Raw genomic sequence first — 144,179 nt, 5'->3', positions numbered from 1 at the left:
AGTATGTTTGGCTATGTGTCTCTAAAGTGCTAATGCTGAGCAGCTGGCAGTGCTACTGAAGATATCTGCTCCTCACCTTGAAGTTGATTTTGGCAGTTCCTGTAGCCACACGCAGGCTGAGTGTTGGTGCATAAATGCCACCATAACTTTCTCCAAAGATGAAAAAATCATTTTGAGTGAAATTTGGGAATTTGGAAAAGAAACTCTGCAGGGCTCTGTAATTATCTTCAGCTACCTGACAACAGAACATAGAAATGGGCATTTCTGAGTTCTTATCTGCTTTTAGAAATCCATTACTCCTCCTTTAGCAGGCTAACTCACCTGGTCATCATCAGTTGCATACTTGCAGTCATCGGAGTAGGAAAATCCTACACCTGCTGGAGACTCCAGATACAGCATGTTGGCAATCTTGTTCCAGCTGAACAGGTTCTCATACAATGTGGCCCCATCATCATTCACCTGAAAGGGAGAAGTCCACACTTTTCATTTTGCTTTGATGAATTTAATGCATCAGTACATAAAATATACCTCCCCCCCACAAACACACACTCACGTGAAAGGGCCCATTTTCTGACAGGAATCCATCCAGGGAGCTGCAGCCTGGGCCACCGTTCAGCCAGAGGACCACAGGGTCTTTGTCAGGGTCTCTCTGAGAGGTCACGAACCTGCAGGAGATGACTGATTGTTAAAGCTCTGGCATTATTAATACGGAGACAACTGACTGCAGGACTTTTGATGGAACATTAAGCTCAGTACTTCTCCTTCAGATTTAACCTAACTATGTCACAGTTTCGTACCAGTAATGCAGGAACTTCCCGGGCCGTGCCTGGAGGTATCCGGACCACTGTCGGTAGTTGGGATGGAACATCATCCCCGGCAGGTCGGCCACCTCGTCCGGAGCATACTGAGCCCAGGAGAGGAGCTGCTGCTCGGCCAGCAAACACAGCAGCAGAGCCCCGGAGGACACCATCCGACCTAACTAATCAGAAACACCGCAGGACGAGACTCGTTTGGTGGCCTTGGCTTCCTTCCTTCTCTGCTCCACAGGCACCTGCGGCTGCTCCGTGTGAACTAGCACTCAGTCATATGACCTGCAGCCACGTGAGCGACGACTGATTTCACCCGGAAGTTATGAACAGCGACAAGACTGCGGCACGTCTAAATGTTTATATCACACGGAGGTGTTGTAGACTATGACCACGCAAACCACATTTAACTAGATAAAGATTTGAAAATATACAGTATAAAGAAATAGTTGAGAGATTACCAGCTGATGAGTTTTAGGACAAATGCATTTGGCTGAAGATTTCAAGAGAACATAACTGAATACACTGCAGCAAAGTATATATTTGTTCAAACGATAATGCACTTTTTTATTTCATTAGCATAAGATATATAAATGTTATATATGTATAAAAGACCGCTATTTTGCATGTACCAAAGTTTGGTTACAAGTTTTCTACTTGTAAGTTCTCAGGATGGGTTTTGAAAGGCACATCAAGATTTCTTCAAAAATGTCAGATGGGGAGATTTCAGGATGTGATCATTTCTTTGACTTTTACAGTTTTGTCAAAACAAACAACAACGAGGGGAAATGAAAAATGAAACAAACTGCTGCCTGAAAGGTAAAATTATGACTGCAAAGGCCCAAAAGAAGGAACCTGAGTGGTGGTGCATCATTTCACGAGGCAACATCCTTGTACAGTAAGGTTCTATAAGGAAGAGTCATCAGCAGAAAACTTTTCCTGCAATGACATCAGAAAACCCAATGCAACATTTGGATAAGCCACAGATGTTTTGGAAACCAGTGATGTTGACAGATGAAAGTTATGTGTGTTATTCGGTCCCAATCAACAACATATTCAGAGAAAGACTGGAGCTCCATTTGATGGAAAGAATATGTTCCAACTGTTAAACATGGGGGCGGAAATATTTTGCTTTGGGATTAAGTGGCATTGCATGCATGGATTGAGTGAAGAACTGATTCACAAAATTTTGAATACAAATATCCTGCATTCAGTCAAGAAGGCATAAAGGTGACTTTTACAACAGGGCAGTGATCTAAACCAGAGCTCAATATCGATCATGAATTAGCGCAGCTCTCTATTCCCCTGACATCAAAAACATAATTGAAAATCTGTGGGTGCATTTTCAGCTAATGTTCCATGTGTTTAAGCATCACTTAGAAACATGAGGTGATCTGTAGAAAGAGTAACTGAAAATTCCTAAAGCCTGTTTCTATCAAGGTGGGTGTAGGGGTTTGCGGACTAACTTACTGGCTCAGGGTTACCAAACCTTTCAGTCCACAGTACACAATTTGACAAAAGGAAACACAAAAAAGATGTTATCAATTAAAAACCCCTGTAGGTAATTTCCCTGTCAGAGTAAGTCAACAACAATAATGACAGGATCCAATGACTAAAACATAATCGAATATCTGTGTTCCAAATTAGGTTATCGTATTGCTCAGAAAATAGAAGCCTCAATGTGGTTAAAAAATAAAAATGAAAAATAGAATAAATGTAATATTCAGTTTAAGAAGCACAAACTCATGTCAACATAAAAAGACTGGCATTTGCTGGGATACAGTCGATAAATTAACTGTCTGTTAAATATCCTCTAGGCCTTTTTACATAATTTTTTCATCTTTCTAGGGATTGGATACATAAATCAATAGGTTGGAAATAGGGCAAACTTTCTAAATTATCAGTCACAGCAGCCAATTGTCTCAGGGCCGCAAACCCTCAGCATGTGAGTCCAAAACAGCCCAAGATCACTGCAAGTTTTTAGTAACTTTATTGTCTTACAATTGGTCTGGGGATTTTAGTAGCAAGTGCAATATTGCCAATAACACAACATCACATTGATCACATTAACTAACACATCAGATTCAATTTGTTGGATTACTGACTGATATTCGAATATGAACCATTAATTAAAGCAGGCCCTGTGCAACATTGCAGTTCAGTAGTAGTGGTTGTTTGGGGGGGTAATATTCTGAAGACTGCTACTTCATTTACTCGGGGGTGACAACACACACTAACGGTAATGGGTGGAGGGTTTAGGATCAAAACTCCTCCCCCAGGAAAGATACACTTAGAAAATAACACAACTGCAAATTGTCTTCTGTAAGTTTGACTGCTTTTTGTTTTATGTAGACGCCATACAGATAAATATTATCTCTTCAGGGATGCCATATAAATATTTTAGTGATGGAAGTTTTAACTGAGGTTAGCCGAACGTTTGGGCTTTTATTGTGAAGGCAGCTGTGCACGGTTTCTACAAAGAAATGCGCGCCTGTCTCCGTGATGGTGAGGACTGCGAGGCAATTAGTTTTTAACGTGGAGGAAACATTCGCCGTGAAATTACTTTAAATCGTCGATGAATTTCGCTTTGCACTGAAACACGTATTGGAAAACCGCCGTCCAGACTGTTAGCACTGGCTAACTGTAGCTCAGTGTGCTCAACAACAACGTCAACAAAATCCGAGACCGCCAATAAGGTAAAAAAAACAAAACAAAACAAAACAACAACAACAGAAAACAAAAATCTGTTGTTATGATCTTTATGCCCGCCGTCGACGAAGTAGACGGTGACCTGGTTGTGTTGTTGGAGCTGGAGCTGGGAAACGGGAAGATTTGATGTTAACTTTAACTGTTCATGAGTGAAAAGCTGCAGAGCACCATACTGTTTCCGCCACAAGTTTTCACAATAAGGTCAATGGCCCGAAACGATTGATGTCAAACGAAAATTGTATACATTTTCGAACCTTTTAATCTGCAGCTGTTACAAAAAGTTATTTTTACAGAAAATACCGTAAATAGGACATTTATATTTCATGTGACACAACGAGTCAAGTCAGGTTTCTCTATTTTAAAAATAACTTCTTGGCCAATACACTGAACAATGCAACATGAAATAAAATTGGCAATCTCTGAAAGAGAATTAAGCTTCGAGCAAAAATAATGAAAAGAACAGGATGTCTCATTCAACCAGTTTCAGAAGTCAATCCACAAAGATTTATTTTCAGTGGAGCTTCAAACAGTGCAGGAAGGCTCCAGGTGTGAAATCTTTCTTTTAATCCCCATCAGGATGGATGTCAGTCCACACAGTCCATACGGAGAGACCGCCATGTCAGACCAGAGCCCCAAATACCAGAGAAGTCTCAGGAGCCTCAATATGTTGACCTTGAAGTTTGTCAATTTACTTCAAGAAGCTGAAGGAGGAATTCTGGACCTGAAAGATGTAAGCGAACTGAGACCAATCCAGCAAAACAAAGTCACCCCATCACTGGAGAGGTGCAGTCATGTTTGGATATAGCTTTATTCTTTGAAATTGGCCTTACCTATGTCTGCAATATTACATAAAATAATAGAAGGGTTCTTCATCTGAACTGGGATAGGGACAAGAAGTCAAAAACAGAACCACAAATTCTTTATTAATCGCTTGAGGGAAATCCTGCTTCTTGATATCTTCTAATAGTTACCGGGTTGTAAAGTCTAGTAGTGGCAGGCATTAATAATTTTCTGTATGCTTCCATCCTGGATTAACTGTCCACTGCTATGGTTTCTTGGCTCAACTATGGTGAAATGGATGGTCTGAGTATTTAAGATGGTTTCTTCCTTCCTCTCTGGCATGGTTCCCACATAGCCCCCAGTGAGTGAGTGAGTGATTGAGTTCTTTCCACCAGTTTGTCCAGCCGCCTCACACTCTTTAGTTGTTTTCTGACTCCCCAGAAAACTTCAGCGAAGGACAGTATACTTGCCCCCACAGACTGATAAGTACGGAGCATTTTTCTGCAGATGTTTAAGGAACTAGGTTTACTTAGGAAAAATAGCCATGTCAGTCTGTTAGGTAATCTGTGTCAAGGAAACAAGTGAGTGGTCAATTCCCATCCCTATGAGCTTGTATGTGAGGATGCTGCATCAGGTGGTGTTGAATGCCCTTGAAAAATCAAGTAACATGAAATGGATAACAAAATCATTAGAGTTGAAGTGATTAGCCTTTAATTTGATAAATTGATAGAAAATATATATTCTTTTGTTGTGATTTCCTAAATGCCATAGAGTTCTCGTATTTTTTTCACTCTTTTCAATTTGTGAACTGGAGATCTTTGGATTTAGATGGCTTCTAAATGAACACATTGAAAATGGTATTTGACATTGCTCAGGATAATTTTTCAGTAAGTGGTGATAGTGTGAAAAACTAATGATTAATATATAATGTGGAAATTGACTGAAAATTGTAAGGTGCACCTCCAAAAATTAGCAAACATATACACTGTACATCAGTCCATGTAGTCATACATGTGCATCCTTTTGCATAGATGCAAAGGTAAGCTTCAGCATTTTATTTCTCATGCTAATCAGTGTTTACACTTGCCCTGGGAAATGATGTTTTTTTTTTTTTTAAAGCCTTGCTCATAGTGGTTGGCCATTTATTTTCACTGTTTATTATCTTCTAATCTGATGAAAGTGAAACAGTTAAAAATGTATCGCTTTTTTTTTTTTTTTAACCTAAAATGAGATTTCAAAAGTTTATTTCATGTTGCTTCTGTTAAAAACTCCAAATATAATTTGTTTAGCAAGCCATTTGGTGTATTAAGTGTTAAGCAACTACATCAACCTCTGTAGGACCAAATGCTTTTTACTGCAAATATTACTAATTTTTTCTTTAACAAGCGAGTAAGAGTTATATTGAACAGTTTTGGTATATAAATGTAAATGAAATTGAGTTTAGATTTTTAATAATAACTGTTAGGGATATGCTAAGGTACTCAGCTCATTAACTGTGAGAACATTTGTGGACACAAAAGTCTCAAAGAATGAAGGGTTAGGGTTAGGGTGGATAGGGTGAATAAAATGTTTTTGGTCTCTTCCAGGCTGTCAGGATCTTGGCTGTCGGACAGAAGAGGCGAATCTATGACATTACAAATGTGCTGGAGGGTATTGGTCTTATTATGAAAATATCCAAGAGAAGGGTAAAGTGGATGTAAGTTTTTAATATAACCCAGTGTGTATTCATTTGGTTACGTGCATGACCCAGACTGTGCAGTACAAAATATGTTTGATAATATAATACATATGCTTCTTCTAAACAAGGGGCACAATGCCAGGGGAAAATACACACGAATTAACCACCAGACTGAAAGAGTTAGCGGCTGAGCTGGACGATTTGGAGCAGAAGGAACTCATGCTGGACCAGCAGAGACTCTGGGTAGAGCAGAGCATCAGGAATACAATCGAAGACTGCAGCAAATATCTTTTTCATACCTGTTTAAACTTGGAACACATTGATTTCCAACAATTCCCATTATATGCATTCTATAAACAAGTAGCTATTAAATATTGTAGAGCTGCCTAGTAGTCTTTGGAAAGCTTTCTCTTTTCCTTCTGTAGCTGCTTTAAGTGAAAATTAGATGTTTGAAAGTATTGTGAACAGATGTGGGGTATGACTTTATTGTGTGATAGCACTCATAGCACAAATTTTTCTTACAGACCCTAGTGTATGTATAATTAGAACTGTAAACCAAATTTTTTGCTAATGTATTCACAAAGCAAATATGTTTACTTCCACAATATTTCAAGTTAACTTTAACTCAGTTTAACTCTGACTTATGTGGATCATGAGGATATCTGCAACTGCTTCAGTGGTAATGTATATCTCTCTCATTGTTCAGCAGTTGCCCCTCTGTACATTTTTGTGTCAGCACATTTTTAAAATCCCAGACCGGTACAGTGAACTAAAGACAGTGCTGTCAGGTTTTAATTGTGGAGATATTTTTATTTCACAGTTAACCTTTAGGGCAGTAGACTGAAATATACCTTATAGCCTTGCTTTGTGAGAAAGCAAAAATGAAAACGAATATCTTTTAGCCACATTTTTTTCTGCCTTTGTGCTGTTGTGTTGCATTAATTGATTATTCTGAAAAGGTTATTCAGTGTAGACAAATGTCTGACACAACTGCATGTTTGGGACTTTGATAAAGTTCACACATGAGATAAATCAGATGGAGATGGTAACATCTGTATATAGAATCTCAATGGCGCTAGGATTGTCACAACAGCTGGGACACATTAGTTTGATTAGAATACAGGCGAAACAACAGGCACCATCTCATTTAACTTAAAAATAAAGATCAAGTTAAATTATTGTATTTTGACTTTTCACTCTTTTTGCCTCATGTCTCTGTAGGCCACACCCTTTTGGCAGTGCGAGCACCATCTGGCACACAGTTGGATGTTCCCATTCCCAAAGCTGTAAGTTTTGGATTGCTGGAATCTACTGTGGTTTCTTCTGTTTCACTGCCTTAACATTCAAATGGAATGAAGAAATGTTTATATTCATCTTCCTTTAGGTTCAGAACAGCCCAGCAAAATATCAGATCCATCTGAAAAGCGTCAGTGGACCCATAGATGTCCTACTTCTGAACAAAAACACTGAGAGCTCTGTTGCTGTTGTACTGCCTGTCCCACCACCCGAAGAAATCTTTGAGAATGCCAAGTTGGCCATGTCTGCTTTAAATGCAACAGCAGATGCCAAACAGTGCACTAAATCACAGCAAACATCCATGAAGGACATGCAACCCTCTCATGCATCATCACTTATAAATCCAGCACTCGGAAGATCTCATGCTCCTAAATGTGAGTATTTCAGTTTCCCTTTTTGGCTTGAACTTGACTCCTTGCTATGTACTCGCTGAACTCTTATTTAAGTTGTTGAAAGCACTTTTTCAGTTATATATCACAATTGTTATTTATTTTTGGTGTCACAGGTTTTAACATCCCATGATAATTTTTACATTAATTTTTAAAAATCTTGTTTCCAGTGGACGTTTTAAGGAAGGAACTGAAAGAGCTGCTAGACCCATCTAAAGGTATTGTGTCTGAATTGATTATGATTGATTGATATGTTTATGGATTGATAATGATAATGTTTTCTCTGATTTTTGTAGAAGTAGTGAGTGCAGATCTAATCACAAGACTTATGACTTCTGAAGGTAAATCTATTTATCTAACTTACATTTTTTAACATATCCTGTTGGTGTATCTTGTGTATTTGTAATAATCACGGGTATACTTCTGTTCATCAGTTTTTTCGCCACTTCTACGTCTATCGCCACCACCATCTGAAAATGAATACCTCTGTAATCTGGATGAAAGTGAAGGCCTCTCTGATCTCTTTGACGTCCCCGTGTGCAATTTTTGACCACGCACGTTTAACTTTTCATTGTGTTTCCTCTGCAAATGTACATAGCTGTCTGTTTTTAAAAAGTTATTTGATAAATAATAAACAGATTTGTTTACAACATGACGTCTACCTTAATATATTTTTGAGTAGAAATATTAGAACGAAATCTGGTACAATATGAAAGCATTAATTACACCACAAACTACGGTTGTTTTTGAGACCTTTCAGTCAGGGCTGACGTGGTGGCTTGCCATAGCCATGCCCCATTCCATAGCTATGAATAAACACCAAACATCTTTTCACAAGCAGGTGCTAAAATGCTGATATGTATACTGAAATAGTTTTTTAAGCTTTTGCTTCAGGGAAAGTCTGCTGGTGTAGCATCAGCAGGCAAGTATATTAACAGGCACATACGTACAAAGCACAGTGGACTGTGAGTAGATTAGGTAACGGAACAGTGACAAATTGTGCAAAGTAACATTTATATGTGATGCAGTAAATATACGTTATGTTTGTTGCTGTTCCAAGTGATTACTGTTGAGATCAGTAAAACTCCCATGGAGAAATGTGAATTTGTTAAACAGCATGGAGATGTTTGTCTACATATTTCTGGCCAAATTCTGTTCATATTACTCAGTCTTAATAGAGACTTTATTTCAGGGGATTATGCCCGCAGTGATAGATGACTTACTCAAATCTTCCTTTTGAGGAAAAAACCTACTGTGCAATGAAAATAGGGCTGTGGATTTTATTTTATTTTATTTTATTTTTTTACCACCCAGTAGTTTCCAGCCATAGATCTGAGATATCTGAGGGCCTATGAAGTCATCAATATATAAAAGAGGAAAAACTATTATCTTCTTTTCCTATAGAAATCAATTTAGCTGTTTTTTGTTTTATAGAATACAATAACCTCTTTGTAACTCCGTATTATATTTGAAATGTGAAGGTGATTTTCAGAAAAAATTGTTTAAACTGTCAGAGGCAACGAAAAAAAAAAACAAAACTTTTTTTTGTCTCCATTTCTGAGTAGTAAACATGGTAATTTGTAAAACACTGTTAGTGGGCAGAGAGCTGTTATGTCGAATGTTTATTAATATGCAGAGGCTGTCAACTATTTGAATTCCTCTTGTGAAGACATGTATTTGTACAATTTATCTGGCTTAATGTTCATGCATTAGCCTCCACTCACCGATACTGATAGAGGTTAGAGCAGTTTCCATTCTGTTCACGGCCGCATTATTAGACACATTTATATTTTGTTGACACAGTCATATTGATATGGCGCTGTCCACGGAGTTAAGCTCAATTTTATAGTAATTATCTAATAAATAATGACTATAATTTATTTATTTAAAAATAAATCGACATTGTTACCGTCCACCATATTGGATTTCAAAGCCCGGTTGCCATAGCGACGCGTGATCGACTTGTGAAACATTTCTAACAGTGCGAACAGCTCGAGCTCCCCTGAACGACCGGAACACCGGAAACAGCGGAGACCACGTCTCCGTTTAATCTGCACTCTACACACCATGGTGAGCGAAGCTTTATGGAAATATAAAGAAACATTTTAAACTTTCTCAACCACTGTGACCTCGTCCGCGCGGTTACTATGGTGGTAGAGGTTGTTAGCTAACATGAGCTGCTCACTAGTGGACTGTAGATTTGGTGTTTTGCTGCCAGCTGTTTCAGCCTTGCACTTTTTCTATGCTTTTGATTTGACTTTGACCAGCCGCCCAAAAACAAAGGCGCGGGGAAAAGACCCGCAAAGACCAGGACGCCCACGCTGATCGACGGCCTCACCAAGGATGAGATGTCCAAGGAGCAGGTCAGGGCTGAAATGTCCAGTGTGTGGAGTCATGTTTGAATGTTTTATGTCAGGAGGAAAGAGATTTTTCCTAAATGTTCGTAGTGCACTTTCACAGAACTGGAGACCCCCAAAAGAAAGGTTTCACAATAATCCGAATCTGAAAAGACCAAGATGTCCTTTCAAGGTTTTTGGCCAAGTCAATACAATCTCCACACAACACCCTTTCACGCTGTAATAAAAATATGTAATATTTAATGGTATAATTGTCCAGTGTCTAATCTCAATGAACTAGTGGATTGCCTATTTAAGATCTAAATGAAGCAGCACACTAAAGTATCTTGCTGTTGTCTTGCCATATTGAAATACATTTCTGTGTGTTTCAGCTTGAAGAGCATATTGTGCGCCTTCGAGAGGAGTTGGATAGAGAGAGAGAGGAGAGAAACTACTTTCAGAAGGAGAGGGACATCATCCACACTTATTGGGAAATCACAGACAGGCAACTAGAGGAGGTTAAGGCTGAACTTCAAAACCTAGAGAAGGACATAGAGATGGATGAGGGGCGCCATCAAATAGAAATCAAGGTGACGGTAATATAGAGAAGATAAAATCAAAATATACTGTGACTACACAATAAAATTTCACCCAAATTGAGGTTTTTATTTGAGTCCAGAACATGCTGATAAACAGAACAGTTTTTAAATGCATTTTAAAGTATTAGCACAATTATGCAATTCTTTTAAAATGCACAGTTCTTCCTTTGTAGTTATTCATGTTTTGGCACATTAGTCTAAAATATTGTTTGTTTTTACCGATAAAGACTGAATTTAAGGCTGAATTATTTCCAACATTCATTGAACATTTTTTCCTCCCCACTAGGTATATAAGCAGAAGATGAAACACCTTCTGTGTGAACACCAGAACACAATCACTGAGTTGAAAGCAGAAAGCTTTGTCTCCACAGAGGTGCTGCAAAATGAGCAAGAACAATTAGAGAATGAGCTACATAAGGGGATGAGGGCCATCATGGTGGAAACGCAGCAACTTGACAATGAAAATCTCTTCAAAGAGCTTGAAATGGTTTGTTGGTTCCAACAGAGATCTTTGGATTCCTGGTTTCTATTTTTCATGATACATATTAACAAGATGACTTAATTTCTTTTCAAACACTAGTTTAATTGTTATCTCAATAGAAACACAACAAAGAAATGACTCAAGCGAGGATCATGTGGGAGAAGCACATTACTGGTAAATAATTTATCTCAACTTGGGTTGAATTCAATGCCCTGTGCTGTCATAGTCTGATTCAGAAATATAATTGTGTCGCTATTGAAATAGAAAGTAAATCTGAGTATGAGGACAAGATGAAGATGCAGCAGCAAAAGCTGGACAACATGAGGAAAAAGAAGACCAGTGAAAGAGAGGATCAGTGGAATTGGTATATTGCTGGACTTATAGAGGACCACAACAGACTTTTCAAGAAGACTGATGAAATTCTTTCACTCATACAACAGGATATAGATAATATCAGATTATTCAAGGTATTTTTTGCAACCATTGTCATTGTCACACATTATTTTGACAGCTCATAATTATTTTCATTGTCAACAAGTCTTGATTATTTTTACAATTCTCCCAAAATCTTATGAATGACTCAAAATTGTTGAAAGTACATTTTCTGCTATTTTTTCCCCTTTTCTGGACCTTTTTTGTAGATGGACATACATGTTCTTGAGGGGAAAGTGGAGAAAAAGCATGAAAACTGGAAGCAGCTTTTGAAGGAAAACAAGAGTCTCACTGGGTGTCTCTTGACAATCAATGAGAAAATTGCCGAAAAGGAGAAAAAAATGAAATACTACACAATGAGAGAGGTTGTTTTTGTTTTTTTTTGAAAAAACTGTTTACAGTTTCAACTTCTGCACTTATATTTTTTGATATCCGTTTCTTAGTTTTATTTATCACTTCATGATAGGATACAAGTGGAAAGGTAAAAAACAAGAAGCTGAACGATCTAACATTGGAACATAAGGACCTGGAACAGAAATTCGACAAGGTATATGTTTAAAATTTAATTTAAAGTAAAGCAATGCATCATGCTGCTTAAATGGTAGCATTATTCATATACACTTTGGATTTCAGCCTAATGCTTTGGGTGCCTTTGGGTACTTTGTTAAAAGATTTTACGCTTCTGTCTATGTTGTAGCTTCAACTCGAGAATGATGAGCAGTACAAGAAATCACTTCAGAGGATTGAGAAGGTGCAGCACAAAGCAGACCTGCAGACCATGCAGCTAGAAAGCAAAGTGAAAGCCCTGACAGACACTCTGGATAAGACGCAGGCTCAGCTCCACTTGGTGCTATCCGCCTCGAATATGGACCAAATGGCCCTTGGTGGGATTACAAAAAAAACAGAGGTACTTTTTGTTTCCCTCCTGTGTAGTCTGATACATTTTGGATTGCTGATGTTCTGTGTTTTATGCATGTTGCCATGCTCTCTGAATACACAACAGCTACATTTTCCTTGCAGGAAAAACTGGAATCCTACAACAACTCCATCAAAGACTTTCAATTTAAAAAATCTCTGATCTCAAAGGTTAGTGATTAAATTTTTGCCTTTATTTGATGAATGATCACAGATAAACTACTATGTGTTGAAATCCATCTTTATGTGAAACAATTGTGTGTCTGACAGAATAAGGAGCTGCTGCTAAGCTATGGCACAAAACATAGCTGATGTTTCCTGTGGAGATGCCTTGAGCCTTCCAGAGCGGTCTTGCTAGGAAAAGACTGTGACACATCTTTAATCTGGCTCTGCCTTAAAGGGAAGCGATATTGTACAATTTACAGCAAATCTTCCCTTGTGTCTGTTTGATCTAATTTGTGTAAGTGTTTGATTGCTCTCTTTATACCTTTGTGGGCTAATTATTTCACTACAAACATATATGTTATAAAATGTGTTTTACTTCACTTTCATACACTTTTTAATTTTAGGGCATAATGGTATTTATGTAGTGGAAGAGCTATCAAAAACTCAGATGTAGGTCAATTTGTTAACACTTTGATTTGCCTTTGTAGGAAATTTTAAGTAAATCTGTTAAATAATATGAACTACATAAAGTACAAATCAGTGGTTCCCAACAACAACAAAAGTATTAAGGGTTGGAAGATAAAAAACTAGTGATGCACCAATACCACCAATACCACCAGTGTACGAGTACTTGCATTTGAATATTCACCGATACCGATACCGAGTACTTACACAATTACACATACAATTACTTTGAATTTAAATTTTTTTCCCCACAGATATCGTCTGTTATTTGAACAAATTTCCTCAGTATGATTTTCTTGTACATGTGTGACTGTACAACAGTGAAACATTGGCACTTTTATAAACATGGCACTGCCACACATACTGTTAGATTTCAGTAAAATCTTGTCATATACTGAGTACTGACATTTAACAAACATGGCACTGCCACACTGCCAACATGTTTAATTAAGTTGCTTGTGTTGTAAGCGGTAAATTTTGTCCCTCCTCTCTCGAGTTTTGCTGGACGTAATTTGCATTCTGGGCAGCACAGCAGTATAGTGGTTCGTGCTGTTGCCCCACAATAAGAAGGTTGTGGGTTCGGTTCCTGGCCTGGGGCCTTGCTGTGTGGAGTTTGCATGTTGTCCCTCCTACCCTGCACTTGCTTTGCTCAAGTATGCCCATGACTCAGAAACAGAAAAGCAGTAGAAGATGAATCGATGGATAATTTGCATTCTGCTTTGTTTTTTGTCGTTCTCATTCACCTGAAAATAGTTCACTGCTGACATGACTCCTCGCTTCTCGCCTTGCAGTCAAGTGCTGTAAACCACGCACTGCAGTAAAGTAGTATCTGTGGTAATACCGGTATCGGTGCATCACTATAAAAAACCAAAACACTTCAAAGGAAAGTGTCAAGAGAAAAATTTTCAATGCACAAGTGAGTGTTTGCCCATTAAATAAAAAAAAAAAGACAATTGAACTACTGAGTTTGTTCACTTGTCCAAACAAGTGCCATGAGAACATTTTATTTGGACTTTGAGTTCTTGGGGTTTAGATGTTGACAGCTAGCCATTCAAAGCTTTTCAAATAGACCATGACTTGGAAAAAAGTTAGGACCCACTGGTCTAAATTAGTAATAATAATAAGTAATGAATTAAAGAAATTCAGATCATAGCTCATCTAAAAGCCACAGAACAGATCTTGAATGCAGTGCTTGTATTGGAGAGGTGATGGATTCCTGTTCAAACAACGTACCGTATATTGTTCTTTGACTGTCATTTTTATTCAACGCTCATTTCACTATTCCTATCTATCTATAAAATATACTTGAGAGAAACAAAGGTGAAGAGCTACTTAATTAACAATGACCTAACTACTCTGAAAATAAGTCACAGCAACAGTTTCAATACGTACAAAGCTTCTCTCTTTCTTTGTTGAGGCAAGTCATAGTTCAGTATCAGCTGAGTATCAGCTATTTTAACTGCTTGTTGAAATATGATGATCTCATAGCTGTTAACAATTAAGTTAAGATAAGGTTAATATTACAGTCATGTTTTGCTAACAAACATGTCTCTAATAATATGACCTTAAAAATAAAACCTAATTTTAAAAATATCACCAAATCAAGGCAAAAACCAAGTCACTATTTACAAAATGTGTAATATCTAAGCTATTATATTTCTATTGGAAAATTGGGACAAAAGTTGGCCTCAAACCAAGTATTCCAATCTGAACAGCTTGTATCAGTGGCTGAATCCCCACTGACACAACTGAGTTTCCAGCAGAGAGAAGAACAATTGTATGGGGTGGATTCAGTTTCTCATTAAATATTCCTGTGGTGAATCGAGCCCTGCCACACTGAGTGATCGCTGCTCCCTGGGGAATCAATAATACAGTAGGAAGTTATTGTCCCCCTTGCAGACCGCAGTATCATACAGCTAAAGCAAGTGGAGGCAGGAGGTGGTCCTTTTCAAATGGGCATCTTGGGTTTCAAGGCCTGCAGACAGGGGTCTAAGTGGGGAGCCTTCTGCTTTGCCATGCACGGGGTTCAAGTGGGAGTCTACGTGATGGACGTATACATGTATCTAAACTGTGACAGCCCACACAGTCCTGTGGACCAGGCTGTGTCAGTAAGGCTACACCACACCAAACCCAGAGCTGCAAGATGAGTCCCAGCTGAAAGACAGCTCAATGGAGAATTAGTCAGTGGGAGACATTAGGCAGCCAGAGAATTGGATAGATCAGTGGTGTGATTCACATGATCCAGATTTTCATCCTGTTTGGGCACCTAGCTGAGTGCCGTGTCCTGCCTGTAACCTCATGAAAGTTCAAAACAATGAAAATAAATAACATAATAATATTCACTTAAAGTCTAAATGACTGATTATGTTTTTTGTTTGCTTGTTTTTTTGTTTGACAGGGCACTTTGCCTTTTTCTGTGCATTGTCAACCATATAATAGGACAACAAGAAAACTCATGAAACATGATGCCAAGAAACAACCTAAGCCCTGGAGACGAAACAAGGACATGTGCCAATCAGCTAAGACAACAGAGTGAGAGCTAGATCGCATGGATGGGAGGGGTGCACAGGGAAAGTGACAGGTAGAGAAAGTCAGAGTGATGGTCAAACGGTGAGTTGCACTCAGAAGGAAACAGCTGTGTTGACAGAACTAAGTCAGCGTTGTTGGCAGGTGGTTTAGAGTGTACTTAACAGGATGAATGGATTATATCAGCTGGTGAGTGCAGAAAAGTTTTTTCCTAGAATTTCATTATTGTGAGTAATCACTGCTGTTTAAAATAGCTAGTTTCTACCCATTTCAGTCGCTCTGCTCTCCATCCGTCTTAGGTCTCTTTGGAACTCTTAGAACTGTGTGTTTAACTTTTTTTATGAATATCGTCACTACATTTCTTTGGTCACTTACCTAGGCATCACATTTGGATTGACCTTGAATAGTTGAAGAAGTTTATAGGCTTTATTAGTTAATTACATTACCGATACTAGTTTTAGTCATGCATTGAAAGTGGTAAGGCGATGTGGCATCCAGTCATTAAGGTTTAATGTTCTCTCTCCACTGAGATACTTGACGCCTTGAATCCATCGCATTACAAAAAAAAAAAACAAAAACCCAACTGCGTCCATTTTAAAGGTGGGTTTCGTTACTCCAATAGAGAAAGCAGAATCCCAAAGATGTGGCACCACTGTATCACTGTTCAGGCTGGCAGTAGATGAAGAGAGCCAAGAAAGGGCCAGGGATGGCAACTTTTAGATTCACAACCATCATAGTTTGTACTGTTTTACTGGGCCAAGGATCTCCTGAGAAGACGGGTAGGTGTGCGAAAGATGTAAGAACATATAACAAATGTATGTTTACATTGGAATGTACATTACATGATAGCAACTCTCATTGTCTGTAACTGGATACTTTCAGAAGGTGATAAAGTGAACCAGAGAGATGACATTCTAAAGGAAATCATTTCAAAATGGAGTAAAGGACCTGGTTGGATTCCTGAAAAAGCTCAGCCAGAAATAAGCAAGGAGCAGTCATTACAGCCTTGGGTGAGGAATATCATGGGGAGCCTGAAAACACTTGGACTTCTTCCAAACAAGAGCTTGCCTTCACTAAGCAAGCCAATCAACAGGCATAGACTCTCTGGATTCCTCTACAATATTTCCCTTTACCTCCAGGAGATAGGTGCTGAGCTGGAGGAGGTGCCGGCAGAACCACAACAGGAGCAGTTGTGGGAGAAGGTGCTACGTTTCTTCCTTCAGTCTGAGGGAAGTGCTGCTCTGAACCAGTGGAATGGCCGGGTGCCACCCCGGCCCAGTGTCAAAGTGCAGGACTGGTTTTTGTCCCTAAGGGGCAGTCGTCACTGGGACTGGCTCCTGGGATTGCTGGACAGCCTCATTACTATATCGGAGCATCAGCCCCTCAGGCCCTTCCTGACCTTCCTGTCTCAGAACTGGAGGACATTGAGTGCTGTGCTGGAGGCTGCTCTCCAGGCTCTGGTCAGTGGCACCTATGGCCAGGCCAGTGCAGGTCTGCAGGGCTTCATCTGTGCTCTGAAGGGACGTCATGACTGTGCCTTCAGTGTTAGCTGGCTTCAGCACTTGCTGCGTTTCATAGAGATGCGCAACTGGAAGCCCGTTGTTAGTTTACACCCAGCAGGAGACAGAGCTGAGCACAGCAAGGGCCGTTTGAAGCCTTTCAGCTTGTCTCCTGAAGCCACAAGGCAGGACGGGTTGTCCAGAAATGCATCTCTAGAATATGTAATGTTCACTGAAGATGATCCAAACTCCATGCAACGTTTGCTCTGGCAGGCATTATCACGTTCAGGTGGAGGAGAACGAGGAGGCCACCTGGCACAGGAAAATCTAGCTCTAGTGCAAAGTTTGGATGGCCTGAGGAGGCGCCTCCTGCACAGGGTGGGTAGTTCTGTTTATGGTAACCTGAGGGAGAAAGTGTCAAGACTTACCATGGCACTGCTTGACGATGTTAGCACCCTGGTGGACATGCCACAGCCCGACACTGAGGGGCGGTGCTCCGTGGGTGAGTTTGCGGCACATTTTGACAGTTGGCTACTTTTACAGAACCTATCAGTACTGTCTTATTTTGATTACATACAATCTTATCATTGCATTATGAGGTAATTAAGGATGCACTCACACTCGACTATGTGAACAGCGATTATGCTACTAGTTTTTATAATGATACCGTCAAAACATTTTAAATACACATTTGCTAGCAGTCTTATATTATTTTTAGATTATATTCAATTTAATTTCTCCACCAAATGTTCTTAAATTTGAAGGGTTTGGCCCTGATTTCACTTGACATCTATTGAGGAGAATACGACAGTAACACTGCTTTAAAATCTTTATAATCATCCCAGTCCCTGAAAACACCTTTTGTTAGCTTGACTGATCTCTTTATGCTTTCATTGATGTCAGTAACTTTATATCTCAGGCATTGTTAACTGAGCTGTGCTGTCAGGCCTAGTTGTGTACTACAGGAGCTTTTATCCACCATTCATAAATTTTGATTTTTAATTAATATATTCTTTTATATGTCTTTTTGAAGGTGACCTGAGACAGCTGATTATATGGTAAGATATTTTAGGAATAAAGCTCATTGCATTTTACATATATGGCTAATAATTCTATTGTCTGTCCGTGCATATCTAGGGGGATAAGGCATAATGTAACATGGAACACTCAGGCTTTGGGTGTGAGTTCCCAGGGTTTACCAAGCTCACTTCCATTCCTGTCTTGCCCTTCGACTGAGGAAGATGGAAAAAGATCCCAACAACCACCAGCCCAGCCGTCTCCTAAAGTCTCATCTTTTTCAAATGCAATGTCCAACAAAAAACGCCCTCACGGACTCTATACTCCACCTCATGGCTCCCATTTCAACCAGCCAGAAAGAGGGAGAGTCAGAGAGATTACTGACCAGATTAAAGAGATGGAGTACCCTTTCTCTTCAGAAATCCTGGAGGCAGCCTGTAACGAGTCGATCCCGGGATTGACAGGTGTCTCCAACTTCACCGTCTTCCTCTACTGTAAACTGTTCAAAGGGGAGAATGGCTCGGTGGATCCTGCAGTGACTCAGGTGGGGCTTGACCTGCACATGACATGTTCTGATGCAGCTTGGTACTTGTCTGCTGCGGAAGAGGATTTCCCTTGGGTCCACATCTGCAGTGAGTTCTTTGTCCATGAATTCAACAACACTGTGTGTGCCAACTCTTCATTCTGGCTGCAGAGAGCACATCAGGTAATGCATCACTTTTTTTTTTTAATGAGAGAGGATTTTACTCCTTTTATAAGAAAATTTACCGAAACATCTGTGACATGCTATTTGTATGTGTGTTGCTTGTTTTTTATCTCACAATTCATTTAACCTCATGTGAACTCATCCCTATTTTACTATTTGCAGGCTGCAGTGACAAAGGACTACCATTTTATAAATCAGACAAGCATAGACGACTTGTGTGTGCAGCTTTCGGGTGAGGTGTTAGGAAATCCAGGACTTGATGAGAACTGCCTGGCTCAGTTGGGCAGCAGGTCACTCAGTGCCCAGTCTTTCAGACACTGCTTCCTGCCAAACAACTCTGTCCTTATCTCAGCTTTGTGCGGCAGAGAGCGCACTAACCCACTCCAGTCCTTGCCAGATGGCAGCTGGGCTACAGCATACTGCTCCAAAATACAAAATTTTTCCCATGCGGACAATATTGAGGAGTCTTGCCAATACAGGGACTGGGCTGTGCATCACTTTACCAACACTACCCTCCTGGAGCTCTGTGGGCAGACACACGGGCTGAGAGAGTACCTCTGTCTAAACACCACTCTCTATAGTCAGCTACTAAGATTAGCGCCTCATGAGTTTGCTGTCTTGTGCGCTGATCTCCAGGCAGAGCTGGAGGACAGGAAGTGCTTCCTGCAGAGGTTTTTTGACATGCTCCCAGCACCGTATAAATTTGACACATCACAGCTGTGTGTTGACCCGGCCCCATTGCTGGTTGACTTCCTTTACAAGCTGAGTGTCTGTGAGATCGAGGGAGGAGAGCGTGAAGGGTTTTTAGTGGCGCTGGGATACGTGCTGCGAGTGCTGGACTTCATGGTGGGCCTTTCTTCAGGTCTTGATGAGGGGGAAAGAGAAGCAAGGCAAGGTCTGAGTCAGGCCATCCTTCTCTCTAGTCTCCTTGACAACACATCCTGGGGCTCACTGCAGCCAGAGGCCTTCATGAGCGTCCTTCACACTCTGGGGGTCTTCCTGCGCAGAGAGCAGAATGCCACTGTGAAAGAGGACCTGCTGAACTGCTACAGTGTAAGATAGCTGACAGACACACACACATACACACACACAACTTGAAAAATGAATAACTTTCTGCTGTCACATCAGCCTGTCTTGTGGGACCTTATTCAGCGAGGCGATAATTCATCTGCTCTCAGGGTTCTGCTGCAGGTACTGGTCTGTGTAGCAACATTCACATTTATCATTACACAACATATCACATCACCTCACCTCACTGAACTTTATTTTTACTTTAATGGCTCAATTTCACCAGGAGTACCTCCAGATGCCCAGAGACAGCATTCGCACTCTCGTGATGTCTGCTGAGAAAGATGCAGTTAAGAGATTTCTCTCTCATATGCATCAAAGTTGGGACCAACTGCAGGTTGAAACCAGTCAGGTTTGTTCTAAAACCCCACAAGGAACTATTTGAAGTAGAGGAACTATTTGTGATACTTTTCCTTAAGCCAACTGTACATACCTTATTAATTTATGATTACTGTACAAGTCTATTTTGTTGCACTTTTTCGTCCAGGTTTGAGTTATCTATTTTATTTTATGTCAATTTAAAAGATCCAAACTGAATACACACCAGTTACTTTCCTGCTTTGTTGTTTTCTCTTACAGGCTTCTCAAAAAGAGCTGCAGGCCATGGAAACAATGACTGCTGCTTTTATTCACAAGTTCCCCCGAGTGACACCAGAACTGTTTGTGGACCTGTCTCAGTTCATACCCTTCATGTCTGTCTCTGACATCATGAACTTCCCTGCCTCCCTGATGGTCAATGACAGTGTGTGAGTTACTCACCCAAGAAACATTTACTTTGATATAACTTCCTGTCCTGTTTGTAAATTCTTCTGCGTGGCTTTTTAGATTGACGGCCATCCGTGATCACAGCTCGGGGATGAAGTCGCTGCAGAAAAAGGCCTTTGTAAAACGACTCTTGCAGTCTAATGTTGTGGGTGATGTCCCTACATGGCCTCCTTACTTTGTCAGTTCCATCCTGCCACTTTTGCCTTATCTCCCAGTCAGCTGTTTTCAGCAGTTGACATCACAACAGGTCAGACGCCATTTCTTTTCATGCCTACTGTATCACCTTCTCAGATAATTTTCTATGTTGCTTTTTATGTGAATAGATGACAAGCTAAAATATAAAAAAAAGAAGTGAAAATAAAATAAAAGATTAGAAATATGATTTCCTTACAGAGTAAATTCTTTTATTACTTTAAAAATATGTATAAATCATACACAATGAACGTAGTTGCAAAATCTCAACTCAATCAAACTATTATGGGAGATTTTTATTAAAAATACTCCCCCACTGTCCTCCTTACTTTACATGGTGTGTTTTTTGTAATCTGCCACCTTTCATAATATAGTTGGTGAGCATAGTATATTTGTGGCCTCTTACAGCTTGCTCCTTTGGTAGAATTGCTGGCCAACGGGAGTCTGGATGGTGTAAGGGGACGCCACGTGCTCCGGACCCTGTTGAACAAAAAGAAGAATCTGACTAGTGATGACATACTGAGGTGGGACATATGTGTATAAACATAAAGTGTCTACTTGCAAAGCTGTTGGTCCACTGCATTAACAGCGGCAAAAACTCCACAGGGATAAACAGACATTCTGTCCTGTATTGGGTGTTGTCATATATTTGGCCATAAATTAGACTCTAATTAGTCTTGAAAACTTGGAATGAGACAAGCTGGTTAACATTGATGAGTTGTGTCAGTTTTGTGGAGTATTAATATGCGGCGCTGTTCATCTAGTGGTAAGAAAGAAGAAAGGATCTTGTCTCTTGTAGGTTAGGAGCCCTTGCATGTTACCTGGACCCTGTAGAACTGGGATCATATGTGCAAGACTTGGCTGTGTCCTCTCTCCTCTGGCAGCAGCTGGCTCAGTGCATGTCTGAGGGGTTCATCAGTGCTGATGGCAGGGTGAGGGGGTCATGTTCTTTCTCATGTCTACTCTATTTACATAAAGTCTTCTTTGGAACATTATTGTCCTTCAGCTATTGTTCTGTTTTGTGTGTTGTTCTCCACAATCTTACCAACTCTGTCTCATTGTGTTGCATGCACAGTTGGCATCTTGGCTGATACCAGCAGTTCAGACCCTGAATGTCAGCAGCATGGCTCTTCCAGAGCTGTCTGCTCTCAGTGGTCTGCTACCCCAGTTAGGAGAGTCCTTCCTCTTGTCTCTCCCCTCACAACAGCTGTTGGAAATCCTGTCACAGCCAGTCTTACACAGATATTCCCCAGCACAGGTCAGCAGGGAATTTATTTTTCTTCTCACATGCTGCTTCTTTCATTCTTATCATAGGAAACATTGTTAAATGTTCCACCATGTATTAGAGATTGCTAGGTTCGCTGGTCCATTTCCTTTCTGATTATTCCTTATACCCATTTCATAAATTATTTAATACTTTCTTCAGGCATTTCAAATGTTATCCAAGATTTCAAAGGACACTAATGTAAGTAGACATTTCCAAAAAATGTTTGCAGAACGTTAACCCGCTCCACACTAACCAATTTGTTTCATGCTCCTGCCAGCTCACTGTGGAAAAGCTGTGCAGACTGAAGACGTTGTACTCCGGTCTGTCCTCCGCTGTGCTGAGAGACCTCCAGTGGTCTGAGATCAGTGAAACTTCCCACTGTCAGTGCTGGAAAACATTGCTAACTGAGCTGAAGCCTGGCCATAGAGCCATGCTGTATAATGTGATGCAGGAGGTAACAGTCATTTCTGTCTGAAGAAGTTCATTTATCACTTTTTCTTATCTTTTCATCCCTCCTTATTATTTGCTGAAACTCCTACATTAGTTTATATTTACTGAAGGACAGTGGAGGTGGGACGGTTTTGACAATTATAGAATTTATCATCTCTTATAAGATTATTCCACAAGCCTTTTGGATGGTATTGCATTAAAACAAAATAAACAAAAAACAAAGTGCCCTCAGTAACAGTTACCTGACTAACTTGGTACTAGAGTTTTCAGGAGTTAATTTATTCAAAAAGTGTGAAACCTATTTCCCAAAAGCTTTTCAGGTCTAAATTTTTTGTGTTTTTGGTTGCATTTTAACAGGATTTATTCAGAAATGTGCAGAACATCAACCAGCATATAAACTGCCTTTTACCATTTGTCCCTCTGAGGAAGCTGATGGAGACGACAAATAGAGAAACAATTATGAGAGCTACCAGCATGTTTGGAGGCATACAATGGTCAACCCAGCAGGTGCGGATTTTACCTCAGTCTACTTTTGTGTGCTGTTTTTCACTGCAGTGATATGACAACAGAAGGTTACAAATTCTTCAAAGAGGAGAACATAACAAGCGTCAGATATTCACTCTCCTTATAGTGACTCATTGGATATGCTTCATGTGAGCCTTTCAGGCTATTAATACTCAATACACATCAGTCACTATCAAGCTAATTAGTTTGGATGTAGTACAATGGTGTAGAGGAGTGTAGCATTAATTAATTATGGCTACCTTAAAGGGATTTTGTCACAGCCAAGCTTGCATTAGTTTGTTTTCATCACCTGTTCTCAGCTTCTCATTCCAACAAGACCAATTGAAAATGAGGAAGATTAGCCTTTTCAGTTGAATTTCATTACAACTACACATAAAAACAAAACTACACTGATTGACAAATTATATCAAAACTGGTTCCACTGTATATTTTCAAGACAATATACTCAGTGAAGTCGTGTCTTATGGATGAGTTACCATCAGCACTTTATTCCACATCCAGCTAGCTTTTTTAAAAACAAACAAACAAACAAACAAAAAAAAAAAACATTCAAGTTTTTCAAGAGATCACTAAAGCAGCTGCTGTTACTGTTGTCAACCCAACGACAATCCATAATGTGTTCAAATTGGAAAGGGTTCATCCTTTGTCACACATGAAAGTTTGAGCCTATGTTAGCAGTGAAAGATGGCTATAGTCATCAAAAACATGTGAACAACATGATATATCTTCTGTACTGACATTTAACCCAAACTCTTAAAAGCTTTAAACAGGCAGCAACTCAGCTTCTTCAGAATAGTATATGTATGTAAGTATTGGTTTGGTTTAGGATAAAATGTGATTATAAACCACAGTCAACATGTTGATCATGACTCTTCATTCCTGTACAGGCTCAGCTTCTCTTTAAAAAAGTCTATGAATTCAAAAACATTACCAGCCAGTCGGTGAGGTGAGTTGGACCTATGGGACCAGAACATACATGCACATGAATCTAATTAATAAGTAATTTTTCTTGGAAAATAAAAACAAATGGATGAAACCCCAGTTATTCACAAATTAACATTTTTTGAAATGGTAACCTTTCTTTCACATGTAGGGATCTGGGCCATGTTGCTAGTGGGATGAGCTGTGACCTTTTGAGGCTTTGGAGCAATGAGACGGATTTTGAAGAGTTGCTTCAGTTTGTCAGTGAGTTGCCTGGAGACATTAGATCTGCTCTGGTGAGGAATTAATTTCCCCTCAGACTATGTGGGTCTCTGATTTGCAGCCATAATCATTGGACAGATTTTTAATATGCACTACATCAATAGTGCCATAACAAACTAAAGAAAATGTAGTACTAACAAGTTCCTATATGTTTTGGCTGTATTACCAGCGGAAATGTATCGTGGAGGAAATGAGGAAACAGCCAGAGATGGACCTCAGTGTTTTGAGCTCTGGATTTGCTGTGACATTACCGTAAGTCTCTCCTTGTTAAACATGTATTTTAATGTGTCAGATGTTTAAATGATTTCCCCTTTGCTTTGCTCTTTTCCAGAGTGACGATGATAGAGACTCTCTCTAATGCATCCTTCAGAGCCATTTTGGATCACATCCAGACACACTTTGTTGGTTTCCTCAGACTGCCACATTACAAGCAGACAAATTTAGCCGAGAAGGCTGTAACTGAGCTGGTAAAACACCATCTATTTAGGTAGAAAAGTGTGATTAGAAGTTGCTGTGTGAAATTTCTAAGCATCATAGATCAAACAGAAATCTAAAATTAACCTCAGAGCTATTCAAATGATAAACCATAACCATGAGACCTCAGAGTAAAGAGGAACTGTGGTGTACTATTTCTAGTTAAATTAAATCAGGGCTTGTATTAGTAATGGTGAGTCATTTATTTGATTTATATTAAAACATTAATGGGACAGAAAGAAGTTTGTTTGTTTTTGCTCGAGAAGCCTAAACCAACACATTTTGGGATGGAAACAGATGGCGAGTAAGAGATACAGACCACAGCCTTCTTTATCCCCATAACAGTTTTTCACAGAAATGAAGTCATATCAGTGTGAAATTCTTGTAATCCAGTCTGCTGTGTGCATGTGGTGCTCTGCAGGGCTCTTCTCAAACTGAGGACGAGATTGATGGCACCACTCTGGACATCCTGGGGCCTTTACTGCCTTTCTTAGACCGGGAGAGTTTGGCTCAGGTGGATAGGAAAGCTCTTGCTCTGCGGCTGGAAGAGATAAGAGGGTTCTGTTTTCCTAAAGAGGCTCTGAGGGATATTGCTGCCCTTCTTACTCAGAAAGACTTGCTCGGGTAAATGACCACATTTGTTAGGGAAGACATTAGACTACTCCTGTTTATGCACCTTGATCAACAATATGCCACAAGGTTCTTACCTTCAAGAATATTGACACAAATTGATTGAAATATATAACATAAGTATTTTCTATAATGTATTTGCAATTACTTTTTTAGAAAACAGTAAATTGGCTATACACTTTCTACCAAAGGCAAATAAAAAAAGGAACAAACAAAACAGTGATGTAGGAAAACACATTGCAAGCAAAAGACATGAAATGCATATTCCTGTGATGTTTCATTGCTCTATAATGGCTTACCATGTGATAAAAACTGTTGATTTTAAAATATCTTGAATTCCAGGAAATTTCCATGAACCCTTGTTAGAATTTCAAACAACATGCATATTCAAGCTTAAGATAATTGGAATCTTTTAAAAGTAATTGGCTATAAAACAAATAAACAGATTACATAGTATAATTTAGTGAAAGTTAAACTTTTAGCTTGATGATGGTACTGTAGTAGATGAAACACTGAAATGTCCCAGATTGCTTGGGATTCATCCATGGAGGACTGTCAATGTCGATCAAATGGCAACCACTTTCGTAAGTCTGGTCCAAAATGATATTGGACAGATACCAAAAATTCACACATAAATGTATTTAATCTATAGAAATTTGCCAAGTTTGCAGTCCTAAACAAACATTTTATTAAATAATAAAATGAAGACAAGAGACTAGGATTGCTTGTAGTTAGTTGGAGACACATTCTCACAGGTGAGGAGGGGGCCTGTGCTTGGAGTTCGACAATGGTTAACTAAAACAGCAGTAGTGGTAAAATGTGTATTTGTTTGGCAGGGAACCTTCAAGATGGCAAGTTGGGGATGTTGAACATTTGGGCAGGCTGGTCTTTTCTCTCACAATGAAGCAGATTAACACCATCCCAATGGTAAGCAACAAAAACAATGGACTTAAACAGTTTTTCAAAAATATATGCTGACAATATCATGTGTTCTTCCCATGCAGACAGTCTTAAATGAAGACACAGTTGAGCAGATCCTGGTGGCTCAAAGGCGCTGGGAGGACAGTGAGATGGGTGGAATGTGTATCAGTCAGTGTATGGACCAGCATTATCAGAGGCAACAGACTCAGAGTCTCATTCAAGGGATCGTCAAAGCACGGGGCAGGAAGAGGAAAGGTTCAATAAACATTTCCCCAAACTTCTATTGCTGTTGTTATATTGTATCTAATCAATTTTATCCACAGATTGAGGAATGTTAATAGTTGAGCCCTCCATATGGTGTTTAAATGTTTATTTGGATTTCTTTGTGGAAGTTTTTGAATTCAAACGCGTCTCTTTGAGTAGTGCCAGTTCCAAGCTGTGCAGACATCAGAGGCACATTTCCCTCAGCTTGGTCATCGGCTCAGCTCAGCCGTATGTCACAGGAGCAGCTGAAACAGTGTGTAGAAGTTTTTGGCCAGGATGCTTCATTGAGCTCTGAGCAACGCCACACACTGTGGATGAAACTCAGGCAGGTCAGTATGAGCTGCTGCAAAAGCAGTTTCATGAGTCTCCGTTTTGGATTTTTTTTTTACATTAAATTTATTTTCACTTTCAAAGTGTCCACAAAAATTATTCTTGATGAATGCAACATGTTCTGTCAATGTATGCATCACCCTTCAGATTGTTTAAATTTGACCTGTGCTGAAGCATTTCTATTCACCATCCAGTTAGGATTTCATTCCCATAAAGCTACACAAGAACACAAATAAGCAAATAAGCATCCCTAAAAATAAAATTTAATCAAAAAGTGACTGCTGGCAAGTGACGGTTCCTGTTTATTTTCAGCAAATATACAGATATTGGCTTATGGAATCTAAATTTGAAGATAAATGCAAAGAAAACCAAGAACATGCAATTGAATCCTTGCTAGTAGTTTTTAACTCTGAGACAAAATGACAACATGAGGGGTTCAATATCATTATGATCTGTGGTTGTTCAATGTTCTGGTTCCTGCAGTCCTTCAGTCCGGTGAGACACCTGAAGGCAGATCAGGTGCTGGCTCTGGGCTCAGTGGTAACTGAGATGGGAGAGAGAGAGCTGCAGGACTTAGATATCACCGACCTGGGTGTGTTGGCACATGTGGGGACACTTACAGACTGGAGCCCTAAAAAGGTGAACTTTAGCATTTTATTATTCTGATATAAGACTGCACAATAAAATGACAGGTACTCCACTTGAATACTCTTGGATCAATATTACTGTTTGACATTTCAGATGAGAGCAGTGATTTTGGGTGTGATGCGGAAGAGCAAACTGAAAATGGAGCAGCTGTCAGTTGTAGAACTGGCTGCGTTTGGCCATCTGATCTGTGGTCTGTATCCTTCAGAGATCAAGAGACTCAACCCATATAATCTCAGGTCAGCCAAATGTATTATTATCCATACACCACCATTAATGTGATACTTTTATAATAAATAAAATAAGGTATGACACTCAGGCTGTTTCAGTTTTGCAAAGCAACCATAAACAATGATTTATTCATTACAAATGGGCTTGCTTGTTGCTTCAGAGAGCCAACTGATATCACATGCACTTGACAACATGTGTAGAAACACAGCACAATCCACAAGAAAAGACTGTCAGTGGGGGATAAAGTCCAGAATCATTTTCCTCCACCTGCAGTATGGCTGTTGTTTACCTCCGGGAGATGTCCTTGCCGTGCACAGAACAGCAGATGGAAGCGCTGACAAGCTGTTTGTCCAGTTCAGAGGCCTTTGGTCCAGTCAATGCATGGGGACCGGAGGTTTTCACTGAAATAGGGACATTGGCAGGTACAGGAACAATATAATATCCTTGGAGGCATACACGTTTTTGCCATCAAGTTTTTTTTTTATTGCTTTTCTTTCAAAGCATGAGTTGGAAAAGAGAAAAATTATTGCTTTTGGGTGGATTGGTATAATTGAAAATATCCCTGAGGATACAGACTGAAAGCAAAGTTTATTTTTAAAATGTTTCCTCTGATTTGATAGAAGAAACACTAATTATCTGACAACAGTGTTTGTTTCTCCGTCCAGTGGGCCTTCCAGATATGGTGCTTTCAGCTCTGGTACAAGAACAAATGGAGGGAATCACCCCTGAAGCCATCGCCCTGATGTCACCAAAGAAACTGGCTGTAAGTTTCAGCTGGGATTTTAGGGTTACCTCTAACAGATACATGTACTGTAACTATAAGCAGTACAAATGGAAGATTTGACTAAATAGTTTGCTTTTTGAATATTATACTTATAATAGTATACTATTATACTCCAAAAAAACAATCATTGTAAATTGTATCCTCTCATTAAGTGTAAAAGAGAGGAAATATTGTGTCTTATTCCCTGCAGACATTTTGAGAAAGGTTGTTGCCTCAGAAAAGGTTTGTTTAGCAATTCTCTAATTTTGTGCAAATGCTGAGAATCATATATTTAAATCTTGAATTCAAAATGAAATCTTCAGTTTTATTCCCTGTTGTGCATTTTCAGGATGTTTAATTGAAAAATTTGTTTGTCTGCATGTTTAGTAAATTCTTAATGCTTTAATATGTTAATATTTTACTCAAATACAAATACCCATAGTAAAAATCCAGAATCTATAAATTTTTTACATGTAAAGTTTCACTACTGGGCACAAAATCTCATTAATAGAAAATTCAATGTATGTGCAGTCAAAGTGTGAAGTTTCACATCATACTTCTTAGGCTGCATACATGATAACAAACTAGTTGTCAAACTCTGCACATAGAACACTGAAAACTCAACATCCAAGCTGTTAACAATGAGAAAAACAGGTTTAGAAATAAGTCTTCAGTCAAACTGGGTCTCACAGACGACAGTTTCAATCATGGTGTCATAATACATCTGCATTTCTAATAAAATGGAGAACTTCGGTGACCTGGAAATATGGAAAATTTGCTTCTACTGTGGGTTGGATATGAAACAGGAAAACATGTGGTCTTATTAGGAATGTAGCAAGAGACACTATCATCACTGTTGGATAGAATGAATTGTGGATACAGACACATGTAACCAAAAGAAGAAGCATGCAGTAATGGACACAGAATAGATATGAATAGTGAACCACTCTCATCCCCTTTAGTTGTGTTACTGAATTTATGTGATGTGGTTTGTCACTTATTAATTTCTTTAATTTCCATATTTAAAATCAAAAGTTATGTCAAAAGGTTTGAGAAGGGTGTTGCCTCGTCACCCTGTGTGCTTCCTACAGGTGTTAATGTGTTGAATGACTGACAGGTGGTATTCAGTGCAGTCCAGCTGTCGTGGCTGACTGCAGAGCAGGCGTGGGCTTTCACAGAGAAACAGTGGACAGAGCTGGACACCGAGCAGAGACATGCAGTTGGACTGGCTCGATATGAAGGCGACGTCCTGCTGGAGCTGAGAGGTGTGACCTCAGAAAAATAATTTTATTTGAATAATGTCGCTGTGAGTCTATGGATGCTACTTTATCTCTTTGAGAACTTATTTGTGGACCAATGCACTTTTTATTACAATATTACTTGTCTGTACTGAACAACCAATATGATTTTTATGCTGTGTTTATTGGGTGATGATAACACTCTGTTCCTCTGGCTCCACAGGGAAAAACATGGCTCCAGCAGCCCTGAACACACACAGCCTCGCTTTCTGCTCACTAGCTCTGTGCCTTTTGTTGCAGCAATTAATCTGAAATGCTGGAAGAAATGTAATTATCTCTCGACCTCTCTTGGTATCTTATTTGCACTTCAAATAAATATTTTGAATTGGTCTATTCCTTATGTGTGCTGGTCATGTAATGTTATATAAGTCCGTGTGTGCAGCTGCACTATGTATAATAGCATTTGGATGCCTGCATGGAAATAATTAATGTTCATTTGGCAAAATGTACAGGCTGTATTAAGTTGTAATTGTAATTATTTGTTATTGCACCCAAGACACCCAAGTGGACACTGAGTTCTGCGACATGTGGCACATTTCAGAATGATAACGGCACAAATCTCATGAGAGGAAAATTTCAAAAATTTCAACTTGTGACTGTATTTTAGTACAAAAATGCTTCAGATTTGCTTTATAAATCATTGTCTAGTAGAATACCTGTCTCCCTGTTAGTATATTTTCCTGTATGTGTCTATTTATTTCAAACCGGCTTCTTTAAACTTTGACAATTTCTCATGACAATTTACTTAATTGCAAATTTAATGAATTCAACCCACTGAAATATGCTGCCAGCTAAGGGAGGCCCTGCAGTATTAGTGTAGTTTGTGTTCCTGCCCTTTACAGGAGACCTGTGCCAAACTCAACTTTTAACTATAGTCTTATTAACTAAAGCCGTTATAATACTCACACGTGTAAGAGTTGTGTTAAATGACCTAATCATAAATGGTCTGATACAAGTAAAAAGTGGGACCTGACAGTATTTTTACAGCATAGGGATAAGCTATCAGCTGGTCAGCGTTATTGATGGAGCACACAAGTGCAGTCCTGTGTGCATGTGTGTGTATTAATGCTTGCATGGAAATATATATCTTTTAAAGTATAACCCGTTCCCCAAGACAGCAAATGATCACAGGTTGAACACTTTGACCATAGAAGCTGAACTCAGGATTCAAAAATATGCCGAGGGTCAATTATTAGTCATGGACTATTACTAACTACACACACACACACACACACACACTAATTTAACACACTTGCAACGGACAGCCACCTCATACGAGAATCAGAATTCACAATGTTTGTCAGGAGGAGGGCCCAAAACTGTGTATAAAACGGGTCGCTGAAATTGGATGGTAAATGTTACATAATGAGTACAATCTAGAGGTATGACATCAAATTATACCACTCAAGTAACTAACAACCGACATGGAAAGAAAATCTATCGGTCTAGCTCGCGGTCATTATAACAGAAAAAAGTAGAAACTACACGCTGTGCTCAGGAAACGGAGGTATAGGAACATAAAAAACTGAAGTTTGTTCGTTGCATAGTGCAGGTAGCCGCGAGTAACTACTTTTTTTGCCATACTGCTTGACTGTTTTTTTAAATGCAACACCTCCCTACAGCCCTGCCCTTCGCATCGGGCCGAATAACTGCCCTTTTCCATGATATAAGTCTGCTCCACGCCTGCTGTGGGCTATTGCTTAAAAAACACAAACAAAAAACGAGAATAACGCAATAAATCAACACCCACAACGCACGGATGCTGACACTCCCCTCAGTCTTTGCTCCTGAGACCATCAGCAGTCAAACTGACAGGACCCACAGGTCTCATTTAGTGCCACGGGCTATAAGCACAGAGGCCACTACTTCTACAGAAGTAATGGCCTCTGTGCATAGCACGAGGCACTATTTATTCTTCGCCCATACTTATTATTCTTCATAATATTATTATTATTCCGCCTGATTTTCGGCACTTAATGCGGGTCGTACCGCTGGATGAACCCCAACAATATATATATCAAAACGTGCGGCTCGATCGGGAATAGCGTGCTAAGTTCTGGGTAGTCGATATTCCGATTTTTCCCAAAGTTATTCCCAAAAAACCAGCCGAAATTTTCCATAGAGAATGCATGGGAGCCGACGAAAAATCGCCTCAAAAATTCACCTTTTTTCTCAGTCGCATAGCTCAGTCATACATGCACCTACAAGTGTCATTCAAACTTTAAAACGGAGGAAATCTTGTGCTGTTTCCAGAACATCAAACCGTGTTCTCCTAAATGGTACGGTTTTCGAACTATGACCTCTCAAAGGAGCAGTCCGATTCACTTTTTCCTCAAAGTTAGAGTGTAACCGCTCGTTAAGTAGAGTGAGAGCACTGTGAAAAACTAACCGACATTTTCGTGTTTAACTCGAGCTCACAGCCAAACCGTGAAAGGGAGACAAATTATTTTTTGGCAAAACGTAGACACAGGCCTTGGGATTCAGAAAATCTAAGTTTGAGAACTCTACTCCTCACCAAATTTAAACTGGAGGGCTCAGAGCATCAGCAACACCTGGTTTTGGCCCAATTGACTGTAATGCAAATCAAGGTTTTCCGAAACACAATTTCACTCTGTCTTTGCACTGTCCCTACACGCTCATTTTAAGGAGTTTTCCTTTCAAATAAGACTGCCAGAATCCCCACACTCTTCTGTCTCTCACGGTGTTTTCGCTTTTCGGACCGGAGCTACGGTTTGCTTGCAATTCGAAGTAGTTCGGGACGTGGTCAAAAGCCACTTTTCGGAGAGTTTTCGGGAGAGTCTGAGCTCTGACCCGAACGAATTCTCAAATCACCGTGACGACCGCATCTCTCTCAGCTCAGGTCTGTGGATCAAACCCACCCCACTTTGGAGCCTCACTGCTTCGTCATGCTTTGTCACAGAAACTCTGTTCAAAGTTTAAAAAGGTCAGAAGACTTTGACCTCTGTTTGTGACGAAAGGCTTTATGATAGCTCCTACGCTTCCTACGCAATCACAGATCAATTGTCAGGCTGGTCTCATCTCACTCTGTCTGTGGCCTATGGCCATCACTTTGAATTATGTCTTCTCAAAGACACACACAGAGATATAGAGATGTAGACACAGATAGATATCCAGACGCACTCACACATGTACACAGATGCAAACAGAGACAGATATACAGACGCACTCACACATATACACAGACATACAAAAGAGACAGATATACAGATGCACTCACACTTCACACAGACATCCACAGAGACAGATATACAGATCAGGTCTGTGGATCAAACCCACCCCATTTTGGAGCCTCACTGCTTCGTCATACTTTGTCACAGAAACGCCGTTCAAAGTTTAAACGGGTCAGAAGACCTTAAACTCTGTTTGTGACGACAGGCTTTATGATAGCTCCTACGCTTACTACGCAATCACAGATCAATTGTCACGCTGGTCTCATCTCACTCTGTCTGTGGCCTATGGCCATAACTTTGAATGATTTCTTCTCAGAGACACACACAGAGATATAGAGATGTACACACAGACAGATATACAGACGCACACAGAGACAGATATCCAGACGCACTCACTTATATACACAGACGCAATCACACATATACACAGACAGAAATAGAGGCAGATATAGACACGCACTCAGACATATACACAGACATGATCAGGGACAACTATACAGACGTACTCACACATTTACACAGACATACACAGAGACAGATATGGACACGCACTCACACATATACACAGACATGATCAGGGACAACTATACAGACGTACTCACACATTTACACAGACATACACAGAGACAGATATCCGGACGCACTTGCACATATACAGAGACACAAATAGACGCAGATATAGACACGCACTCACACATATACACAGACATACAAAGAGACACATATACAGACACACTCATTGTCAAAAGCCACGGGAGAGTCTGAGCTCTGACCTGAGCGAATTCTCAAATCACCGTGAGGACCGCAGCTCTCTCAGCTCAGCTCTATGTGAAGCTGTTGCTGTGGATCAAACCCACCTCACTTTGGAGCCTCAATGCTTCGTCATGCTTTGTCACAGAAAGTCCGTTCAAAGTTTAAAAAGGTCACGAGACTTTGACCTCTGTTTGTGACGACAGGCTTTATGATAGCTCCTACGCTTCCTCCACAATCACAGATCAATTGTCATGCTGGTCTCATCTCACTCTGTCTGTGGGCTATGGCCATCACTTTGAATGATTTCTTCTCAGAGACAGACACAGAAATATAGAGATGCAGACACAGACAGATATACAGACGCACACAGAGACAAATATCCAGACACACTCACACATATAAACAGACGCAAAATAGAGACAAATATCCAGACACACTTACACATATACACAGACACAAATAGAGACAGATATAGACACGCACTCACACATTTACACAGACATACACAGAGACAGATATACAGACGCACTCATTGAATCGAGCTCAATCGGTTCTCCGAGCGGAAATTTCAGCAGGAAGGCTTTCGTCAGCATGACGGTACGCGGGTTTCTCGTCCAGTCGAGAGGCAACAGGCGACGGGCAACAAACGACGGGCGACGGGCCCCGTGGCACTTCAAAATTTCCCTGGAATTTTCTAGTTAATATTCTTATTATTATTCCGTCACTTTTTCGGCATCTAATGCGGGTCGTACCGCTGCACGAAGCCCAACAATATATATATCAAAACGTGCGGCTCGATCGGGAATAGTGTGCTAAGTTCTGGGTAGTCGATATTCCGATTTTTCCCCAAGTTATTCCCAAAAAACCAGCCGAAATTTACCATAGAGAATGCATGGGAGCCGTCGAAAAATCGCCTCAAAATTTCACCTATACTCTCAGTCGCGTAGCTCAGTCATACGTGCACCTAAAAATATCATTCAAACTTTAAAACGGAGGAAATCTTGTGCTCTTTCCGCAAAATCGAACCTTTTTCTCCTAAACAGTCCACTTTTCAAACTACGAGCTCTCAAAGGAGCAGTCCGAATCACTTTTTCCTCAAAGTTAGAGTGTAACCGCTCGTTAAGTAGAGTGAGAGCACTGTGAAAAACTAACCGACATTTTCATGTTTAACTCGAGCTCACGGCCAAACCGTGAAAGGGAGACAAATGATTTTTTGTCAAAACGTAGACACAGGTCTTGGGATTCATAAAATCTAAGTTTGAGAGCTCTACTCCTCACCAAATTTAAACTGGAGGGCTCAGAGCGTCAGCAACACCTGGTTTTGGCCCAATTGACTGTAATGCAAATCAAGGTTTTCCGAAAAACAATTTCACTCTGTCTTTGCACTGTCCCTACACGCTCATTTTAAGGAGTTTTCCTTTCAAATAAGACTGGCAGAATCCCCAGACTCTTCTGTCTCTCACGGTGTTTTCGTTTTTCGGACCGGAGCTACGGTTTGCTCGCAATTCGAAGTAGTTCGGGACGTGGCCAAAAGCCACTTTTCGGAGCGTTTTCGGGAGAGTCTGAGCTCTGACCCGAACGAATTCTCAAATCACCGTGACGACCGCATCTCTCTCAGCTCAGGTCTGTGGATCAAACCCACCCCATTTTGGAGCCTCACTGCTTCGTCATGCTTTGTCACAGAAACGCCGTTCAAAGTTTAAAAAGGTCACGAGACTTTGACCTCTGTTTGTGACGAAAGGCTTGATGATAGCTCCTACGCTTCCTACACAATCACAGATCAATTGTCAGGCTGCTCTCATCTCACTCTGTCTCTGGCCTATGGCCATCACTTTGAATGATGTCTTCTCAGAGACACACACAGAGATATAGAGATGTAGACACAGATAGATACCCAGACGCACTCACACATGTACACAGACATACACAGAGACAGATATACAGACGCACTCACACATTTACACAGACATACAAAGAGACAGATATACAGATCAGGTCTGTGGATCAAACCCACCCCATTTTGGAGCCTCACTGCTTCGTCATACTTTGTCACAGAAACGCCGTTCAAAGTTTAAACGGGTCAGAAGACTTTGAACTCTGTTTGTGACAAAAGGCTTTATGATAGCTCCTACGTTTACTACACAATCACAGATCAATTGTCATGCTGGTCTCATCTCACTGTTTGTGGCCTATGGCCATCACTTTGAATGATTTCTTCTCAAAGACACACACAGAGATATAGAGATGTAGACACAGATAGATATACAGACGCACTCACATATGTACACAGATGCAAACAGAGACAGATATACAGACGCACTCACACATGTACACAGACATACACAGAGACAGATATACAGTCGCACTCACACATATACACAGACATAAATAGAGACTGATATACAGATGCACTCACACATATTCACAGACACACACAGAGATAGATATGCAGATGCACTCACACATTTACAGACATACACTGAGACAGATATAGACACGCACTCAAACATATAAACAGACATACAAAGAGACAGATATAAAGACACGCTCATTGAATCGAGCTCAATCGGTTCTCCGAACGGAAATTTCAGCAGGAAGGCTTTCGACAGCATGACGGTACGTGGGTTGCTCGTCCAGGCGAGGGGCGACGGGCGACGGGCAACGAACGACGGGCTACAGATGACGGGTGACGGACGGGCCCCGGGTCCCGTGGCACTTCAAAATTTCCCTGGAATTTTCTAGTTTTATCATCTGTTGTCTATCCATCAGGGGGTGCTGGAGTCATCTCAGCTGACGCGCTGGTCATATAAAAATAGCCAGCCAATCACGCCAATCAAATCACCGCTTAGTGGAAACATCCACGTAGTAGGACTATGGGAAACCAGGGATACCATACAAACGTCACGCTGGAATCGAATGCATAACTTTCGACTGCGAGGCAACGGCGCTAACCGCCAATGCACCAGCACCGGCCACTCCGCTGCCTGCTCTGCCGCCTGTGACCAGCAGGTGGCGGAGCCGCAGCGCGCTCCCCGGCGGTAGGTGTTGCTCTCCAGTCTCCACTTTGTCCGCGGCCGTGACGTATTTCCTGGGGCTTGTGTCGACCACTCAGCTGAACACCGGAGGGCTATCATGACTATTTATCACCAGCCATTCGCCGCTATCGCGTTTTCCGTTGCTCCACGGCTCCGTCGTCGGTTGTAACGTCTGCGGGTCGCGCGACAGCGACGAGCCGGGTCGAGGGGGATGTTGACGGCAGCGGGTAAATTTAGCTGCTTGTAAGTTTCCGTCCCTTCCAGCTCGTATTTTTTACTTCGTGGCTGGTGAGTTTACCGAGCTCTGGGCTCCGGGACCCTGACGCAGGACCGGGCAGGACGGTGTGTGGTCGCGCTGAGCCCCGGTTGTTGTTAGTTTGTGTGTCGGCCGGAGGGGCAGAGAGGAAGAGGGGGGTCTCTCTAACACATGCCCGGCTGACGTCGACTGCGCTGCGTCCGGTTTCTGTGGTTGTTCTTGCGGAGTGGCGAAAACAACAACAACAACAACAACAAAGAAAACCTAAAAAAAAAAAAAACACACACACACACTCACTCCGTGGCGGTCACTATCTACAGCGTGAGCAGTAACATGTGAAAAAGCCAGACTCGGAAATGCTCGTCAGGCGTGGATGAGAGGGAGGAAAAGGGGGAGGCACCTGTGAGACTGAGCAGGTCAGCCTACCGCCGTGACAAGTTTGCGTTAATCACGGTGCAGTTTTCAGACATATTTGTCAAGCGGACGAGTCTCCATTGGATCCTCTGCAGCCACATTATGACAGCGTGTTGCTGTCACGGACTTCATTTGTGAGGTGAGTCCACCGACCGATCAAACTCAACAGTCTTACTGCTCCTGTCAGCTGATATATTTAAAGCCCTTCAGTTGAGCTCAGAAAGTGCTGGGCGCTGCAGGCCGGAGGGGGAGAGAAGTTTTCCCTCCTCCCCCAAGTGTATTTTGCGGTTAATCTCAGGTTTTTACTTTTTGCTGATAGTACACTTCTGATATATCAGTGATCATGGAGGCTGGGGAGCCAAGAGGAATTAGCATGGACACCAGAGAGCAGATCCATGAAAAGCAGCTCGTAAATGCTCCATTCAGAATATCAGTCTATTCTTGTTTGTGTTTGAGCTGAAGTGAAGTTATTAACGTCTGTGGCTGACTTACTCTGATCGGAACGTCTTCCTTTGAACAGTCAGATGAAACGTGATCTGGACTGAAATGAGCACTTAAGTTGAAAAGATAAAGTGTAACCGAACACTGGATTTTCTGTCACACCAGATGTTACATGGGACACGACCAGCTTGTCTTGTTTGTGCTTCAACTAAACCCAAAACTATAATTTTACCTGACTGTGTTGTATAATATTGAGCTGCTGATTGTTAGGGATAATCACTAGCACAAGTTTCTGGGGCCCCTTGAGCGCAGCTACAACTACTAACTGAAAACAATGCCTCTCAAATACAGTAAGAATTTCTGCTGGATATCCTGACAAACTGTTTTTCAGGAAGTTTCCATGTCTGAGTGCATTTAGCCACGTCCTTACGATGGCTAAGAGTTATCACCTCTGCGTAACTGATCCTCAGAAAAGCAGAAGTTGCAACATATTCAGAAAGTTTCTTTTGCATGAAGCAATATTGATGTTATTGCAGGATGTAGTTGAAACGCTTTAGTGTACCAGGGGAAAAACAGGTTGTTATCGTTAACTCAAATGAGCCTGTGGAGAGTCAACCCATTAAACTTTAAATGGATACTACAGTAAAAAATCATATTAAATTATTATAGCATACTTCAAAGGATCATAGCAACTGCACCTCTATGACACTCGATTGATGATGATGTGGACATATGGAGAAATTAAGGTTTTTGATATAATTGCTTTTTGTATTGTTTTACGTTGCTGCCTACAATGCCTGGGACATAATCTTGGTTTAAAAAAGATAGACCCGGTGTTATTCTCACAGTCTGCCTTCGGACAACCCCTGTACCTCACAGATTAAGCTCTTCATGGGTCCAATCATATTACGATTATTAGGGAATGCTGGAGTCATTTTAGTATTGTTTATGGCTAAGGAAATTAACTAATTTAACAATCACTGCGCTTATTGTCATTTGGTCACGGTGCCACACACAATTTTTTGTTTGTCAAAATACACTGAGGATTGTGTAAGTGTTGCTGCACTAAGATATTGATTTCATGTGTCACAAAGTAAGAACCAACATTGATTAAACAAAGAGTCTCACGGAATAACTGTATGCGCCTTGGTTTTATCTCATTAAACTGCAAATAATAAACTGATGAGGTGTAAACGGTTTACTTTTTTAAATGTGCCGGTGAGTTTGATAATGAAGCTGCTACAATGCCTCAGGTTTAATTGCACTTAGCTAATTACATTAGTTTGCCATAGTTTTGTCCGTATGAACTTCTGGTATTGCCATTTGACGTACGGTGTCATGCACTGTGGTAACACTAAAGACCCACTCAGTCTGATGGTTCATCGACAGTGAAGCTGCTGGGCAGTTGTTGTGCCATGGTGTGTGGTTTTCATGCTGACGTTAAGAAAAGTGAGTGGTGGAGCGCTCAGATGAGGTCACAAGCCTATGCACTTAAAATGAGAGGGAGCCCTGTACTCAAACAGAACTTTGGATACATCCACACTGAGTGAGTGATACCATCAAATGTTTCTTTGGTTTCCTTGAACTTTATTTGTACCTCATTTTCATTGTGTGCAGCATTTTATTATTTAGTTACTTTAATATTTGGGTGAGAATAAAAAGCTGTCACTTTCAAGTCTATGGACGATAATTGGTTATTTTATTAGCAGGAACTGAGCAAATGATTCTATACGTGTACCGTATTTTGTGGACCATAAGGCGCCATATCAATGAACGGGTCTATTGTCATACATAAGGCGCATGATAAAACAAAACGAAGCACAGCACGTATCGGAATTAAAAGTGGCGGAGGTAAGCGTACTGCGTACTGTTCTCTGATTGGTTTATCGTTGCCAGGGTAGCAAACACCTGAAGTTAGTGTGACGTTTGATTTAACTAGACTTGGATTATGATATGGATTTGAAAATTGGGTTTACGTTAAAACCTAACGTTGGCTTGACGTCTAATTACAGTGAGGTAACATTGACTAAATGTTGGATGGTGGTTGGTTCTCACCCCTACCAAATGGGTTATCCAACGTTGTCTGACGTTGCAGCCCATATCCAACCAAGGACCAACGTTAACACAACGTCCCCGTGTCGGCTGGGAATGCTCAAGCGGAGCGGCTTCGTCGCTTACCAAAGTCTCACCAAAACATTTTGACAGATGTTTGAACGTAGTGTACCTCATAACATTGGTCCGAGGTCAGTAAACACACCAGGGGCACCGGATTATAAGGTGCACTGCAGATTTTTGAGAACGTTGAAGGATTTTAAGTGCGCCTTATAGTGCGAAAAATACGGTAATTAGCGTTGGTTGAGGGACCTCACTACTTAGCTGCATGAATTTTATAAAAGATGCTTAATGAGTTAGGAGGGAGGACCGAGAGGTGGTGGAATAATGTGTGTATTTTCCTTTTGAGAGATACTTGTTGTGACACCTGACTTGTATGGTTTGCATTATTATGCACGTTGCCTATTTCTTATTGTGTGCAATGTGAAATAAGATGATATCCAGATATCGTGGGAATTAATATCTACTTTTCAGACAGATTAGCAGCTTGTCATAGCTCACAGCCAGACTGACATGTAAGCTTGCTGATAGCTAATCATTCACTTAACTTGTAATGCTGCTTCACAGTACTGTGAACAGAGTCTGTCGCAATCCTTCAGACACGTTATTTGGCAATTTGCTCAGAAAACCTCTTGGGATATTGCTCTTAAAAATACTGTTGATGAAGACTTGTTAGCAGTTTAAAAAACTGTTAAACTTAACCTTCTTCTCAGGTCCAGTACATCTGTTAATTGTACAGGGTACAGAGGTTTCAGATATTGATTTGAATTGTCACTGACCAAACAAGGCTTGTTTTTATAAGGATCATTTCATGATTGTAAGCGATACGACCCAATAGTTGGTTATTTGTCAGGCTGTTCTGTCCACTGCAGAAGTTACTGTGACACTTTTTAATGTGTGTGAATTAATGACAGCTACAATTAAACAATGTATAGAGAAGAAGCAGAGAAAATTATATTATAGAGGGAGTCACAGCCAGATGGCAAAATTAATCACTAAATTGATTGTGATATTGGTGAAATTCTACCTTTAAGACCATTTATACCAAATGAATGCATGCCTTATAAACACATGAATGAATGAATAAATAAATATTTATAAAAGAGTAACCCTACTTCCAACAGCTCTTAATAAAACAGACTATAATGATGATATAAAACAGGTTCCAGAAATGGACATAGGCGAATAACTAGAGCTAAAAATCAAATATTAATTAGAACGAAAATCAGTAAGCGGCTGTTCATGCCAGTAGCTTTGTGAATGTGCTTGTCTCTGTACCCTGATGTAAGTGAACATAATTAGCTCAGGGGCCAAAGCAGGAAAAAAATAGCAATTAGATGAAACAACAAAGTTAAAGGTGAAAACCAAGCATATTTTTGAGTTCAGCTAACTTGTGCCATATGCAACGATACTTAGAACAATTACTAAAGGCAAAGCTTCAGAGGAGATCATGTTATCTTTGCTACATGACTGATTTGGTGTTCAATGGGCCAGTTTCCATTTTCACATTATTCTGGACATTATCATTACAGTATACAAAAACACAACATAATTTTATTTTTCTTCCTCTCATAGATATTGTATATATTAAAGTGTTTAGCTTCTTAACATTAAGAGAACTTGACTTAATGTTCAGTCCATGAGGATATTACAGGAAATGTGTCTATTGAATTATATGCTTACTACATTAAGTAGGTTAAATTGGTAATGGATTGGACTGGATTATATTGAGAGACTTTACATATATACACATGGGAAAAATATAATTAGATTTGTGTATTTCCTATAGTCTCACCAAAAACTGAGGAAATGTTAATGTACTAGTTTGAGGACATTTAGGTGTTGAAGGTAGTGGTTAGAGCTGAACTGGCTGTTAATTTACAAACCTGCTTGACTGATGATAATGGGTAAATAAAGTGTAGTGAAAATAGCTATGGATTTAATTATATTTGATTACATATCCCAATTTTCATTTGAAAATATGTAATGTTTCTGTTTATTTGAGGAAATGGACATTTTGGTGATGAATTGGTCAATTTTGTATTATTTTAACTATGAAAGGCCTTGATAGTATACTTAAGATTTCAGATATCTGAGTGCACAGCAGAATTCTCTTGTCTCATTCAGGCTCCACAGCAAACAATCCAGGGAAATTTTATGGCGCTTGTTGGTTTATTTGGTCTGTGGCATGATAAGACACTCACTTGAAATTCTTAGTTTTGACCACTGAATGGAAAACCGTGGAGACAAGGTCATTACAGGCGGTCTATTAGCCCAGCAGAATGACTTGAGGGAACTGTTTCTCACTATAGACTTGAGTCAGGATAAGAAATGTGACTTCACATGCTTGGAAACACAGAATGGAGGCACTGTAGTCACTGTGGACTAGTCATCTTTAAAATGGGGTTAGCACTGTGGGTAATTGCTTGAAACAATAGCTGAGAGGAAAGGGAGATCTATTTCTCTGCAGATATTTTGCGTTGTCTTATTCATTAAATTGTTTGAAAGCATTGACTAATGTCAAGCCATCAGAAAAAAAAACTAGCCATGTTCAAATCAGTATATCATAAGTGAACATTTTTCACCTAGGTGTGTATGTTCTTGGCTGTAGCCACACGATGGGATGCCATGGCTACCTGAGGCATTTAAACTTCACCCTGGAGTAGGTGTGTCAGCTCACAGTGAGACTCACTCTGCTCTGATCCTTCAGTAGTCAGGGAGTCTAGCTTTCCAACCACATTTCTCCACCTCTTTTGCCAACCCAGTATATGTAAGCATTTTTGCAAGCTTCATGTAGCGTATCCTCCCATGGGAGAGTAAACACCTACATTTTCTGCAGTATGTCTGACCACATCATCAGGCGTTGGTATTTTGCTCACAACTTCCTGTGGGATTATTTTATGCCTGTATTTATCTGGACTGTTGCAAATTTGCTCAACACTGCTGTTGAGCTTGCTGCTCTTCCTCACAGACATAACAGATTAATGTGTCACAAACCATGTTTAGTATTTTGTTCCAGTTTGTTTCTGTTCACCAAACATGAATGCTGTTACAAAAGATGGAAGTTGGCCAAGTATTCTTAATTTGGCTGCATTTGTGTTGTTTCCTGGTGAATCTTGACATTCTTGGGTTACATAGGCATCTTTTGTGCTGCAGTTTTATGGTCACCATGGATCACAAGGAGTGATTCACCAACAAATCACCCACAGGGTTCTTAACTTTTCACATGTAAATTTGTTTCCTCCTCTTTTGTTGTTTCTTGTCAGGTGAGCTGTGGCTGTTGCTGTCTTTGTTTCCCTTTGCACCTGCATGTACTGTGCTCAGCCTGGCCTGTCGGAGAGGTGTTGTGCTAAGAGACTGTGCTGCACTCGGAGAATCCATGGCTTCTGGCCCTCCATATCCCTTTGAAGGGCGCAAGCTTCAGCTGCTGGAGTTGCTACTTGGGCCTCTGTTGGTCCTTTTGGTTTCTGGGCTGGAGCCAGCACTGGGTCAAAAGGTCTTCACCAACACATGGGCTGTTCACATACCTGGAGGTCTGGAGGAAGCTGATCAAGTTGCTTCTAAACATGGGTTCATCAACTACGGACATGTAAGTAAAATGTTGTATTCTTTTATCCTGCTGTTGCAGTTATGTACAGTTCAGAGATAATAAGGAAGCCAAAATGCTCCTTTAAACTTGCAGCTACCTGATGTAAAATAAAACAGTATTTTCACACTGCTATTCCACTATCATGCTCATTGACTTCCTATGCTTACATATGAAGAAGTGAATTTACAGCTATTTTACAATGCATCTGACCTCAGATTAATAAAACATGTTTTTATATTATATCAATACCAAGATACGCTTGCAATTGAATTATGATTTATTTATGATGCTTTTATATCTTAATCTATAACTTGTATTATTTTAAAATTGATTTTATTGGGCCATCTTGGTTACTCAGTTAAAAATAATATTCTGTCTAAGAGTCCTACATGTGTGTGGTTGCTGTTTGCTCATCTGTATTGTGTTGTAAGAAGTGTGTTGCAACAAGCTGGTTTTATTCAGCTGACTGATAACATACTTCACAACAGTATTCTCTCAGACTTTAAAAGACCATTAATAGTGCTCCTCAACAGTCATTCCTCAAAAATAATTCAACAATCATAAAGCTTGTTTGCCCTGATGAATTTAATCAGACCAAATCACAATTTTTTCTCTTTATGTTGAGAAACTCCAGCAAAAGACCTTTGTGTTGAGTTATGACAGAAAGTAAAACATTATTTAAATCTGTGGGAGCTGAACTAGTTACGCAAAAAAGACAGAAGAAGAAGGCTTACTTGACATTAAGTAAGCTTTAAATTAAGATCTTATTAAGCCCATAGTTTTCCAGGAACAGTAGGTTTGGTCAGTGAATTTTGGATAAACATTTCCTGTGCCTGCCAGTGACGTATTCCTCTTTTTTCATGACTTCCTGTTTGACCTCAGTGGAAATGAATTAGCAAAAGTTATCCTTCAAAATCATCATGTTGCTGTCTGAAAAACAAACAAAAACCCTTGGAAAGAATTGTGAAATTAAGTTTAGTCCTCAGTATGACTGTGTTTTTTGTTGTTACTCAAACAGCATTCTTTGTCTCGGCTACCAATGAAATGTCTTTATTAAAGCTAAAGAATTACTTGTGTATTATTGATGAAAGTAATTCAAAAAGCATTTTGATACCACTAAAAAAGTGTATGCGGTATCCGTACAAATAAAATTACAGAAATTTGAGATTGTAACCAAACCGTTTCATTGAAGCACAGTCTAGCTCTAGTCAAATTTTTCTGGATAGATGGGAAAACCAGCAGCTCTTCGTCGACATGTTTCCTGGTCTCACCACTTTTCCATTGTTCTGTTTTGCTCTGCATGGTCATGACCAGGAATGTTATTTGTGTGCTGAATCACAGCATGCAGACTAATGACTAATCCTACACACTTAAATCCTTTAACTATGTATTGGCCACACACAACAAGCAATCCAAGCAATTACACCCATGTACTCACAAAGCTGCACCCTGGAGATGATGAGCTGTTTTGTTTTGGTCTGTATCAGCAGCTTGTTTAAGTATTTTATGATATTTTTAGTAGAGGAAAATGGATTGTTGTGTCAAAGTGGGATTGACGAGCTAGTTTAGACACAGCCTCTAAGATGGAAAAATGGCAAAGCAGGGGTCCCTCAAAAGAAGCAGGCTTAAAAAAGCTCGCGGGATAGATACTGAGGTAAAGACTTTAGCTCTCTCAAAGCTGAAACACTAAGTTGAGTTAAACTGCAAGTTTTTACTCATCCCAGTTATCATTATTGTGCTAGATTCATTAGGTAGGTCTGTATTTTGGTGTACATTTTGTGAGGTAGTTAAGATTGATAGAATAGCCAAGCACCCCCCCCCCCCCCAAAAAAAAAAAAAAAAGGCCAAACTTGGCCTTGTACGTGTTCTGTGCGTGAACAAGACTGTAATTTTGTAGTGTTTCTACTGGTATCACATAATTCCCTTTATCCTTATGTACACATGCCATGCTGTTGACAACCGACAACAGCTTAAAAAAAACCCAATATTGCAAAATACAGAGCAATAATAAACAGAAATTCACTTCACAAATATTTGTTTTCTGCCATTCTGGAGAAATGTGGATGTGCAAGTTATTCTTCCACCTCAGGAGGTGCCTGTAGCACTGACATCACATAATTATAATATATACTTCATCATCTGATTGTACTGCTCTTCCCTTTTTGCCGGGGGTGACAAGGGTTGAAGTTTATATGTGCAATGATAAGTTCATTTAAAACCTGGTATTAGACATCATGAACTTCTCAAGATTTATTTCAAGCTCTATCTCAAGATTTGTCATTTTATAGACCAAAATATATTGCTATATTGATAATGTACAAAAGTTTGAAATTCCAGCCCTGCATTAACAATTATCTGCATTGCTGTGACAAACATTAGAATAAATTTCATGGAACAGTTGCATCTGTTTAGCCCTAAGCATGGTATTGATGAATGCCCTCTGTTCATTAACTGTGAAAGGTCATCCACAGCCATGATGACTAAAATAAAGATGCTCTTGTGTTATGCACTGCATTGACTGCATAATGTCACTTCTCACTGATTAAAATAAAGCCATTACTTTCGAGCTGCGGAAAAACAGATCTGTTAAGCCTGTTGTTTTTTGTTTTTTTTTTGCCCACAGCTAATTGGAAATGAAAGTTGCTTTGTGGCCTTTGAGTGGCCAGACATAGTGTGTCTGGGCTGTCTGACTGTGTGCAGGTGTTGGTATTAAGCAGGAGAACTGGAGGGGAGGCTCAAAGACTGCAGCTGCACAGGTTTATAACGCTACATTGCTTTTTTTTTTTTTTTTTTTTAAATTTTGCCTTGTCTCTTTTCAAACTATAGCATCCAAACAACCCCCCCCCCATACATTTCAGCTTTTTATGTCCATCCATATGATGCGTTGAACATGTCATGCTGAAGATGGCTGTGTGTTGACGCATTTTTTTAAACACGGCACTTGCAACATAGCAACAATATGTTCAGCTCAAAGGTCAGCAATGCTGGTACCAGGTCCAAACCACACAGTAAGCAACAGAAATCTTAGTTAACTCAGTTACATTAATTCCGACAGCGGTGGGGCAGCTGTGGAGTGCTGGGTAATCTAATCCCAGATCATTAATGATTACTCACTAATCAATAATCACAGGTTTGATGGTTTGATCCCCATGTCCTCCTGTTCATGTGTTGGAGTGTCCTTGGGAAAGATACTAAAGTGCTCCCAATGGATTAGATTAGTTAGCCTGAAGGGAAGTTGTAAAGTTTAATGAAAGCATTATACAATTGCATGCTGTTTATAGCAGATTTAAAAACTTACTACTGTTACATCCAAAATTGTACTTTTATAAAAAGGAATACAGTATAACCCCACTTAGATATATAGTGTAAACCACTATGCATTTCATTTTACCACTATGTAATAATAAACCATTTCAATGTAATCTAAAGCCATGGAAAGCATAGCTATATAGCATATATTTGGCATTTTATTCTGTATTTATTGACTAATTGAATGTTTGTTCAAGATTTCAAAATATTTACTTTATTTAAATTTAGTAATTTTATTTTATTTATTTTATATTTCAAAATATTTTGTATTAAATAAATCCTATAATCCTATAAATCCTGAATATAGCTGTGTATATTACTTAAATTAGCTATATTTTAAAGTGGTTGTGCAGAGCTGGGGTTTGTTCATCTGATGTCCATGGAAGTATGTTGGAAGCTGCATGAGTTCATTGGGGAATTGGTTTGTTTATGTTTTTTCTTTATTCATTAAAATCTAAGCTTAATAATTATTTGCGTGTGACCCATTGCTCGGTTCTGTCACACAAGTTTCACAGTTGACTGTTTGGTCTCATTGGAGGGCCTTCTGGCCGCATGACGCACTCTGTTTCAGCCCATGTGATGTCACCAACGATTATTGATTTGCGATAGCAACAAAATTGTACATTTAATTGTGTTCGTTTGTATGTCATGTTTATCAGGAACACAGACAACTGACCAAACAAATGGGTGACTAATATGATGCATGTGTTCTTCATTGTTGGTGTCAGCCTGTTGAAATTGGTTTGGTGTGTCAGGGGCCAAAAGTCGCATGATGTCCATTTCCTTTTCAGTCAGTACTGATCTGTCCAGACAACTAGTCAGTGCTACTGGTCTGTTGTCAGTATGAAAACTTAATAACTTTTTCTGACAGCTATTATAAAATCCTGATACAGTTTCTGTCAGCTCTCACCCTCCCCGCCTTCTCTTGTCTTTACTGTTGTCAGTGGTATAATAGCGGATGCCAGAATATGAATATTAATGTACTTGAAATAGAGCAGGCTATCTTTTAAAAAAAAAAAAAAAAAAGGTCGCTGTGACCATGTGGTGTGCAACCCGGTCACACTGGTGCGGCTTCTAGATGGCTAATATAGAACAAGGGGAATAATTAAAATTTAGTCAAAGTAATAAAATGTAAAAAAAAACAGCTGACTCACTCAGTGGTAGATCGGTGTTAACTGCCGACTTGCATCTCTGGATGGCTATTTTACATTTTAAAGACCTTTTCTTTCCCACATCATCAGGCTTGCATTTAAGAGACATAAAAAATTTGTCTGTTTCAGTTCAGGACTTTTACTGTGCAGCTGTTTAAATAAATAAATAAATCAAGTGAGATGGTGATGATTTTCATTATAAAAAAATAATTAATAAGGACTGATAAGGACTGATGAGATAGATATATATATATATATATATATATATATAAACACACACACACACACACACACTACCAGTCAAAAATCTGTATACACATTCCTATTCCTTTGAATGAGTGTGTCCAAGCTTTTGACTTGTAGTGCATATCTTAAGTCATTATGTGGGGTCATTGAGCTATAGGAAGAGGCATGGATGACCAGAAGAAATGGATGTCAGTGTAACTCATTTGATTAATATAGGGAAAGTAAACAAACCAGATTCTGTTTATGCTGCCTTTTCTTGCACAAGTTTTCAGCACAATCCTTTTTAAAAGATTGATTCCCCTAACATATTTATAAATTGACAATAGAAATTGTGGCATGGGTGTGGGTAAGAACATATTCTTCATATTTAGCTTGCCCTTTGCAATGTAGCCTGACTACATGTTGTCTCTGCCTTCTGTTTAGTGCATCCGTGTTCCTGTTTAATGACAAATGATTACGGGCATTACCATTATAAAATAAAGTTGACGTTACAACATCATAATTACAACATTGTTTAACCTGTTTTTAGTGATTAGGAATTAGGCCAGCTTTTGTCAGCTTTTAATCTGTTGAAGGATAATTCTTCCTGTGCTGAGTTTTCTGCCATGTGGTCGCTTTTACCAAGAATACATTTCTGTTTCCTGCTTCCTCCTTGATTATGAAGCTATTACTGTTGTTTATTCATGGAAACAAACATGTAAAACTGAAGAAATATTCAAAATGCATTTCTTATTTTCTTTCATTACCTGAAGTGAAGTGTAGGAAAAAAAAAAACACCCTCTTAAGTTTAAAAACTTGCTTCGAAGTAAATATGTAGCATTTCTCAGAAAAGTTTCACTTCCCTTTGTGTGGAGATTTCTGCTATTGCTGGTTGATTAAAAATGGTTGTGTTCAAAAAGCTGGTCTGTTTAGACACCAGATACTTTCAGAGCATGTTCTCCTGGTCCACCCCAGGGCTTTGCATGTAAAGGAGGATTTTGTTTGGCATACTGTGCCCTCACTGTACTCCTCACCAAGGACTATCTTGGCCTATTTCTATTATGTAATGTGCTGATTTCTTTCTCTATTCTGAAGAGGTTAGACCCTTTAATGAAGTTTATTAATATTCTGTTCAGCACAAGATTAAAAGAGCAAAGCAGTGAATACTATCTGCCGTTCTAATGAAGTACATGAAACGACACTTTCGTATTAGTGACTCATAATATATCACTACACGTAAAGGATGGCCTCTGTAGGACGTTTTCTTTAATCTAGTCCACAATTTTGTTAGTAGTTGAAAAGATATAGTGGACAAGTTCACCTCTGACCTCCTGACCCATCTCTCAGGTGAACCGTCACTGCAAGGTACAACCACTGTGAACTGCACAATACCAGAAATGAGATCCTGCATCTACAGAGTCCACAATTGGACTCTTGAGAACTAAAGCAACTAACTGTGAGGAAATCAGGGTGGTTGGAGAAATTTTCTGGAAAGCCATCTGACATGATGAAGGAAGAAAATGCATGCTGAGTGTTAAAAGAAGTTATTCTGTGTTATTTGTACAGTCCAACACAGATGCTTCCTCATTTTTGTGCTTCTTTGCGACTGAACACACATCATTCACCAGAAAGACTCAGCAACTTATTTTAGGGTTAAATCCAGGCCTCTTGACTTCTTCGCATAAATGTACCTCTGCACAATGCACATGTTTTATCTGATATATATATATATATATATATATATATATATATATATATTTTTTTTTTTTTTTTAACAAAGTGTAGAATGAACCATTGAAATGTCACAGAGCTTTGACTCTTTTTTTATATATATTTTCTTTTTTTTTGCAGCTGTAGCTGCATTTACATTAATAATAAGATAAAAAAGGCAGATGTTAAAGCAAGTTTTTTTAGGAATTAATTAATATTGAGATGGGTATATCTCATTCATGTCAGGTAATATTTGTAATGTATTATGCTCCGAAGGCAAAAACTAAGTAGTATTTTGTGATATTGTAATGTAAGCATAAAAAGGTATGGAAGCATGGCCTAATTGATGTGTGTTTGACACATCGTTTAAAGTTGGCCTTCGGTACACTTATCAACAAATTTTTATGAATATGAGTAAACACTAATTGGCAGAACACAACCTTGACTCATGCTAAGTGTGTTTTTGCAATATTCATATTTGTTCATATTTCTTTCCTACCGTAGTCATTCTGCAATTTTAGTCATTTATGGAGTACTATCTAGATGCAACACAAACTTGTGTGGAAAGCATCTATTGAGACAGTATCACTGTTTCTACTCATCCGTGATGTGTGACTAACTTGTATACCTTGAGGGCCTTTCTAAGGTTCATGAGTCAAACATGTGGCTCAAACACACCTGCTATATGGATTCCCACCTCTAAATATTTTATTATGCTTAAGCATGTTTTGTAAGCTGGTTTACTTTATTTTCATTAATCTTTAACACAGCACTCTTTGTATTGTGGCTCTGTCCTACTTCAGCCACTGAGAGCTGCTGGCTTTAATGGAGTGTGCAGCCTTATAGTGTTGGAATAGCATGTCCGTAGAGATGGTGTTGCTTTGAAGTAGAGTAATGATGACACTCCAAAAACAGTTCAATTAGGACTGTTGCATTGGAGCCCTCGTTTGCTAGGGTTCCATAAAGATGCTCAAATTTTTAGCAGAGATGAATGAGTTCTTTCTCATCAGAACATGGCTCGTCAGCATGTTGGTGGTGGTATTGTTGTTAATGAAACATTCTCTCTCCACTCCACACTTTAGCCTCTCCCCTCTTCAAGTAGAACCTGATCTCCCTTCATCTCAGTGCTTGAGCTCTTCTTTGAAAGTTAATGAACTGTATTGAGATCTTCTGTTTGGTCTGCTGTTGAGAGGAAGGACTTTAGAGCTTGTCACCCTAACATATCAACAATTAGTACCATAAAACAGTGCGACTGATACTGTATCATGTTGTCAGCACATTTGTTGTTGTTAACCTACTTTAAATATAAATAAAAAATAATATTTATTTCTCAAGCAATGCAGACAAGTGATAACAAGGAGATTGGGGGTCTTATCTGTTTAATCTGCATATTGTGTTCCTATTCCTTCAATCACTGTAATGTAATTAATAGGGGAGATCTCTATTAGGTTCAGCAAATAAAAAGTTGCCAGTACTTTTTAGAAAACCAATAACTACACAAGGTAAACCTGAATTGCCGATGGCACATCTCACTCAGATCTCCAGAGAGTATTTGAATTAATGCTGAAATGAATCGTTTCACACATTGTCACAGAAATAATGCAAGCATAACATCATTCACTGCAGTTTAACATTGACCAAAAAAAAAAGAAATCTGAAAAAATAGGTTTTTGGTATATTTTTTAAGATGAATAATTGTGATTTAGTGGGGGAAAACACTTCTTTTTGATAAGGGCCAAATACTGTACTGCATCAGTACTGTTCACTGGACTTCAGCCGATATCGCTAGAATATTCATCCACCCACTCACATCTAACAGCTTCAAAACAAGATGGACAACTCAAAAATATCTTTTTTTTTTTTTACCTTGTTATTTTTATGTGTAAAAGATGTTTTGTCAGAGTATGCAGGAAAGATTTTGTGATATGATCTTATTTACATCTAAGAACTAAGTGTAGATATCCAGATATGTCATGTTGATGATATACAATCCTGTAGATATTTTATTGTGCTAGAGATGAGCGACAAACTGTAGAAATGAATTATCTTGATTCAAAAATAAAATTTTGTGCAAAATATCACACCAATAAAAGGTAGTAAATGTATTGTGTAGACGCTGCTGATAACCTGAAGTTATTGTCCCCAAAAACAATCTTTAAACAACTTTCATGAAATGAAAGTTCTTCCTGTTCAGTTTGTCATTAGTTTGTCTCTTTCATCCATTAATAGCACTTTAAAGCCTTTTCAATGTTTATGCTTAATTTTACATGTTAAAAAAAGATGCTTCATCAGATCAAACCAACAGTTTTCATAGTTTGTTGGACAATCTGAGGATGACATGTCTTACTGAAGGTACCATTGATTTCCTCTTTAAAAAAAAAAAAAAAAAACCCTCCCCAAAAGAGCAAGCAAAAAACATCATTCTGAATGTAATGATGAAAAACGATAACATGCTGGTCAACAGAAGTCCATCTCCACCCTGGAGCATCAGAATGAACAGCCATGATGCCAGGGGTCCTGGGAACTGCTGCAGCAGGCTCAGGCCCAGCAGTTCTCAGTCATTACTCTACTCTCCCACAGAGGAGGGATGGGGGCTGGGATGGAAGCACAACCATACACAGGTCACAGAGGCTGTAACAAGAGCCAGATGTGCAGAGGGGACATGAAAATACATGGTCAGGCACTTCTCTGCCTTTCACATGTGAGCATGCTCGCATGTATGTACATGCACGCGCATGCACACACACACCCAGAGAAGGGTGAGGTATTTAAAGAATGTCGGTACTGAAGAGGAAAATAACTGCTTTTAACTTTATTTATGGTGGTAAGAATAACACAAATCATTATAGGAAATACAATTTAAACAAAATTATAGACAACTAACTTTTACAACAACCCCCAGAATTCATGTGTGATAAATCTACTGCTTATGAAATGACTTGTGTAACAAAAACCAACACAGAGCTGGAACAACATAAAAATAAACAAAGGTGGAAAGCTTGGAAAGCTGAAATGTTTGGCATTTCAGAGTCTGAATAACTAATTGATTAGTGCAAAGAGATTAAATCATTTTAAGTTGTTGCCCCAAACTGCTGTAATGTTCAAAGAAGCCGGCAGGTGGGCTGTGCAGGCTTCAATCTTCAGACTGTCATTTCACCACAGCATGTTGTCGACAGAGCTTCTTCAGCTCTCTTAGCCTGCCGTCTTTTGAAGTTTACTCGACTTATTTGCTACTTAGAGAGAATCCATTTTGTTTTAATATCTAACAACATAGTTATAATGGTCAGATTTAGGTGTGCTGATATATTTAGACATTCACCAATGTTTTAAAGCAGCATCAGCTCTATTGATCCATATCAAATAAATTCAGTTACCTGTTTCAAGTCTGATCCGTTGCTCACTATCTCTCCCCTGTGTCCCCCGTTTCTCCTGTTCAGAATCAGAGTTAGATTTTATTGCAAGGTATGTGGAAACATACTAGGAATTTGACTCCTGGTGTTTAAATCTTGTACATGTCAAGGGAAATACAAAAGAAAAATCTATAAATATATATACATACATATATACACTGAAATTGGGAATATTTGTTGTAGAGTATTGTACAGTAGTGCAATAGTGCAGTAATGTGCAAAATATGCATGAGGTTGACAGTTGGTTTATGGGGAGATCTGGGAGAGCGCCTGGGGGAAGAAACTGGAAGAAACTTAAATTGTTAAACAAAGTGCTAAATGAAATCCAAAGATGTTACAAGTTTAAAGAAGAGGGCGTTTGACTATAAGGCCATGAATTTGATCTCCCTTGACTAACACTGTAAATCTGGACGAGGAAATGACCGTTCCTTTTCTAGGAAGGAAGACAAGCCATGGGGCTGTTAAACAATGCCCTTAACCGTCGAGTCCAGTGGCCACGAGATAAGACGGTGGCTCTACTGGGTAGTTGCCAGGTGTGAGTGATTTGTTGTAGCAGAGAGCCAGCATACTACTACATTAAACTATTCAGAATCAAGGATTTAACGGCTTCTTTAACCGTTAATTGGTTTTAATTTCAAATGAAAATCAAGCTCCTCATATCTCGTGACTATTCCTTTGCTGTCCTCATTTCAGTGACTGGACAGAGAAAGCTCCAACTACTTCTGGCAAATGAGGCGTGTTGTTCATCTCTGTATTTGAGACAACTCATCTTTCTGTGGAAGTAGCTGTTATTCACTTGTGTCTCATGTTGTGTAACGAGAATAGAAAACTGCTGTCTAACCAGGTCCGTGCGACCTCGTCTCACTCATAGACACCACAGGTTGACTTGGGAGGTGGAGCAGCCATTTGGAGTGCAACTTGAAAAGGCTAAAGGCTTAGATCTGATAAGCTCTTTACAATGAAAACAGTGAAGTGAACATCTAAAAGCCTGTAACTGGCCTAATGGAAGCAGCAGTGTGGGAGGAATGCAGTATTTGGGTGGAACTTTTTTTTTTTTTTTTTAATGATGGCTGCAAGTAATCTTTTTTTCTTTGTAACAGGAATCCTGCTATGTTTGAGCAGATCTGCAGGGTTGAGGTGTTTGGTTGTGCTGCAGTGTAGCACAGATGCTACATTTAGATCAAAGATCAGGTGTCATAATCACTCAGAATCAGTTTAAATACCCAGGTATGCCAGGGCTGGAAAAACAGGTTTGTTTGTCACTATGAGGATCAGATTTAACTTCATGTTTCAATCATGTGGTTTCTTTCTAGTGACATACACAGTCTCTGGTTCTGAACAAAAAGCAGAGTGCATGGTTCATGTTCTTCCTACTGGCAGTTTTACTATATTATATTCTAAGAAAAGAACTTGATTTTTCTGTCGATTGTACCCTATTTTCATGCTGAGTTTGTCTAATAAGGAATCCTGTCAAAATGTTTTGATAAAATGTCTTGTACAAAATATTAAGGCAACAAACAAACACCCAGCCCTCTTTATCCCCCATCTACTGTGATTTGTTGCACCCTAAATTCATTTTTCAGAGCTTCCAATCATGCATTAGACTGTTTTCTCCTCACAGCACTGTAGTCTGAGTAGGTGCTTATTTGTTTTTGAATGTTTCCAGTAATGTTTTGATAACTTGCCAACTTGGCAGAAATGGTTCTTGCATATGCTAGAGGTAGAGTTTATTTCTTTCCTGATGTCTTTTGAAATAGGAGTGTTTGTTCTTTGGAGTTGTGGTATCATCATATCCTCAGCTTTATTGCTGTGACAGCCATGACAGGTCTCTCTGCTGCTCACTTTTTGTGCTAGTACTTATAGCTGGCAGTTTGAGTTTCACAGTCGAGTGACTTAGGCTCCAGAAGTTTTTGGTCATCGATCCATATTTCAAAGGAACAGGAATTTATCACATCTGTTTACTGTATCAGCTGTTGGTGTGTGTGTGCATGTGTTTGAGGGTTCATGAATATTTTATTGCAATGTATGTCAGCCCCCCCACCTGTCCTCCATGAGGGTTTTGTGAAATGGAATCTCTGGGTGCTTGCTATTGAAGACGGGAGCTTATCTTTTTTATTGTGTGTTGATTTTTCTGACTGAAGCCATGCTTACTGAATTTGATGTTTGTACAGTGGTTTTTAAAATGTGGGGATTTGCTGCCACTCTGTTGGTGGATTTAGAATAATCATATATAACAAGGTTTGACTCTTGGGTGCAACACTGCGTAGTTAGCATTCTTTTTATCTGGTAATGTCATTTATATTAAGAGGAAAAGATGTGGTTAAAATCAGTAACACAATAGTAACTATAAGAACAAGAATGTGTTTTCTGATAATGATTTATTTAAGTATATATTACATCTCTAAAGCTACAGGCAGGGACTATTTAAGGACAACTTGATGTATTTGAGAGGCTGTAAAATATCAGCACTTTGTCTTAAATTAGTCATCAACATTTGCAACCAATATCTTTCGCAAATAATTCTAGACCGAATAAGTGGCCAGTGGTTTTATATTTGAAAAAATGTGTACAAGGTCATATAAAATCGAATTGATATTTAAACCGAAGAGAAGGGTTTATATGAGCCTGCTCACCTTGCATTATTTTTTTTCCCACAAAATTTTTTTGGAAAATGGCTTCATATTTTTACACCATAACCTGAACACACTCTATATATTAAGTCGTATGTCTAAATGTCATTTTATTAGAGCTCTAAGAGCAAGTGTTGAAATGGACAAGGCGGTGAAATTGATACATACCAGATTCCTGCCAAATCTACCTCAATGTTCAGGAAACCAACTGCATAGGAAGCCCTGAAGTGGTTGTTTTGTGAGAAGTGTCCCCATATGTTTGGCTCCGTTTCTCACGAGACTGCTTCAGCTCAGGGAATGTTACCAATGTTTTGGACAGGATACAGCGGTGGCTACAGTGGGTGAACCTCAGTTACTCGCTCTCATTCCCTGGGCAGCAGTCCAGGCAACTTCAGCCCACGTTCCCCTTCATCTGCTCACTTGCCTACTGTAGTAGCATTGTGTAGCTGAGGTACTCTAACTCCCAGGTTTTCCGAAAAATCTATTTGCTGACGTTCCTCATCTTTCTAATACACAAAGTAAACCAGGAGACCTACAATTATGGTGCGTTATAAATAGCTGATTCCTGTGCCCAGCTCAGCTGTGAGGGTGCTTCTCCTACAAGTGTGTTTAGTGTTTAGTCCACAGAAAACAGTCAGCTTTCCACTGTTCTGCAGACCTATCATACTAGCTGCTTATGAAAGAATATCTCTCCCTCTCTTTCTGTCCCCTCCCCACACACATACACAACATAGCATGCAACCTTTTATTATCTTTTTTTTTTTTTTTTTTTGGCACCAGGTCGTCTTGTTCGTCTATTTTGGGACTGTTCTCAATTTTCCTTGTTGCCCCAACTTTACCGTAATCTCAGAGACTGGTCGACTGGGTTACAAGGAACACATTTTTTTCTTGCACTGTCACAATTACGAACTGAAAGAGAAATTATAGGAAACCATAAACTAATGTAAGCCTCATATTCATTCCCCTAAAGTAATTTTCGCAGATAAAAAGAGATTTTTTCCTGAAATAGTAAAATGTAGAAATATGTATTATCAACTTCAACCTGTGAAAATGAATGAGTGAATTCAAGCACAGATAGGGCCATGTAATCACATAAACAATGTGAACTGAATGATCTCTGTACCATTTCGTAGGTCATAAGAGGTAACTCGAAAGTGTTTTCAAACTCCAGGAAATGGTTGCGGTTGGCTTTCCTGTCATTGTCCCAGTAGCAGTGTGGTTTGGGTAATCCAAAAAGCTGAGTCCAACAGTTGTGGTAGTCAGCTGCTATAGAGAATGGACCAGACTCCGTAAGAGAAAAGAATGTTCCTCTCTAGTGTAACCTGAAATGGCACCATAAAACACACACAGATACATATTGACATATTAAAAAGACAAACATTGTGACATATATAATGATAAATGATGTTCTGAGTGGCAGATTTGAACATTAATTATACAAATAGTGATATTATTTATTTATATATTTATTTTTTTTGAAGAGAAGAGAGTTTTTTCCCTTTTAATTTTTAGTTATCTCTCTGATGTCCATGTCTGTATCAAATCTGCCCTTGGATACTTCTGTTTTGTGGCTATGGCAACAGAGCACTGTACCAAGCCTCTTAATTTCACACCAGATGCGTGGGCAGGTTTTTATGTTCAAAAACAAAGCCAGCATTGTTATCACAAACTGAGAAATGACTAACATCACTTATACATTTAGCCTTTAAAGATGCACTACTATGAGCATGTCATCTATGTCATCAACCCTGTCAGGTTGAAATGGGTTGGAACTGCACTGCAAGTGTTGCCTCATAGAACTTGATTACTTGACTGCACAAAGACAATGCCTTTAACAAGTTTGGTAAAGTTAATTAGGAGAAATGTTTGAAATTTTTACACACCCAGGCCCTCAAGAGAAAGAGTATAATCTGGCACATGGTTTGAAAGGGCCCTGTATGGGAGTATCATGGGAGTGGCCCTACAGTTTATTATTGTTCATTAACATTGTTTGTTTGGTAATTTACCTGGAGGTTACACGGTCATACGTTGTGCTTCCATCCCTTAATTCACTGTATTGAGAAGCATGTGCCGATGGTGCTATAAGGTCACTGTTAGTGTTGCTGCATTGTTTTCACTGCTGGGACTGTGATTGAGGAGGAGGTTTGGACTGAAAGTGGCTCAGCATCTGTGTAGTTAGACAAGAGAGACACGCCCTGTTTTCAGTCATACAGTAAGATTTTTCCACACCATGCGGTTGAATTGTCATCTCTACTGGTGTCCTATTTAGACCTGTGCCAGACAATTGGAAACTTTCCACATTTTGTTACATTTGAGGTCTTATGTCCTTCAAAGTTTTTCCACAGTTGACATAGTATCTAACAGCCAGGCGATGGTTACAGAGGAACAGAAAATCAGCACAGATGGTGATGGTGTGGAGGACTGGTGACAGCAAGCTGTATGAAATAGGGCAAACAGTGCTATAATTCACTGTACAAAAAAACAGGAGAGATAATGAACTTTTGTACATTTTAATTTACACTTATCAAGCACACTGTCTTTCCTAAGCTGTAGAAATTCATGATCTGCACTCTTGAGAAATTCAGTCGTTCCAAAAGAACTGGCTCCAGAGATTGTTGGCCTGAAATACACAACAACAAGCCACAAATTCATGAAAATAGCTCAGTTCGGAGGAACACGCTTCGCTCGCTCGCATTCTCAGAGAGCTTGTGGTCTGACAATGAAAGGTAGTTAACTCAGAGAGATACAGAGCTATTGTGTACTCTGTCTTATCTTACTTAAAACTAGATTAATGTGGGACTTAATAGTGATATTCTTTATGTCAGTATCACATGTAAAATACAAGGCAACGCACTGTTTAATGTTGATAAACTCTCCACTGTCTGGAACAAGTGCGTGATTGATATTTTTATGCTGGACCCAGTGCAGCTTTTATTAGACAAGGAGCTGAGGTAAAGGCAACCATGTCACATGAGTTTAATGTTCCTTGACAAGGCAGTGACTTCTTTTTACTCTCATAATGTAGAAGAGACCAGAGTTGTTTTGCTCCTTGTTGCTGTCTACTATAAATAATTTTGTGTTGTAACTGCATTCAGCATATCTTCCTCCGATTGCTGAATTGTTTGTATGAAGGAGCTCATTTGTTCATTTTGCCCAGAGAATACAAATTATGAATAATCGTGCTGATTGACATTTATTCACGTATATTAATCAATTTCTGATCTGGAGGAAAATTATGTTAAAGCAGCAATGGCGACTGCAGCTGGACCAGTGTTAATGCTGATTTACTTTAATAAGTTTAGAGAACAATCACAACAAATAAACCATGATGATCAATTGGAAATTCCTCAAATTTCCCATAAATTGACTTGCTACTTCCAACAAATTTAATCTTGCTAAATCGGTGTTGACAGTATTTTCCTTTGCCTTCAATCTGAATCAGTCCTCCTATACTGATTAATGTTTACTCATTATTCCCAGGAAGGCTTTGTGAAATATGCAGCTTTGATTCAAGCTGCGGGGAGAAACGGTACTGTATGTTTTATTAAGTCATTTGTTTCACTATTGCGTCTTTTTTGAACATAATAGCTTAGAGGTGAAGACTTTTGAAGTTCTTCATTATGTATTTTTTCCACAGAAATGTGTTGTCTCTGATGTGTTGAGTACATTTCCACTCTGATCAAAAATTTAGAAAGCAAGGTTTTTTGTTTTTTTTTTAATACCCTTCTTTACTTCATTGCAGTATTTGTCTTCATTGAAGCATCGGAGCATAAAAAGGCCAATGCTAGATATCTGACTGTATCATATCAGGTATTTTCTGTTTTGCCATCGGATACGTAGAAAAGTAAAAACAAGTCAGCTACCTATTTTCAGTCAAATCTCTGAAGTCAGTGTCTGGGGGTGTTAACTGTCAACTCTTTTCCTTCCTCTGCATACCAGAGTGCTTGAAAACAAAATTATGGCTCCAATCAAAACAGTCATTAAGTGTGCCATAATGCATGGCTGTAACGTACTTTGCTTCAAATACCTGTTGAAAAGATGACTGTGATATTCAAGGAAATTATCTTTTATTTACAGGATGTCCTTTGGTTTCTTCAAAAGATAATATCGAAAGTGCTCTCAGAAATGATCTGTAGCTGTTTCCTGGTACTGTTCACAGTTGTGATGGTGTTTGTTGTGTGCTGCTCTTATTGCCATCACTAGGTAGCTGGTGGTTACAGGTGGTAGTGTTGTCATTAGTAATGATCTGTCTCTGTGACAGTCACATTGTGCTGTGTACCCTCAATATAACTAAACAAGTTAGGAAGTAGTGTTATGTAATATATTCTTTTAACTTTTCATTTTAACTTTTATTAGTCATCAGTCACAGGATCAGTTTTTGGCAACATCAATTTCTTGCCTATTGCTGAACATTTATCTGTGAAATTGATGTTGAAATTGATTCAAGCACGACAAGAAGGTGGGAGTGTGTGCATGTGTGTAGTGGTCTTGAAGCCTTCAGGTATTATTAATGGATCAAATTCACCATCAAGCCTGTTGAGGAAGCAGCAGAAGCACTTTGTCACAAATAATTATTGTAGCGACAGAAAGCAATCATTGTCATTATCTTTATTATTAGAATTTCAATTAACATGTTGCACGAAAACGTCATGGGTCCATTTCCTGGGCCTGGGGCCTTTCTGTGCAGAGTTCACATGCACATGTTCTCCCCCTGCATGGGTTTGTTAGGTTTCCTCCACTCGTCCAAAGCCTTGCATGTTTGAGTTAATTGGACTCTGTCCAGGGTGTACCCCGCCCTCACCCAGTCTGAGCTGGGATTGGCTCCAACAATGTTACGTTTTAGCCATCTATTATATCTATTTACATTTGAATGTTTTTTGATATTACTGCACATTCAGTAAAGGTGAAATGAAGACATTTTGATCTACTGTGCACTTCTGACTTTAATGTGACTTTAAAACAAGTGAGAACTGCTGTGAATACCCAGCAGTGTTTCCACATAATCAAGCTCAGGCTCAAAATGCATACCATACCAAATCTGAATCAGTTCTTTGTGGTTAGTGTCATGTTTTAAACAGGTTGGGGTTTTGCATTCCTACAGCCAACCTCTTTTCCAAATCACCCATTTTATTGTTGCTATTTTAGAACAGATTGTAAAATTGTTATGATTTTTGCAAGTAAAATTAAATACTCTATTACCACATCCTACTTATTTCCTATAGCTTTCATGGAAGATAGCACATTGTCAACACTGCTGTTAACACGGAGAGTAGTTAAGCTTGGTAGCAAACAGACTTGGAAAGATTTGACTCTTCCATCTGTGTGATGCACCTTATTTTGTGACCCGTCATTCTTTCCACAGAGGGAATTTTGAGAGCCTGACATATTACGAGTTTACAAAGAGTTGACAAAGTGAAAATTTTTAAAATGCAGTGATGGCTTAATGAGTGCTTTTTAATAGTTTTTGATAATAACTAGTGACTTGTCATTCTTAACATTGTTATCTCTGTTTTTGTTGTTGGTCGTTGCAACTGGTGTATGTCACATTGCAACATGGCAAACTACAGTGTGTAAGTCTTTTCCTTTCCTCTGGACCCCACAACTACAACAAAAATAACTGTGAAAGGGTTTCTTCACTGAAGGCACTTTTGGTTAATTCTGATTCACCTGCCAAAATGGAGACACTTACATCCTCTACACATTTCTTCTTCATCTTGGTCTAAAAATGGTGCAGGTCTGCACCTTAAGGAAACCCTCATGACAGTCCATTAAATTGAAATGGAGGTAAAGGGTTTCTGGTCAGTGCGGTGAAAAAAGTGGATGGGCCTTTGTGGAAGGAGATGACAGTGATGAAAAAGCTTTCAAAAGAGAGTTGCTTGGAAATTGAGAGTGCAGCCTCTTCAAATGCTCCCAGTAGTGTTTCATTAGGGTTGGAAGAACCTGTTTGGTATTTCTGTCCAGCAGCAGTGCCCCAGCAGTGCCCCATCAGTGCTCTGAGCATAAAGTGGGGAGATAGAATTAGATGCCAGAATTAATTCTTATTTGCTGGGGGGGGGGGGGGCGGTAAGCGTGACAGGGAAGTCAGGGAATGCAACAGGCTATTAATGAGATGTTATATTTGAAGTCAGGACTTTCAGGGTTGTGTGAGTCCTTGCACTCTCAGCATTTACAGCCTAAGTGCCAAATTTAATGCACTATTAACTTCATAGTAAACGCTTCAGATTCAGTTGTCAAACTCATTGCCAAGGACGTCACCCCTGCGTATACCTACTAAACTGACTTTAGAGATTTGTTCCACTTTGCTCAAAATGTCTTGAGTGATGAATTTTTAAAATAGAAGGAGGTGATGTGACGCAATTTCATTGATTTTAATTATTGACTGGCTGCATTTTAGGGCCACCCACGTGGGTTCGGTTCCCGGCCTGGGGTCTTTCTGTGCAGAGTTAGCATGTTCTCTCTGTGCCTGCGTGGGTTTCCTCCAGGTACTCCGGTTTCCTCCCACCATCCAAAGACATCATGTTTTGGATTAACTGGTGACTCTAAATTGTCCGTAGGTCTGAGTGTGAGTGTGAGTGGTTGTTTGTCTCTGTCTGTCTCTGTGTGTTGGCCCTGTGATGGACTGACGACCTGGAAACGGATAAGCAGTTGAAGATGAATTAATGCAAAATGCTGTCAAGGTTGTTTATGCTTATTAAAAAATGCATTCCATTATATTAATTCAGCCAATCCCATGATTTTTTTGCTTCATTATTATTATTATTATTATTATTATTATTATTATTTATTGCAGCATTCCTGGCATTGGGCTTGAAGAAAATTACCTACTAATAGCTGTATTTGAATACCTACTGTTACATCCATCCATGGCATCACTGTCACACTTTACCTCGTCCTGCAAAGATTGAAAATAACTTCTGGTTCTGAAATCCTCTAACATTAACATGTATTGCTCTTTCTACTTCATTGAAGGAATTTCATCATCCACTGCTTAAAGAGGGATTTTCTGCAGTAACTTAAAATGTGAATGTGTGCATAAAATGACAACTGATCGCTGTATCAGCAGTTAAAGGGAGGGTGGAAAAATGTGTTCAGTATCATGTTACTTTAACAGTTTGAACTCTCATCAGTGCAAATAGATGTGCTCCAAGGAATAGTCTGACGTTTTGGGAAGTAGGTTATTGTCTGTCACTGCACTTGAACAAGTAGTCATACAAAGAAGTTTGTAAAGTCACATCAGATGTATGGATTAATTAGAGGTGAGGCAGAAGTGTGCACCATTTTATTCAATGCACTGAAATTGTGTGTAAATTTATGAAGGAGAGTTAAAAACACAGGAGTGCCTCCCCGTAAAAACAGTAGAATTAATCTGCTTTTAAATTGTATGTAGGTTATTTTTCCTGTACAGTTTAATGTAAATCAGTCAAATCAAATCTGATTTATTTGTATAGCACCAAATCATAACAAAGTTACATCAAGGCACTTCGATATAGAGCAGGTCTAGACCAAATTCTTTATAAAATTATTTGAAGAGACCCAACAGATCCCCCGATGAGCGAGCACTTGGCGACAGTGGCAAGGAAGAACTTCCTTTAAGAGGCAGAAACCTCAAGCAGAACCAGGCTCAGGGGGGGCAGAGAGGGAGAGAGAGAGAGCAAGAATGAGAGTGAGAGAGGCATGGGGGGTGTAGTGTCTGGTGAGAATGAGAGCAGGAGAGGGGGATATTCAAACAGGTGTAGGCAGGAACATGATGCTGCATGTAGTTCATGGAGATGAGATAGTATGGAATTCCGTGACAGAACTGCTTCTCTTGTGGTGAAAACTTGTTTCCTCTCCATTCCTCTCCAATTTCCTCCATCTAAGTTTAGCTGTCTCTGCTTTTGCATCCTATCCTCATCTATGGGCACACATGTGCATGAGTACGCAAGGTAACAAGCAATGGATGCAGTTGAATTGCTCATCAAAGCATCTGCATGAGAGTTGATGACGTGTGTGAAGAGATTATCTTTCAGATGATAATATGACTCAAATTGGGTGACCTCTGGATTTCCAGCAGACTGATCATGAAAAGTTGTTTGCTTCCTGGCTTTACAGGCAAGTGTGATCAGAAATTCATAGTGTTGGAACTTCAGTGACACTGATCTCGCAGCAGACGGTTGGACCAGTTCCTAATGATTTAATACTTCCTAATGATCTAATTTTATGTGTCCAGATCGCTGACAACCAGAACTGGAGACATTTTGTTTTCAGGTTGTCTCTACATCCGTCCCACTCTAATGAAAGCAATATCTTGCAATGCCCTGAAGTATTTTCTCAAGATGTGGCACAAATGTTCATACAGGCCCAAAGATCCATCTGACCATTCATCCATCATCTATACTGCTTATCCATCACTGTTGGGGATGAGTGGGGGGCGGGCAGGACAGGAGCCAATCCCAGCTGAGAGTTGGTGGTCACTGGGTACAACCTGAACAGAGTACAAGTAGCAAATCACATGAGTACCTGGACAGGACTCACCCTGGGATTTCAATCAATTTGCTGTGAGGCAGCAGTGTTAACCACTGCCCCACTGTGGTACCAGGCTCAAGTATGCCATAGGCCACAGTCATTACGACTTCACAAAACAGGTTTTTGAGTAGAACACACAAATTCATACACCAATTATGAGCCAGATTACCACAAATGTCTAGAGGGATAAAATTGTGAAATGATGACATTTTAATATCCAAAATGTCATGGTCAGCATCATAATGTTCCATAAAAAGATGCCTGGCTATTATTACAGTGGGGCAAAAAAGTATTTAGTCAGCCACCGATTGTGCAAGTTGTCCTAGTTAAAAAGATGAGGGGTCTGTAATTTTGATCATAGGTACACAACTACAGCTATGAGAGATGAAATGAGAAAAAAAAAATCCAGGAAATCACACTGTAGGATTTTTAAAGAATTTATTTGTAAATTATGGTGGAAAATAAATGTTTGGTCACCCACAAAAAAAGCAAGATTTCTGGCTCTCACAGACCTGTAACTTCTTTAAGAAGCCCTTCTGTCCTCCACTCATTCCCTGTATTAATGGCATCAGTTTGAACTCATTATCTGTATAAAAGACATCTGTCCACAGCCTCCAACAGACTCCAAACTCAACCATGTCTCTCATAGTTGAAGTGTAGCTATGATGAAAATTACAGACCCCTCTCGTCTTTCTAAGTAGGAGAACTTGCACAATCAGTGGCTGACTAAATACTTTTTTGCCCCACTGTAAATGCTGTGGCTTGAAGACTTTTTTCTGCATCTTTGCAGGCTTATGGAGGTATGCAACCACCAGGGGGTAATTCCCAATGAACAGTGTGAAAAATGCTAGGAGTTTCTGAAAAATATCAATCAATCAACTGCACCATTGATCTTTGTATATATTGAAATTGATCCCAAAATTTGTTTGCTTTTATTTCTTTGGATTTTTTTTCACAATTTTCTAGCCCATCTGAAAAAGATGACAAATGAATTTTGTACACATATAGAATTTGCATTTGTTCAGTACAATTGGAATTTAATCGTTGGTCCAGTGATGAGTAAAGCGTTTTACTCATCAGCCCCCTCTAGAAGACCACAAATTAGGCAAGCTGTTTTTTGTACAAATTGTGCCTGAAGACTTTGCCACATTGCACGTTGTATTGGATTAGTAGTTTTCAAAGTTGGCAGAGGTACTGTAGCTACTTGGAAGGTGACTACAGGAAAATAAATTTAAATGTGTTAAATATTTATGACAGTAAAATCGTACTGGAGGAAAAATGAACAGTGCTTTAGTACCACAACTGCAGTCAGTAGATATTTTATTAAGACAATTAAAATGATACACAGGACAAGCTGGGCAGTGGCAAAAGGAAGAATATTACTGTCTGTTGGACATCAGTAGCAGTTGAAATGTCAGATTCAGGAAATACTTGACTAAAAGCCAAATTGTGTGCATGTGCAATTTTTGTTTCTTTTCAGAAGAAACATTGATGAATTCAAGACAACCTGATTAGTTCATTAAAAGGCTCATCTGTGACAGTTAATGCATGAAAAGCCTTTCACAAAGTCACCTCTCTGTTTGACAGGAGAGGAGAGCAGGAGCGCATAAATTAATATCTGTCTTTCTATTTTACAGCTTTTGTCTGGATAGGTAAATTATATTTCATATGATTTAGGGCCACTGTTCATAGAAATGATTCAAGCCCATTAGTCTACAAATGGTCAGATCCGTTAACACCAATATTAAAATTAAGGTCAGGCTACACCAACTTTTGTAACTGTTGCCCCACTGAAACAAAGTTACAGAATCTTATTTACTCTTTTGCAAACCTGTCCCAAAAGAGTGAAATTTGAACCAAACTTTAAGGTGCCAGGCATGTAGCTCTGAGAAACTGCAGGAGTTTGAGGTGAGTAAGCTGATTTTATTTGAAAAGAGCTCCTGCTGATCTTAGTATTTTCAAAAACACTCATGCGGAGGTCATACCAGTACAGTGTCATAGATCGGTTCAGGACAGACCAATTCTTTAAACTTATGTCTGACTCCATCCTGAGGCATGCCAGTTCAGTCCTGGGGTGGTGGTGCTTATGGAGCTGAGTGTTCACTCATAAGCTCTTCATTCTTTTTATCATGTCAATACATTTTTCTTTTTGTCAAACTTGGATGACCAAAAAACAGCTGAAGAGAAATAATCACAATGATAAACAGACATCCATGTCTTAGTTTATCAGATCATTGGTCATGTCGTCCTAGGGGAGTGGGGAACCAACAGGGCACTGGGTAGTTGCCTTTATAATTCTCAAAAGTATAGACTTTTCTATGATTTATTGTTATTGTTTTTACAAACAGTAAACTTAGTGTTCGGTGTAAGGATTATCTGAATCTGTGCGTGGGTTTTCTTGTGCTTATCCGGCTTTACCCTCACAGCACCACAAAGACCTCGCTGTGAAGGGTTAGTCATCTGAGGACAGCTCTCATCAACCCGTGAGCTAACAGCCCTGCAGCAGTTCTGCCATGACACTGTAAACTTTTTTACACACTCCATAATGTTGAAAGGTGCTGCAGTTGAAAAGCAAATGCGTCCCTCATTAGCTAAAGCCAATTGCTCACAAGAACCATGCTAATAAGAAACTACTCTGTTTGTTTCTATTTATTACCAATTAGAAATAAGCATGTCTCCTGTTGTATTTTTATTAAAATTTATTTATACTCTCAGAGGATTACCATTAATATAAGTAGTATTTCATTTAATTGCATCAGGTCATTTACTATTACAATTATCATGTACCTGTAAGTTCCATAACACACGATTGTGTAACAATACTGCAAGTGTCATTCCACCTCATACACCTCACTTCAACATCACTATCCAGTTAGCTTACACTATTATAACAACTATACAATGGGGCTATTGTTGGTATATTGAAACAAACTTCATCACAGTGGAAATCAAGCAATGTAACTTATTGTTTATTGGTTTAATGCTTTTCTTTCAGTTTGGACAAGAGTGGAAATAAAAGCAGAACATATGACAGTGGCTGCATATAAAGCTGGCTGTGAGGCTTTTTAATTGCTGTTGAAGGTTCATGAAAATGTGAAGACACAGAAGTAAAGCAAATGAGAACTTAACTTAAATTACAACAACAAAAACATTTTTTATGTGAGCCAACTACATGCAAAGAGATGAGAGCGAAGTGGAAGATGTGCTTGCATCAAGATGGATCCCCTCAGGCTTTGCGACACTGCAGACTTAAACTAAAAATGACAGTTTGATTTGATTGGTGAACCACAATGATGTGGAGACCAGGTGAATTAGAACAAGCTGAGGTGAGAGAGAGCTCATTGTCTGCAAACTGAAAACCACATGGCAATCTGATGTAAGCAGAGCATTTGGTGTCCAGATAAGAAAAATGAAAACTGAACAAACCTTCATTCATTCATCCATTTACTCATCCTCTGCCGCTTATCCATTTCCGGGACGCAAGGGGCGCTGGAGCTAATCCCAGTTCACATTAAGTGAGGGCGGGGTTCACCCTGGACTGGTCGCCACTCCACTGCAGAGCCAAGCAACGACTCACAATCATACTCAAACCTTTTTAGAGTCACCAATTATCCCAAACATGATGTCTTTGGTTGTTGGGAGGAAAACCACACAGGCACAGGGAGAACATGCAAATTTCCAGAAATTGGAGAGTCCCCAGGCCCAGGGACTAAACCAGTGACCTTCATGTTATGGGGCTTCAGCGCTAACCATTATGGTGCTATGCTGCTCTGAACGGACATCATGAAGTAATTTACAGCAGAAAATGAAACATGGATTTCAAACTTCAGAAACTTATTTTTGATTGTCTGAGGATGAAGATGAGTTAATTGCATGATATTGAAAAATCCCTCAAATCATGGCTTTTTGCAAAATGTGAACCTCAGCAATGTCACCCTTCTGACACCTTCTAATTAAATAATACCTAATGTCCCTTTTTCTTATGCTCAAAATTTGTCACTTACCCTGAATGTGAATTTTATATATATATATTAAATAATTACACTGAACACTTAATCCGAAACCTGTAGATATTGAAGTTCTTTTCTCAGCTGTGCTCCCTCTTTCAATATCCTGTATTTCTTGTTTAAACCGCTTGTTTCTTTTAAAACCAATAAATGGACTGATATCACTTCTTCAGAACAATTGAGGCAAGCAGTTGACCCTGCCAAGAGTTACAATGTGTGTTTACTGTATAAACGCAGTAGACCGGAATGTGGCCAGCAGCTTGCTGGAAATGGACAATATGTTGATGAATAAGGTTGGCTAGAGTTGGACTAATAAGGCATCATAAACGTAATAGTTTATTACTCCATGCTTTAGATGTATTTGGACAAATATTTTACCTACATCAGTTTATTGCTCCACATTGTAAAAGATACCAAAATGGTTGCGCTCATGTTCTGCTAAAGCTTATATGCAACATGCATGCTAAACAAACCTGAAGGTTAATGAGTAAGCAGAGACAGAGGGACTTCTGTTGGCAAATAATAAAGCGGTGAAAACAATGAAGAGAGAATATTTAATGACTAAGCATAGTTTGGCAAAAAGAAAGAGCAGCTGTGCAAACCCATTTTAAGGTGTGTGGGGCAGCTTGGTTTGATCTGCCTTGTGTTAAAAGAAACTGCTGGTTATGTGCAGCTGCTGCTGTGGTGGTCTGTGCCCCTCTCCTACACATTCACCGCAGTGAGTAATTAGGCTCTGGCCTCATTATATAAACAAGTTGCTCAACTACAGGGCGTCCGTAAAAGTCTCTTTACAACTTAAAAAATATATTACAAAAGCAAATGGACAGACAAATAAGTGGAAATTATTCTAAAATGAGGAGGAGATATTGAAGTTTTTTTTTTGCCTCATTTAATCCAAATGTACATGGGCACCATTAGTTGCATGAAGCACATCAAGACGGCACTTGATTTCTTGCCATGCTCACTCTATCATCGCCTCATCAATGGTTGCAAAGCCATCAGCAATCTTTTGCTTTATGTCAGTGATGCCCTGTATCTTTGTTCCTTACACGCCATATTTAACATAACCCCAGAGGACAAAGGAAGGAAGAAATCTGGGGGGAGTGATATCTGGTGAATGAGGTGGCCAGGAAAATGGGGCCATCCCTTCCAAGGATTAGGGTTAGGGCATTTACCACTACCTATTTCATCAACAGGGTACCTGAAAGACACAAATGTAATGTGATTAAAAACTTTGATAACCACTGAGTACATACGACAAATCTGATTTAAGATATCTCATCAATTGCCCTTGTAATAATTTTTTTTTAATTGTAAAGACTTTATTGACACCCTGTATTCTGCCTGTGCAGGTTCCATTTTTTCAATTTATCTCAACTTACTGATATACAAAGGAAATATGGTCACATCCCACAAATGAAATACAGTTAAACGTCAGAACTGAAAAGAATTGTGTCATGTTTGATGTGTCTGTACTCTAACTGCAATAATAACGTCTTCCCCAAGTGTAATTTTCAAAATCCACAGGCTTTGTTCTTGACATTCACAAGTCCATATGGAAAACAGTTTAATCATTTTATTGCAGTCTCCAAACCTCCTTCACAATTTGTTGCCAGACATTGTTTGGCTCTTTGTAAAACAAAATTGTATCAACAGTCACTAGAGATCAGAAACCAGACCTCAGGATAACTTCTTTCCCACAAGGTAAATTTGGCAAATGGGAAGGGGGCACACAGGCAAACAAACCAGCAGACAGTATTTTTCCACTGTCTGTTACCGTGCTTTTTAATGAAGTTGATAGATTGATGCTTCGATTCAGTAATAGCCCACTTGGCGAACACCAGTTAAGCTTGTTCTGCTGTATCAGTGCCCAGTTTATCACATCAGCAGTGGTCACTCACAAGACCTGAATACGTTTGTTTCCACATCACTTTTCCATCTCAGCGTCTTGGTCTTATCGGGAATGGGCCTTTTTACCCCAGTGGAAAAAAGGTTAAACTCTGCAGGAACAATGCAGTCCTGAGATTACATGGTTCAAGACATGCGCTCTTAAGTGTTGGTGCTGATTACCAGATGATTGAGCTGCAGGGTAGACTTTAACAGCTCTAAAATTGGCTTAATTTGGTTCGGCGAGGGAAGGGTGGGTGTTTGTTTGTGTGGGTGCATAATTTGAAGCAGTTGAGCAGTTTTTAAGGTGAGTGACATTTGTCCTTGTATTAGTCAATGCCAAAATCTAATGACAAATGCAGCTGGAGGTGTAGAAATAAGTTGGCTTCATCTCCCGCAGATAGTGATTATGTTACCCAGCATTCTTCTTTGACATGTTCCAGATGTTTTTGAACTCTCTCATCTTGATTGTTGATACTTTAAGGTGTGGAGACTAGCAGAGAAATGTTTTCCCCAGTCGTCTAAAAGTAAAAATAAATGGTTCATTTAGAAAGAAGTGGTTTGCTTTAATTGTAATTTTCTGACGGATTTGATATCTAGCTCTCAATATGAAAAAGACGTTACCTGTCTATGTCTGAGATATCATGTCTAAGAGAATGTACATGACATAAGCTATAAAATGTTCAATCAATAGGTCTCCTCAAAAACATTAGCTATTAATTAGCCATCAATGTTAATGTCTAAGATTATCTTTTCGTTGGTGTTAGATTTTTTTTTAATGCCATGCTTTCCTTTGATAGGTGTTTTACCTCTCAAACCTTTAATGGGCCATCACAATAAACTCACTACCTAATCTAAATGTTATCTCTTTCAGAAAAGGGGCTGACAGTTTAGCCAATGCCTTTGAATTACTGTTTTATTCCCTTTTATAACCTGTGTTTTCGCCTTAGTCTTGCTCTTTAACGATTTCACATATTCCCTCTCTGACTAAGACACACAAAGGCTTGTGGGGGTTTCCACATCTGAGCTTGAATATCACCGTAAAGTGTGCCCTCCCTCTTGGTTACTGCTTCTCTATTGTCCACTGGCTTTGTGTGCAGGGTTTTTTGTGTCAGCCTGGCTGGAACCAGCCTGTTTACTGTGATTAAATGGGAGCAGAGAAGGTTGTTTGGGGGGGGGTCCGAGTGCAAAGTACTGTTGATGACAAAAATTTGACTATTTCTCCTTTAGTTTTTTTTTTTTCTACACCAGATCTCCATGTTTTTATACAGGCCACAATTATGTAACCTCTCTGCTGCGAATTTCAGAAAAATTATTTGCCAGAGGAATTTGTTAAACCTATAATAGCTGATCAGAAGCATAGAAGCGGTACAAAAATAAAAGGTCATACTCCTGGCTTTAGCAGGAGGTGAGCCCCAGTTTGGACGGATAAAATAAATGAGTAACTGTGTGTGTGTGTATGTATTTATGAATATATAATAAAATGGCCCAACTTTACTGTCGTCATGTGTGTAGACTTATGATAAAAATTACTGAGACTTAAATGCCCTCATGTGATAACCAATTAATCTGTTTGTCTTTCTAGGCATTTGGTGATTATTATCACTTCCGGCATCGTACGTTGGTGAAAAGGTCGCTTTCAGATCACAGAGGGGCACAAGTTCGTCTACAAAAAGATCCAAGGGTAAGAAGTTTATTTAGGTGGTCTTCAGTTTAAGCACTGTGTCTTAATGAATGTGGGTGAGGTTTGTTGGTTCAGAGTTTGTGGCGGGAAGAGAGAAATCTAACCGAACCAAAACCAGCTATATTTTTATCTTGAACATATGAAAATTACAGAGTGATAGTGGAAAGTTTGATCAAGGTGTTTGTAAAATTTCCAACTGGAGCTGGAAATGCAAGTTGGATAATTATAATACATTAAAAAAATTGACAAGAACTTGGAGCTGAGTTTGAAAACAGATTTTCAAGACAAAATCCAGAGACTGGCAATGTGCCACAATCAAACAACACCCCCCCTTTTTTTTTTTACTTGAATTTCTTTGTGATCCTTAAACAATAAACAAAATGAGTATTTTAACCTTGATTGATAAAATCGTGGTTTTAATGCTGACTGATAATATCAATAATACTGATCATCAAGGGTCACCATTGTGTTTTTGACATATTGAAAATATGAGTGGGTCTCCTTTATTAAGAGAGCTTTAGGGAGTCATCAGCCTCAGAAAGCAGCTGCTTTGAAGATGAAAGTAATTCTTTTCATTACAGAATTTGTAAGGGATTTCAATGAATTGCTCAATCAATAATTTCATTGTTGGTAGCTCAGATAAGAAGTACAATAGAAAAAAAGGGGGTAAACAACAATCTTACCGCAAAGAACCAAACCCTTAGTCTTCTCATTCATCTCTTTATGAATGACTTTTTCACGACCACTACATCCTCATATGCTGTCTTTCCTTTTCCTTCAGTGCTTGAAGGTGAACTGGTTCTTTGCTGTGCTTTCCCATGATCTAAATTGAAAATACATATTTCTGTTTTTATCAGGTTTTTTTTTTTGGGAGTTAGTTTAAATATGAGTCCGTGTCATGCCTCATTGGGAAGGACAAAGGGAAGAGTGTGTGGTTAACATTCATGGCTGTGGGAACACAGTTTGGAAAACACAGGAAATTGTGAAGTTGAGGGGGGAGGATGCGCTTTAGAAATTACTTTCAGTCAGAATAGTCTTGAACCTTTAAGAATCTTAGATGGAAGAGAAGGCCTGATGATGTTTTTGAGGCTTCGTAACTACTAAAATTAGTAAATTGCTCACAGCAAAGACCATCTAACAAATTTCTACAATGCTGGCACAATTTCCATATCACAGTTTTACTTGAGCACTTTCCTAATTTTATATAACTTTTTGTATAATGCCCCAAGCTGGTCTGTGTAATATCTGTACACAGAGGTCTGTTTGTGTATTATTTTGTCAGGGGGTTGATGAATAAAAACTCATCTTTTCATCTTTTAATGCTTCTTTGGTCTGTGACTCAATAACACAAGAGCTTTCATTATCCTTGACCATGCTCACATGATGTGCAGGTAAGGAATAGCATTTAACAACTTCTGCTGGGTGTTTCCACCCTTGTCAGAAATGGTCCACCTCCCTTTTTGGGATTTCCTTGAACACTGGAGCTCCATTTCCTGTTGTTGAATTCGTTTTTTCCCACAGCACCTCTGAGAAAGTGGAGCATAACAGTTTCAGGTCCCTTTGGTCTGTTCACACAACGTCAGCTTAGCTCGTCAGTACTAATTTTGTATCATGTTTTATTCATTTGTTTATTTAGGCAAAGGAGTTTTCCGAATGCTGCAATGAAATGAAATAATTACCAAATTCCCTTGGTTTTTAATGCCTAGACTCTCTCCTATCTGCACGTCAGCACATTTGTGTTGCTGTACGGTAATTAACAGTGTTAATGGCTTTTTAAACCAGCTTATCATTGCAAATTCAAATCATGTTTGCATCAGTCACATAGTTTTTCTAAAAACATTCAAAAAAATCTGTAAAGGAGAGATTTTGAATTCTCGAGAGATTGTCCCAGCAGCTTTTTAAACCGGTGATCGAGCCTGAACAAAAGGCTCAGTAAACTCTCTTTGAAGAGTGTCTAATTGTCGACAAAAGCAGTTGGACTTCTGCCAGATCTCATAGACTGGCTAACAGAGCCCTGTTAATAGGGCCTATTGAAGACTTAAAGTGAGGTCTATCTTCTACCTCCATGCCTCCCACTGTCTCTGGTGTTTCATTCTGTTGCCGCTTTGTTTGTTGTTCAGGGCAGTTGGCTTTACGTCATTGTTTTTGTTGGGTTACTCTATAAAGCAGAAGCAATGGGACAGACACAACAGAGCACTGAGTTGCTCCCGGAACATTGAACTTCACCGTTCTTCTATTTCCAATTTGATTACCGTGGCGAGAATAGCAGCAGCTGAAACATAAAAAAGCTTTAGCATAAATATAAATTACATAGCTACTGATCTGTGCTGTAATTGAGATTATGCTCTTTTCTCAGAGGGCAGATGATATGTTTCTGTGACAAAATAAGTGGGGTTGGAATTGTATTTGTTAAACAGAGACTACCTGAACAAACCAAACAGTCTGTGTGTCATTAGTTCTGTACTTGATCGGTCTGGATATTTAAGATAGACACAGGTTTTGCTTTTGAAAGCCCATATGTGATGAAAATGCTGTTTGTCAGCCTCTGGGTCTCCATGTTCTGTCACAGACATTTAAAGAATTTCAAAAGACTCTTCACATGAAAATAGCAAAATACAAAATATAAATATTCATTGTCACACTTCTGACAAGAGTAACAAATATGTTATTATGTCATTATGAGTTTGGTGGTGGGATAAAAATGACTTGTGTTGTTATTTATTTCTCATTTGCCCTGAATATTTCAAGGAAGTGTACATTTTGTTGAAAACGATGAAGACTTTGATCTCAAGCTTAGTTTAACATTATAAGTCCATTTCACTGGACTGAAAATGGCATGTTATATCGTATGTATTAGTACTTTTTTTTTTTTTTTAATTATTATTACTTTAAGCTCCTGTTTTAGTTGCAACCAGGAAAACATCTTCTTGAACACATTAAATAGTGTGGAGAAATAATATCTTTCCAAAATGCTGACAGTATAGTGGTAATATAGTGACAATATGCTGCCACTGTCTGTTGTCTACAGCTGAAAGGAGCAGAAACTGCGGCTACTTACAGTAACTGAAATGTCTGCATGAGTCTTATTCAAGCAGTCAAGTTCTTACATCTTAGAAACAAACATGTTTAATTTTGATTTAACCGCAGGACAAATTTCTTCAGTGATACTGTTTTGGGTGCTATAACTATCTTGATTAAAAAAATTACAGCGATGCCACAACAATCAAACTATATGTATGTTTTTAAAAAGTAGCCTAAAGTGTTTCGATGAAGTTATAAATATACACACTCAGTGAATTCACTCCTCGTTGGCATTATTTTCTCTTCAAGTTTTTTACTAGTCTTTCTTGGTAAAACTAGTAAGATTTCTGTAACATTTCCTTCACAGCTCAAGTGAGGAATCTACAAAGGCTACACAGTGCAGTAAATACTGCGTGGTTGTGTATATTATGCATAATTTCCTGTGTTTTTGCTTCTGTAATGTTTGAACAATCAGTCAGCATGGAAATACCACAGGGACTGAATATCTATGTGTGAAAACCAGATATTTGAAGTTTGCAAAGCAAAGATGAAATTGAAAAAGGGGAAATCTAATTCACTGCTTAATGACGCAAGAGAAAAACTATTTTTATCTGACTGAAAACCCCCACTGATGACTCGGCTAATGAAGCTGAATTTGGTTCCTTTATACAGTTGAATAATTCTCAGTCTGACTGTAGAGATCCTTTTCAGTCCATTCTGCAGTCCATTCCAATAAGCTTCAGCCTGACTTACTCTGACTTAGACCCTTTTGCTCTTTGAGGAGCATAGATCTTTCATGAACTACCTCTAGCTGGTTCGACGTTGGGTGATCTTCTCTGTTTCCCCCCACAATGTTCTTCCTTCCTTGAGTACCGCCTCGAAAGACCTTTTCCAGCTGTTTTTAGGTCTTCCTGGCTTTCTCTTCCCCTGGGGATTCCAGGTTAAGTTCTGCCTGGTCGTGTTGCAGGATGGCTTTCTCAAGGTGTGTCTGAGCTAGCTCCATTTCCTTTGTTTGATTTGAGTTTCAATTTGTTCCTGTTGTGTGGTTTGCCAAAGCTTTTCATTTGTGATGGTATTAGGCCAGTAGATTCCCAGGAAAAAAAAAAAAAAGCCTCAGCCACTGACTCTAAACTGTCCTGTCAATCCCCCGCTCTGTCTCAAACTAAATAATTTATGTACAAATATGCTGTGAAAGAATGAGTGCGTATGCCTCTGGTGATTTGATTCTCTCAATCTAAACATTTTATATGGATTAACATGCATATTGATTTAGAATATAATATATTTAGAACATATTGATATGCTCCTTGCTGTTGGCTGATATGGGCTGATATGATGGCATTCATAGAGACTGGTATCGTCTCAGTTTGACAGCTAATGTGACCTTCATCACTTCTGTCCTCTTTTACTTTTGTGTCTCTAGTGATCTGCAGAGGGAGAGAGAGAGAGGTGTGCTGTGATTTGGTTGACCTTCACATTGGGTGTGCTGTCCTTGCAGCAGGCAGTTCTCTGTGGTCTTTCTCTGAGATATTTTTTTTGTTCTCGTCCGTCCAGACATTTTGCTGTACAGGAACCACAGTTCTACAGAGGGAGTGAGATGCAGGTTTATTTTCACTGAAGGCAATCTGCTTCTGTCAACACTTTCTGCAGGAGCTCACGTATTACAAAAGCCTCCTGCACACTGAGCTGCTGTCATCTTGCCACACTTGTGCTGAATTTGTACCCCTGTGTGTATCAATAGATTGCATATGTGTTTGAGTGTGCCCAAAAGCATAATAGATTCTGCTGCATCCCATTTTACCCTCATCCAGAAATTTTAATTAGTCTGGGGTTGCACTGGAATTCATCAGTGAGACTCATTAGTGAGTCCACGATACCCTTGTGCCTCTAATCTCGCTCTGTCTGCTGACATCCCACTGAGAATTTGGGTCTCTTAATGGATTTAACATGGTGACCATAATATCCAACATTCAAGTATTTTTATTTATTATTTATTTAGTACATTTTTATTTATTTATTTGTGTGTGTGTTTTTTTTTTAATTTATTTTATTGTGAGGAAAGTTCATGGTTGTAGAATCTTTCCTTGTTGAACATCATCTCACGTTCTGGCTTGCGTTACTGACCTCTTCATATGGTTTTTTTTTTGTTTTTTTTTTTTTTTGGCTCAGGTCACTTGGGCAGAGCAGCAGGTGTCTAAACAGAGGAAAAAGAGGGACACCTACCAAGAGCCTTTGGATCCCAAGTTCAAAGACCAGTGGTACCTGGTGAGTATGAACAACAAAATTCAATGGCGAAAAAAAGAAAAAAAGAGTATTTGTGTATATCTATGGGACATAATTCTCTGCCTCACACTGTTTGAGCCTTTTATCCACCCAAACTCAATATAGATAATTAAATTTAGTGCTGCAAGTCAAAAGACAAGTCTACATAAATCCAATACACTGTATGAAATTATCTTGTGAGAGTTGTTTGCCGAACAACATGCACATGGTCAGTGATTGGCTTTTTTGTAATATTTTATTTTCAGATTTTGAAAATAAAATATTTCATGGTCAGTGACTGGCTCGAGGATACGTCTTTAATAATAACATACTCACACAGAGCAGCTTTTTAAATGAAAAATTACATGTTTTTAGAAATTGATGGTTCATTTGGGTCCACAGACAGCATGACAAGAAAGAAGATCGAAAGAGATTGAGATTATCCATCAATTTAATTCAGTTGGTTGATTTTGCACATTTGACTTGAAGAATGTCAGTGATACCTTAGCCAGTTAAAAGTTACAACCCCTTAGATTTTCTGTCCACTTTCACCCTTTCTTCAATTATTGTGAGGGTGCTTCTGGCAGAAGAAGAGTCATGCTGATTGAAAAATTTAATTGCATCACCACTTGTTTAGAATGTGTATGCTTTAACAGACTCTATTCCTCCATGTGTTAGAGTAGTTGGTGGCACCTTGACATGCAACTAAGGAGATAAAAGCCTGTTGTTTGGTTGAATCAGTGTTACTAGATCTAAGCAATTCAGCCTTGCACAAATATTATAAAAATGGGAATATTATTCCCATGTTTGTGGTACATATACATATGGAATTCTTATGGTCAAACTTTTATTTACTTGTCATTAAAAAAATCCCAATAAAGGCCAGATATATCGACACTGTTAGCCTGATTAATTAATTCTCCATCAATACAACTCCTTTTAAAGAGTGCCTTTTATAGAGTTATGGGTCCTGCATGAAAAACCTAAAAAAAAAAGACTCACTTCTGTTCGTTGATGTATTGGCACCTTGAAAACTGGAGCAGTACCTTTGGATTCTCAGATCCTTCCTATTAATGGAAATGCCTGAATGCCAGAATGCTGGCATGAGTGCAAATGTTATGTGAACATCATAGTTGTTACCAGGAGATTAGCATGATTCCACACTGGGCAAACATGAATCTGTGGTGAATCAAATGTTATGTGGATTAATCTTCTGTTTTCCAAGAAATGTCTGTACCATATTTAATAATATTTCATGGCAATTCCTCCCATAAGATATTGATATATTTAATATAGTTCTGATATATTTCTGAACTTAAATGTTGGACTAGCCAACCAACAAGACTAATCTCAGTCTCCTGTGCAATGCTGTTGCGATGATCGAAAAACAGAAAGAAAGGCAGTTATTTGTAAACTGAGTTATTGTAACTGTTTTCTTAACAGTGCTGTTGGAGGCGTATTTTAGATAAAGCAAGAGCTAGTGATTCTGTCGAAATAAGTACTCCTTAAATTTTCTACTGAATATGTCATAGTAATTTAGAAATTATAGTAATATAATTCCTCATTCTCTCCCATTAATGAAAATGAAAAAAATTAAAATGCTCATTAAAATTGAACCGTGAACGCTACAGGAGAGGTGTGTCTGTTGGTGGATATCTTGATGGATTGGCATTAATGATAATAATCTGCTGTTAAAGTAAATATGTATGTTTTTCTTACATGTGTCTTGATTATGAGACAATGTATTTTTCCCTGAAGAAATATATATCTGCTCAAGATATGCAGTGGAAAGTTTGACATCAAGGAGTAAAGAAAAAAACTTTACTCTAATAAGACTCATAAAATTTACTTTACTTGCCAAGCAATATTCCAGATGAAACCTTGCACTCTCTCTTAGATTTATTATTCACTCAGTGTGTTAGGCACAAAGGCCTTTTTCAATCTGAATCACCATTGCAGATCGCAACTTTCAACTTTAATTGATTTTCTTCTTGATTGTCTCAGGGCCATTCAGGTTACAAAGTTTTGGAACAAACCTCATCCTGTGTGATAGAATATGTTAGTAAGTGTCAGAAATCTGAGAATAAATTGTATTGGATGAAATAGACACGTTACATTTAACCATTGGTAACCTATCGAAAAAGGAGAGCTTTAAAGAAAGAGCCAGACATGGATTTTGACAAGGTCAATTTGAAAGTCAAAAATAAATCGAAAAGCATGCAGAAAAATAATTGTGAGCCCAAATCCAGTTTATGCTTGCGTGCGTATGGATGAAGATATTTAAGAGGAGAGTAAATTTCGTTGAGTGCACTGCCTTGTTATCACTTAAGTGTCTCTCAGATAATTAGGTTCCATCTGAGTTATTTGCTTTTTCCATCCTCAGTACAACAGCAACCACCGTGACCTGAATGCCAAAGCTGCGTGGCAGTTGGGCTACACAGGTAAAGGGGTGGTGGTCTCCATCCTGGATGATGGAATAGAAAAGAACCACTCTGATCTGATGGAAAATTACGTGAGTAAAACCCTCTGATGAGCTCAACCACAATGTTTCATGGAGAAGCTGTATTACGGTAGCTGCTGAATGAATGAACATAACAACAGAATTAAGAGAGCAGAATTTAACATTGTCTCACTTTCACTTTGACTATCTCACTTCTATGTGGATAAATTGTAAATTGTTTTTTTTAAAAGCTTTATTCTGTGTGTGACTAACATCTTGTCTTTTTCAAGGACCCGAATGCCAGCTATGATGTGAATGATGGTGACCCAGATCCTCAGCCTCGATACACACAGCTTAATGATAACAGGTAGAGAATCCATTTTATCTTATAGAAACTGTATCTTAACTTTTAGTTTTTCTTTTTTTATTGCTTTACTCTATCAGGTAAGGTGTGCATACTTACCGGCCAAAATATATTTTAGAAATTTTATAAATTTTATAAATTTAGTAGGGAACTATATTAATGACTGTTTTCCGAAGCTGTTAGCAGAAATTAAATTTTTATTTAAAATCTCATGCCATACACACATGGCACACCAGTATGTGTAAACACAACATGCGCACGTGCATTCATATACATTCTCTGATGGCTTAAATGTCATTACCATCAACTATAATCTCACCTGTTTCAGACAATTTACTTGTTTGAATTTTACTGTGTACAACAGCAATAATTTATTAGTGAAGCAAGCATGAGTCATACTTTATCAGCCAGCCAATGGTGAGTAAACATATTATTACCCACATTTGGCGAGTGGCGGGTTCTAATTTTAAACCCCCACCCTCGCTTATTTTTCCAGCTCTTATCTCCAGCCTCTGTCTATATCTGCCTCCCTTAATTAGCAGCAATTGGCTGATGCCATGTAGCCAGTGCCATAAATGCTAGAATAGCTGTGCTAGTTCAAATAAAAATGCTTCAGCAAAATTAATTCTCATTCGAATTGATGATTCTCAGTAATGTATATGTTATAGGACTGGGTTTGGATAGGATGGCCATGACCTGCCTACTTGTAACCTCAGTTCTGAGGCATCACATATAAGAAAATTTTCAAAAGACAGTAGCATCTGGAGTTTGTTTTCTTCCAGAGATTTAAGTTTTCTCACGTATGGTTGTTTTGTTGTTGTTGTTGTTGTTGTTGTTGTTTTTTTTTTTACATGAACCTAACCCCATCGCCGGTTTGCAGATTTCCCGTGTCCTCTTAAAATCACAGGTGCCACCAGGGCATTTCTGGAGCTTGGATAAGTAGAGTCTATAAACAGTAGGATTATGTGTGAAGAAAACAGTTTTATTGCAGTGTCCTCTGCAGAGAGCATTAGGAGTTGTTTTCCACCACAGTGATGCCTTGCAGGGAATTGATTGAAATAAGTTCATCAGCATTAATGGAACAGGGAAAATCTCTTGGTTCTAGAGGGCCACTGCTTGTCTTCCTTCATTCCCTCCAGCTGCCTCTCGTCTGACTTTAATTTCTGATTTACTTTAATCTGCTACTTGTGTGCCGCTGGACTCAGAGAATTTTTTTTGAATCTGGAGGCTCAATGATTAGGGATGATAGGCAGAGACGATTATAGTTAGGCATGGATAGAAATCAAATGTCCCCAACTCAGACAGGGACCCAAAGTAGTAACTATCATTATGGACACCAGAGAGGTAGAGTATCAGAATGACCATACTCTTAACTATGCCAATGTGGTATCAACACCTTGAAGGCTTTATTAAGCATATATAAGGTGGAGGCTGATTGTGGAGGGCAGGGGTGTCCACACTTTTTTGGCTTGTGAGCTATCTTTTAAATTACCAAGTCAAAAAGATCTACCTACAATAAAAATGCTAAACACACACACACACACACACACACACACATATATATACATATATATACTAAGTATACCTTATATTTACAATATATGGTTTTGTACCTTACATAACAGCATGAACCTGTGTGGCACATTTACAATTCTTTACAATTCTGTAAATTTTTGGCATTCATGGAGGAACGGTATTTGGACTTAATAATCTTCATGTGGGAAAAGGCTGACTAACATAAATGAGCCGAATAATGCAGTCAAGAAGGTTGCACCTTTTCCGAGGTTTGGGTACTTGGTCTACCTCCCCCACTAATTTTTAGACCTTTTCTTTTGTAGAAATAAATTGGAAACCGCTAACTAGTTTGCCTGAGTTTTGCTGTAGCCCACGCGGTTTATCCACGTGTTAACGAGAGATGAGATCTCAGACTGACTGCACTGTACGTCAATCAAGTGGCAAATGCCACATTGAGGATGGATGATATGTTTTTTTTTTTTTTTTTTTAATGCCATGCAATCTACCCACACTACCTATGCGATTGACGTATTGGGCACCACTGGTGTAGGGCGTGTAAAATTATTTTCATCCCAAAAAAAGGTTTAGTTGTTTGGGGCAGAATCACACTAACAAACAAGTCGGAGTCATGGATCAACATTGAAGCAGCTGTCACTTTCCTCTTCAGCTGAATTGAGCGTTTTTCAGATTCTGTGCAGTTGGCTGGGACTTTTTTACACCACTTACAAAAACTCCAAAAGATGGAATTTCTTGTGTAAGAATGTGGGAGAATATCCCTTTGGTGCAATTCCACAGATCTACAATCTATGCCAAAGCACGCTTAAGCTCTTCTGGCAGCTCACTGTGGCCTTGTGCCCAGCTAAGACACCTACTATTGATATTTCCTTCATTTTGGCTCTACCGCTTTCTCACCCTTGCTCACATTTCCCCTTATCTCTCACCGCTCAGCTCTCCGTGTCTTACTTGTGCCAGGGCCAAATTGAGGGAGAGTATGTATATGTTTTAAAGTGTGTATTTGAGTCAGTTTCCCTCACTTTATAGTGGGCTGTTGCTAATACATGTGTAAACAACCTGTGGGAGGGTATGAAACTGCATAAGGCTGTATAAGACTGTAAGTGTCTGTTCCTGGTAGAAAGTCGAACTCTGTTCACCTCCTATAAAGCAGCCTTTCTTTCCCAACATATGGGCAGCACCAAGGATGGCTCAGTAGCAATGTGACCATTCACCTTATGTTTATCTAAGACAGCATGGGTCTAGATGTTTCTCTTTCCAGGGTTACCTCTGACTTGTGTCAGGACTCCAAAAGTCAATTTTCTGGCTAAAAGGGCAAATGTTTTGCAGAAATACCCTGCTCTTTGCCCTCTGATTCTGCTTCAGAAGTTGCTAAAATAATTTGAACAATGGCAGTCAGAATGACACTGTTCAACATGTGATGTTAATGTGCAGAAATGTCTTGATGATGAGGATGCATGCAAAGGGAGACCAAGATATGCATGTTAATACAAGACCCCATTGCAGGTGAACATCATATGCTTATTCAGAAATGTTAATGAATAGTGATGAATAAAAGGGCCCATTTAACTCCAACGGCAGGCTGGTGAACTACTAACAGCCCTTGCATTAATCTCTCTGTAGAGATTTACTTAATGTGTCTCTTTTTACTGTGGTCTATAAACATCACGAGACCTTTTGTTGTGCAGGTCAGCTCATTAGTAAACTGGCAGAACCATTAACACACTTAAAAATAAGCAGAGAAAAACTGTTGGTTCAGATTTACCTTTAAGGTTCTGAACAGTCCAGAAACTAATGAACAGCAAATGTCACTTTCAACATTCTGAACCTCAGGGATTTTTTTAAAAAAGTAATTAAGCTATTGAAGGAAAGAACAGCAAGCTAATAAAAGCTGTTTTGTGGCAGATTATAAATATGGGCGATAACTGGGAATCTAAAAATAAAACTATCAATGCAACATAATCAGAGATCAAAGAATGTTTTTAAACAGTGTCATTGTAATGCTAAACATTATAGTCAGAAATTAAGATATCAAACTGATCCAAAAAGAATAATAGTTTGATATTGTAATTTTATCCCCCATGTTTTTCTTTTTGATTACATCCCATCTTTTTGTTACAACACTTTATATGTGTCACAATCTGCAGGGTAGGACCTTGGAGGACTGCACAAGAAAGCCGACATATGTTTGTGTAACCAGGCAGAAAAGATTTTTATGCCTTTTCCTTTGTCCTACTGCTCTGTTGGCTAGTTGGGTCATGGTGAATACCATCTTTCCAGCTGACACACTTTGGATACATCTGTATGACAATAGGGTGTCTCTTTGGCTAGTCTCCAGAAAGAGGCTGCTTACATTATTTTTTCTCAGTGATAATACTTCTGCAAGCTGTCAGTATGAATACTGATCACACTGTGGGTTTGAGGCCTGCAGCCAACTGTAGCTGCCGTAACCCAAGTTGTTTTTGCTGTAATCGAAACAAGACTTTTCTGAAATTGCTTTGTTCACTGTGAGCTCATGTTATTGTCATTACATCTAACAATCCTCAGTTCTTGCACAATTTATCAGAAAGACTGTTTTGAAATGTCTTTGAAAATGATATTCCTTTTTCCCCCCAAGAATCTATAGAGAGTTCAGTCAAAATTCTCTGGAAAGTTTTCCACATAAAAAGTGCATGTTTTTTTTTGGTTTTTTTGAATGTATTGATTTGAAAACTGATGGTGCAACCACATAGTGTTAAATGGACAATTTGATCAATGTTTTTAGTGTGGGATTGTATGAGGTAAGGAAAGCAACTGATTGTGGATTTGATTAGTAGTTGTGGCCTTGTGGAAGCTTGTCAGACATTGGCTGTTGGAGTATTCATCGCTCACATTAGCCATTGAAAGGATGACATAAGGATAGCATAAAGATACATCTCCATGAAAGCAGCAGGAGCTGAAATACATTCAGCAAAAACGAAATGTATGAGAAAACTTTGTTCACAAATAATGCTTGTGAACAAAGTTACCAAAGCATTTGCATTGGTAAATGTAGTTGTTGAGAAATGGCCGAAACATTGCAGGTTTTTGAAGGGATGTTTAGAGCATTAGAGTGCTTACCAGAGAAGATTTTGAGTGTGTGCCTGAGAGTCGACCTCTAACTGAAGCCAGAGTCTGCCCATTAGTCAGGGAATCTCTTCGGCTGATAATTAATGTGTGTGACTTGTTAACAACTGATTCAACAATGATGTTCTTGTCGTGACAGGCAGCTCTTTGTTGCCACAGACAATGCCTTGGAATGGTGTTACTGGCACACTTTATGAGGCAATCTTCAGTGCTGTCCTGTCATGTCTTAAGCCTCTTTTCTAAACCCTGGGTTTGGAGGTTGAATCCAGGTTTAGTTTCACATTGTTCCAGTGTGACTGGCAGAAATGTTTTCATACAGCCAAAATGAGGACATCCAGTTATGCCTTGGCCTCATTGTTGGAGAATTGGTTGTTCCCTCAGGCATCACATCATGACTGATCATCCCTTTAACAGACAAACTCACTAGGCTAGGTTTCTAATTAGATTTGAAATAATTCTGCATTTGGGGATTTGGGCTGTAAACTATTAAACTCAGGTGTCATTTGTAAATGTATAAATTAATTGGAACAAGTTTAATGAAGCAATGTAATGGCTTAGGGTTGTGTAGGTGTCTGGAGGTAATATTACTTTGATTAATACTGTCTTCTAAGGTCAAAGCAGGATCACTATTTTCTGTTGTATCTCCTGTAAATGATTTAGCCATTTCAAAATTTTTAAAACAGGTTATATTTTAAAGCCATGTTTATATGCTTGCAAAAATTTAAATGCAATATACTGTTCATATCATTCAGAAAATTTATCTCCAACTAATTTAGTTTTAAGAAAATATAAAAATAATGTTTCTGTTTTTCACATGATAGACACCTTTTTTGTGTGTTGATGTAAAGTTTTTGAAGACATCAGCTTTAGATTTGGAATATTGGAGTGGCCATTATTCACAGGTGTATTACATTTTATGGCCAAAACTAGGCAAAAGAAAAATCTGCTGATTATTCAACAATGAAAATAACATTAGTTACAACACTGACTTTTGAGGGTGCTAAACTCCTAAGATATATTTGTGTAGACTGTGTTCTGTAGACCATGATGGCTAAAGCCTGTGCTTACAATATTCTCTCAACACCCAAACCTTAAAAATCTTGACTTAATAATTTAAAACAGTACACCAAAACAAGCTTTGACGCTGAAGGCCATTTACTGCACTAAAAATTGCTGATTTGATTAGCACAGAGCATTTGTGCTCACTAACTGCAAATTGATGCTGGAATGAAAATGCCTTTATGTGGAGACTCCCTTAAGCCATATACCTGAGACATGGATGGATCGAAAGAGTGAGGGGGAGCATTAGAAGTACATTTTCTCTTATCTATTTTATGATTCCAATGACAAAAACTGATTCAAGTAGGTCTTACATAATCTGCTTTAGAAACCTCTGTAAAAACATTTGTATGTCACGCATCAGTCGACTGTGTAAATTACTATAATGATTGTGTCAAAGGAAGATTGGTGGTGGGGGGGGGGAGCTCAGTTGATCACTGGAGGTATAGGTCTGTGCATGCCTAGCATCCTGCTGCACACACCTGAGTTACTGCTTATCAACAGCTGCATCACAAACAAAAATGCTGTATTGGGACATAAGAATTCAAGGTCAACATAGTCATTGCTTCCAGGAATGTTGAGATAAAAGTTCACTGGAAAATTGTTTGACACTGACATTTCTTTATGCATGTGTGTTTGTTCATTAAGTTGTTGGTATTACCCAGCGGTCTCTGTCACCAGTTGAGCATGCTATAGCTAAGCCTCTGATTCCTCCTGTGACGCATCAGAAACCTGGTGCCAATGTCGACTGTGTTATTAACATAACCTTAAACCTGAAAGCTCATTACCATTTCAAAGAGGATGATTTATGATTACAATGTTTGGACTCTCTGTCTTTCTAACTGTGTCTTTAAAGAAAGCAGGATTCCAATAATTAATAGAGTTGGTCAAAGAAAAGTTGACTACTCCAGAATAATCTTTGATAAAATGTCAATATCCTGGCAACAGACATGTGGCTATGTTTTAACAGTGTAAAATTAAGTGATCTTAACTTTGTGGTGCAAATGCTTTCATCTGTCTCCATATCACTTTTGCTATTTTAAAACTACAATAAAAAAGTTGCTACCTCTTGAAGTTGGTTCAAAATTATTGTGTTTAGTTGATTAACAAGATAAGTGTTTTGGGTGTAACATGTAAACAAACCAAATTAGGGTGCCATATCCCACCCTGTGATCATATCACAATGTTTCACTCATAATTAGATTGCATCTGTGGTTAGTTCGCTAGATATTGTGACTGACCAGGCTGACAGAGATGACTATTTTGTGCTCATCACCAGTTGTAAGAGAGTCTGCTGTGTCAGGAGAGGCTGTTCACTAGGGATGTGTTTTGATTTAAGTTTTTCCGCTCTCACTTCCTAGCCAAAGTATCCTAAAGTATCCACTGTCTCTGGATGTTGCACAGTGTTGTCCAGGCTCCAGCATTCATGTGCTGGGAATGGCAGCAATCTAGGGGGGATTTTGCTAGTTTGAAGGGCATATCCATCTGGCTGACCAAGGAAGTGCATCAGACGGGAATATGATGATCAGCCTGTCAGTAGAGAGTTATTGGTTCTCCACACTGCAGTACTTGCAGCTGCAATTTAATGCAGAGGCTTAGGCTTAATGAAAGACCCATTGTGAAAAATAATGAACCAACTTCACAATTTTTTCATCTGTACAATGGCAGTTTGTTGTCTTTGTAAACTTTTCTGGGAACTCCAAGGATACTAGTGTTAGAGCAGAAGATAATGTACGTGGCTGAATGTTTTGGATAAATGGGAATCCAGATTTGTTTAAAAGCCAAGCCAAGAACCTATCTTCTCTGGTTCGTTTTGTTTCAGTCTACAGGTCAGATATGGTACTGGAAGGTAGGAACACAGTCTTTCACAAGCCAGCATTGTTGGGCAAGTGCACCAACTGTGGGTGTATATATAAATGGATAACATTTTAAAGGAAAAATTTTTAAATTCAGAAAGATTTGAAGATGTAGCAAGGTCCTTGTTCACAATAACTTTGTGTGATTAATTGAATTCTACTGTAGGGATGAACACTTTTTCTCCAAAAAATATTCCCTCATTTGGTTTTGAATGATTGAGTTTCAATACTACCTAACATTCCAGTCAAAATTCTCTGATAACAGTAGGATCGGGGTTTGATCACTGTGATTCATCATAAGATCCACATTATTATCAAAGCACTCACTGACCCCTGAAGAGATATTTTCCTAAACTGTCCTCTCTTTCCTTTTAGGCATGGAACACGATGTGCAGGAGAGGTGGCAGCAGTAGCCAACAATGGGATCTGTGGAGTTGGTGTGGCCTACAATGCCAAGATTGGAGGTATGGCCAAACAAAAATAGGAATTACTGACTTAATGTCACATATGAAAACTTTATTTCAATCTCTGTTTTCTGTGATGATTGCCAGAATAGCTGAAATACTTTTCAGTCCATTTCCCAGGCACAGCATGACATTGAATCTGCTACATGGTTGTGTTGTGGACTGCTGTTAGGTTGTTAGTGTATTGGTTTTGCATGCGGAAACATTCTTTAAGAAGCCCAGTGATGTATAATGTCCGAATTGGTGTAATGCTTTAGCTTTCAGACAAATGGCATCATTGTAATATTACTTGATCAAACTGGCTGATGTGTGTTATGTCTAATATTATGTTTCCTGAAGTATCTACTATTAATTTGTAAAAAATGTTAATTACTTTTCATAAGTAGATTCTGTACAAAACCAACTAAACTCCAACAAACACAAAAAGTTGAGCAAACATGTCTCTGACGTTGTCTCAACAAAAACTCACATATTATAAGAAATAGTGATTTAAGGAACAGCTTTATACTGCACATATACAGCCTATATATGTACATGTATAGATTATACAGATGTAACTCGAAGGTTGCCGCTGGAGTCTATGAAGAAGTGAGAAATGAGACAGAGCTCCTGCCCAAAGTTTGTCTTTATAGTTTATCTAAAGCATAACACCCACTGTAAGATTTGTTTTTTGAACCTCTTCCTCTAACAGACTGGAGTCAAATTATCAGAGGACGTTGTCAAGTTCCTTTGCTGAATTTCTGTTATGTCAGCTCTGGCTGTTCTCAAGCGATGCATGCGAGGCTTGATGGTGTCGCTCTAGCCAATGAAATTTCATCACCCAGTGCCTGCTGCCACCATTATGTGTATGCAGAGTGTTGGATGCTTTGATCTTCCCCTACTTTGATTAAAGATATAAAATATAGACCAGATAAATGTTGTGGTAATAAAGTAATTTGGATTTTGGACATGGACTGTTGGACATTATAGGAATATAAATGGTCTAAAAGAGGACTTCTTAGTTTTTGAGACAGAGGAAAAAAAACAGACAAACAATTGTGAGACAAAATTAACAGTTTATGTTGAAAGGCACAAACACACTATTTCTCTCTTCAAAGAAGCTTCCGTGGTGCATATTTTATAAATTTACAATGTGTTATTTTTTACTATTTTTTCCAGCTTGATTCCAACATTGAGGAGTTGAAGTTAGTTTTTGTTTTGTTCACAGTGCTAAATATTTGTAAATTTATTCGTGATTGCTTTTTTCTTGTTCCTTTGCTGAGGGAGTGATATACTTTGAGTCTGATCAGGGTGTCTTGTCTGGCTTTTTACCTCTTTGCTTCTTTCAGTAGCCTCAAGCATACTTTTAGTTGAAATAAAATTTGAACCGTGTCCGACTAGTGCCATAACTCTTTATTATTGTAAGTCTATATTACCATTCCGGATGGCAAGTGGGAATCCACCACATGGCATTCAGCTTTTCAAACATAAGCAGTAGGATGTATGTGGTCATGAAAAAGGAGCTGGCAGTGGCTGATGTGTAAAATCGAATGGGCTTTTATCCACGCTAATCAGAACACTCATAAGCGTGCATTGTGTTAATGCTTTACTGTGGTTGTGCCAGATCCCTGTGCTTGGCACAACTGTTCCTGCCTCAACACTCAATTTCCTGGTCAAAACAAAGTGTAACCAGTTAGTGCAGTGCTTTTTGTGCTATAGTGCACTCTGCTAGCTGCCAAGGAAATCATAAAGAGAAGTACAGAAGAAATAAACCCCACGACTAGACAAACACAAACCAGATCCACCAACTGCCACGTCTTTCCGGGCTTGTTTTTTTTTTTCCTTTTTCTTTTTTTTTCCATTTTTAAATTTTATGTACTGGAAAATGGATAAATAGATCATGGTGGTCAGGGTGATCCCCCACTGAAATGATAATGACCTTTTGTTGAATATCAAACTGGACATGTGCCTATTGCACTCGGTTCAGCAAGCACCTGTGCTGGAACATTTGGGTAAACAGGATTTAATGGACTGGCTCCTCTGCTACTGGTTGTAAAGTTGAATTCAACTCAACTTCCACCACAAGCAATGCAAGCAAAGCCTGTGATGTGAATCTGTGAGTGCTGCATAATCCTCTTTTTCATCACTACAACTAAAACAAAGTTCATAAACCACAAAGAATTTCAGTGGTCAAAGATTCGTCTCACTTCAATCTCACTCAAGGCAGTGCTAGAGCTCAGACACACTTCATTGACATTGATCAGAATTTACAAATGTTGGGTTTGTAAGTTTTCCCTGGCAAGAGGTTCAGAGACCTTGCAATTCACTTAACATTAAATTAATGCATACACAGCATAAAAACATAAGAGAGCACAGATTGTGCCTGTCATACAATAGCTGGAAGCACGACAAGCAGAAACCCACTCTTTTTAAAATCATAGCAGCAGGGCAAATGTACTGATTTTGGTGGTGAGGGAATATATATTGGAAAGGCAGAGTGCACAAGCATCTTGGCTCCTGCATAAGATCACCTGCCCCAATGCAGCATAGAGAACTGAAGCTCATTATTCACCCAGGAGACTCTCCTATGAAATATCTCCAAGGTATTTCCTAGCACAGACGGGCTGTCTCTAATTTTTCACTATACATAAGTTTGTGTAAAGATAATCCCACTGTTAAATTGAAAATAGTCATAGTTCCAGCGAAATTACAATAAATTAAACACAAGGTTGCAACATTTGTTTGCTCAGAGCTACTGTCTTTGTAAAACAGATGTTTATTTCACTTCTTTTTTACTTATCCTCCCTCTTTTCCCAACTTTGACTTGTTTAGCTTAACAAGTTCAAACTTTTGGTTAAGTGTATGTGCTTTCTTCATGAGAGCTGAATGAGAAGATTAACAGTTTCATGTCTCTGATTTAACAATTAAGGTTGGCCTTTGTGTAAAGCTAACATATCCTGTTTGACAATGTTTTTTATTTTGTTTCTAAAAGATGCAGCAAATGTACAAAACAACTGATTGATACTTTCTTCAGTGAATCACATGACCCTCTTAGAAGAGGACAGAGGTTCAGGCTGCTGTGGAAACAGTTCAGTGCTTATTTGATGCCTTTGGAGAACTCATTCAGACACACCTGATGCTTGGTTACTTTAACCCATATATTGCAGCATGGAGTAATTTGACCTGCACTGCTTCAGTGGGGGGAAAATTAGTTGTGTTTGCATTGTGTGAGAGAGGAAGAACTCTTTTGCAAGAAAAGCATCTGAATTAAAGCAGAAACAATTAGAGCAGCTCACTGTCTGTATACCCACTCAACATAATTTTGTCTGTGTTTGCTGTATGTTTAATCTCTGGCAGAGCACTCTACCTGCAATCATGTCATTATTTTTTTTAAACCAACTCAAGTGCCAAAGTAAATCAATAGAGATGATGCTTGATTTAATAATGTAAGAGCGGATGAAAAAAACAGTGAAAATCAACAGCATGTGTTGCAAAAATACACATAGACACTTTGCAGCATCCTAAGCAAGTGTGTAACTATGCAAATCAAATAGCAGCACAGCAGCAGTGCTGAGTCTCTACACACATGAATCCCTGCTGAACATGAGCACAAAGTCAAGTGAAACTACAGAGCAACAACAATATGAACCACAGCTCTGAGCTGCAGTCTAAAGGAAAGAGTGATAATCTCTTTCTCTTTCCTGCAGAAGTGTTTGTGTGTCATTGTTGTATTTGATAATAAAAAGACTCAATTTAACAATGCAACTTGTATGCTGTATGCCTGTAACATCATTGGAATCATAATGGTTTAAAAAAGAGAAGCAGAATCAACAGAGTAAAAGCAAAGATATTATTTTAATGTCATAAATTCACACATTTTTGTCAAAATCTGTTGCCTACAGGGGTTCAGTTGTGTTATATACAGCATACCCAATATAACTTATACTAGATCAACATGAGAAGTGTCAACTAACAACAAGACTGATAGGAGAAAAGTATACCTTTTTAAATGAAATATGCAGTAATTGCCTTTTCCCTAGTCTTAGGCTAAGTTGATTTCAGTTGAAGAGTTTCACATTGAAGCGGTTCATTAGATATTCAATACTATGTAAACTTTAAAAAATGAAATGCAAGCTCTAAGAAAAAATGTCTTATTCTGCCATGTTATGTTTGTACATTGGTCTTTGGGAACATGGCTGCAGGTGTGCGAATGCTGGATGGTGAGGTGACTGACATGGTGGAGGCCCAGTCACTCAGTCTGAATCCACAACACATTGACATCTACAGTGCCAGCTGGGGCCCAGAGGATGATGGCAAGACCGTTGATGGACCTGCCAAACTTGCCAAAGAAGCCTTTCTGCATGGCGTTACAGAGGTGTGTGTGCATGTGTATGTGACTGTTTGTGTGGGACAGAAATTATTTACTGTCTGTGTGTGGCTTCCTTTCAGCAGTTTTTAATTGAACTGTTCAAGCGTGAGAGAACACAAGCGGCAAGAACAAAGCCATTTCTGACCCTGACAATTATGAATGTAAAGGAATGTCCTCTAAAACCCACCAGTGAGAAAAATCTCCCTGGAAGAAGCAACACTGACAAAAAATATATATTCTTATTTTTTTAACCTTCATCATTAGATCAATAGTACTTCTTAATCTGCCAGCTCATCTTTTATCTCTGCACTCTTCAGTTGGCATGTGGTCCTTTTAACTGTGAATCAAGTTTTTCACTTTTTCACTTTACTTGAAAAAAGCAAGTAAAAAAAAAAAAAAAAAAATCCAGTCTGAAGCTTAAGGTACTTGACAAACATTTCTAATCAAAGGCTTACAGATACATGCCTAACTTATTCATGTATCAGAGCTTATAAGGGGGTAATTATGAAACCTAGCCTGGCTGCATCTAACAAAATGAAAAAATGAATGGTAACCAAAATGGCACCATGCTGTCTTGTAATCAGTCCTGTTGTTAGTTGCCGGACTTGTTTAATGCGTGTGCCAATTTGGGACTATATCACATACGTAAAGTGGACAAGTGAACAGATGAATAAGCATACAGATCACACAGATTATACCCTGGGCTCTCTCAGCTCCGCTCCATGAATAGATTAGATTAGATTAAATTTTCCTTTTATTGTCCCACAATGGAGAAATTCACAAATAACCTCACCCATGAAGCTAACTCTTACAGCACAGCAAAATTCAAAACATGTACCATAAAGCTGATTGAAAGTTCTGGCACTGACTGCTAAGATAATTGCCACAGTGACAGTACTTTCAGATGGTCTTGTGGGTGGTGCATAGCTGGGTTGGATCAATGTACAGAGACATAGTGCCACTCAATCCAGCAAAGTGGCTCTCGGGTGAAAATTATTACACTTCAAGGGCTGACATTTTGGTTGATTTATTCCAGTAAGCGGTTGTCATATAGTGGCTTTTTGTATTGCATTGCTGTCATGTGATATTTAGCTGTTTTTAATTTACTGAATGGCCACCCTGGCCTCCATGATGTATGCTGGGTTTAATGGGTCCTTCTTTAAATGAGCCTTGAAATGAATTTGCCCTTCCATAATTGAGATTCCAGTTATTGTCGATTGAGATTTTGTTCTTTTTTGGATAGTGGTGGTGTAAAGCAAAAATGACTAAAAGGATCTGTGGTTGTCTCTTTTTCTGCTTGTCTCAATGTACCATACATTTCCCAGGGTCGAGGTGGTTTGGGCTCAATCTTTGTGTGGGCTTCTGGGAACGGAGGTCGGGAGAAGGACAGCTGTAACTGCGATGGCTACACCAACAGCATCTATACATTGTCCATCAGCAGTTCCACCCAAAACGGCAACGTCCCCTGGTACAGCGAGGCTTGCTCCTCCACCCTCGCCACCACCTACAGTTCAGGGAACCTCAATGAGAAACAGATAGTGAGTTGTACCTAGCATATTTCTGTTTTCTCTGCCTCTCTTTGTTTCCCCTCACACTCTATTGGCATTCACACTCAGTCTCTACTTAATTGCTTATGGTAAATATTTTCTGATGATTTATTTCCTAAGTGAAATTAAGTTGAACCACAGCCACTGCAATGTTGAACTCGCATGAACTAAACTAATCTAGTTCAGTGGACATTAGTGAAATGCTCACATTGAATTCCACTGAATAGCTGCCCTAGATAATGAGCTGATTTGAAAATGATGAATGTCACATAACGAATGATTGGAAATCTTTCAATTCATTGCATTTTTCCCTTTTTATTTCTAACCATACCTTATATCAAATGGATTTATATTTTGTGCATACATGATTGCAAGTAATGATTATTTTCATGTCAATGACCATGAATTGACATGAATTTCAATGATTTAATGAGTTAATGATTTCATGATTTGCATGTCAATTCATTTGTTGGATATATTGATTGTGTAATACCAGTGCAAGGATTTTAAGTTTTTATCACATTATATATATATATATATATATATACACACATATATACATACATACACACACACACACACACACACACACACACACACGGCACACAGTATAAAGCTATGTGTATAAGGTAGTTAGCTCTGCAGCTTTAATATATATCCACATGACTTTTTCATCTTTCTTAAATCATCTTGTGCTCCATTCATTCAGTCTTGGTTCATTAAAATTATTATGAATTGTCAGCAGCTGAAAGTCCATCTGGCAATGTGTTGCTGTTGAATAATCTCTTGCTCTCTCTCTTTTTCTCCAATGCACACACACCGCCCCCCCCCCCCCCCCCCCCCCCCCCCCCCAGACTGGACAGACAGCTTATGACATCTCTGTGACACGTGGCTGGTCCCTTAATACTTCAGTGCTGTATTCATTTAATTGTGCTGTCACTCATGGACCTGTGGACACAGGGATGGAGTCACAGAGAGAGGAGGGGGGGACCTTCGGGCCACTCAGGAGCTCATATCTTAATACGTTTTTCAGGATTTTACTTTTTTTTTTTTTTTTTTTTTTTTTTTTTAAATATTCAACTTTGAATTCAACATAAGGCGGATATGGAATGATCTTGAATGCATAATTGAACAATGCTCTTTAGTCGGTTCTGCTGGTGCCTTTATTATTTTGTTAGTCTTTTAAAATATAATTTTTTGGTAGCCCTGCACTGGTCAGCACATTGAACAAATTTTTGAACAGCTTTTCAGTCGCATTTAATTGCATAGAATGACCTCCCCTTTAGAAATACAGTAAGAGACTGGGGGCTTTGTGCAATTCACCGTTTTTAACCTTTATCCTTCCTGAGTAGAAACATTCTTGTTCTACAACACCTTACTTTATTTTCATGCCACTGCAAAAATTCACACCAAGGATCTGCCCAGAGCTGAGCTTTTGAGAGAAAACGTTATTTCCCTCCTTTGAATTTCTACTGTAGCTAGCTGGTCCAGGGAATCATACTGTGCACTGTATGCTCTTAAGTGTTCTTTTCTTAAAGTATTAGGTGATTTCCTCTATCATAAAATATAAATGAGATGATGATAGAAGAACAGTTTTCTAACAACAAGTGAAACACAAGTCCTCTATTTCTCAAGACCATTTTTCCACTTCATCAGTTTTTCTCTGAGCTCTTTATTCAAGCCCACTGTGCTCATCTCCCATAGGTGACTACAGACCTGAAATCAAAATGCACAGACTCCCACACTGGGACCTCTGCCTCTGCCCCACTGGCTGCTGGGATCATTGCTCTTGCCCTTGAGGCCAAGTAAGTGCTTATCACCATTTTACTGTGAGTTTTATGAATTTTTGCACTTCTCTTCAGTTGTGTAGCCTCATTCCATCCTTCCATCCTTCCCTACCTGCATTTTTTCCTGACTTTTGTTGATTAAAACCAGCTAATCTTGTTTGAAAGTGAAGCATTAAAAACATAATTTGCACAGAAACAAACTCATGATTTGTGGTAATTATTCCACAGAAAAATTGGCCATTTTGAGACGCTACTTAGACACTTCTTAGAGAGCTCAGGTAGTTTGAATTTGAATTTGAGTTTGAATTTTTATCAGTTTCTAGCACGCAGGTAAAAGTTTCCTAATGGCAAACTGACAACACTGTCTGTTTATGCATGAATTCAGCTTGATTACCCATTTTTTGTGAATTACTTTTAACCCCTCCATCAGACTTCAACTGTGTCTTCACAAGTGGCTTAGTTTGATGTAAGCACTAATTATTTTTATGCAGTCATGAAGCAGTAATGGAGGGACTAGCATGATTGTCACAATACTGTAGTCTTGAAAATGAGCAATTAGTCTTGGGACAAATCAGTAAGGTTATAAAAAAAATTGCAATCAGGAATGGATTTGGATGGAGAAAGAATGAGTGGTGTTGCTAAGTAAAAATCCACGCTTTATTGAATCCACAATAAGATTTCTGAATTTAGTGATATAGTTAATGACAGCATGGAAACAAACCTATCTGTGACCCACTCTAGCCCTTTAATTTCTGACTTATTAATTTAACCTGACACTGCAGCAAGTGGAAAAATTTCCATATCAGGTTCTCTTCACACAGCAAATTTTGGTAAAAGGCATAAACTCACTTCAAATACATGTTAGCCTTAGAGATTGTGTAAATCAGTAAAGAATGTGACACGTGATGCTTCATTGTATTCTTTATTTAATCAGCTGTCCAACTGCAAGTAAAGACTACAGGATGTATTAAGTGAGGCATGTGTTTGAGTCTTACAATTTGTGTGTCTGTCTCTCTCTCTCTGTGTGCTTGCATATACACATGGTGCAGTAAAAACCTGACCTGGAGGGATATGCAACATCTGGTTGTGCGAACTTCTCACCCTGCTCACCTGCTCACCAATGACTGGAGAACCAATGGAGTAGGACGCAAAGGTAGACCAAGTTGTTCAAAGAGCTCTTTTGCCCTCTGTAGTTGCAGATGCATTTGAGGCTCATTGATACGTCTTGCATACAATAAGCCACACTGTCATTAGAAATGCAAGGCAGTAGGATTGTGAAGAGAAGAAAGCTTCAAGTGGGATCCATAGGCTAGCTCATCTATAAAGTTGGAGCAGCGAAATGGCGGGTACTGCTTACAGTGAGCCAGCATTCATGTGTGTGAAATGCTTCCTTTTTCTTTTTGGGCTTTTACAGTTAGCCATTCATATGGATATGGCCTACTTGATGCCAGGGCAATTGTGTCACTGGCAAAGACCTGGACGAGCGTCAAGCCACAGAGGAAATGTGTGATCCCCATGGTCTGTGAGCCAAGGTTGGTACACTACACATGCACAGAGTGAATTTAATTCAGAACCCTGGTTGTTAAAATGTATTCCAGCTGTCATATTTAAAAAAAAACTAATCCATGTAGTCCAGTCATAGCCTAATCTTAAACTTCTTTATAGTATTAATGTTGGTCCTTTCATTCAAAGCTGCCACTACAAGTGTAGCTTAGTTACATATTTCCTCTCTTATATGCTCTGACAGTGTGAGCTCATGTTCAACAAGACCAGCTAGTTTTTTATGTTTTCTGTAAGCAAAAAGGAAAAAAGTATTGTTTGAGCAAGAGGGCGTTCACTGTTTAAGATATACAGCGTATTTCATTAATGCCACCTGCCCAAAAATCTAGTTTGAATTAAAACAAACAAAAAAAAAAGTTGCCTCCTTGAGGTACAGTGGCCTGATGGTTGTATTAAAATATGGTCACAATATCCTTTCTGCATTGAATAATGGCCAGAGGTGTCTGTTGACTTTTGACCATTTGGATACAGAACGTCAATAGTTTGATGCCATCATTTTATCCTCTGAGATATTTCAGTCAAATTGCGTCATCATTACTGTATGTTGACATTTAATCAACTAATTCTAGTGATTTCATGCTTGATTCCAAGTAAATGCTTATGCCAAATCTCTGAGTTTTGTAGGTCATCTTTACCTTTACCACCAAAATCTGTTCAGTTTGTTCTTGAGTCCAAATTCTTTTATATTCCTCAAGGAAGAATAGTGATATCGTATCCATGATTAATAGGACAGATGGACTACCACAAGCATAATCCCTCTGGCTATTGACAGTGCAGTATGGAGAAAAATTATAAAGAGTTTAATCAGGGATGAGCAAAATCAATGTGATCAAACAAGATATTTTTATTGTTAAGACTCAATATTTCCGCTCAGCCATTTTATATCTCTTTTTCCTGTAGTAAAATTCTGAGCACAGTCGGACTTCTGCAAATCGTTATGTGCTGCCTGTCACTTCCCTCACTGAGTCTGAGGTTATTCTCTCTTTTACTGCAGCTATGAGATTCTCAGAGCAGATGGTTGAGCGTCTGGGTGCAGCAGTCAAAGAAGGTTATTCAATTTATTCAATTTAGGTGTTAAGCTGAGTCACTTATCTGGAGTGACTTGAAAAAAGTAAGCTGAGAGGGTTTCAGTGTCTTTCCTACTTACATTCAGTCATTACCTCTAACAAAATCATGACAGTCTTCTTAAAAAGGAGCCATTTCTAGGAAGGAATTCATACAAGTTAAACATAAACTGTGATATTCACACAGTGCTAGTTCATTGTCCTTATGATCAGAGTTACAAGGATGTTTGGTCATTTGCTTGGACTTGTGTAGCAGTGTGATGATTAAAAAAAAAAGGTTGTGAATGATACGCTGTGTATACACAGACTTGTCTGGGAATTTCTGTCTAATAGAAGTCTGCAGTTTTGTGATTTACATTTTATCTGTGAGACAAGCCTTGTGTTTACTTCTGAAAATGGACTGTGCCTCAAAGCATGACGTTGTTGTAGAAATCCCTATGTAAATGTGTGAAAGACTGAATGAAAGAGCTGACGGCCTTTGTTTAAAATACATCCAAGTTTTCCAATATGATAGAAGATTTACCACTTAATGCTTATTTTTGCCAGGGCTATAAAATGTTATATCACTGAAAATTCAACTAACCGGAGTCTTGCCTGACCAGCAAGGGCTGATATAGCTCTTCTGAAAGTGATTTGTGATTCAGAGACACTCACATTTCTCTGTAAAACTCTCTACCAAATGGATGATGGATCTTTTGTCTTGGCGAGTCCCCAGTACTATTTTTTGACAAGCTTTACACACATTTGTTCCTCCCTTATGACTCTTATTATGAACAGATTCAATTTAAAAACCTTTTCACAAATATAAAATTTTACTATATGAAAATTATGTGATTGGTAGCTCCTAAATGCAATGTAGAAGTAAATTATAGCACAACACAATTGAATACAATAATGTCAGTATTGCACATTATCTTGGTCTTTCAGCTAGTGTTGGGTTTTAGTCATTCAGAGTGTCATTATTTTACAGGCAGTTTAATGTTTACTCACATTTTTCTGCTACTTAAATATCATTGGAAAAAAAGAAGCTTATTGAATATGCATAAAGGGCCACAGTTGTCATCTTTCTTTATACATCAGTTAACCTCATGTATTGGCTGAATTTGATTTCCTCACAGTGATTGAGGTGCAAGATATAACTTTGCATCATTTCCCTCCCTTCGTCTTTCTGTGTGTGCATCTGAGAAAAACTGATATGGTACCTGCTCTAGTGGTCACCTTGCAAAGTTAAATCGCCTTCAGCAGCCATTTGTATAAATTTGCATTTCTTCCTCCTATGTGTTTTGAATCTACCCAGAATCCCCACAAAATACATATTTGAGTAGTCTAAACATGGAAATAGTGAAATGCTGTTTTGCTGTGGGACTCATTGGAACTCATTGCTATGAATTAATATTCGACTTTGCCATGTGAGGCTGCTTCAAAGTCGTTTATGTAGTGTGTCATGAAAAATTAGAAATAGACGAAGGGTCTTCAAATGACATATGCCTATAATTTGGGCACCTCAGTATTACTAAAACCTTCCTCCTTCTCAGAATTGTTGTAGATGCGTGTAATCTCCTAAGCGGCTTTGTGGGGTTGGGGGGTGGGGTAAATGGAGGTGGTTGCTTTATTTCTACAGAGAACACTGGCAAGTTGTGAGACATTCATTCAGTTCAAGCAACAAACTGTTCACCCTTCACTGCCTCACCCACTGGCCAGAAGCAAAATGCCACTTATACAGCTATCTTGAAGGCAGCTTATCCAGAGAGAGTCAGTAATTATTTCAGCAGCAAAAAAACCTGCAACGTACATACCACTGTCTCAGTGTTTTCATATATGTGTCGTTTCTCACATTTGACAGAAATATTGGTGCCCATTTATCGATTAATATGAGTGTGGACGCCTGCATCGGGACAGACAGTCATGTGACCTCATTAGAGCATGTTCAAGCCCGGCTCACGCTGTCGTACAACCGGAGGGGCAACCTGGCTATCCACCTCATTAGTCCTGCTGGCACACGCTCCACATTGCTCCACCCCAGGTACAAATACACAACCACACAGACATGCAAATGTACAGGAACTGATGGTAGATACACACTGCTTACACAACTTGCTTGTTTTCCTGCAGGCCTCATGACTACTCATCAGAGGGTTTTAATGACTGGGCTTTCATGACGACCCATTCTTGGGATGAGAACCCCACAGGGAAGTGGACGATGGAGATTGAGAACGTTGCTGGTGCAAGTGACTATGGTAAAGCATCTTTTAGCTTCTTTTTATCTTTTATTTTATCTGTTAATCAGTTTATCAGTTAATTGTTTCATCAGTAATATAAAGGAATTGTCTCTATACTCTATATCAGCGGTTCCCAACAAACTAAACGGGACTGATAGCTGCTTAAATCATATATTAACGGTTATATTTATTCACACATTGTGTCAAAGCAGTCAAACTGATCTCCAAACAAAATCAGATGAATGAGATAACTTAACCAGTCTTCAAATATTAAACTCAGATATATAAAACAGAAACGTTTGAAACTCAGATCAGATATCACATTAGAGTCAATTTCTTTGCCAAGAACCTGAGTCATGATTTCAGTCAAATGTGGATGTATTAAGATATTACAGTATCACAGCTAATAAACATCCATAAATCTCCCTTGACATCAGAGAAAGAAGTTCCTTAGTATTTAATTTCATCTACTGATAGTTGGCAGTACATCCAATGTCATGTAAAAAACAGGAACTTAAATCTGTTAATTCAGTACATTTGAGTTTACAAAAAGTGAAAAAACATGGACTAAAAGGGTCAAATTAAATAATAGAATTTAAATCATGTAATCCATGGCAATTTATTTCTGGCTCCTTGGAAAAGATTTTATCTGTTCTGTTATCCAGTAAAGTTGCTATCACCTTGTTTCGCTGTAGGTGTGACTGATGTAAATAAATTTATTGGCAGAATTGAGCTGACTACTGGAATATTATGATTTGGTGTTGTAGAGAGATTGGGTGTATGTGTGTATTTGATTGGAAATTGATTTAATTTTGCCTTTTGGAGTAGATTTACTGAGTGCAATTGTTTAAAACTTGTATGACGTAGACATAATTTGTACATGATAGATTCTCATTTCTGTTCTCATCACTCTAAAACAGGAGGAAAGCTACTTGCTGGAGATATGTTGCATATACACATTGTAGAGGAAGTTTTTTCTTCTGCTTCATTTGATAGCGACCCCTGATGTGTAGCTGAGAAGCACAGCAGAAGCAGAGAAAGGGTATTACATGCAATGAAAGTGGATTTAAACTAGGGTGTTGTGTTTATGTTGCGTGCTTCTTAAACCGATGGCCTTTAAGCATGAAATGATCACTTCTAAGAAGGATTGAATGTTATCTAAGTTGTGTTTTAATCTGAGTCCAGCTCTAAGACCAGTTTTCAGGAAGAGACTTAGTTGCTTTTATATCCACAGTCTAAATGCGCCTGGATCTTGGTCCACCCTTGGATCATCCACCTGCAACTGTATGCATTTCTATGCAGCAGGTCCACCCACAATGAAAATCCAAGAAAAATCCAAAAACTAGATGTAGATAAATGTTTCGCACCTCCCTCCACAGTAAAGCAAAACTTCTCAAAAGGTCATTATAATTTGACACTCGTATTAACTCAGTGTTATCATGAAGTTTCCAAATCCCACAGTCACTCAGTGCCACTATATGCAGAAAGTCTTAGTGTCTACAATGAGTAGAGGATAGTTTTACCAAATTTACCCAAGGGAGTGCTGGAGCCTTACTAATTTCGATGGGCTCACTTTTTTGCTCTGGTTAATTTCAGATCTTTATTTCCATCTCAATCTTTCCTCTCAGGCACTCTGACCCAGTTCACTCTGGTGCTGTATGGTACCAGCTCATCCACTTCCATGTCTTCTGACAAGCCTCAGGCTCACAGTGGCAGCTGTAAGACCCTGGACCTAAGACAGATATGCATCGGTAAGACTGATATTTGTTTCCTGAATGTTAGTGTTGCAGTAGCTAAGGAGTTGGTAGCATAATCACTTATTCATATTGAAGTGTCATATGTGGAAAATCTGGGCAGGGCGGTAACATAGTGACTAGCACTTTTTCTCCACAACAAGAAGTTTGTGGGTTTGATTCCCAGGGCCTGAGGTCTTTCTGTGTGAAGTTTGCATATTCTCCCTGTGCCTGCGTGGGTTTCTTCCGGGTACTCCGGTTTCTTCCCACCGTCCAAACACATGGATGTTTGGGTGTGAGTGTTGAAAATGGATAAGTGGTAGAAGATGAATGAATAAATGAATGTGAAAAAGCACAAATAGCAAAGGAGACGGATGATTAAATACTACACTGTATGTTGCTGTATCAGCTATATCAGTCACATGACATGTCAACTATGGGCTGATTTATTTGAAAGTCATACAAATTGGTTTCTTGAAACTTAATCTTACCTGTCTCCTTAGCATTAATATACATTTTAAATATAGATCTAACGTATGATGAGATCAAACTAAATTTTTATCCAGGTTCCCTTTAATGATCTCTTTTAAATTTTATGATTGTCTAACCTTCTTTCACTTACTCCATCTAAATACTGCTGAAGGCAAGGTCTAAAGATACCACAGACTGATCTGGAAACTGTGTTAAGTTCCCCATGTTGTCTGAATTAGTGACAGCCTGACACCTACAGGCTGTCAGAGGTGCCTACACACTGATGGAAAAACTCCCATTCAGAATCATTAGTTGGGGAGAAGAATGTATTTATCCTGCTTTTTGTTTATCATCTATCCCAAAGTTCTATCTAGCTTGGAGGTCATAACTCCAATTCACCCAATTTTTAAATGAATAACCCTTCAGTAAATTAGATCTCTTTCATCTGTTGGCTCACTCCTATTTGTAGCTCTGTTACTCCATCACCAAAGGTCTGCTAATTGCCATCGTGGGCAATGGTCTGCATCTAGACCATCCACAAATGGAAATGGGTCTTCTCACTTAAAATTGCTGTTCTCTGCATATAAATTTCAAAGCTTTTCATCATCAGTTTTGTCAGTAAGCAAAAAAGGAACTATCAAAAGTGCTAAGGATGTCTTGGAAGCAAAATTGCCTGAAACTTTGTCCTACTACAACCTTGTGGATGAAAAAACACAGACATGCCAGACATGTAATTCTTCAGTACAGTAACTTAACTCTCTGAGGCTTAAAGTCTTTGAATGATTCCCCATTCTCTGATTTTAAGAAATAAAAGGTAAAAATGTGGCTCTTTATTTTTGTTTCTTTCTCTGTGTTACAGAGTGCCATGCCAGTTACTACCTCTTTCAGCAGCACTGTGTGAAAGAATGTCCACCAGGTTTCTCAGTGGGCTCCCAGCCACTCAACTACACTGTGGGAAACTCCATATTGCCAGCTTCCGTCCAAGCTTGCCTGCCCTGCCTGCCACCATGCCTGACCTGCAGCAGCCTGAGTTCTCAGGCCTGCCTGTCCTGCCCCCCTCACAGTTCCCTGGATCCCATCTCTGGCACCTGTGTCCATCTCAACCAGTACATGCGGGAGTCGCCTGACAGCTTCATGGTGGGCCAGGGGAATCCGGAATTGCAGCTCGAGCTCAGTTCCCAGCTGCCTATCACTATTGCTGTGTTAAGCTGCATTGCTATCATTGCCACCTTTGCTGGAGTCTTCTTGCTGCTGCAGCTGCGCTCAGGCGCACTCATCAAGCTACCCTCTTTAGAGGCTGGTGGTGGTCTTGGGGGCAGTTTCAGCCTTGGGGGAAAGAGGATGGTATCCTACCGTGGCATCCCGACAGTATGGGGGGATGACGGGGTAAATACAGACTCTGATAATGAAGAGTTTGACGTCCAAAATGAGAGGACTGCCTTTATCAAAACACAAAGTGCTCTTTAATGCCTCCCCCACATCCTTCCTTCTCTTCTGCTTTTAAAATCCTCTCAGTCCCATTTTTCTGATTATTTTGGGCTATGGTAGCTGTCCTTTCAGAGTCTTTTCTCTTTTATTGCTCATCCCCTTTTCACTATCTCTGTCTTACTGGGTTTTCGTCTAAGTCGTGCTGCAGGATCTTGTCTTGCACTCTGTTGTGGGAGACCTGATGAGAAGCTGCTGTCTCTAAGAGCTCGGGATGGCCAAGCTTTGGTTTATTCACCCATCACCGCATTTCTATTAAACCTCTCCCTCCTCTTGCCCTCAATCACTAACAGAGTGTGTCTGTGCCGAGTCCACCACCACCCCCCCAGCTCCAGCTGCTTTGTTACCATAAAAAAATGATTATTATTTGCTTTCTTGCTGTTTTCAGTCTCAGTGCAGTAGCCAGATGAGATTGCTGAATGTAGAGAGAGAGAGTGTGTGTGTGTGTGTGTGTGTGTGTTTGTCTATGTCTATCTATCAGTAGGTGGTTATATATGGAAACAAGTCCATGCCTCCAAATGAATGTGTGAACAAGAGGTATGTAAATGTCCAACAGTGTAGTGATATTTATAGAGAAGCTGGTCCTTTCACAGTTAGTACTTTAACAATTGATAACAACCAAATTTTAATTATGAGGTGAGAAATCTGGACTATTTGGAAATTATTGCTCCAAAATCTGCTCAGAAAATTCCCACTTTTACGTAGTGATTTATATTTTGAAAGTAAATTACATACACCTTCTATAACAAACACATTCTAACTGACAAGGAAATGTCCAGACAAACCATACTCGTCTATAAACAATCAGATGTGAAACGAGACCGTTAAAGTGTTTTCTGGACACACCCTATTTGTCGCCCCTCTTATTAAAATGGCTCAGTATGCTTATGTACTAGAAACGGATTCCTATTGCAGACTCTTGTTTTTAAGTCTACTGTTGTTCTAGGTGTGATAGGGACTGTGAGTCACACAACTAGAAAAGCTTCCCACAGACTTATGGGATTCACAGTGTACTGAACTAATTCTGGTTTGGAAACTGTAAACTCTCAAAATATCGTAACTTCCCAGCTATGATATAGATATCCCTTCCAGGACTATTTAATTTCTATGTCTCATGTGCTCACCTCAAAGAAATGAGACAGAGGCAGTGGAAGTCCTGATGGGACCCAAAACAATATGACTATTGGGCAGAAGAGCTTCGGAAAGCAGCTCACAGTTGTTGGTGTTGCGCTCTCTGTGTTTCAGTCCTTAACAGTGTAGAGACAATGACAATACATCAAGGTTTTCCCTTCTGTCAGAGTACATTTGCACTACAAACATAACACAAGCTTCATATCATTACAGCTGAAAGTTTGTGTGAGTGTGTTTGTTTATGGCTGATAAATGTTAATCTGCCTTCTGAAGTGTAGGTTTCCTTTTCTGTCTGTGCCTCTCAGTCACTGCTCTTTTCAAATCATCATTGTAGTGTAGAAATCCTGAGTTGACTAAATCTCATCAGTGTTTCTGCACTCACCCTCCAGTGGTCGTCTAATCTGAATATCACATTATCTCTTCAGTGAATTTGCCAATTAATTATACTCTGAATGATACTGCAGCAAACAATGTATTCTGAGAGATTTTAATCAAACCTTTCGGGAAGATTGTTTTAAATTGATTTTTTTCTCTCTGGGCTATCATCAAAAATATGCACCTCGTGATTTTAATCCACTGTAGCAATTTCTCTAGTATGTTGAAATTATTATTATTATCTTTTTTTTTTTTCTTTCAATTTCCAGTACAAAAATAATGTCACTTGCTGAGAGAGGTTGTCATGGTGATGACATGCATACAAAACTGCAGCTGCTCATCCTTTTATCTACCTCTCATATCATTCAGCAAGGTTTCATGTGATGTTACAGGAGCTGTTAACTGATTGTAGAGGTCAGAAATAAAAACACTTCATCGATAAAGTTTAGGAGTGGAATAGAAACAAGAACATGCAATTAAGAAACTATAAAGCTGCTGTTTAAATTCCAGTCCCCTTTAACTCCCCTCTTCTAAAATGTTTTGCCTTTCATAATCAATATTTGTGGGAAACCATGCATGAGCTTCTAAACCCATTTACGGAAAATGGAAGAATTGCGCCTCAATCATGTGAGCCAGAGAGATAAATGCTAAATCAGCCTAAAAAAAGTGACTCACTTTTCCCCAACAATTTCTACCCGGATGGCTCTAACTGGGATTAAGACCTTTTTGTTTCTATAACTGACAATCAAATAATTTCTTTGCTTTACATGTGGTAAGGTGTGCAACGATACAAAATATTGTAGGTAGAGTTGAAAGGGGTTTCAATTGCAAAAGTACATTCACAAAGAAAAATGAAATGAATGAATTTCAAATAGAATATCAAGCAAAAATACAAGTAAGAGACCCATTGTATGTTCTTAAACTCTAATCAAATGGCTGGTGCAGGTGAAGGATATTTTGGCTCAAATAGACTGGAAACCAACGTCAGAATGCAGATTTAGATAAAATGCCCCAAGGAACAAGCTAATGTGCCTGCAGAATAGTGAGAGTGTGTTGATGATGATGTGCATTAGTGCCTACTGCCATTTAGGTTTCCGATAGTCATTCAGTTAGTTACTAGAAACTAGTTTCTGAATTCACATCTCAGTCATTTTTTTTGTGTGTGTTTGTGTGTGTGTGTGTGGGGGGGGGGGGGTTGGACTTTGATCAATATCATGAAATTATTGTGTATAATTGATGCTCTAGTTGACATATATTCTCCAGTCTCCCTTACAAAGACATAATATGCAGTTTCACACTGCACACAAAATTATTTATACATATTAACTCAATGTTGTGTTCACAACAACTTGATTTGACTCAGAAAATCTCAAAGCTGTGTGTGTTTTCAAGTGTCCAACTTTTAGAGAAATCTCAAATGCAGCCAGCATTAAGTAGCTGGTCCTTCCAAAGCACGAGCAGCTGCAGACAACCATTAAAAAACCCACCTTTTTTTCCCCATCACTCGCACGACTGTGATGGAAACTACACACTACAAAAGAAGAATTTCTGTAATTGTGCCAGAACTCAGCTTAATTATGAGGCAACCACTTCACAGTCACTTCTGTGTGAAGCCTTTAAATGTTGAAAGTAAGAAGTCGATTGCAAAAAAATCTGCTTATTGCAATTGGTCTCCCCAGATATTAAAAAAAGACTCACTGGTGGGCACGATGGAGGCATGGTCTTCATTCCAGTGAGTTATGTCCTGGAGCTTGATGTTGCATCAGTCCTGCCTCAGGATGTAGTCTGCAGTGATTAACATAAATCTGATGGAGTTAATAGGAGCAATATCTTTGGCATAACCAAAGACAATCATTTCAGTGCTGTCTGTTTAGTGTTTAGATGTGTTGCTTTCAGGTCGTCACAGTCCATCGGCCCCTTAACTCATGCTCAAAGTGTTTTGTTGATATCATTTTTGTCACCTTTGCCGTTTGCCCTTTTCAAGATCTGTGGCAGCAGCTGTGGAAGGAGGAGGTCGAATGTATCCCATCTCCATTAACTTAAGGGCTGAATCAGATCTGTGTGCACATGCTTGCTTAAGTTTAAATACAACACTTTGTGATGGGGAGCAGTTAGAGGAGCAGCCTCAGACAACCAGCTGCCTCCCAAAGAGGTTCCTGGCCTGTGGCTGCACACAGTACCTTATAGATTTGTGATCTATGAATAATGTACAAAAATGACTATCTTACATGGGACATAACTCTAAAATAAGGCCTATTTTTGTACTATATGAATGGTGCAGTGTAATTTTCTTGTAATTTAAAGATTTTTTTTTTTTTTTTGGCTCTTGTTTTTCTCCTTTTTATTTAATTGATGTCAATTATAGATTGTACTAAAATAAAGATCTATGCAAATTTGAAAGCATTTTTATTCTCTTAAATATTTTTTTGGGAAGGAAGATGTACTAGTATTAATTTACATAGCAGTAAAATTTATTAATTCATCTTCTACTGTTTATCCGTTTCTGGGTCACAGGGTAGGGGACTGGAGCTAATACCAGCTCACACTGGGCGAGGACAGGGTCCCTCTGGACAGATCAGCAGTCCATCACAGGGCCAACATACAGAGACAGACAGAGACAAACAACCACTCATGCTCACACTCACACTCAGACCTACAGACAATTTAGAGTCACCAATTAACCAGAACATGCATGTGTTTGGACGGTGGGAGGACACAGAACACAGAAAGGCCCCAGTCCGAGGAATCAAACCAGCAACCTTATTGTTGTGGGGAACAGCTAACTACTATGCCGCTGTGCTACCCATCAGCACTATATTATCAAATGTAAAACTATATTTATCTCCTTTCTCCAATCTTTGATTTTTTTCCTACAGATTTCACACCAACCCCTCCTTAGTTGTATTGACATTGTGCTTGAAACTGCTCATGTGAAGGAGGAAACATCAAATTGATTCAAGTGTCAGCTTATAATGTCTCTGGTATTCAGGTGAATAAAAGACTGTAACTTTGTAACTACAGATTTCTTATTTGAACTCTGGCTCTTCATTTCTGGCTAATTATGAGTTTGACTCTTAACTGTATGACGCTTACGAGACAGAAGCTGGTCATTGTTAATTATTTGTGGTAACAGCCTTTTGAGCTGATGTTATTGGCTAGAAGCTATTTTGGATCACCCTGTTGTGTTTCCACAGGATTCAGGAGCAGAGCTTTGTCTTCTCTTAGCTATTAAGCAGGAGTCAACATGAATCTATGGGCCTCCTGTTGCTCTCCCTCATGACCAACTCCTCTTCCATCTGCTGGGGTGTTATTTATGTTTCAGGGTAATACCATCCTGTGTCAAGTTAATGTGGGCTTCCAGTAAGTCCTGTTAGTCGTCAGTATGTTAGCAACTTTTAAAAACTAATATTCCAGTTGTTTGTTGAATCTGTCAAACACTGAACTGAATACATTGCTGTGCTATGAGTGGACAAACTGCAAGTATGATGGCCAACATCTGCTTTGTTTCTGCTGGCTGTCAGATAGGTTGCCATATGAATGAATTGTGTAATACAGAAAACATATTGGAGTCTCTATAACTTATCTAATTAGGTCTATTAGGCCCAAGATTTAGAGAGGTCATTCTATGTGTGTGGTTTTTTTTTTTGTTTTTTTTTTTGGAGAAAGCAAGTTTTCATTTCAAAGTTTCTCCAAAGTTTTTACGACTTCAGATTTCATGACAGTGCTGCCCCCAGCCTCGACCCTTTCAGCAAATCACATGAGCCCTGTCTCTTCAATAACTACTGTGCCACACTGTTGTCCAGTTCATTCAGTCAGTAAAGAGAAGATTAATGACACTGGACAGTATATGAAATGCTTTACATCTCATTTAATCCCCTGAGGATGAATGGGTGCATATCACTGTCTTTGGATTTACTGTTCAGCTTCTAGCCCTGAGAATCTGCGAAATTAACACGACCCCATGAAGCTCAGCTGCTTGAGCAAACATCAGCACGCTAGCTCATCAAACAAGACACACACAGCATCACAACACAGAAGACAAGAGAAAACTACTCACAGGCTCCAACTTTGATATACACACAAACCAAAATCAAAACAAACACAAAACTGTCCACTTGCATATGCATACATGTCCCAGTGATGGAGGATCACAGTTATCTCTGCAGGCGGTGACATCGTGATTGAAAGTGCAAATATTATTGTGAGGAAAATATTAACATGCTGAACATATTTTATTAAATATTTTTTTGTTAGGCAGGAAATCGACTGTCTGCAATGCCAAACTAAAATATATTAATGATTTTGGGCAGTACTCAGATGGTAATACGAGCTCTGAAAGAGTTTTTGTTCGGGAATTAACAGTGACATTCAGAATTTAAATGGCTGTTACGGAAATGCATGTTATCTCTTTCAATTCACAAAAAAAGGAGAATTAAAAAACATCTTTTGTATTTTTCAATGCAGGGACTATGAGAAAAACAAAATTTATAAATAAATATGTGTGACTGGAACCAGCAACCATTAGGCCAGAGCAAGGTCGTCAATCCCTTGGCCGCCTTTTTTTATGTATATACAGTGCTGCTTAAAAGTGCAGTGTAGATGTTTCTGTTGTTTTACCATGATTTTCTTATTTTATCATCACCAGTTTTTATGTATGAAGTGTCACATATATGTTTATCAAACTTGTTCAGTGGGACTTGTTTGAGTAGCCCAAAAACTACATGAAACATGGAATGAGTGTATGTGAAACCCAGCTGCGTTGGTCGAGCAGGTAACAGACTTGGGTGAAACACATGTGGCTGCTTAGTTAAACATTTAAGCAGCCCAATGAAATAAGACATTCTTGGGAAAGGGTTTGGCCTGCACTAAATAAAAGAGAGGAAACCAACAATGCTGAGAGCAAATGAGATATCTGAGGACATGAAGAGGGTAATGATAACCCATCAGGGAGGGCTGCAAAACCATCTCCATCCATCTACTGCAGTACTTCTCAATTATTTTCTGTTATGGCCCCCCTAGGAAGAAGAAAATATTTTGTGCCCCCCACTCTCCACCACAACTATAAATAGTATCATTTGTCTATAAAATTGTTATAAGTACACCTCTGCATAACATTGTATTCTTCTTATCATTAAAGAAAACAAAAAAGAAAAAAGAAAGGAAAGGTAAATCAACTTACAACAAAGAATAACTTTATTAACATTGTTCTTTAGTCTGTAACAGAAAGGATTTAAAGTGCATCAACTAGCCTGAAATTAAAAAAAAAACAAAAATCCTTATTTAACCTACAAACATTTTTTGACCAACTAATTCTGAGTAAGTAAATGTAAAGTGAAATGACCTAAATAAAATCAATAAATAATAATAAATTCAAATTGTCAGCAACATCAAGTCAGGAGCTATAAGATATAAAACACTTTAACCTACTAATACTCCCTGCTCACACCATTTACTGTAGGGGAGGTGCAATTACACTTTATTCTAGTAGGAAAAAAGCACATTCCGCAGGGTCACACACACACCCACATTTGAGAAGCACTCATTTACTATAAGACAAACAATATACAAATGGAGGGCCTTCAGCATGACAGCAACTCTGCCAGAAGGTGGACACCCATCAAAACTATCACACACAAGCACCAGAAAAAAAATAAATCAGGTAAAGGCTGATGTCCTGCGGCCACACGTCTCCTCTAGAGAGTGGCAGACCTCTGTGGAAGCAGCTGGGACAAATGTGCACGTGTCTACAATCAGAGAAAGTTTGAATTGCCATGACATTCATGGGACGGTTGCTGGAAGGAAGCCTCTGCTCTCAAAAAAGAACAAACCTGCTTTTTTCAACTTTGCCAGAGAGCAGTTGGGCAAACCAGAGGCATTCTGGGAGTCCATTCTCTGGAAAGATGAGTCCAAAATAAAACCAACATGTTTGGAGAAAAGCCAACACTGCATATGAAGAGAAGAACCTCCTCCCAACAGTGAAGCATGGCGGTGGAAGTGTGAATGTCTGCTTCTGGACCTGGACGGCTCCATCTTACCCAAGGAACCAGCACATCAACACATTCTTGACTGGAATCACCCACACTGTGCATGAGTGAGCTGATGTTGGCATGTCTCTGCTGCCCAGCTGTCACTGGCTCCGATTACAACGTCGCTGCCGCCTCAGCGGCGTCATACACCCCCCCCCACACACACACACACACACACACACACTAAACATTATGAGGGCTGATTAGTGGGGTAATTTGCAGTGACCCATAGATATGTGTGTGTATTAGAAAAATTGATTCAATTCCTTTTTGTTTGTAGCTGTGGTGTATTCCTCAGGTTGAGGCCTATCTCTGTAACTATCTCTGTAAATCTAATCGGTATTTCCCTGCCACTCCTCCTCTTCCATGCAGTTGTTTCTGTGTAAAAACACATGAATGCATAAAACAATCAAATAAATGTCAATTCTAATGCTCTAAACATATTAAAATGTTACCTTTTTATACATAGAGGATGTGTGATGATAGCACCAGCTTACTTTGATAAGGTACATAAAATCAAACCAGCTTTGATAGATATCGTGTGACCATGTTACCTTGCTGACGCTCCCTCTGCGATCAGGTGGTGGTCAAATTAGCAAATACTCAAGTCAGTGCTCAAAAGATTTTTAAACACCGTACAACACTACAGCATCATTATCTGCTGCCTCTTGCCACAGAAGGTACCTCTAGCATTTCCTCTGTGGTCTGTAAAAACAGCCTGAGCAGGCCTGCACTGGTTTTTTTTTCTTTTCTTTTCTTTGTTTTGTTGTCTTGTCTTGTCCCTTCTCTCTGGCCTGTTTAATAAAAGTATTTGATAATGTATGGTTGATGTAATTAAGGTAATGACTTTATAACAGAGAGGTTGCACCCAAAACTAACCAAGTTATAAATACAAGTAATGAAGTGTGACCAGGTTTACACTGAAGCAATAGGAAAATACAACAAACACCATTACTAGATTTTATTAAATTCTGTGAACAGATTCATTTCGAAACAGCCACACAAGGTTATTGCACACTGGCCGATGCCCAAAGTTAAATTGCACTGGGTGCTGTCTTTCATTCAATGTGCAGGGGTATTTTGGGTTCAGTGCTAAGCCTGCACCTTTATGTCTTTCAAGTAACCTCCAGCGGAAGCCATTTTGTATGTTTGAACTGCACAGCATTGCGTTATGTATGTTACAACATAGCATACATACTGCAGCACAACACAGGACTGGGAGGGTAAAAATGAGACCTGCAGTGGTGGAGACTGTGATGACCTTTACTGAGGTAAATGACCAGAGACAGCAGTCAACCTACAGATGAGAGAAAATTGTCTGAGAGCTGAAATCAATTATTAGTCCTGTTGTGCTGAAGTCCTTCATTGTTTTAGGTGGTTGCTTTTCAGTCATATTTTTGTTTAGTTGAGCCTTTTTATCTATATTTTACCAGACGATCTTTTTTTTTTTAGTAGTTGCATTTAGTTACAAAAATATCTGAAGGTTTACACTAACGTACACAGATATATGTGAACCGTGGTGGTCATTAAGTGGAATATAGAACTGCATAATTAAACATCAGCATCGTTCTTTCTCTGGCAGCATTCAGCAGTTTCTGCAATTTATTTTGGAGAATAAAAGCATTTATGACAATTGCTTTTTACGATATACATATAACATTGCTAGAAAATGAAAGCAAAAAGTAGAGCATTAATACGAGCATAACCACATCCAAACACATGCAAGGAAGTGATGCTTACAAGAAGCTCTGTTTTTTTTTTCTGCCAACAGGGAAGTGAAACTCTTCTATGGTCACAGAATAATAACTTCTCTTGGTCATTTGCAGCTGCTGCAGCTCACCTCTCTGTTTCTGTCCTACTCATAAGAGAAAGACAAAACAGGTTTGGATTTACTGTTTCCAACAAATCCAAAAGAGGAGCGGGTAACTACAGTATCCAGAGATGGGCTTTGAGGACGACCTGTGGTGTCCACAGGCCCATGCAGCGGTCATGCGGCTGCTGGACTCAGAGCTTCACCTAATGGAAGTCATGAAGAAATGGATGGCTCAGCGGGCCAAGAGCGAGCGGGAGTTTGCAGTGCAGCTGCACCACATGGCTGCAATAGCAGAGAAGCTTGACCGACCTCAACCAGGTGCAGGTTTGGACTACATCAGTCAGCTCAACAAGGTGAGAGGTCTCGCTGATCAATCTGCACTAAGTGTCATCATTCCACTCACTGCACAAAACATGTGACTACAGTTTATTTCCAATTCAATTTCAACATTAAGTTGAAGTTAAAATCGATACACAACGGTAGTACTTTACAAAGATAGCCCTTATTTGAATGTTGAAGCAGCTATGCATTTGTGACCATGTATTTCAATATTTAATTTAAGTTTTTGTGTAAATATGTCACAGGATGATATCGCACATACACATATAAGGAATTTATTTGTATTTGAGTGTAATTGTAATGTTAAAAATGAAACATCAGTTTCTTTTCAGGCACTTATAAAATTGAAGCCTCGGGATCTGCTGAAAGCGTCAACATCAAATACGAATAAAACCTTATTTCATCTCCCTTGAATTGATATGCTAAAATCCTATAGGATTAAAGCATATAATTCTGATAAATTCAGCTAACTAGAACACTTCTAACAGTTTTCATATAGACAAGCCCTGAATAGCTTAAGAGAAGTTTTGTAGCTGTAAGTTTGCTTGAGTTTTCTGTCTCATCTCTAGTCACCCTGTGTTCCTTTTGTTTCTGTTATTCAAAGTTCCTGTTTTTTTTTTATTGGCAGTTAATGATGACTTCTCATTCAGCGGCAAATCAGATTTTATGGTTGTATCCTCTACTTTAATACGAAGAAATGTTAGATCTACTGCTTACTAGTGCTCAGAAGTAGTTTTTTTTTTTTTCTGCATGGCTTTCACATACATGTCCTAAAACCTGTTACCATTTTATTGTTTAAACACATGTTTTATTTCTACTGGTGTGCATTAGTCTTAAAATCGAAATGGTTTGATCTTTCATTAGTCGTTATCAATTTGTAATTTAATCGCCTTGATTTTTTTTCTTGAAAAAATGCCTTTGTAAAGCATTTTGAATTGTGCTCTGTTGCATGAAAGGTGCTATAAAAATTGATTGATTGCTTGATTGATGGGCAGCATAGTGGTTAGCGCTGTTGCCCCACAATAAGAAAGTCTGAGGCTTTTCTGTGGGGAGTCTGCATGTTCTCCCTGTGCCTGTGTGGGTTTCCTCCCACCATCCAAAGACATCATGTTTGGGTTAACTGGTGACTCTAAATTGTCTGTAGGTCTGATTGTGAGTGTGAGTGGTTGTTGGTCTCTGTTTGTCCTGTGATGGACTGGAGACCTGTCCAGGGTGACCCCGCCCTCGCCCAGTGTGAGCTGGGACTGGCTCTAGCACCTCCCACGACCTGGAAACGGAAAAGCAGTAGAAGATGGATGGATGATTGATTGATAATATATTTGGTCATCATATCTACATACAGTACAAAATGTAAAGAACATTACGGATTTTAGTAGAGGTTTATTAAATTCCTTTCATTCTCCCCAACCTTTGCCCCCTCTCTCTGGCAGTCGTGGGAAGTGCTGGTCTCCCAGACAGATGCCCTCAGTCAGATGATAAAGAAGCACTCTGAGGATCTGTTGGATGGTCCCATCAGCAAACTGACTCTGCTCATCAGAGACAAACAGCAGATTCGCAAAACCTATGCGGACCATGTGAATCTCCTGAGGCAGGAGCTCAACAAGGTGGAGGAAGACGACTACTACACACATGCAAATACACTAATACAACTACCAGACTCCCTGACTGTGATGAAACATTCACTGCAGAAAATAATGATTCATCTTCTGTTTGAGTGAATCCAAACACTAAACTACACAAAAAATTGTTGCATTTGTTCAGTGTCGGTACATCAACAAAATAGCTGACAGAGTGTAAATTAGCTTTGATTTGTGAAATGTTCACACACTATTTATTATTTCTCATCCCTGATGTGTTTGAAACTAATTCTCATTCACATCTTTATTTATTATGAATCAATATTTTCTTTTGCAACCATTCCTGCACATAAACATGTTTTTTTTTAGCACAAGTGCCCAGTGAGTCATGTGATTATCACACGGCCTCGATATTTCTTTATCAGAATAATTTCATCATTTTAAAATGAAAGCACACTATGAAAATTATCTTTATGCATATGAATCATTTATAATAGTAGTGTGAGAATTTATGACATGACTCATACAACAAGCAGAAGTTGTTAATTTTTCTGTGTGCCATCTTGATTCCACTGGCAGCTTTATTAACAGACAGCAGTCAAATGAAATGAGGTTTAATAGACCAGAAAGAACATGCGCACGTGCATTTTGATGGGATCTCAAACTGGTGGCTGCTTCTCACTGTTTTTATTACTCAATTACATCAGACGAATGATCAGTTTCCTCTGTTATCCATATTGGGTTGCATGCTACCCATTTTGCAATTGTTGGTATATTTGGTTTCTCTTACTTTCCCTATGCAGCTCAAACTTGAGCAACTTTAATTTTGTGTGAAACAACGTGCAGTTGAAATAGACACAATTGATGTTATAATAGCAACTGAAAACATATGTGAGAGATAGAATCAGAGTGAAGATTAAGTATAGACAGCAGCTCACAAAGAAGTCACACTATTTCCTCATGTCTTCTCTCATGTTTTGTGTTCCTTAGCAGTGAAACATACCACGACCTGTGTCCACTTCCTGTGTGGAAATTTGAAACTGCACAGAAAGTTCCTTTTAAATCCCACAGCATAATTTTATTCCATCTGCATGTTTGCTGTAATTTATTATGATATTTGTCTATGTGATACATGAGGTGACAAAAACAGAGCTGGAGAGGCTGATGAGCAGCTACAGACAAGCGGCAAAAGATGCAGCTCAAGCTAAGAGGAAGTACCAGGAGGCCAGCAAAGGTGAGGACTCCTGATTGAACTAACTTCTCCTACCAGTTTCAGATTGATGGTACAGTGTAGCTTTATTTATATGGGTGGAAGTGTTGTAACAAATTTGTGTTTTGTTTTGTTTGGGGTTTTTTTTTTTTTTTTTGGACAAAATTCTCTACAACTACACTGTAAAGCTGAACATTTCCACTATTATATAACACAACAGATTGTGTCATCCCCTTCCTGTGTATGCACACAGATAAAGAGCGAGACAAGGCCAAGGAACGTTACATAAAAACTTCACTCAGGCTCCACGAACTGCACAACGATTACGTCCTATCTGTGCAAGCCGCTCAGGTCTACCATCAGCACCACTACAGTCGCATCCAGCCTGCCCTGCTCAGAGCATTGCAGACACTGCAGCAGGAGATGGTGCTCATACTGTAAGGCTGGCTGTGTGAATCTGAATGTGTGCATATTTGAGGACATCGTACGAAGAAAATAAATGTTGAATGATCTCATTTCCAACCATTTGTTTTGATTATCATGTTGTCAAATTGCATAGACTTGAAATATGCCTGCCTGGCCTGTAATATTTGCTCTTGAGAGCAGTGACTTTTTGCCAACTATTTCTTCACTCAAGAAAGCTTTCAAAAAGTTTCAAAAACAGGAAGTAAGCGAGTGAAATCGAAAGATGCATTTCATTAGTGTTTGGTTAGATGTTAGATTTTAAGCAATAATGACAACTAACGTCAAAAGATATTAATACATAAAAATGTTTGAGTGATGAACTACTTGCTCAAAGAAAATCTCTCAGAGTAGATTGATAATTATGAATCAACTTGGGAAGTATTGTCTTTTTAAAGAGCTGAAATGTAAAGGCTGTTTGAATTTGGCTAAATCTTGAAAAACAGTCCTTGGAATCAATGAGCAGGCTGACATTTGTACATCATGTAGAATGCATATTTTCCATCTGCCCCTTCTGCTCCTCTGATCCAGAAAGGAGATCCTGCAGGAATACTTCGACATCTCCACTTTCCTTCATCATGAAGCGGTGCGGATCCACAGGGAAATGTCCTTGGCTCTAACAGCCATCGATCCACACAGCGAATATGAGAGCTTCGTTCACCAGAACAGGCAAACCTTTCTTCTCAGATGTCAGCCATGCAATCATAACCAAGCCAAGTCGCAGAAGAATGATGTTATGAGCTGTGTGTGACTATCTTTGTGTGTGTGTTTTTAGATCAGTGGGGGAGATTCCTGCTTGTTTAGAGTTTGACTGCAGCCTCCTGGAGGACGCTGAGCAGCTGAACCCCAGAGAGATCGAGTTGAATGATCTCACACTTGAGACAGTCCAGCACAAGTGAGAACAAACAATCCAGATGACCAGACTCCAATTTCCTTTTTTAACATCTCAATTACTTCCTCCTCCTATCGCTGCACTGCTCTATTTTTCATCTGACTGTTGTCAATCACTTACTTCCTCTCATGTTATTTCATTGTCCTCCTTTCTCAGACTGACTACACTGGAGGACGAACTGCTGGACCTGGCTCGGACTCTAGGCTCTCAGCAGACCTCAGTTGAGCAGCTGGAACTGGAGCTGGATGCTGAGCAGGAAGGCGTCAAAAAGGGCCAAAGGTGAGCCCACAGAAGAATCAATGAGGCTCTAATGTTGTATTCAGAGGTTATACACAAAGAAATAAAACACACAGCTTTTGGTAGCAGTTAGGACAAATTACCAAGGTTAGTCTCTGCGGTCAGTCTTTCCCATTGGGAGAGTTCAGTGTGTTCTTGTTCTGGCAACAAATTATAGCCAAAGTGGTCTCAGGGGCAGCAGGTGCCTTATGAGTTATAATACAGTGATATGGTGGGACTCCTGAAGCTTGACACCCTCATTTGTCTTGGTTGATGAGGCTGTCTGAAGGTGTTAGAGGTTGTTGTGGCAGAAGGTGAGGGCTCAACAAAGACCAAATGTTGAGACAGACACTAAGACACAGGTGTCAAATGGGGAGTCTCCTTTATTCACAGCAGCCCTACTAACAACATATTCAGAGATATGTCAGGACCCAGAGGTGTCTTTTATGCATGGATGATGGTGTATGTGTGAGTAAGGCCCCATCCTGTTCACCACTCCTCACTTTATGGGAATGTAACTCAACATCCAAGAAATTCTTTTGATATTATTTGTTCTGGAGATTAGCCAAGAGCTAAATGGTCGCTCTCCCTTCTGTGTGTATTAGATTGTCCTTTGGCTCACACTTAGTGTCCTAAATCAAATGTTGTCCGACTGTTATCAACGCCAAGCTAATGTCCTAACAGGACTTGTTATTCAGTATCCTGATGTTTTCATTCTTCCACAAGGTTTACAGTCCTGTGAAAATGTTAAAGTCATTTACAAGATTCTGGAGGACAAATGGAAGTGATGTGTTTATTTGCAAAAAGTTTAGAAAGAGTAGTAGAAGTGGGTGCTGGAGTGTTAATATGTTAAGTGGAAGGTCTGTTGCCTTTTGGTCTGGCTTATGAAGAAACATTTTTTAAATAAGCTGTGGTAAGGTTAAGAAATTGTCAACTGCTTGCTTGCACATTTCAGAACTAAAAATGTGCATAACTGAATTTAGGGAGCTACTAATGTGTACTAATGGTGATTAATGTCCATTGCATTTTTGGATTAATCATTTTGTCTATAAAATGTCACAAATTTAATAAATGGCTCATCATATTTTTCCAGAACCCAAAGTGCCATCTTTTGAATTTCTTTATTTATTACCAGAGATTCAATTTATATTTACATATTTAGTGTGAAAACTGAATTGCATTTGGCTCTAAATGCAAAATTTGTGGCACATTTGTATGTTCAATAACTCTTTATCACAGAATAGAATTATATTCTATGGAAAGGGAAATAAAAGGACACAGGAGCAGCACCTGCGCATTAAGCATAGTCACATGATCACACAGGAGGGCAAAGCGAGTTAAGCAGCACATGCTCACTTAACAAAGCTGAAATTAGAGAACCTTATTTTTTGTAAATGGCCACTGTGTGGTGTACGAACTGCACAGGATCCAAGATGACTGTAGGGCTGGGCATTACGGTACAAACTGCTAGTTTTTTCCCTGGTTCCCTCTCAGACATCAGTCCAGCTGAGGTCTGGTTCCTGTGTTGTGGGCCCTTGTGTTGATTTGGTGGCTCCTTCTATCTTAGTGCCTTAGAAAGACTTGTTCAAGGTTTATTGGTCCCACATGCTCACCAACTGGCTAAACATTTGTTAAAGAAACTCCCTTATTGATTGCATCAGTCAATAGCAGGTATCTTATTGTGGCCCTTGAGTTATTTTATTGACTTGCTCTGCCCTTTTGTGCATCCCACACCGACTTTATCTATTTCCTGACGTATAGCTGCTTTCCTTTTCATTCCAGGGTCTACCAGTTCAGCAAGAAACATGCGCTAGAGGAGTGCCGGCAGCAAGTGGTTCTATCTCAGGGCATGAGGGCCAAGTTGGAGGTTCAGAGACTCATTCTGAAGAACAAACTGGAGCAGCTGGGCTCTAAAGATCCTCCCTCAGCCCTGTCTCTGGACCAAGGCACTGGGTCAACATCATCCAACTCAAGCAATGTATGTTCTCTCTGTTAGAGGAGTTTTCTCTTTTAGCTTTTCATCCAATTAGTTCATAAATCAGTCAGAAACAAAACACACAAAAAACAAGAAGACAAAACAAAAAGTCATGGTATGAGGAAGAACAGACTAAAACTATTTTTGGCATGAAGGATAAACTGGCTATTCCAGGCATGAATATAGAAAAAGTCTTTTGTTCTTTTCCACTGAGCGTTATCACAAAATTATCACAATGCTATCAGATTATGAATCTATTGTGTTGCAGTGATAAATGTTTGCACCAATGGGGCAGATTTACTGTATGGTCAGTCATAAGTCTTGGGTCAGTTCCATGTCAAGTTAAAGGGCTGGTCTGATATCTGAGTCCTGAAGCCACGAAATCAGCTGCAGCTTCAGGCCAATTCTACTGACAACATCTAAAAAAGAGGCACAATTTAAGGTATTCCAATTTGTCAAGTGATTCTGAAAGATAACATTTAAACTTAAGGTATCTTTACCACTCTGAATGGCACTTAACACCAGAGTTTGCCTTGGCTGTGGGCATCACTTCTCAAAGAGAAGCATTTCCAACTTACTCTCCCTAAAAGCAGCTTTCTTTATTCACTGGAATATCTCATTCTCAAATTAATGAATAAACCTAAAGGCTACAATTTTACCTTTGTTCTGAAATAAAACAACAACAACAACTTCCAAGATTTTCATGAATTTCTGATCGCTACTGTCTACAGTGACTTTCTGACATTTTCACCACCATCAGGTCAAATTTGTATAATGGCATCATCATTTATAGCACAATGTAATGGGACCTAGGCAAATGGATTCACAAATGTCTGCTTTTATTTGATAGTAGTTGTGGTGAGATACTTTTATTATTATGTGTTCTTGTTTTTTTTCCAGGATCACAGCCAAATATCTTCCAAGCCCCTCATGGAAGGGATCATAAACAATATCAGTGGCCTATTTAAACCCAAATGTGAGGTATGTTGTTGTCTGTGAAGGTTCTCAGTCATTCAGGTCATCTTAGTCTTTGAGTGTTTAGTGGGAAGCAACTGGACTTATTATCTTGTTTGAAGATGTTTCACCTCTCATCCAAAAGGCTTCTTCAGTATCCAGGTATTTCACCCAGAGTGGGTAGGGGCAATCACCAAAAATGAGGATGTGACACACTCACCTAGGTCACATGAACCCAGGTGTAAATCACCTGAGAGGGTTTGCCCCTCCCCCTTGGCCTCAGGTGTGTTTGGGGGTTAAACTGCCTGTGTCACAGTTCTGCTCTGCTTCCACCTGCTGCTGTCACCTGCTCACCATCTCCAATCAAGTCAGTGTAGATGCAGCTTCACTCCACTCGCTCCTTGCCAGATTGTTTTCATTCTCATGCCAGACTCTCCAGCATTTATTCCCGGACTGCTTACCTGGTATCGACCTGACCTGCCTCTGACCTTTGCTTCATGTCTCTGCCCCTGTACATCCACCACCCTTCTGTCCCTGACTACGAGTATTGCCTGCCTGTTTTCTACTACTCGTCTGCATCTAGCTGGGTGGCATTCAACTTGTTCATGTTTGGTCAAGCCTGTCGTGTGGTCTTACGCTAACCTGCTTGCCTGCCACATGGAGGACCTGAGATCCTACTCAGTGTAAAAATCGCCCTCCTTTCTTCAATGTGGGGAGGTGTTTTCTGACTAGTGAGGGCAGCTGACATCTTAAGTAAGACACCATTTGTGTGCAATCTACAATGCTGTCTTGGGAACCCTCTCCAGGTGGTTTAACACACACACACACACACACACACACACACACACACACACACACACACACACACACACACACACACACACACACACACACACCTGCAGCCATGTGACCCCAAGGCGTCACCTTATCGACTCTCATGACGCCTAGGTGGGTGTCTTCATCACCTCCTCATTTTTGGTGATTGACCCCACCCACTCTGGGTTAAATACCTGGGTTTCCCGCGCTGAACTGAAGAAACCTTTTGGATGAGAGGTGAAACATCTTCAAACAAGATAAGAAGTCCAGTTGCTTCCCACTAAACACTCCAAACTATATGAGTTGTTATACTAAAGTGTGCAGATTCCCTCTCCAAAATAAACAACATTAATTAGTGTTTTCCTGAAAAACATTTTCAAAGAAAAGACAGCTGCTTCAGCTGAAAGACACTTCCTCTCCTAAGTCCAATGCCCTTCTGCTCCTGACTTTTACTGCAGCACCTGAACCAAACAATTCATCATGTTTTGCTGAAAGTACCTGAGTTTCAAATCCACAATTCTCTGTGCTGCTGAGCTCACTCAGGCACATGATCTGTCCTTGGGGTCTCCTGCCTGTGAAGGCATCACAGCGCATATTGAGGTCAGCTTTGTCGGTCAAGGTGCTGCTTTTGAAATTCTGCCTGACCTAAAACTAAGTTTACTTCTCAGGCAGTCAGTTTAAATGTTATCATTTTATCCTTTTTGACAGATCATAGTGCACAAGGAGCAGCTGGCCTACATCAGAAAGGAACCTTGTGTAGTCACTTAATCTGCCAGAAAGGAAAAAAGGTCTGCACGCTGTTTGTGTTAGATTTCAAATAAAAATTTGTTAAAGTGTAGACCATTTCTTCCTCCAACTCCCCACTCTGTTGTATCTGGCGGAGTAAAGGATGGTTCCGTTAGAGTTTAAAATATTATTTGATCCTCTTTGAAGCATCACCATATTATTGCAGCAGAATCATCCCAGCTTCTTTCATTATTTGTGTCAGCTTTGGAGGTTTGTCTGGTTTCTGTCCCTGCTTACAGGTTCTTCCTGTCATCAGACCGATGCAGGAAGTGGATCGTCCTCTGGGGCAGCAGGACTGGTACCATGGAGCCATTCCCAGACTAGAAGTTCAGCAGCTGTTGAAGAATAATGGAGACTTCTTAGTGAGGAAGAGTCAAGAGAAACAAGGTTATGTGCTGTCTGTGCAGTGGGATGGATCCTGCAAGCATTTCCTTATTCAGAACACGGATGTAAGTCAGCCTGAATGAAGCAGCGAAAAGCTTTTGTTGTCAAAAGAACATAATGACATTACACTTGATGTTATTCAGGAGGTTTGAACATGGAAGTTCAAAGTATGTTTAAAGTTTCAAGTTAATTCCCTTCTATGTTATTTATATAGAGGAAGTAATGAGGACATACAAATATTGTAGATGTTTTAGTGCACGTGTCAGTTTCTCCAAATGTATCATTTCATGATGAGGTTAGTACATCAGTTCTGTTTCGTAAATGTCTCTTTGTGTCAATAGAATCTCTACCGCTTGGATGGACAAGGCTTCCACAGTATACCACTGCTGATACATCATTTGATGTCCTCACAGCAACCCATCACCAGAAAGGCAGACGTAGTGTTGAAGAAACCTGTACTGAAGGTAGGTGTGTGTGTGTGTGTGTGTGTGTGTGTGTGTGTGTGTGTGTGTGTGTGTTATGAAAAATTTTTCACACATACTCTTGTTTAAAAAAAAAAACACAAGTCTGTGTCTGCTACTTATTGTTCATTTTAACCTCTTTAGGACAAATGGGTGCTGGAACATGATGATATTCTCTTGGGACAGCTCATCGGACGGGTGGGTAAGCTTTATAACTGCTGATAAGACAGCAAAGGCAAACATTTTCTTTATAATTAAAAATTGTATGTCAGGGCAGCATGGCGGCATAGTGGTTAGCGCTGTTGCTCCACAATAAGAAGGTTGTGGGTTTGGGTCAAGTATGGAGCCTTCCTGTGTGGAGTTAGCATGTTCTCCCCGTGTCTGCGTGGGTTTCCTCCAGGTACTCCAGTTTCCTCCCACCATCCAAAGACATGATGTTTGGGTTAACTGGTGACTCTAAACTGTCTGTAGGTCTGATTGTGAGTGTGAGTGGTTGTTTGTCTCTGTCTGTCTCTGTGTGTCTCTCTGTGTTTGTCCTGTGATAGACTGGTGACCTGTCCAGCGTGACCCCGCCCTCGCCCAGTGTGAGCAGGGATTGGCTCCAGCACCCCCTGCAGCCTGAAAATGGATAAGCGGAAGAAGATGAATGAATGGATGAATTGTCTGTCATAATTGTTGTGCTTGTCATCTCAAAATGTAATGACACTATTTGTTCATTCATAGTGAGACATAAATTCACTTCAAAATGAGTCCTGTAAAGACCTTATCACCAGGACTGAATGTTGTATGGTGCGTCTAAACAAAGAGTGTTATGAATGGTTCTCTGCATGCTGGCGACACAGAGATCTTATCTTAAAATTATGTCAGTGTTGGAAAACTTAAAATTTCTTGTTTTACGAAAAAATACGTCCCATAATTTAGCCCAAAGCTATTATGCGTTTTCAGCAGTTTGAATAAATAATTTAAACAAAGTAGGTCTTCTGGAAGTTCCTGGTTATTATTTCTGCTGTGGCCTAGTAGAACACTGCTCTTCAAAGATGAAGGGGGGATTTCGTACTTAAAAGGCTTAAACTGTGGAAAGTACACACTTGGTTCTTATAATATATCAAGCAATTGAAGTCTCATTAACTACAGATGAACTTTGGAAACTGAGAATGTACTGCATGTCGCCTCCATCACTTACACTGAGATTGTTTTTGGAGGCTAATCTGTTTATGGTCAGACAGGAGGAACATCTATAGCAACTATTAGTATTGATGTAGCTGTTTAACTTCCATTTCATCGTTCCTCTTAAAATTGTGCACATGCAGTGATATTTCATCAAAACACAGGCTGATTTTAGGGAAAAACACAGCTGTTAATGCTGGATTAAATATATCAAGGAGAGTTTAAAGAGCTGTAACAGAATTTGTTGGTGTTGATAACACACAGGGGAACTTTGGAGAAGTGTACAGCGGTCGTTTACGTTCGGACAGCACTCCTGTAGCTGTGAAATCCTGCAAAGAGAACCTGGCCCCTGAGCACAAGAGTAAGTTCCTGATGGAGGCCAGGTTAGTAAACACACGCGTGCACACACGTACACCCGCACACACTCACGCACTCACTCTCACACTCTCTCTCTCTTTCATCTCTGTGCAGGATCCTGAAGCAGTACGACCATCCTAACATCGTGAAGCTAATAGGAGTGTGCACACAGAAACAGCCTATCTACATTATCATGGAGCTTGTTCAAGGTAAATATTCACTAAACATTTATCAATAATTTCTGCTTTGCCACTTTGTTCCCCTGTCACCATGCTATGTATCAATGTGTGTATGTATATGTCTATTTCACAAGGTGGTGATTTTCTCACCTTCTTGCGGCACAATGGCAACAGTCTGAAGGTGAAGGTGTTGGTCAGAATGACAGAAAATGTAGCAGCTGGCATGGAGTACCTTGAGAGCAAGAAATGTATCCACAGGTAGGTCGGTCAGTTGGTCAGTCCTTGTCTAGCCTCTGTTTGTGGCACATCAGCTCCATCATCAGCAGCAATATATAAAAATATGTAATAATTAGAACAACATGTAACAGCAACGACAATAATAATAATAATAATCAGGCTTTGAACTCCACAGTTGGCACAGCATACCCAGACTAAATAATCCTACCACAGTGTGTCACTGTTGGTTTGATGCTCTGCAGTTTCCTTTTTTCTACTGTTGTTCCTCTAAAGATTGAACACAGACACACACACACACACACACACACACACACACACACACACAGATACAAAGCCTTTGTGATGCATGATAGAAATTCTACTTCACTTCATTAAGCTGCATTTTCCTCACAGAAATCCTTTCCTGAGACTTTCCTTAAATTATGCCACTGGTACTTTAAGGGCAAACTGTAAACCTACTGTGTTTCTCACACAAATGCAAAATTCAAAATGACCTAATCCAGGAGTGAAATAATTACATTTAATTGGCAGACACTCTTTGTTAATGAAACTCACAAGCAGTACAATAAAAATCAACAAATTTAAAAAACACTAACAAACGTGAAATCTTTGGTCTTCTCGCACAAGACACCTGGAGACAACTGTCCTGACTTCAGTTTAACCAAAAAAAAAAAAACTTTGACTTTGGCCTCAGGATCAACTGCTAAAATGCAATTAAATAGAAAGTTTATACGTGTATCACTGTTCTTCGTGAAGTGTTGATTCTCCATTATTGTACAGCAATTTTCATACAATAAAAAGAACAACTCACATACATATTGTACTCAAACAAATTTAAAATTGAAAGTAAATAAAATTAAAATAGAATCAGAAATATATTTAATTGTTTTGGTTTTTAGCAGGAAAGGCATCCTCTTTAGATTTATTTTGTGGTGCCTAGTGACCAAAGGCAGTTTAGAAGGCGCGAGACTCAGACTCATTGTGGAGATGCATACACCACACACAGCCTTGCCCATTTGAAGAAAGAAATCTGAAGCTATAGCAAAGACAATGAACTAGGTGTAAAATATTAAAATTCTTTTTTTTTTTTGCCATCCCTGAGAGACAACACCAAGAGTGATCCTCTTAGGACTGTCAATGTCAGAGATTTAAAAATCGAAATTCAAATCTTAGGATTTTGTAAGTTGCCTATGAAAAAACTAAAATAACAAATTATTGTAAAACATAATCAGTTATTTTTGGAATGAAAACACTGCAGAAATTTTGTTTGGGCATCTGTGTGTGTTTGGTTTGGGAGACTAGTCTGTTGTAAAGAAATGATGATGTTATGACAACCAGCTTTCAGCAGCGCAGTGTGATTTACCCAGTGGCTACAGGTCAGAACACGCTGCTGGTAGCTGCTCAGCCTGTCAAGCCGCGTGCCTCATCTTCTCACATGCAACAGGAGACACATGACACAGATGCCTGCTCCTGCACTCCTTCCTCACTGTTCTACCACTACTCTACTCATTTTTCCCATACATGTGATGCTTTCTTCATTTCATCCCACTGAAATCTTCTGACGTCTTATCCTTTTTTAAAGGGACCTGGCAGCCAGAAACTGTCTGGTTGCAGAGCACAAAGTGGTGAAGATCAGTGACTTTGGGATGTCCCGTCAACAGGATGATGGTGTGTACTCTGCAGAGGGCGGCCTCAGACAGATCCCTGTCAAATGGACAGCTCCTGAAGCTCTGAACTACGGTAAGGCACAACCTCCTCTGCCCCCCAACCACAGGCAGATACACAATCTCCGCTTCTGTCTGCTATATAGTCAGTTAAAGCTTGATCAACCTTTTCCATTGCTACCCCCTGCTGGTAACTTCAGGTCGTTATACCACAGAGAGTGATGTCTGGAGCTTCGGGGTCTTACTGTGGGAGACTTTTTCTTTGGGAATGACGCCCTACTCAAGTATGACCAACACACAGACACGAGATGAAGTGGAGAGAGGTACAGGCTCACACTGGAATTGGTCTTCAACACATCTGTGTTTGATTCTCACACTGAGGCCTTCTCTGATTTCTGTTTCTGCAGATCAGAAAGTGCGCACACTGTGCTGAGATGATCTCAACAGCAGTTTTAACTGTCTGGTGTGTGTTTCAGGTTATCGTATGCCTGCTCCTTATGGCTGCCCTGTGGAAATCTCAAGGATTATGACCAGCTGCTGGCAGTACGAAGCCAAAAACAGACCGTCTTTCAAGAAACTTCGAGCTGAGCTCAGCTCAATGCACAACATAATTACATAGTACATGGCTGTCAGTAGGAGAAGTCATTTTGTCTGGCAGTTTGATAGGTTGTTTGCTGGTCTGTTTTTTTTTTTTTTTTCTCTTGAGAAATCCAGCAGATGGACCAGTTGGTGGCAGCATATTTGTGTCTTCCCTATTTGCCAGGAATATCTATTTCACTTTCCTCCTCCTAAAAAGGAGAGAGCTGTTTGCTGCACAGCGCAAATTTGTACAAGCATACACACACATACTGTAGTATACCCACCGGACTCTCCACACATTGAATTAATACACTTTGCACTGTGTATGTTACACTGCCTTCACACACAGTACTGCACACATATACTGGAGCACAAGTACTGAACACTGATATCTGCCTTAAAGAAACATCAGATATGTGTCATGTTATTTCCAGTTTAATTACGGCCTCACTCTAGTTCTGTGAGTCAGTAGCTTGTAGGATCCCAGGAAGGAGACACATGGTTTATTTTGATGCCAGAGCACAGTGTAACATAAAAGGCCTGTTTTAGTTTTTAACTTAATCAGTATGTTTACCTCTGCAGCAGATAAAATCACAATTTGTGTATACAGTGAATCTGCTCTTCCCCTCAGCTCCACAGTGTTTGAAGACGCTCATCGTCTCCGCATTATAACCTGTAACTTTGTTTTGGTTCACTCTCACTGCTGTCCTCACTTACATTTCCAGATACAGTGGCACATTTTTCTTTGGAAAAGCCAGCCAAAATAACTGCACTTTAAAAGAAAAGAAAAGACAAAATGATTTAGAAGCCAGTGAATCCAGTGGAGTTGATTAAAACTAAGGTTGAAATCTCTTGTGTTTCAGTTCACATCCAGCATGAAACAGTCAGAATATCTCTTTTTAAAAAGATATGACATCCTTCCTGATTAACCAATTCAGCAATGTACATAACTTTTTTTTTTTTTTGCCATCACTGCTACAAATTTGGAAAACTATTTTATAGAATATTATAGCGATCTCATAATTGCTTACCTGATTCAATATATACGAATATGACTTAAAAACTAAGTTTTAAGACAAATAATTTAGACTTTTTTTTCTGAGAGAGGCTGGGTTGTCATCTATAGACACTGTGGTGGAAGAATGACAAATGAAAATGGTTACTGCAAAACATTATTAGCATTTCATGTGAGCATAACTCTACTGGGTGTAAATGCTAAAATGCCTCAGGCTGAATAAAAGTGTTGGGCATGCCAACATAGCACTCAAACCTGATATTGACTGACATACTCTTCACAAACATTGAAAAAAATGTAATTAACATGCATGCCAACTGTAGGCATGTTCACATTTACCTTCAACTAAAGCTTGATAAGTAGATTAATGAAACCTGACATATGAAGGTGTAGTCCCACACCAAGTCTCTCTTTCTCTCACAGTCAAAAACCTTTTTGCAAATAGTTGGAGAACTGACAGTACGTTGAAGTGTGGATGGAGAAAAATAATCCAGAGATGTAAAGAAGACGATCCTCTCTCACCAACAATCTTTTCTGTGATCATCAACAAGAATAGTTAGTTTCAGGAATTACACTTATTCTCTGCCTTGCCATGAGATCAGTTAAGTTCAGATCTTTATCATCCCACATAGAAATTCATCTCACAGCAGCCACTATCCAAATTCAAAAACATTTCCCATAAACGATAGGACACATAAAAACACACAAAAACAAAAAAAGTACTATTACTGTGCATACAAATCAGGATAATGTGATTATGTTAAAAGAAACATCATGAACAAAGGTTAAAAAAACTATACCGCTAAGCTTCTAGAGGAAACAAGGCATTCAGTGCTTTTTGCATCTTGTATGAATTATAAATGACAAATGTTGCACATGTCCTTGTAGTGAAGCTGTTGCGGACAAATGTTGCTTATACAACATTTACTCTGACCCTCTACAATCCATTTGTCACCATCGAAATCAAAAACATAAAAGTCTTTGGCAAGTTTCTGTTTCGTCCAAATGCTTGAAGAGAAGAAACAAACCTGCTGAGTAACCATGTTCTTCACTATGAATTATGTTTGAAATCAATGCTTGAAGTCACTGAGGGATTAATTTATGACTGCTGAAATAACTCTTTCCATATTCTATTAGCTCTCTGCTGGGCCAGAGGACTACTTGAACAGATGAGAGAAAATATGAAAGAAAGATGTCAAGATTGATGCCATACCACTGCATTTGCTACTTATGACTCAACCATGATGACGATCGAGTGTAAAGACTAGATACAGGCGGAAACAGAAAGCCTCATTGTGTTGTCTAATGTTAAAGCTTAGCTCTTTAGATTAGATAGAACATTAAAACAAGGTTTTCATCTATAAGTGCAGAAATGTCAACAAATTTTCAAGTGGAAGCGGAATGAACCAGAATTGGTAGAGCGTCATTCTGTTTTTTTGACCACAATCAGAGAATAGAAAGCCATGGAATCAGAGGCACCAGACTCACCCCAAGTTTCAGATGATTTGAACAATGGCAGGTGACATTTTTTAGTGACATTGACAGGCAACCTCATACTGGCAGCGTGGGTGTGTTTTGTCACAGAGAGGTTACAGAGGAGTTACACACTTCTGTGCAGATAAAGCCAAAGGTGTTGCTTTCTGAACCTAAATGCTCAGTGTCACAGTAGAAGGAAATTATATTAAAAGTTCTTTCCACTTGAAATCTCACATTTGTCATGATGACTGAAAAATTAAGGGGTTTATTTGTTTTCTTTTGTCACTTTGACTTAACATGCCTCCAAACTCTTTGAAACAACCTCACCGGTTGAGCATGTTCTGTAACTTTGAGTTGTGAAATGAGAATCCTTTAATGCTGACACTTATGTTTAATAAAAATAACATCTATTACTGTTCACCTATCTTCATTGCTAATCAACGCCCATTTTAGATCTAATTTTGATTTATTACTTCACCGTCGTCAACAATTATGGCTGCATTTTTTTTTTTTTTCATTTACCTGCAGGCATAATTGAATGAATCAGCCTTTACAGACTGGTACACAATGTGTTGTTATAGTTTGGTGTCAAAGTATTTCAATAAAAGGTCATATCTGTGTCAGCTTATTTACCACACAATACTAACTAAAATAAAAATTGCAAAAAATGTTATGCAAATCCATCTATTTTCTCATATCAAATAAGTTTGCCAACATACTGAAATTTTCCTACATGGAATTCACAAATTTGAGAGAAACAAAGTGATCCATTCATTTTAGTATGGATTCTTCTTTAAACAATGCTCAATTGTTTTACTGAGCATTATCTTAAATATGACATTTCCTATTGGCGTGTTGTACATTCCTTCTAACAATGTTTTATAATGTTTTAATAGTTTTGGGCTTCAACATGTTAAATGTCCATTATTGCTCTTATTTTCAGACACGAAGGAAGTGCTCCATCAGGGAAATTAAATCATTTTCGAAATGAAGTTGCAGTAACTCCAACTGGCTGGTTCTTACTTGCAGTATGATGCTGCTGTCCACTGCTGTTTGCAGGAGAAGGTAACAGGAGCTCAACAGATGGCCAATCAGAGTTCTTGTTACTGCTTTGTAAAGAATTGGACCTTACTTGATTTTTAGGTAGCGCTCAACTGAATAAAACATGGAAACCAACTGTTAATGTAAAAGTTTTTAAGCATTCTGTTGCGAGTTGGAATTTGACAGATGATAAATTATTGCTTGGAAATACAGGTTTGTTCCAACTAAGTCATTAAGTAACATACGTAAACATAATGTGGATCAAAGTAAACCTCTAGCAAAGTATGTGCCTGTGATCACCTTGTGATTCAAGGTTCTCGATGGCTGATTACTCTTGAAACCTATAATTATCTCAAACCAGCCCTTGTTTGTCTTTGCTCTCTCTAAATCTCTTTCAAAAACCTCTGCCTGCTCTTCGACTCAGTGTCAAAGAAATATAACACTATCCTTGTGGGGATACTTTTGGCAAAAAAAAAAAAAAAAATTATGTACTTTTGTCCGTCTTTATAGGGCTGATAGAGTCTGTTGCAGTCTGTGATCTCAAAATACCCTCCATAGTTTTATTAGCTTTAATGTCTTTACTGGATGGAAGTGTGTCAGTGATCTACCTTACAGGTGTTTTTTGTTACAGGCTAGCATTTCAAACTCTGGCTTTAAAAAGAAATTGAGACGTGTCATCCAAACTCAGTCTCAAGTGGAAATGACTCTTCAATTCAACTGTCTTGCCAGTTGAACAGACAACACAAAGTTGTTGTCTGCAGCCAAAAATACTGGAAATCCCTAACATATCCTCTCCATATCGTTGAAAAATTGTACTTAATGTCATCGTCAAGTAATTTCTGTGAAATAAGATGATAAACAATACACAAATAATATCAGACATAGAAATGAAAGTTCTTTCGTGGCATGTGGTGGTGTAGTAAACTACTAAACTTCAGTAAACTATACTATATAGGACATTGTGAGCACACAGAGGTGTATAACAATCTTATTTCCTGCATTCTGTCCACAGTCTCTCAAAAGTTGCAACTAAATGAGGAAAAAAACATGATAGAAGAGATATGACTTCATTGTATTTGCATCAGTATTTGTAAATGTGGACTGCTGCAAACAAAAAGAATGAAAGAGTCTGATTGCAACGCTGTGATGTACTGTAAGATGTGTTTACTGCTCAGAGTCACCTGTATGACTGACTGAGGCGCATGAGGCTGTGTAACACCTCCAGACCAGTTTGGAGTCTCATGATAAGGCATGTGAGGGGCGAAGATCCTGTAAGACAACGTGGAAGTTTTGTCTCCTCTGCTGATTGTAACACAGTGTCAGAGTGTTATCTGAGTTGCAGATCATCTTCAGGAGTGTGCAGCAGTTTTCGGCCACCAAAAAACTGCCAGCTGCCTGATGCTGTCATATCTGAGTTCTAGGAAGTGCTCTTCTGGTTAGTCACTCTCGGATTGATGGATTGCATAAAAGTGCCACACCACAATGGAATTTTATTTCACTGAACTTATTAACCTGCAATGTTTCAATCACTGGCAGCAATTACTGTAGATGCTCTGCGGTAAGACTCATATGATAGACATACTTCTTATCTGTTATAACTAAGACAGCAGAAAACGATCATATGAATGTGGCGGATTGATTGGAAAGAAAAGAGGATTGTAAATATATGAGAAGGAAGTAAGTGAGCGTCACTGCTCAAGTTTTAAAAGTTGTCAGTTTCACTGTAATATGTGAGCATTTGTTTGAAAAATGAAGTCAAATTTATTTATAAAGCTTTGTAAACCATCAACTAGTGCTGTGCATCTAAAATGTAGAGGTTCACAAAATGTAATAAAAACATAAATTATGTTTTAAGACTGATGAAAAATGTAAAACAATATGATCATATTAACCCGAAGAACACCTACTTTATTACTGACTGTAATAAACTGTTACAGACTGTAAACAGGATGTATAGGGTCAGCTTACTATACAGATTACTATGCAGATGCAATATGGATTCAAAGCCATGATCCCCTCGACCCCCAGTCAAAGAGATATGAAGATGATTCCTTTTCTATAGCTCAGGCAAAGTTGATTGTCATCTGCATAACAATGAATAAGCATGACACCAAAGAGGAGCATGTGGAGAAATATAGGTTTCCCCTGAGGGGCGCTGAGGAAAGATAGTTGGAACAATAGTCTCAAAAAATTACTTTGCAAAGACAGGAGTGTGGAAAACATCTTTGAAACAAGCTGATGATTTGATGTGACCAATAATCCCCCAAAGGTGACACTCAGATACTGTACACAAATGGCTGAAAACAGAGCAAGTGATGAGATGTGTGAGAACATTTTCAATGTCATGGTTATTGTCAATAGAAGTATATGTAAAGCCCTTCTGTGTAAATATCAATATGTAGTTCTTTTATAATCATTCGGTTCAAATTTTTGCTCTAAAACACAGACTATGGGACATTTGTCCTTTCTCTATCCCTTTTCCTGGTTACTGTTCCTGAACTGTAGGTGATATCATGCATCAGGCCTGGCAGGATACCACACTTTCTGAATTTTTAAGACAATTCCTACATGAGCAAAGAAAATGGAAGCAAACTGAAAAGATGTGTTGCTTGAATAGCTGTAATGCACTGATGTGTATCACACTTAGAGTCAGATTGACAAGAGATCGTATTATCTCCGGGGCATTGTTCCAGGGCTGTGTATGGCTCAGGCATAACACACCATGTGACAGAGAACATAACTGAAATTCCCTCAAATCTGATAAGGTCATACACCTCCATAGTGTACTTGTGTCACATGTTCATCCATTCCAGGGCTGAAATATGTTAAGGTGACTTTGTACAGTTTAAGTTATGTGTTCAGTGTTTCATTGACAGCTATTTTTTCTTTCAGAGAAAGAAAGTTCTGTTATTTGTGTATTTTCTATATAAAAATGCATTATTACTTACATTATTTTTCAAATTATGGTTTAAAGATAGAATCAAAGATTCAATTATTCAATTGTTCCTTCAAGGCAAACCACTGTTTTTGTGGTCTGGTAGGCCTGTTCCTGTGACAGTGCTGAAAGTCTGTGCAACCCTGTAGCTGCCCTATAGCCTGTACCAGTCAGTCACTAGTCACACCCAGTACAGGCAGTTTGTAACCAGATTCCAACCAGATGTTGGTTTGTTCTAAACGATATATTCATGAGTTGTACCCTATTTATCTACAATGGTCTATCCCAAGAGCTGCCTTATTATGGTTTCCTGTAAATGCAATACATTAGCTTCATGTTCAAACTGAGGAAGATACAACACCCCCTAGAAATGAAACATGCTGCAAAACTGACTCAGGCCTAAATACATCTTTGATGTACCCCAGACTGTTTAAACTAAGGCTTTCATTTGTAACTATTTTTTTTTTCTTTACCCAAATCAAATGTGACTTTTGTGCGTGAATGTTATAAGTGATATGTGTTACAATTTTATTAATCATGCACAGGCCTCTCCTGATAAAGAGACAATGAGACTGCAAAATTGCAGCAACAAAAACAACCAACCAAAACGCTCAAAAGGCGAGAAAATAACTGACAGTGTCCCAAAGTCACACTTGCACCAATTTTTTTTTTTAAACTGCCAGGCACAGTATCACACTGGAAATATATGAATTAATGATTTATTAAATAAAATTCCCAGTTCACACTAATATTGTGGAATTTTAAGAATTTTAAGTTTGTGTGTGTGTGTGGGGGGACACCAATTACTGTGAATGTGGTAAATAGTTGTTACATAATAGACTTTGAGAATGTGTTGAAAAAGAGAAACAGATATCATCTGGAATGTTCCTTGTGTCACAAGAAAGCACCAAACAAAATATAACAAACCCTTAAGCTAGAATCTCTTTTGTCAGATATTCATCAAGATTGGAAACCATAACCAAAGAACACATGATTTGCAACTGGAAAACAAAAAAAAAGAAAGAAAATCAGGTGATACTGATTCAAAATAGTTCACTGTGCTTCTGAGGCCACTTCATACAGATTTGTTCATATTGAGCACTCAGTCATTTCAGATTATGATGGAATTTGTTATCTGTCACTGTCTGACAGCAGCTAAATTGCCTGTCTGACACTGAATCAGGGGTTTTGCAGGATTATTCCAAGTTTAAGTGGCCTTCAAGCACCTCCCCCCCTCACCTTGCTGCAAAAAGAAAGGTTCTGTGATTATTGGCACTATAAACTGTTCAAATGAATCGAAGAACTCTTCCCGCGACAATTTTTATGCTAAATTCACTCACATTCACTTTGCAACACTTGTAAATCATTTTGAAGCACATGACCTTTCAACAGTTGTAGCAAGTGATTATGTCATCAGCAGTCACGGGGGGAGTTCTTGTCATCTCTGCTGTCTGATTTCTGATTGTGCTGTTCATTTGGCAAATGTTAACATCTTCTATTATTACCACATCATGTTAGGGGGCACCTCACTGCCTGCACTGAGGTCTGTCCATTCCATGTTCATGCAGTAATGACTTTTTATTTCCTGCTTCTGGAATAATAGTAGTCATTTTTTAATAATGCCTGGCTGACACAGCAGGCTGACATTTAAGGAGTGGCTTACCTGCGAACAGTTGACATGTTCACACCCTTTATGTGTGAATGGCAAATGTGAACGCCTCTCCAAAGCTCCAATAAATACCTGCTGGGTTGCTGCTGCCAACGACAGTAGAGGACGACACAGAGGCCATCTGCGGAGGCATCAGGGTGTTACCATCAGAAGAGAACCTTCACCATGGGGAACTGTTGTGACTGTGTGACTGGTTTTTTCTGCCGGCCAAAGAACACCAATGTGCGTGTTAGTCTGCCGGCCGTCTGCTTTGTCTGGCAGATTGCTATGATCATCCTGTTTGGAGTTTTCATCCGGTATGATGAGGAGTCAGATGCACACTGGGTGGAGTTCAAAAGAGAACACAACATCACCAGCGACATTGAAAATGATTTCTACTTCAGATATCCCAGTGAGTACAAAAAATTAAAAAGCAGGTGTTATTTTGATAACATCGTTTGTTATAGTGAAGTTATGATGACAAATCAAGTCTGTTAGCTGTGGATCCTATTTTTCTTTTTTGCACATCCTTACTGAGCTCTTGGATCTTTTCCCACTTGTGGCTAATAATTTTCCTACTGTGTTAAAATCTGATCTATTTCTCACAATTCCAAGTATCACAATAGTTGTAGTCTTTATATCCTACAGCTTTTCTACACTGTGATTGTCCTGGGTCTGTTTTTGCTTTAGTACACATTGCTGTGCCGTAAATTTAACTTGCATGATGATGATGATTATGGTTTAACATCTATAATCATTAAAAACAACATGAAATTCACCATCACTGTAACATATCTAACAGCAGCAGTATGCTCAGTGTGTTGCATGTAAATATTTTATTGTTAGTTTATTATTGTAACGTTTGAAAACATAAATTGTAAATAGATAATTATAGGAAACTTTAACTTATTGTTCACATGAAGCTTAATTACTTTATGCGAGAAGTTAAAGTTTTGCTTTATTTGTTTGCTCCCCAATATAAGTCGATGTATGCCATTACACTTTCTCCAGGCTTCCAGGATGTCCATGTCATGATCTTCGTTGGCTTTGGTTTCCTCATGACCTTCCTGAAACGCTACAGCTTCGGTGGGGTGGGCTTCAACTTCCTGATAGCCGCATTTGGTCTGCAGTGGGCGCTTCTGATGCAAGGCTGGTTCCACTCCCTTGACCCTGCCACCGGGAAAATCTACATCGGAGTCGAGAGGTGATTTAGTTTGCTGCGAGCAAAGTTACATTTTTTGTGTCATGCATCATCAATCATGTTAGAAACTGTAGATATTTAGATAGGGAAGCTCATGTGTCTTTTGTAATACTTGGATGAAACAGCATTGTTTAAAAATTAAAGGTTTGGGTGTGGAGTTAGTCATTAGTCCACTTTCACAGACCTGCTCTTCTTCCCTGCTTGAGGCTCAGAGATTACATAAACTGTCTGTTAGTGTGACAGACATGAAGATATGCCTGTCCTGTTGAGAGCATCAGCCATCAATGCTTGACAGAGAATAAAACAAGAAAAATCATCTGTTTTCCTTTTGATATTCTTTAAATTGTGTCATTTTCACTCATTTGGCTGTTGTTCTTCTCCTTGTTCCTTCCAGTCTGATCAACGCAGACTTCTGCTGTGCCGGTTCTTTGATTGCTTATGGTGCCCTCCTGGGAAAAGTCAGTCCTGTCCAGCTGATGGTTGTCACCTTGTTTGGCGTCACGCTGTTTGCTGTGGAAGAGTACATCATCCTCACCCTCCTTCATGTGAGTCTCGCCAAACATCATCATTTCACTGGGAAATGAATGAGAACTGTTCAAGGAGTTTGAATATTTTCCTTCAGAGGTCACACACCCAGCTACCATATATCTGTCTACAAATGTGAAATCTCATTATTCCCACAGTGCAGAGATGCTGGTGGCTCCATGGTCATTCATGCATTTGGAGGGTATTATGGTTTGGCCATCTCTTGGGTTCTCTACAGACCAAATCTACACCAAAGCAAACGCCTCAACGGATCTGTCTACCACTCAGATGTGTTTGCCATGATCGGTGCGTGGGGAGTGATTCATATTTTACACGTAGATGTTATCTTTGAAATACATCTGATCAGTCATGTCTCAATTTTAGGCATGATTGCTTGTAAGATAGCTGCTGATGCGATTTCACTGACTTTTTCTCCCCTCACAGGCACCCTGTTCCTCTGGATGTTCTGGCCCAGTTTCAATTCAGCCATCACAGACCACGGTGATGGACAGCACAGAGCAGCTATCAACACTTACCTGGCTTTGGCCTCTTCTGTGCTCACCACTGTGGCCATCTCCAGCATGTCTCAAAAGACAGGAAAACTGGACATGGTAATGCTAAACTGTGCCCTCAAGACAGCTACAGCTCAATGACTCAAAAACCAGTTATGTAATGTTCTTGAATTTGTCATTTTGTCATGACTAAGATGCTTTTGGACCCAACAGGTTCATATCCAGAATGCCACTCTGGCTGGCGGTGTTGCCATGGGAACAGCAGCAGAGTTCATGATTACGCCATACGGTTCACTCATCGTGGGCTTCTGCACTGGCATCATCTCCACCTTTGGGTACCTGTATATCACGGTGAGCCTGCTGCATTTCATCTGTCTGTGCTGCAGTGCTGTCACTGCAGTAAAACTAGAAATGGAGGCGGACAGAAAAAAGTCAGATTTAAACAAGCTGTAGGTTGTTTTAGCGAAATTACAGTTACAAAAGCTAAAGATAAGATCCAGTATGAGAAAATGAAACAAGGTGTAAATTGTGTTGGCACAGATTCTGACCTTGATGACATTTCATTTGAGGAGATAGGTTTTTTAAATAATAAATTTTGAAATTAAATACTCAAAATAAAGTATTTTATATCGCCTAGTCTGGTCATTTTTATACTTCATATTTACCTCGTGGTTAGATCTCATCCATTCATCCATTCATCTTCATTGCTTATCTGGGGTCAGGTCATGGGGGTTATATCTCAACGTAGTTAAAATAATGGCCGTGACTCTGCTTATAGATATATTTCATTAATATATGACTGTTATGACTCTCATTCTCAGCCCTTCCTGGAGAAATATCTGAAGCTCCAGGATACCTGTGGTGTGCATAACCTGCATGCTTTGCCAGGGATGCTTGGCGGCTTTATAGGGGCCATTGTTGCTGCAGCAGCCACTGAATCTGTCTACAGTGCAGAGGGGTAAGTGACATAAGCTGAATAAACTCCTAGATAGCAAAAGGAAGCTTTCACGTTTTTGTCAAATTATCAAGGCTAAACACTGGGATTGAAGTTTTTCAGAAGTTTAAATTTGGTGAAAATAAATTGACTATGAAATTGATTATGAAATTAAAATAATTTTTTTGTTTGTTTGTTTCTTTTGTTTGTTTGTGTGTGTGTGTCTGTGTGTGTCTGTGTGTGTCTAGGTTGATCAATGTGTTTGATTTTGAGGGCTCATTTGCAAACCGAGGTGTAGGAACGCAGGGAGGCTTCCAGGCTGCAGGCACATGTGTGGCAATTGCATTTGGCCTGGTTGGTGGCGCCATTGTTGGTGAGTTTGAAAAGGTTTTAATTTTACTGAAACTACACAGCATTAGGATTTAATTTCAAAGTAATGAAGAGTTTTTTAAAAGGGCAAAGTTGCATCACGGCCAAAAGGCCAAAGTATTGAAACTGAGATGCTTTTTTGACAATGGCTGTTTATTCTCTTCTCAAAGGTCTAATCTTGAGGATCCCTATTTGGGGTGATCCTGCTGATGACAACTGTTATGATGATGAAGTTTACTGGGAGGTGAGAGTTTTTAGAGAGTGTTGTTTTCCTGGAATATAAACATTTTCTTTTGGAAATGGAAATACTGCACTCTGAAATCACTCCTGGCTCATGATCTGACCCTTGCTACTTTTTAGGTCCCTGAGGATGAGGAGAGCATCCCTCCTGTGCTGGAGTACAACAATCACATGATCCACAAACACCAAGACATGTGAGCACATACAAAGTCAAACATGGCATGATTTACTCTGCTTTTTCATTTATCATGACCTCAAATTGTTCTCTTTTTGTACAACAGATCGGAATCAAACTTTTCTGTGGAGCAAAGTTAAAGTCACTCAGTGTGGAGATCAGCCCCCTCGTATCACTTTGAACTTGACACAGCTGTGAAGAGCAACCCTCAGAAATGAGGAACTCTACAATAGAGGGCTTTTAAATACTTCTGACACACATGTTATCTGCCACTTCTGTCTTACACCTAACATTTATCTGGCACCTTTTTCTATCACCAGAAGATTAAGGCTGTGATGCACATAACTCATAAATGAAGATATAATGCTACAAATTGAAACTACTTTTACGCTTTAAAATGAAAAATGCATTTGTTTTCTATTTTGGAGGAAATTATATAACCTGCAGAATAAGAAAATCTGGAAAACGTCTAAGACGATCTGTTCTGTTGTAAGATCATTGCAATGCAGAGATGAACTGACTGCTATTTTCACTGGTTTGGAAAAGCATTACTGTCGACGTCAGTCTGAATAAATTATTATTTTTAAGGCTTATTTCATATAATAGCTTTTAAATTTTGAGTGAATTTGATAATGCTTGCCATTTTCGTTCTTTTAAAGTATGTTGGACAGTACATTCTGCTACGCATAAAAGGCATTTAGGAATCAAAGTGAAAATGAGGCAGTTTTTTATTTCTTTGTGTTTCTTTCTTTCTCTTCTAGTTATTTCTTTCAAGTCCGTGTCTTTGTAAGTTGTATATACATGTTCTTAAAATGGACAATTTAACTACCTGTAACTGGAGGAACTTTGATGCAATTGTCAGCAGTTTGGCTGCTGTTTGTTGAATGTTACCTACAATACACTAAATTTTATGGTGTAACAATCCACTTGTTGTAATATTGATGTATTATTATACAAATATTAGAAGCGTTAAAGAAAATTGTTGTAAAAATGTTCCAAATTGTTAGAATATTTTACAAATGTATTGCTGAAATGTAGCTAAAATAAACAATAAAGTTGTATTATCTTCAAACTGTTTTTTTCCACATTCCCAGTCATTATATGTTAAAAATATAATCTCACAGTTATATAATTACAGTACTGTACAAAGAATAGTGAGAATAAGTCTTTCACAGGACTGATTTAAACTATTCTTCCACTGCCATTCTTCCTCTGTTTTTTTAGCTCTGCTTCCGGATCATCATGTGATGCATCATACTTTTGGATAGCCATCAAGACAATATAATCAGCTGATTATGAATTGTACGTCATCAGTAAGGACTGACACATGTTAATAACGTGAACACGAACCTTTCTTGACTGATAGGCACCACACAGGGGCCATTTTCTTGGCTGTACATCCAAAAAAAAAAAAAAAAAAAAAAAAAAGTCAGTTATTAATATGAGTAATATGGCAGCAAACAGTCTTCACCTGCCACCTGGGGGTACCAGAAGCTCAAAACAAGAGTCAGTAGCAAGAGCTAAATAAGCTCCCGTTGTGGGGTAGGGAGGTCTCGGTGGCTGGCATTTTTGATATCTTAACCACAGAAATAATCAAGAGGATCCATCTGAAAACATAGTATTAAGTTCAAGGAGTAGGAATTCCAAGGTTTTTTTTTACTTCTTCCTTCTCCTTTTTGAGCACATGAAGATTGCTGCTAAAATCAAATGTTTTTTGTTGTATTTCTTGTTTAAATATGTTTAAGCACATCTGTTATTTCATACTGCCATCATGTTTGGACTTTTGAATGACTTTTGAATTGAATTGAACTGAAGCTTTTTTAGAACACATTTTTTATGGGTGCAACTCATATGCTCTGCTGCTCATCCTACAAATGCATGTTCCTTACAAATGTGGCACCATTTAAAATAGAAATGAACAGGCTTTCCAGCGGTATAAGATTTATCACCAAGAACCATTGTTTAACCAAAGAAATAATCTACCAAACACACATTTTCTTACCTTTTGTGCTAAGTTTAGTTATTTTTAGATACTGTGTTTCTCAGAGAGTGGAGCTGAGACCTTGGCAGAGCCCAGAATCTCAGAGTCAGGTCTTCTCACGTGCTTCCCTCTGCCATCTTTGTTTCACGTTAATACTATTAATACATTTAGCAACTGTAAGCTCTTCCTGCTTCATCATACAGTTTTGAGCCGGGCTGTTTGACCACAGTTTGCATGCTGTTTTAATTTGAATACTCTGTTGCTTGGGTTTTCTGGACATAGCTGCATTGAGTAGTAATATTTTTGTCACATAAAATGTGTATGCATTAAAAGTGTATTAAAAGTCTCACGGTTCTCTATAGACCAGGAAACTGGCATAAAGCCAATGAGGCAGAAACCACTATGATGACTCATCATATGAATGCCACAATATTTTTGTTTCATCAAAGCAGGAAATGAAAACAAATCCTGTCAAGAAATGTTTTAAAGCTGTTCTTCATAATGAAACTGTCCTGCCCAGCCATCATCCTGTCAAACAAATACCATTTGCCTGATAGAAATATTTGTCCATTGCTTGTAATGACTTCTTCACTCCACAAGGTAGAGCTATGATGTAGAAAAACTAAATTGTTAGAGTAAATGCTATTTTAGAAGATCGTTTATAAATTGACTTATAACTCACACTTGGTGATGAAATATATTTTAAAAATATGACCATTTCGTATGCTCTGAATAACATTTAGGATTGAGAGAAGTCTGTTCTTTCTAACTTCTGACAAAAGGAGCTTCCAGAGGAATATTTGTGTTTTCTGATTTTTGATCTGATGTCTGGAGGACTGGAGGACGACACCAGCAATAAGATGTTTAGCATTTTGCATTTAACATGCGCACATAAACATATATACATATACACTACCATTGAAAAGTTGGGACACACTTTCTCATTCAAATGAATAGGAAAGTGTTTTCCAAACTTTTGACTGGAAGTGCATATACAAATAACACTGCTACTTACTGGCTGATGTTCACAAAATGAATTAAAATCCTTGAAAAAGAGTTCACAGCTTAATTTTGATTTAACTCATGCTTGAGTGTTAAACTGGGACCAGTGGGCATCTGGCCCCTTCAGGCCATCGTGGGGCTACTCGTTCCCTCCAGGGCTCTGGTGTCTCTGCTCCCTTCATTGTGATGATAATGAAGGTTGAATGGCGGTCAATAGGGTCACTTCCTGACCAATCACCGTGACATTAATGAACTCTGAATACACTGTGGAGACATATGTTTTGTGCTTGTCCTGTCAGGTCAAGCTTTATCGAGTGAGGCTTCTAAAAATGCCTGTTAAACAAGTTGACTGTGGGGTTATCTGTGTGAACACTTTTGGGGTCAAAGACACCAGAGTCCAAGTTATTAGGTTGATTAAAAAAACATTCATTATAACCATTATATTACCATTATTGACCCCATGTGTGTTCCAGGTCCTAAAGTCCCAAAGTCATAAAAGGACAGTTTTTGCATATCAACATGCATTGTGAGGCATTAGCTGCATATTTAAAATGATATCAAAAATCATAAATGATGTCAAATTATATGTATTTGCTGGACATTAAATAATTTGATGATGACATAATATCAGTATGCACACTGTACTACCGCTCAGAAATACACATGAAAGAGAAACAAATGCTGTGTTTTGGTTTTTGGACAGTTTACGATTTAGAAAGTTAAAGTAATGGCTTTTATGTAATTTATGGCAATCAAATCATCAAATTAATTTTGAGGCAGTTTCATTAAAAAATTTTACATAATAGAGAATGATACATTTTGATTATGTTTACACTATGCTCACTACAGTATAATGAAAAACAATTTGTATGAAAATTCATGCCATGGCCCTCAACTGTCAACTGAAATATGTTCTCTTCTTGATGCTGTGGCCTAGTGTTGGATTCAACAACAGTGATAAACATGGTTGCTTCTATTTTTAATGTGCTTATAATAATCAGAATAGAAATCATGAAGGA

At 39.0% G+C, this 144,179-nt stretch overlaps 7 protein-coding genes across 8 annotated transcripts in view; 6 read left to right on the top strand and 1 right to left on the bottom strand.

The window, feature by feature from the left end:
* The window catches only part of LOC115040858 (lysosomal protective protein), a 4,098-nt gene extending 3,032 nt beyond the window's left edge, over positions 1–1,066 (bottom strand). The window contains exons 1-4 of the mRNA XM_029497948.1: positions 798–1,066; positions 554–665; positions 322–459; positions 77–235 (exon numbers count right to left, since the gene is read on the bottom strand). Coding sequence (XP_029353808.1) covers positions 77–235; positions 322–459; positions 554–665; positions 798–970 — 582 coding nt within the window. The 5' untranslated portion in view covers positions 971–1,066. The remainder of the gene's footprint in view (positions 1–76; positions 236–321; positions 460–553; positions 666–797) is intronic.
* Positions 1,067–3,290: 2,224 nt separating this feature from the next.
* On the top strand, positions 3,291–8,253 carry LOC115040861 (transcription factor E2F4-like). 2 transcript variants are annotated; one of them, XM_029497951.1, is made up of 10 exons: positions 3,291–3,502; positions 4,092–4,245; positions 5,882–5,991; positions 6,102–6,257; positions 6,609–6,652; positions 7,195–7,259; positions 7,358–7,643; positions 7,829–7,876; positions 7,958–7,999; positions 8,093–8,253. In XM_029497951.1, exons 2-10 carry the CDS (start codon positions 4,093–4,095, stop codon positions 8,206–8,208), a joined length of 1,020 nt encoding a protein of 339 aa, XP_029353811.1. In that variant the 5' UTR covers positions 3,291–3,502; position 4,092; the 3' UTR covers positions 8,209–8,253. The 2 variants fall into 2 exon arrangements, with proteins under 2 accessions (XP_029353811.1, XP_029353810.1); XM_029497950.1 differs by having other exon boundaries at positions 7,955–7,999.
* Positions 8,254–9,654: 1,401 nt separating this feature from the next.
* On the top strand, positions 9,655–12,815 carry LOC115041503 (dynein regulatory complex subunit 4-like). The gene is made up of 11 exons (XM_029498976.1): positions 9,655–9,728; positions 9,926–10,021; positions 10,387–10,584; positions 10,880–11,080; positions 11,194–11,248; positions 11,339–11,541; positions 11,716–11,871; positions 11,973–12,053; positions 12,204–12,413; positions 12,527–12,592; positions 12,692–12,815. Exons 1-11 carry the CDS (start codon positions 9,726–9,728, stop codon positions 12,731–12,733), a joined length of 1,311 nt encoding a protein of 436 aa, XP_029354836.1. The 5' UTR covers positions 9,655–9,725; the 3' UTR covers positions 12,734–12,815.
* Positions 12,816–15,003: 2,188 nt separating this feature from the next.
* LOC115041142 (stereocilin) lies at positions 15,004–30,085 on the top strand. Its single transcript, XM_029498457.1, has 27 exons — positions 15,004–15,159; positions 16,717–17,578; positions 18,110–18,134; positions 18,214–18,799; positions 18,962–19,852; positions 19,928–19,990; positions 20,094–20,219; positions 20,462–20,613; positions 20,693–20,879; positions 21,233–21,348; positions 21,624–21,756; positions 21,900–22,082; positions 22,369–22,545; positions 23,954–24,012; positions 24,160–24,283; positions 24,439–24,521; positions 24,601–24,736; positions 25,165–25,367; positions 26,210–26,300; positions 26,378–26,549; positions 26,718–26,887; positions 27,372–27,527; positions 27,630–27,772; positions 28,038–28,186; positions 28,430–28,527; positions 29,645–29,792; positions 29,989–30,085. Exons 1-27 carry the CDS (start codon positions 15,004–15,006, stop codon positions 30,075–30,077), a joined length of 5,478 nt encoding a protein of 1,825 aa, XP_029354317.1. The 3' UTR covers positions 30,078–30,085.
* Positions 30,086–36,862: 6,777 nt separating this feature from the next.
* Positions 36,863–108,906, top strand: furina (furin (paired basic amino acid cleaving enzyme) a). Its single transcript, XM_029497570.1, has 16 exons — positions 36,863–37,613; positions 43,294–43,616; positions 72,036–72,134; positions 77,325–77,420; positions 79,801–79,929; positions 80,148–80,224; positions 88,144–88,232; positions 92,414–92,586; positions 93,906–94,118; positions 95,832–95,932; positions 96,964–97,067; positions 97,329–97,446; positions 100,382–100,561; positions 100,651–100,775; positions 102,386–102,508; positions 103,821–108,906. The coding sequence occupies exons 2-16, from the start codon at positions 43,407–43,409 to the stop codon at positions 104,426–104,428; spliced, it is 2,445 nt and encodes an 814-aa protein (XP_029353430.1). The 5' UTR covers positions 36,863–37,613; positions 43,294–43,406; the 3' UTR covers positions 104,429–108,906.
* Positions 108,907–113,228: 4,322 nt separating this feature from the next.
* Positions 113,229–131,084, top strand: fes (FES proto-oncogene, tyrosine kinase). Its single transcript, XM_029498808.1, has 19 exons — positions 113,229–113,249; positions 113,805–114,144; positions 115,561–115,734; positions 116,845–116,941; positions 117,171–117,354; positions 117,911–118,048; positions 118,155–118,274; positions 118,428–118,550; positions 120,330–120,525; positions 121,423–121,503; positions 123,318–123,527; positions 123,804–123,926; positions 124,068–124,121; positions 125,355–125,473; positions 125,562–125,656; positions 125,761–125,884; positions 127,446–127,603; positions 127,728–127,850; positions 128,004–131,084. Exons 2-19 carry the CDS (start codon positions 113,920–113,922, stop codon positions 128,144–128,146), a joined length of 2,487 nt encoding a protein of 828 aa, XP_029354668.1. The 5' UTR covers positions 113,229–113,249; positions 113,805–113,919; the 3' UTR covers positions 128,147–131,084.
* Positions 131,085–136,332: 5,248 nt separating this feature from the next.
* On the top strand, positions 136,333–141,254 carry rhcga (Rh family, C glycoprotein a). The gene is made up of 11 exons (XM_029497682.1): positions 136,333–136,633; positions 137,233–137,425; positions 137,817–137,967; positions 138,106–138,253; positions 138,392–138,558; positions 138,673–138,810; positions 139,281–139,417; positions 139,642–139,766; positions 139,933–140,006; positions 140,123–140,196; positions 140,284–141,254. The coding sequence occupies exons 1-11, from the start codon at positions 136,408–136,410 to the stop codon at positions 140,315–140,317; spliced, it is 1,467 nt and encodes a 488-aa protein (XP_029353542.1). The 5' UTR covers positions 136,333–136,407; the 3' UTR covers positions 140,318–141,254.
* Positions 141,255–144,179: the final 2,925 nt, after the last annotated feature.

The sequence above is a fragment of the Echeneis naucrates genome, chromosome 3 (genome assembly GCF_900963305.1).
Source record: "Echeneis naucrates chromosome 3, fEcheNa1.1, whole genome shotgun sequence".
Taxonomy (NCBI): Eukaryota; Metazoa; Chordata; class Actinopteri; order Carangiformes; family Echeneidae; genus Echeneis; species Echeneis naucrates.
This window is presented reverse-complemented; position numbering and strand designations above follow the sequence as displayed.

Excerpts from the sequence above, each read along its gene's own strand:
- LOC115040861 (XM_029497950.1), top strand. The coding sequence starts at position 4,093 with ATGGATGTCAGTCCACACAGTCCATACGGAGAGACCGCCATGTCAGAC. Across the intron at positions 7,644-7,828 it reads AAGATCTCATGCTCCTAAAT|TGGACGTTTTAAGGAAGGAA; the intron begins GTGAGTATTTCA and ends TCTTGTTTCCAG. Across the intron at positions 7,877-7,954 it reads GCTGCTAGACCCATCTAAAG|AAGTAGTGAGTGCAGATCTA; the intron begins GTATTGTGTCTG and ends TGATTTTTGTAG.
- furina (XM_029497570.1), top strand. The coding sequence starts at position 43,407 with ATGGCTTCTGGCCCTCCATATCCCTTTGAAGGGCGCAAGCTTCAGCTG. Across the intron at positions 79,930-80,147 it reads CTGATCTGATGGAAAATTAC|GACCCGAATGCCAGCTATGA; the intron begins GTGAGTAAAACC and ends GTCTTTTTCAAG. Across the intron at positions 97,068-97,328 it reads CAATGGAGTAGGACGCAAAG|TTAGCCATTCATATGGATAT; the intron begins GTAGACCAAGTT and ends GGGCTTTTACAG.
- rhcga (XM_029497682.1), top strand. The coding sequence starts at position 136,408 with ATGGGGAACTGTTGTGACTGTGTGACTGGTTTTTTCTGCCGGCCAAAG. Across the intron at positions 137,426-137,816 it reads ATCTACATCGGAGTCGAGAG|TCTGATCAACGCAGACTTCT; the intron begins GTGATTTAGTTT and ends TGTTCCTTCCAG. Across the intron at positions 139,418-139,641 it reads TCTGTCTACAGTGCAGAGGG|GTTGATCAATGTGTTTGATT; the intron begins GTAAGTGACATA and ends GTGTGTGTCTAG.
- LOC115041503 (XM_029498976.1), top strand. Across the intron at positions 11,872-11,972 it reads AATACTACACAATGAGAGAG|GATACAAGTGGAAAGGTAAA; the intron begins GTTGTTTTTGTT and ends ACTTCATGATAG. Across the intron at positions 12,054-12,203 it reads TGGAACAGAAATTCGACAAG|CTTCAACTCGAGAATGATGA; the intron begins GTATATGTTTAA and ends TCTATGTTGTAG.
- fes (XM_029498808.1), top strand. The coding sequence starts at position 113,920 with ATGGGCTTTGAGGACGACCTGTGGTGTCCACAGGCCCATGCAGCGGTC. Across the intron at positions 118,049-118,154 it reads AGCTTCGTTCACCAGAACAG|ATCAGTGGGGGAGATTCCTG; the intron begins GCAAACCTTTCT and ends GTGTGTTTTTAG. Across the intron at positions 127,851-128,003 it reads ACGAGATGAAGTGGAGAGAG|GTTATCGTATGCCTGCTCCT; the intron begins GTACAGGCTCAC and ends TGTGTGTTTCAG.
- LOC115041142 (XM_029498457.1), top strand. The coding sequence starts at position 15,004 with ATGGGCATCTTGGGTTTCAAGGCCTGCAGACAGGGGTCTAAGTGGGGA. Across the intron at positions 17,579-18,109 it reads TGAGGGGCGGTGCTCCGTGG|GTGACCTGAGACAGCTGATT; the intron begins GTGAGTTTGCGG and ends GTCTTTTTGAAG. Across the intron at positions 20,880-21,232 it reads AGCAGTTGACATCACAACAG|CTTGCTCCTTTGGTAGAATT; the intron begins GTCAGACGCCAT and ends GGCCTCTTACAG.